Source organism: Oncorhynchus clarkii, chromosome 26 (assembly GCF_045791955.1).
Source record: "Oncorhynchus clarkii lewisi isolate Uvic-CL-2024 chromosome 26, UVic_Ocla_1.0, whole genome shotgun sequence".
NCBI lineage: Eukaryota > Metazoa > Chordata > Actinopteri > Salmoniformes > Salmonidae > Oncorhynchus > Oncorhynchus clarkii.
This window is the reverse complement of record NC_092172.1, coordinates 22758401-22878349: the sequence shown is the minus strand read 5'-3', so window position 1 is coordinate 22878349 and position 119949 is coordinate 22758401. Positions and strand designations below refer to the sequence as shown.

Here is a 119949-nt window from a genome sequence, read left to right as displayed (position 1 = left end):
CTAGTGATACATTTATTTTTCCATTATTAAAGTGGCTAGAGTTGAGTCAGTATGTTGGCAGCAGCCACTCAATGTTAGTGATGGCTGTTTTACAGTCTGATGGCCTTGAGTTAGAAGCTGTTTTTCAGTCTCTCGGTCTCTGCTTTGATGCACCTGTACTGACCTCGCCTTCTGGATGATAGCGGGGTGAACAGGCATTGGCTCGGGTGGATGTTGTCCTTGATGATCTTTTTGGCCTTCCTGTGACATCGGGTGGTGTAGGTGTCCTGGAGGGCAGGTAGTTTGCCCGCGGTGATGCGGTGTGCAGACCTCACTAACCTCTGGAGAGCCTTACGGTTGTGGGCGGAGCAGTTGCCGTAACAGGCGGTGATACAGCCCGACGTGTTTTTGGTGACAAGACAAATTTCTTCAGCCTCCTGAGGTTGAAGAGGCGCTGCTGCATTTCAGTTTGTCCGTGATGTGTACGCCGAGGAACTTAAAACTTTCCACCCTTTCCACTACTGTCCCATCGATGTGGATAGGGGGCTGCTCCCTCTGCTGTTTCCTGAAGTCCACGATCATCTCCTTTGTTTTGTTGACATTGAGTGTGAGGTTATTTTCCTGACACCACACTCCGAGGGCCCTCACCTCCTCCCTGTAGACCGTCTCGTCGTTGTTGGTAATCAAGCCTACCACTGTAGTGTCGTCTGCAAACTTGATGATTTGAGTTGGAGGTGTGCATGGCCACGCAGTCATGGGTGAACAGGGAGTACAGGAGAGGGCTGAGAACGCACCCTTGTGGGGCCCCAGTGTTGAGGATCAGCGGGGTGGAGATGTTAACTACCCTCACCACCTGGGGGGCGGCCCGCCAGGAAGTCCAGGACCCAGTTGCACAGGGCGGGGTCGAGTCCCAGGGTCTCAAGCTTAATGACGAGTTTGGAGGGTACTATGGTGTTAAATGCTGAGCTGTAGTTGATGAACAGCATTCTTACATAGGTATTCCTCTTGTCTAGATGGGTTAGGGCAGGGTGCAGTGTGATTGCGCCGTCTGTGGACCTATTGGGGCTGTGAGCAAATTGGAGTGGGTCTAGGGTGTCAGGTAGGGTGGAGGTGATATGGTCCTTGACTAGTCTCTCAAAGCACTTCATGATGACGGAAGTGAGTGCTACAGGGCAGTAGTCATTTAGCTCAGTTACATTAGCTTTCATTGAGAACAGGAACAATGGTGGCCCTCTTGAATGTGGGAACAGCAGACTGGGATAAGGATTGATTGAATACTGTATGTCCGTAAACACACCAGCCAGCTGGTCTGCGCATGCTCTGAGGACACGGCTGGGGATGCCGTCTGGGCCTGCAGCCTTGCAAGGGTTAACACGTTTAAATGTTTTACTCACTTTGGCTGCAGTGAAGGAGAGCCCGCAGGTTTTGTTAGCGGGCCGTGTCAGTGGCACTGTATTGTCCTCAAAGCGAGCATTATGGGTAAAAAATAACCCTGTTGATGGTGTCCATGCCACCTGATTCACACTGAGTGCCCCTGTTCCTTTAACATATCCAAACCTCACGGGGTGTGTAACAACATAATGATGGGGGCTTACTGGAAGTGTATAAGTGCACATGAACTATGGTCTTGAATGTGACCTGTCAAATCTACACCAAGTTTGACAATAAGAATGTGTTTATGTTTAGAAAATGTGTTGTGTGAAGGTATGCTAGTGGATGAAGGTAGGTGGTTGGCAGTGGACCTCAGAAACCAACAGGAGCAGCCTTATCTCTCACACCCTGTTTGGAAATGCTTGGCTTGACCAAACATTTCACCTCCCAGCGATGCACCCACAGGGGGAATGGGACATTCCAGCTGTTCCAACCCTCCCCACACCTCATCGCTGGGCCTAACACATTAAACATATTGCTATATCCTCTTTTGGGCTTAGTTAGACTTTGTTACGTTAATACCCAGCAGCTTTTGTTCATTCCCACTGGCATTCAAGCGCCAGAGCATCAACTGTTTGTTGACCTCATAGTGATCATGTTCTGTGGGTAGGGCAGCATGAGGCACACGAGTGCTGCCCCACCTTTGTATTCATCTCTGTGTTAACCCCTGTCCACTGTCTGTTTCCCATGTTAAACAATGGTGGGGTTTTATAAGGCCTCACTAGCGAACAGGCCACACCAGAGATAGTGGTTTACTTAAGTTGCATTATAACCAGTTTACAGCTGGGAATATGAGTATGGTTGGGTACCCTACAAACCTGGGATAGACTTGTATTGGAATAAGTGAGAAAAAAAAGTGCCCACTGCCAAATGACAAAGCTTTGCATTTATTTTTCAGACATAAAATAAATATTATATGCCACTGATACTCAATAACCCTTTTCTAAAAAGAATGCTAGAGTGAATCAAACAATGCAGTCCTTTGCTACTCCTCAAATTATTCCATTAAATAAATAAAGGTACAATAACACAATGTGGATGAATGTAATGTATTGGATGACCTATGTAAGATGATTTCACAACAGGGAACGGGGAAGATTGACATGTGCACATAACGGGGTGGTAGTGGGACACAGGGTAATGAAAGCTAATGGATTATCTCTGGTCTCTTCACATTGAGCTGTAGTCTGGCCAGGGTCCCAGTGGAGGTCCGTGTAGGATGAGACAGGACATCCATCCTATCTTCAACCGGCTTCTTTACACCTAATCAGCCTTGTTCATCTGCTTATCCCTCTCCTCTTTGGTGATTTGAGCTGCAAGGTAATTAGTCTAAGTCGTGAATCATATTTCCAATAAAAAAATCAAACATACTAGAACGTATTTGTTGGTGATTAATGTAGGACTGATAAAACTTCACTATTTTAGACTTTATTCAATCTAATTATTGTCTTTTTACATTTTAATTCTAGACTATATCAATTTATAATATCCATGCCATTTGATAAATAAATACCACTGAGAAAATGACTGTTACTTCAATAACATTGGGATTAGAATAACATCTCCAGTTCAATTTGTTAATATCAAGATAGATTTTTCTAAAAATCTATAGTGTACAGATGAGGTAAAACGTGTCTTATCCTTTCACATTATCCAATATTTTGTAATATATTTGACCTTCTCGTACCCTTAAATTTAGTGAGATGGACCATGCACATTGTTACATACAGTAATGTATAGTACATTTACATTTGAGTCATTTAGCAGACGCTCTTATCCAGAGCGATTTACAGAAGCAATTAGGATTAAGTATTTTGGCACACCTTTTATTATTATTTTCTAATTAATACAAATGAAACAATTCTATAATAATGGGATTGACCTCAGTTATTATTGAGTGTGGGGGCTTACCTTGGGGGAAAGTGCCAGGTGCTGGGAATAAAACGAGTAGAAGCATGACAGGACACAGCATGGTGGGGTTACAGACAGAAGGAGAGACACACGTCAGAGGAGATGGATCATGTAATGGTGGCAGGATCCATTTAGAACCTTTACATGTATTCCAGTGTACATTCTAAAGGTCCGTCAGGGAGTTAATATACCCTTATGAAGACATAACGATATGTCTGTATATGTTAACATGAAATCTCAAATAGGAAGAATAGATTTACTGTATTTGCCCTCTAGAACATACTATGATTACCATGATACATGTTCTAGATTTGAACATGCCATTTAACACGTACAAGTAGAATTCTTCCATCTCAGATTTGATGTCCAAATGTAGTATTTCATAAGGAAACCCCCAAACATGTTTCAAATATGAGTTGGGGAGCATTCATATATTATGACATTTTCAGACATTTATATATGACTTCATATTTGATGGACACATATGTACTAAGGTTACCTGTTCCAGACATGAAACAGAGTGAAGTACACAGGAAGTTGGAAACCTTGACAATTACATCCCTATTTACGGTGGTCATAACTGTAACAATCACCATGTACACTCAGTGGCCAGATTATTAGGTACACCCATCTAGTACCTGGTCAGACCCCACTTTGCCTGAATTCTTCGGGATATGGAAACATTGCTGAATTGGTTTCAAGGGCCCTAACGTGTGCCAGGAAAACATTCTCCACACCATTACACCACAGCCACCAGCCTGTACTGTTGACACCAGGCAGGATGGGGCCATGGACTCATGCTGCTTATGCCAAATCCTGACTCTGCCATCAGCATGGCGCAATAGGAGCCGGGATTCTTCGGACCAGGCAATGTTTTTCCACGCCTCAATTGTCCAGTGTTGGTGATCGCATGCCCACTGGAGCCACTTCTTGTGTTTAGCTGATAGGAGTGGAACCCGGTCATCTGCTGCAATAGCCCATCTGTGATAAGGACCAACGAGTTGTTCATTCCGAGATGCTGTTCTGCACACCACTGCGCCGTTATTTGCCTGTTTGTGACCAGCCTGTTAGGTTGCACCATTCTTGCCATTCTCCTTTGACCTCTTATTAATGAGCTGTTTTCACCCACAGGACTGCCGCTGACTGGATGTTTTTTGTTTGTTGCACTATTCTTGGTAACCCCGAGACACTGTCGTGTGTGAAAAGTCCAGAATGCCGGCCGTTTCTGAGATACTGGAACCGGCGCACCTGTCACCAATGATCATATCACGCTCAAAGACACTTCGGGCACATGTTTTACCCATTCTAGCATTCAATCGACCAGTAACTGGAAACCTTGATGCCTGTCTGCCTGATTCATATAGCAAGCCATGGCCACATGATTCATTGTCTCTAGGAGCGAACCATTTTCGTGAACAGGGTGGTGTACCTGAAAAACTAGCCACTGAGCATACAAGATTGACAATGGAGTTGGCAGTTGGTTGGCAGGCCAGGTGTGTTAAGGAGCTCACCAGCAGAGAAAAGGTGAGTAGTGTTAGGGATACTTACGGCGAATCTCCAGCTTACACTCCACTGCGTCTTCTCCACTAGCGTTGACTGCTTTGCACATGTACACTCCCCCGTCAAATGAGCAGGGCTTGCGAATCTCCAGGGTGAGTACGCCCTGCCTACTGAACATACGATACTTGGCCTCGTTGGAGATGTCCATCTTGTTTTTGTACCATGTCACTTTGGGCTGAGAGAGAGAGGTTACAATGTGAACTAGATTTGCCTAGAGTCATGCATATGGCAAAACAATGAAATAATGTCTATCTGCTGTAACTAAGGCTCATAGTTTTTACTGGTCAGGACATGCTTGTCATCCCCCTACAGTACCAGTAGCAGACATGATGATAATGTAATAGTCGTGCTGATTTGATGGTGATTTTGATGGTGATAAATCACTATATCATTCATGGTTAGCAGCATAGCCTTTGTCTCTGTCATTCTCGCTTGTGTAGGGACACCTCACCTTGGGGATGCCTCTGACAGAGCAGCTGAGGGTGGCGTTGTAGCCTGCTATGACTGAACGGCTCACTAGAGGGTGTGTGAACTTAGGCGCCTCGGAAAAGTCATGCTCCTTGTAAGTTGGAGGCTTGTACTCGAAACCTGATGAACAGATGAACAGGTGCAGTGCTCAACTTATGTTCAGAAAGTTTATGAATTTTTACACAGGTGGCAGCAGGCAATGTTTTTTTTATGAATTTCATGTGAATGCTAATCCTACATTTAAAAAAATCCTCTCACTGTCAACTGCGTTTATTTTCAGCACACTTAACATGTGTAAATATTAGTATGATCATAACAAGAGACATAAACTGAACAAGTTCCACAGACATGTGAGTAGCAGAAATTGAATAATGTGTCCCTGGCATGTAGGTCTTCCTTCAAAGATAAATGCGAATCCGACCATCACCCCTGGTGAGACAAAACCGCGACTCGTCAGTGAAGAGCACTTTTTGCCAGTCCTGTCTGATCCAGCGACGGTGGGTTTGTGCCCATAGGCAACATTGTTGCCGGTGATGTCTGGTGAGGACCTGCCTTACAACAGGCCTACAAGCCCTCAGTCCAGCCTCTCTCAGCCTATTGCGGACAGTCTGAGCACTGATGGAGGGATTGTGCGATCCTGGTGTAACTCGGGCAGTTGTTGTTGCCATCCTGTACCTGTCCCGGATGTTCGGATGTACCGATCCTGTTGCGGTGTTGTTAGACGTGGTCTGCCACTGCGAGGACGATCAGCTGTACGTCCTGTCTCCCTGTAGCGCTGTCTTAGGCGTCTCACAGTACGGACATTGCAATTTATTGCCCTGACCACATCTGCAGTCCTCATGCCTCCTTGCAGCATGCCTAAGGCACATTCACACAGATGAGCAGGGACCCTGGGCATCTTTCTTTTGGTGTTTTTCAGAGTCAGTAGAACGGCCTCTTTGGTGTCTTAAGTTTTCATAACTGTGACCTTAATTGCCTACCGTCTGTAAGCTGTTAGTCTTCCACAGGTCCATGTTCATTAATTGTTTATGGTTCATTGAACAAGCATGGGAAACAGTGTTTAAACCCTTTACCATAAAGATCTGTGAAGTTATTTGGATTATTACGAATTAGCTTGGAAAGACAGGGTCCTGAAAAAGGGAAGTTTCTTGTTTTGCTGAGTTTACATACACAATGACCATGTTAAATTTATAACTATTGTTTGTTTATAGTTATGATGTCAGGGTGGTATTACTGTCATGAACAGTGTGCCAGGTATGGGAGCCCACCTGTTTTCTGGATGTAGGCACTGTCTGCTGAGAAGCAGGGCTCTAGGCTGAGGCCTACCATGTTCACAGCGTAGATACGGAAGATGTATTCATTCCCCATGATGAGATCAGCCACCACACAGTTAGTTCGCCTATATAGCTCATAGACAGTGTACCATTCCTGAAAACCAACCACATTTGAGTCAAACTCTTCATTTTTAATTGAGACCACATTTTTAGGGCTACCAAAATACTACAGAACAGCTAAACCACACTGTCAGTGTAACATGTCTTGAGAGAATGAGAATGCATGCCAACTCCTATGAGTGTTTGCCAAACAAAGGGGGCCAACTGGGTTATATTTAGCAATGGGGCATCTCTGATATCCAATTGAGATATTGTTCTTTGTAACATGATAATCTCATATCTCACAGCCTGCCATTGTGAGATGGAAGAAATTAATTGGGTCTAATAATGACTTGTATGAAACCTGAACAGGGAGCTTTTTATTTAGCCACTAACCTTGCAGCTCAGAGGTACATTGGGTTTCCATCACTACACAGACAAGCCATGTCCAGTATAAGGCCAAAGCTAGGGGCTAAAAACAGGGTGTGCTTGGCTTGCTGTGCTCTGGGTGGCTGCTTGGGGTGGTGGAAGGTGGCAGTTGGAGCTCAAACAAACAGGCCCAGAATGCAGTTCTCCTTGCCCACAAAGACTCTCTGCCTAGCTGTGGCTGACTGTGTGTCACAAGTGAGGGTAAAATCCCCCTCGTGACCATGTAGCATTCTTCCCATCACATAGTGTACATACATTAGTCAATTATGGCCATGTGTCAGAGAGCTTAGCTACCTTGCCTTGGCAATGGCATGGTTATTAAACCCAACGTTCTAACACTCAGAGCTTGGCATAGTTCACTCTGAGCCCAGCCAGAAAACTAACAGATAATTATCAGCCAGCTTGCCCTCTCTCACACACACACTGGGATGACCTGTGTGTGTCAGTTAGAAAATAAATATTAGCCTAATCATAATTTAGAATATAGATCATGCTTTCCTGAACCTGCCATGTGTGGGGCAGTGTATGATCTTCGTATAACCTTACTCATCTAGTATTGTCTGACCAATATGAATTGCTAGTTTTCTGTCATATATGAACCTCTTGCACAAATGAATGAGGAGAACATTTTCTTGTTAGACACTGCCCAGCAGATTGACTCTCACCATGGTCTTCTTGTCAGCCTTCTGAACCATGTAGCCGGTTATTTCACAATTTCCATTGTCCTTGGGTGGCTTCCACTCCAGAGCCACGTTAAAGCCCCAAACATCCATGATCTTCAGTTTCTCTGGAGACCCAGGCAAATCTAAAGATAAGAAATAATATTTATCGAGTCAACATACTGTACAATAACTTTACCTTAAACTCCAATTCAATCAATCACAGAGAAAGGTAAACCACACGGTGGGTACACGTAGAATATTGTTTACGCTGTATTTTAGGAGCAGGTGTGGTTTTGTCATAGTTAATAACTCAGATACAGCATAAACCCATTATGAGTGAACTGATAGTGCCACTGATCAATCATAAAACATTTCTATTCCAAACCATTAGAGTTGTAAGGAGTCCTCACCAACAATTTGAATTGAGATGCTGGCTGTGTCCTCAACATTCTCAATCTGCAGCTTGACTTCATACTTCCCAGAGTCCTTCCTCTCTGACTTGCGGATGAATAGGATTGTGTCGGTGTCGCTGTTCCGGACGCTGACCTGCTTCGGGTTCAGATGCTCCCCATCTTTACTCCAGGTGATCACAGGCCTAGGCTTGCCCTAAAATAATAAATAATTGAGATTGGAAATTAAACATTTTAAGAAAGAAAGATTCTGGAGGACTGCAGTACAAGTAAGTTAATATGTGTGAAATATTGGTTTTCCTCAGTAACCTACGTTTACTAAATAATCATTACAGGTCATTACAGGTCCAGGGGTGATGATGATTTCAGTACATCTCCAGACCAAGACATTTGAAATATGATATTGTTCAGATATTTTTATGGCAGATTTGAACCTAGATAAGTGTGCCTAATAGATACAGTAGATGGTGGTACATTTGGCGGTGGCCCAGACTCCTTGGCTTGTGGTTTTCAGCAGTTACTCACTATGAGCTGCTTAAGAGAATCATGTCTGTATCAGTTATCAGTCTGTCAGTCTGCATGTGTTACTAGGATACAGTTTCAAAACTGAAGCTGTATGTATTTATAGTCTTGAGGGAAAAGCAGAAACAAATAAAGAGACAGAGTTATTTCCTGTAGTATTTTTGCAGACTGTAGTATCCTGTAGTATTTACTGTAGTGTTTTTACTGTAGTGTTTTTGCAGTCATTACTGTAGTATTTACTATAGTGTTTTTGTTCAATTATCTTTGACATACAAATGGGGGTTTTCTCGTTGAGGAAACCTACTGGACAAATACTAAAAGAGCAAATTTTCCCAAAACATGTAGGTAGGTAGGACTGGGTCTGAATGATTAGTTCAGTGGTCAAATTAAGATCTGTACTACACATGACCGAGGGATACTACAGTGTGTTTAATTCTATAGTAAGTAGGCCTACTGTAGTATTCTACCATAAACTGTAGTATTTTTAATGTGGGTAGCACCATTCCATAACTCAATGTGCACCAAAGAAAAGGAAATAGCAATTTCTAGTTCCTAAATCATTCAGCATATTTCTCTTATGGGCAAGGGCCTATATACAGTTCATTCATCCTATAGAGTGTGAAGGGTGTACTCTAGCCCATACCTGGAAAGGGATCACAAGATTGATTGTCTCCTCCACTTTCTTGATGAGGGTCTGGCGGAGATTTCTAGGAATCCAGATTTTGGGTTTCTCTGTGAACAAAAAATCATAAGATGTCAATGAGTAAAGTTGGGCTGGCTTTAGGACCATGCAGACACCTCGGTGTGGGCGGGAAGACTGTTTGCCTGACTGCAGTGAACAGCACGACTTTTCTCGCAAAACAGTGCATAGGTGGAAGATGGCAGTAATTGACTAGGTAACAGCTTGAAACTAAACTCTAGTTTTGAATTCCGGTGCTGAGCTAGTGCGTAGCAGCTAATTGCTCTAAGACATGTTGCTGAAGAATGTTATTTATGTCCCTTATCAACTGAGGTGAATGAAGCTACAGCAGCCAAGGTGATAATGGCTGGAGTCAATTGTTGTCAATTGCTTGTTTTTGTTGTTCTCTTAATAGCATTAGGAATGCAGTAAATATAATAAATAAAGTTACTTTGTTATAGCCTACCCTCGGTTTACCTGAAATTATGCCAATGCCATCAGTACCCTAAAGCTCGGGACCTAGCCGTCTCGGGGGTGTGCTACTCCACTGCTTATAACTATACTTTTTCAGTATCTAAGATGTGCCAAATAAATTATCTCCAGCTATACATTTGGTTTGCTAACTTGCTAGCTAAGTGTCTAGCTCGCGAGATAAAGCTTCTTGGTTACAGCAGCAGTTTGCCAAACATTTCTTTGTGCCGCAGCAAACTGATTAGCCTTTTGAGATACTGTAGTTATATAACTTTATGAGCTGGGTTGTCTGTCCTTGCAATTAGTTTATGTTCGCTTGCGCTTGTTAGCATTTAGCTAGCGTCCGCTATGGGATTTTTTTGGGGAAAAAAATACAGGCCATTGTCTGCACTGCCAGTAATACCGTATACCCCGCTATGGTACAGGAACGGTTTGAAGGTATGAAAATCTGCATACCGCTCAACCCTAGGTGGTTCATGGCTCAGACTTTTCCCTGAGACTGGGAGTACCACAATACCTTTCAACTATCACTTTTAGCTTGATGGCACCATTACTGGTCTAATGAGTTACTGTTCATGTACATTGACCAACTGCCTGTGAGGTAATAGTAAATGTGAGTTGACAACATCAAGTGCTTGTCAGTGCAATTCCATGGTAACAGTAGCACAGACTTTCACTTTAAAATGTATGTCAAACAAAAACCAATAATTGGAGAGTTAAACAAACCATACAACTCTATGCACAAGGACTACTTTTAACAATTTCCACAGAAAATGTTGCAAAAACACATTTACTTGTAGAACAGTGCAGATGCAGAGTTTGGTAACAGAATGAGAGTTTGCGCCATCATTCTGTTACCAAACTTGGCATCTGCACTGTTCTACAAGTAAATGTGTTTTTGTTTAACTTTGCAATCATTGCTTTTTGTTTGACATATATTTTAAGGTGAAAAATCTGAGTCTCAGTGTCACTCTGTTACTGTGGAATTGCCTTACTGCCAATCAGCATTTAGTGATAGTATCATCCTGTCAGCAAGCGGAAAGGCCGGGGGCTTCAGTGCAGATGCAGAGTTTGGTAACAGAATGAGAGTTTGCGCCATCATTCTGTTACCAAACTTGGCATCTGCACTGTTCTACAAGTAAATGTGTTTTTGTTTAACTTTGCAATCATTGCTTTTTGTTTGACATATATTTTAAGGTGAAAAATCTGAGTCTCAGTGTCACTCTGTTACTGTGGAATTGCCTTACTGCCAATCAGCATTTAGTGATAGTATCATCCTGTCAGCAAGCGGAAAGGCCGGGGGCTTCAGTGTGCATCTGAGACCTCAAAATACATCTCACAGCTAATCTGTTAGGTGCTGAGAGCGAAATAGCTGATGACCTTGGCAATGTATGTATGTTCCCAAACATGATCTGTGAGCCCTGAGATCCATGTAGGGTAGTGGAGGCTAACTTCAAGCCTCATCAGCTAAATATCTCAAACTGTAGAGAAATAGGAGAGAGGAGACAACAGCAGGACACCCCACTTACTTTCCATTTCAACCTTTGGGTTTTGAACAAACTCATGATGTCTCACTCTTACAGTGCAAGTGTTTTAGGAACTTCCCTGGTAAAAAAGGTATTTATGTTTTGTACATGTTTGGACTTTACTCTCATTGTATGGGAGGGAGGGTAAAATGGAAAAATTGGGATTTGTTTTAGTCAATCATGGGGGAATGCTTACGCATGATCTCGCGGATAGTGACGGCCTGTGCTAGGGAGGTAGGTGCACTGGGCCCTGCCGTGTTGTAGGCTCTGACACGGAACTGCATCTTCTCCCCTGTCGGCAGGTCCCGGATGATTACAGATGTCCTCTCTGTCAGACCCTCGAAAGCTGGCACCCATTCATCAGCTGTGGGCAAGAGATGGCCAGACAGACTTGTCAAAACGCAACATCCGAAGAAGGCTCAGTGCCCCATCCCTATATGTCATCACAACTAGGGCTGCCTGCGTGGATTGAGTTAGAACATTGACGTGCAGCTGGCCAGCATAGTCAACCCTGAAGGGATCGCTTTAATTACATAAGCATTGTGCTAATGGTCCCTGGCTCAAACCACTCTTGACAATTTAGGTCCTTGGTGTTGTCAGACTTAAACCAAAGCTTTTTACATAATGGCTCGTCATGGAAAGTGTGATACAGCTAGCAAGGTAGAGGATGTCGTTTTATGTAAGAGGGTCAAATGTTGGACATTTTGCTGCATTTGGATTTATTTGACAGTTTTTCTATATTGTTAGGTTGGTTTTTAAATAATGTGTTCCTAACTGAAATACTCTCTTCAACAGCTTTCATGCCATCCTCCTCCTTATCTACCCAGATATTGTGTGTGTGTGTGTGTCAGGGATCAAAATATTGAATGCCAGACCCTCCTGGACCCCAGTACTCACAGCCCTCCTTGCAGTACTCGACCCCATAGCCATCCAGCTCAGACGAGCCCAGATGCTCCGGGGTTCTCCACTTCAGTGAGACGGTAGTATCACTGATGTCATCCACGCACAGGCCGACGGGCTCACTGGTTGGGGCTTAGAGAGAGAGGGACACAAGAAAGGAAGAGAGGGAGATCAGCAACATTATTCTAGTCTAAATAAGAAATAAATGACAACAAAAAAGACGTCAATAGCTACATATGTTATGTCACAGTATGTGACTGTAAAGAAGACATGTTGCAAAACAGAATGAAACATTTCAGCGTCAGCAGGCGTCAAGGCAGGATATTTTTTATTGTGGATTTACTGCTACCTGTCACTGATGCCTCAGCATCAAGGCAGCTTAACTTCGCTGCAGATAAAGTAGTGTTGCTACAGGTAACAGCCATGTAAACTAGGGTCCTCCAATAAAAGCATGAGTCACTTCCTGAAATACAGTATCTACAACCTTACCACAACTCATGTGTTAAGCTCCCCTGCAGGCTAGCTGACATGGAGCTAGCACATTGGAGATTTAGTATGGACCTTGCAGGCTCCCAAATGGCTCCCGAGTGGCGCAGCGGTCTAAGGCACTGCATCTCAGTGCTTGAGGTGTCACTACATACACCCTGGTTGGAATCCAGGCTGTATCACAACCGACTGTGATTTGGAGTCCCATAGGGCAGCGCACAGTTGGCACAGCGTCGTCCGGGTTTGGCTGGTCATTGTAAATAAGAATTTGTTCTTAACTGACTTACCTAGTTAAATCAAGAAAAATGTAAATGCTGGACAGGGCTTTCAACCTGGTCTTAGAGCATTTTGTATTATTCTGTACGCAAATCCAAGCCACTCCATTTAGGATGGTATGTATTCATTTGTGGATGTCCATTACCCATTTCATATGACATGTTTACTAATTACAATTCATATTACATGTTACGAATTTCTAAAACGAACAATGTGTTATGAATTTGCGACACGTACAATATATTACGAATTTGCAAAACGTATGATATGTTAGAAATTCTAGCTAGGTGGCTGGGGAGTTAACGTTAGCTAGCTGGCTAACTTTAGCTTGGCTAGAGATTATGGTTTGGGGTTAAGGTTAAGTTTATGAGTTAGGTTAAAGGGTTAATCAGGGGAAGGGTTAGCTAAAAGGGTTAAGGTTGTGGTTAGGGTTATCTAACATGCTTAGTTGCAAAGTAGCTCAACATTCGTAAGTAGTTGAAAAGTTTCTAAAATGCTAAAGTTATCCATGATGAGATTCAAACTCACAACCTTTGGGTTGCTAGACGTTTGTGTTATATGCTTACCCATCTACCCCGACCAACCACCCAACTTTTTTTCCCCCTTAAGTAACCATCTGTCTTATGTAACCATCAGTGGAGGCTGCTGAGGGGAGGCCGGCTCATAATAATGGCCAGAACAGAGTAAAAGGAATGGCATCAAACACATGGAAACCACGTGTTTGATGTATTTGATACCATTCCAAATATTCCGCTCCAGCCATTACCATGAGCCCGTCCTCCCCAATTAAGGTACCACCAACCTCCTGTGGTCACCATACCAAACGTGACATATCATACCAGTGTTCTGGATTTACCTTTACTATGTTACGTCTAGTCTATGAGACAAGGCTGCAATACTAGACTAGCTGCATCACTGCTACTATGGAAACCATTCAGTCCCTATAAATCTTAATGTCATGTTCAAGTCACCATTTTTCTTAGAAAATGGGTAAATAACAATGGAGAAACAAATGGAGAGTATCTCACACATTTTTTATTTACATCCAAGAGTCTAAAGATTTATTTCATGAATAATCCTCCAAATATCAAGAGAGAGAACTGAGGTCATTTGTAATTTGTCTTGTCATAGCTGATTTGTACCACATAAACAGTTTGTATGTAACAACACATTAGCACATAGAGACAACCTGCAAAAGCAGCCTAAAATAAGCTCAAGCTGACAGCCATCAGAGGTTGAGTTACAGAGTTGCCTTGCCCCCGAGCCCATGTCACAGGTTAACCAGAAAGGGGGCCATGTAGGCACGTACTAGAGGTCAGAGGTCAGTCTGTGTTTAAAGGGGCTGAATGGGAAAGACCAACCGGCGTGTACGGGCAGTACAGGAACACAGCAAACATAATACTTTGATAAACATCCTTTTCATCTTTTTAGCCAATACACAAACAACAACACAGGAAAGTCTGTTAGTGGAAAACTTTTTTTTCTCTTTTGCGCCTGAGTTTTAATACAGAGAGACAAAATATACATTAAACAACAAACATCTCTGATTTACCAATGAAGGTGGCACTGTCCGTTCCTACTTATATTGCCCCTTACAATAACAGTAAAAAGCAGAACAGAACCACAGAAACCACAGCCAGGGTTTACCTTCTATCTTATTATCATCATTAAAGAAAACGCAGTATTTATTACAGCACAAACCATGCCCCTAATAGTTGACCCTAGCTTAGAGGAAAATAAATCTGCCTACTCCTTGGAGGTTCCGGCTCTGGTACGGGCTCTGGTGCCGGGGCAGGCTCTGCTGGGGCACCCTCTGCAGGGGGAGCTCTATCGGCTGGTGGGTCTCCTTCTGCTGAAGAGGCCCCATCCTCAGCTGGGACTGGCTCTGCTGCGGGTGCTGCTGGCTCAACAGGGGTCTCTGGGGCTGGTTCATCTGCTGCCTCTGGTTTGGCCTCCCCCTCTGTCGGTGCCTTTACTGCACCATCCACTGGAACCTCCTCCGTCGCCGGCTTCTTCTCGGCCGTCTTTGGCAGCATTGGCTTGGTCATCCTTGAATAAGGTTAAGATATTGCTGTTCGAAGTGAGTTTGTCGTACTCCTCCTGTTCCTTGTCTCCCACACGCCTCAATCTACTCTGCTGCTGCTCCTCTCTCTGTCTCTCTCTTTCTGTTCTGCCTCAGTAATAGCACTCGACAGCAGCATTCAGCTGGGTCAATGTCCTCCCAGAGCAGCCTCAACAGTAGCAGCTAGCCCCTGTGTTCTAAGCAGCTGGTCCCAGCCCCGCCGTGCGCTTACATGCCATTATTTATAGAGGGGGATGCCACGGATAGTTTCCTAATCAGCTGTCTTACTAGAGATGGGTCCGTCCGGATACCTCAATGTTCACACTCACATCCCGGAGAAGGAGGAGAAGGTAGAAGGGGACCCAAGGTAATAGAATAAGAGACAAAGCAAAAGAGAGCCCCTTAATTCCACCAGACTCTGATTTCTGTCCTGAAAACACCTCCAGTCTTATTTTAGCCAGCGTCTACCCAAACATGTTTTCCTTACAAGCACAAGTCTGCATGCCATGGGAACCAAATCTCAAGATGACCATGTGTTGTTGAGTGGTTAGAGGTGCCCGTTGTAATTGCATAGCAGACCTTACATGGCTTAGGGGATATGTAAACTTAACTCTCAGTAGCCAAACCCCCAAGACAATTCACTTTAGTGATAGACCTCACTGACGTCAATACTTCAAGATGAAAACAGTTTTGCACATTTTCAATTAAAATACTTTTAAAAATACATACAACTTGATACATCAAATTGGGAATTTTGTGACATTAATGCAACTGTATTATCAAGGAAGTAATATAAACATTATCTTCAGAGAATACAGGTATGTAGCTGCAGTCAGAACAATGGGGTTGTTTCGTCTTTTTTTATGCTCTGTTTATGTTCCTTGGTCAGCTCACAGCAGGTCAGTGTGAGTGTAAATCAGTCATCTCTGCCAGGACAAAAGTTGTGTTATGTGACAGTGTGACAATACTTGCACACAATAGTACGATTATTGTGAATAGTCAGATGAATATAATAGTTTGATTAAAACGTTTACATGCAATGCAAGAAGAACGATTTTCCTAATAATCCTGTTTACATGGACACATCTGAAATCAGGCTACCTGAAGGGACTTTAATAAATGCACAAAATCACCAATCAAAATAAACATTCTACCACAGTGACCATGTTATTTTTGGGAAGCCTATTTGATTCTGAGTCCGGACATATACCGTTTGTATGTGAAAACTATTTCTAAGATGCATACTTTTAGTTTGCACACACAGGTCATTACTTCTCTGCATTATTCATCTACATGGGCTAGCTCAGGCTGTGTTATGTTACAGTATGTGAGGTGAATTGTTTCTCATAAGTAATGGTTTAATTGAATTGATTTGGCATAATACATGATTGCGTTGTAAAGATACATTCTTTCAGACCACTGTGCCCTCTTGTGGTAACTTCCCTCGCGCATAAGAGGGATGATTCCGCTTGCTGGTGCTGGCACTTGTGCAGATTAAATGCACTGCTGAAACTCTGATTAAGCCGTTTACACATGTCCTAATAATTCAAAAGATTTCTTAGAAAACCTGGTGTTTTAATTTGCGTATGTTTACTTCGATTTTGACCTTACGCCGATTAAGAGTAAGGTATTTACCTGACTATTACCATACTGGTCCTACTGCCATAATACATTTAATATCAAATTATTAGTGTGCATGTAAACATAATCATATGACTGGCGAGTGACTGATACCTTTTGCTGACCTGGCCCCACCAGAGCACGCGCCTATACGATGACCATCCAGCCCATTAATCATTCTCCCCCGCTCAAAGTTTACATCAACAAGTTTTGAAAGCTGACTCCTATCTGTTTGCATTTTTGAATGACCTGATTGTATGAGGCGCTACATGGAACAAAATGTATTTCCCCATCCCTCAAACAGGCAAGTTCAATTTCATAGATGCACATAAAAGAAACTCACCCACTGGGATGAAGGGTTGTGAGGCAGCACTGTGGCATGACATGCCAATGGCGTTCACTGCATAGACACGCATCTCATATTCCACACCCTCTATCATCCTCTTGGCCTCATAGGTAGTATCAGTGTAGGGGTCAAAGTTCAGCCTCATCCACCTGTAACTCTTCTTCTTCTTCCTCTCCAGCACATAGCCTGGGAAGAAAAAGTCAAACATTGTTACTGTATACATCACAGGAGGTTGGTGGCACCTTGATGGCTGCAGTGGAATGGTGTCAAATACATCAAACACATGGTTTCCATGTGTCTGATGCCATTCCATTTGTTCCGTTCCAGCCATTTTTGTGAGCCGTCGTCCCAGCAGCCTCCACTGATAGACATGTGACTGTACCTATCAATATACTATAATCAAACTACTCATATTTTTCTCTGTACATGTTCGATGTAAACAAGTGAGCATTGTGTATGCCTGAACATAAGATCTGGTAAGACATTATGCACGCTACTGTATATCCTCACCAATGATCGGGTTGCCACCATCTGACTTAGGGGGGTCCCACTGGACAACGCAGGAGTCCTCTCCAACACTGAGGATCCTTGGGGCCGAGGGAGGGTCTGGCGCATCTGAGGAAAAGAAAAGGCCATTAAAAAAACATGAATAAGATGACTTGGGACTATAAGGTTCTATCTTCAAAAACATGATTCTGAGATAGTTGGCTTTAAAGTTTCAAACCTTCATTGGTTTGAATGGTGTCTGCAATTTTTTATCTAGTATTCTTTTGAACTTAACAAAATGCATTGGGGGTATTTAGAGTACTAAATAGGTAGAGAACATTGAACAGTATAAGGCTATGACAAAAACTACATTTGGACAAAAATGCAGCTAGAACCTTTGTCCCAATCTCCCGAAGTGTAAAATAGAGAATAAGCAAGGTACAACCTGATTCAACTAATGTCTCTCATCTCTTTGACTAATGACCGAAAGAAAAATGTATCAACAAAAATCATTGTGGACAGTGGTTGTATCTTACCAACAACTTTGACGTTAATGTCAGCTTTGTCCTCCCCAGCAGGGTTCCGCACAATCACAGAGTAGAGGCCCTCGTCCTGTTTATCCGCTCCCTCAATAGTGAAGATACAGTGTCCCTTGGTGCTCTCCACGTGGAGCCTTCCATCTCCCTCTGTCATCACCTGACTCATCAGGACAGCAGATCATTAGTGGAGTCATTCTCATTCAACTGAACTAAAGGGATCAATTCCAATTCGTAATGCAACCGTTTATATCATCTGATCTGGGGTGTATTCATTAGTGCACACCGTTGCAAACAAGAGTTTCTTAAAGGACAAATTCAGGTAGGTCCCTCCTTGCTTCGGCTTGCTTGCTTCCAGTCTGTTGTAGTGAACATACCCTTGATGATACTGTTTATTGTCAAAGCCAAAAAAGGATGAAATACACTTTCCCAGACACATTGGCTGGAAAGGATTTACCTGGTCATGCTTTTTGGCATGAAAACCAACCACACTGGGAGGTTTACTCATAGACTCAGCTGAAATGGTCATGCAAAAGCAGTTATAATACTTACAGTTCTGCCATGGTGTCACCCCTTCGATGTCTTTCATTTCAGCAAAAGATTTCGAACATGCTCTTACCTGACCGTCATGAAGTATGATACTGCATGCATTGTTTAATTAGCATTGAATGCTGTGGTAAATTATCAGGCAACATGTTGCCACCCAGGCCTCTATTGGCACAGACAACATAAAATCATTGATGTTTTGAAGTGAACAGTGTGTGAGAACATGAGGAATAAAAAGTAACAGGGATGTCAGAAGAGAAAGGACAGCATGAGACTGACAAAAATGCACAAAACGAAATATACATCGGAAAGAGATGCATTTTTTGGAACCCAGGTGTTATGGAGAGAAGTAGTAACACAGAGATTGAAAGGAGACATGCACAGGCCTCAGCGTTGGTGTTTAGGGCCACACTCACATCCCCATCCTTGATGCTCCATGTTTCTGCCGCCACCTCAGAGCCAGCCTACATGAGCAGAGTAAAGCAGTAAGGGTACTGAAGAGGAGGCCAGAGGGTATTCCCCTCTTGTTCTCCCCAACTAACCTCCCGTTCCCAGCAATCAACCAGTCACCTGAGGGCATTTAGGTCATGTGATCACCTGCAGCCCTCTTACCTGTTGGGATGGGTGAGGAAGGGACACTCTCACCATGAAAGTGAAACAATTAGTCAAGACATAAATAAAAAAGGTTGCCAATGGAGAACATGGGAAACCACAGAGTTGAAAGTGGAAAACAAGGTCAATCCTATAGCTGATAGTGAAAAAACATGGAAAGAAGCATTAATAATTAAGCTAGTCAACAGTACGTGGCCACTAGGTAGTGGAAGAGTTAATTGCATGAGTGAACATACAAAGTATCAGACAGCTTATGACTTACTAACGGGGCAGACAAAACAACATGGTTCAGTCTTCTCACAGCAAGCCTTACCTGATCATCTGTACAGTCATTGGAACTGAGGTAGAGTCTCTCCTAAACATCCACTGGCCAGAGGCCAGCGTTCACACAAGATTTGGTTCTGGGCTGCCAAGATTGGAATAGAAGCTATGTGCTAGCCTGTTTGGCTAATGAGGAAAACCAGCAACTTTACCTTTTCTCCCTTTGTCCAGATCACAGTAGGCGCTGGGTCTCCAGTTATGGGCACATCCAGTCGCAGCTTGTTCCCAGCAACCACCACTATGGTGGAGTCGGCCGTGTGACCCATGCAGTCTAGGTGGATCTTTGGAGGATCTTCAGGAATAAAGAATGATGGACATGCAACATATGTCAATGTATTCTTAATCTGGCAATCCAAGAAATATAATCCTTGCAATTGAGTAAGAGGCTGCGAGGATGAAGAATAAACCATGGCATACCTTGGCGAGGCACATAATCTATCTTGACCTCTGAAAAGTAGACAAACACGCAATTAATTTATTAGATGAAAATGCTCATTATGAAATGACATGGTGTAATTGTAAAAGTACCCAGGAAGTTGAGTTTGGCTGAGAGGTTGAATGCGTATCCCTCTGGAACAAAGGTGTAGTCACCCTGGTCCTCGGGTTTGACATCATCGATAGTGAGTTTGTGGATCCTTCAGTGAGAGAACATAATTTCCACTAGTATTTGTCCAACTACTCAACAAACCTTCTGATCCTACCCAGTACAACAGTATGGATACCATTCTCACCTGCCAATGTGTGTAATATGGGTCCTGGCATCAGCCTTCACTTCCACTCCGTTCTTGTACCAGATACCCTTCACAGTCTCATCTGAGACCTCACACTTAAACACAGCCTCGTCCTTTGCCTTCACCGTGAGGTCAGCAATGTTCTGGTACACCTCCAGTTCCTTCTCTAAAGAGTCAGAGGTCAGAGATGATTCACAATGTATGTTGTATATGAAGTATTTCAGAGTATGGTGTGTTCATTATGATTCTATGTTTTTCTGGGAGACTTTTACTAGGGAATCCCAGGTGACATGGGTATACTGTATAACTTATACAGTATAGAACAACACCAGATGCATAGAGGATAGGGCATCTGATCCACACAGGAAACAAATACTTTTAGACATCAATGGAGGCTGCAAGCTCAAAGTCTATCAACCTAAGAGAGAGTACGAGACAGTTAAGGGTAGTGGACAGGTAGTGTCCGCAATGATCAATGTAAGCTACTCCACTCCTAGTGAAGGTTACAGCAGAATGAAGTTAGCTGACAGGAGAAATGAGAAGCTGCTACCGAGAGCATAATGGGATTGGCAGCTGGTAATTCTTGGCAATGGCTAAATTTGAATAGCGGCGCAGATAAACTATTGTTGCGAGGCGGGCCAGACACCAGACATCATCTTTAAATTCAACTACAGGCAACACCCCCTGAGCGACACACAACAAAATAATACACACAAGATACTTGTGTATTCAGAGGTTTGTGCTTAGTCCCCTCCTGTACTCCCCGTTCACCTATGACTGCGTGGCCACGCATGACTCCAACACCATCATTAAGTTTGCCGAAGACACAACAGAAGTAGGGCTGTTCACCAACAACGAAACAGACTACAGAGAGGAGGTCAGAGACCTGGCAACCTCTTCCCCAACGTGAGCAAGACAAAGGAGCTGATTGTGAACTACAGGAAAATAAGGGCCAAGCACTCCCCCAATCACATCGACGGGGCTGTAGTGGAGCGGGTCGAGAGCTTCAAGTTCCCTCGTATCCACATCACTAAGAAACTATCATGGTCCAGACACACCAAGACAGTTGTGAAGAGGGCACAATAACTCATATTTCCCCTCAGGAGACTGAAAAGATTTGCATGGGTCCTCAGACCCTCAAAAAATTATACAGGAGCACACTGCAACACACACACACGGACACACACAGAAAACACACACACACACATGCATATTGACGCCACACACACACACAGACATACATTCACATTCCACCACACTCCACATACGCTGCTGCTGCTCTCTGTTTATTATCCCTATCTACATGTACTGTACATATTACCTCAATTCCGCGACTAACCCGTACTCCTGGACATTTACTCAGTACCGGTACCCCTTGTATATAGCCTCATTACAGTTATTTTATTGTGTTATTATTTTTCCTTTTGTCCATGTAGCAGAAAATTCTTACTTCATTTTTAAAAAACCCTGCATTGTTGTTAAATGGCTCCTAAGTAAGCATTTTATGATAAGGTTGTATTTGTACTTGGCCCATGTGGAAAACAAAATGTGATTTGAATTTGTTTTGGTTTAATAAAAGTATATATACAAACATACATGTCTGTTTATAGACAGTACCAGTCAAAGGTTTGGACACATCTACACACTCAAGGGTTTTTCTTTATTGTTTACTATTTTCTACATTGTAGAATAATAGTGAAAACATCAAAACTATGAAATAACGCATTTTGGAATTATGTAGTAACCAAAAAAGGCTATTTGACCAAGAAGGAGAGTGATGGAGTGCTGCATCAGATGACCTGGCCTCCACAATCACCTGACATCAACCCAATTGAGATGGTTTGGGATGAGTTGGACCGCAGAGCGAAGGAAAAGCAGCCAACAAGTACTCAGCATATGTGGGAACTCTTCAAGACTGTTGGAAAAGCATTCCAGGTGAAGCTGGTTGAGAGAATGCCAAGAGCGTGTAAAGCTGTCATCAAGGCAAAGGGTGGCAACTTTGAAGAATCTCAAATATAAAATATATTTGGATTTGTTTAACTATTATTATTCTATTCTATTATTCTAAAATGGTAAAAATATAGAAATACCCATGAAGGAGTAGGTGTGTCCAAACTTTTGACTGGTACTGTACATCTACATCCAAAATGTTCCCCCAAAAATTGCAGGTCTAACTTTAGGACAGCAAAACCAATGTCTGCACTCTGCAGCTCTTGACATCAATGACAGAGCATTTATGGCCATGTTAGGATTGTAAAACTTAAACTGATGTTTAGTTAAGAGATGGTGGAGAATGGGTGTTTTTAGATGTCATAATGACATGGCTAAGGTTCTGTCACAGTTGAAAATGCTGAAGTGATGTTGTTAATTGATGGTTGTTGTTCAATCACGTAATGGTTTAAATTAATGTTGTTATTTAACTTTTGTCCTATGTTGGTTTAGATTTTCTCCTACGTTCGTTTTCATTGAATGGTCATCATCCAACGTCTCTACCACGTCTCCTGTGGGTTGATTCTCTATGCTCGCTGGAATAGGACAACATTTGTAGTTTGCTGTATTCCCTATCTTTTTTGAATATTCCTATAAATATACACCTATTTGCATAGGCATATAATTAGATATACAGAAGAAATTAAACATGCAGTACAACAGGACAGAATATACATATATATATATATATATATATATATATAGAGAGAGAGAGAGAGAGAGAGAGAGAGAGAGAGAGAGAGAGAACACAGAGAAAACAGAGAGAGAAAACAGAGAGAGACAGAACCCATACAGAGAGACAGAGAGAGTGCGAGAGAGAGAGAGAGAGAGACAGAGACAGAGACAAAGACACATATAGACAATTGAAGGTCACCTGCGCCAGCCTGTACCCTTCAGATAAAATATATGGGCCATGTCTTCTAACTTTAGCTGGTATTTCGACAGACTTGTGTTTGTGCTGTAACCTTGACATAGTGACATGTTTGATGGCATGGGCAGCTATGTTTCAAGGTTAGGCAGAACAGGGGCTTGCTTGGAGTGACAGGAACATAAGAGTAGGCTGTGTCTCGGTGAAGGGTGAGGAAGATGATTCACATTGTTTTTTTGTTTTTTTAATCTTCAGCCCAGTACTATAGTTCAAAGATTGCTTTGTCTGTCTTTAAACTGGACATGCTTTATGGACTGCAGGTGGTTGGACCCCCGGATACTAGCTATCATGTTCAACATTGTTGAGCAGAGATGTATTTCAATCTGTTCTGTTGTCTGACGTAAGCACTTACCCGACACCATGAGTTCAGCCATAGATTCACCGCCATTGGTTTTAACTGTGTAGTGGCCACAGTCCTCCTTAGTTGCCTCATTAATGATGAGGACGTGCTTGCGCCCATCTTTCTTGAAGCGGTACTTGAAGGACTCATCCCTTGTCAGCTCCACACCATCTTTCTCCCTGCATAGACGGAGCACCACATGAGCACTAGCAGTCTCAAATTCTCCATTATTGTCTGATTAATTGAATCTACATTTCTACATCAACATTTCTATGTATATATATATTAAGCAACACTATATAAAGACTTTATAAACAGTCAGAGGTGTCACTATAACAGCTTTGATTTGAGGTTATGTTAGACAGTATCTAGTGAATGTGTTACAGAGTTGCCGATGTAACACTGTCAGCCATTTTGCATTACAAATCGGCACTGACAAATGTTCTCTAAGTCACTTTTCTGAATGGTCATCACTTTACCACAACTATTTAATTTTCACCAATGAAGGCACAGTTGCACAGGTATTAATTAACAGTGGTATCATTGCAATCTGATACTGTATGTTTGCCCAAAGAAACAAATTGGCGGATAGATATTTATTTATGTGCCCATGGTTAGGCGCAATTCCAGGAACAGCACAATGTTGTATTTTGGATGGGTGACCATAATTCACAATTGCTTTCCCGCTAAAGGACAGGGGACGTGCTAACAGCCCTGTGTGACCTTTCATGTGGCTGATAATTTACTGCATGTTGTGATATCCAGCCTAGCCCTGTGGCAGATATACTGTGACTGAGATACTGTGGCAGAGACCCTGTGGCAGAGACCCTGTGGAAGAGACCCTGTGACAGAGACATTGTGGCAGAGACAATGTGGCAGAGACACTGTAATATATAGCCCAGCCCTTTGGCAGAGACACTGTACCTGAGACACTGTGACAGAGACCCTGTGACAGAGACATTGTGACAGAGACATTGTGGCAGAGACAATGTGGCAGAGACACTGTAATATATAGCCCAGCCCTTTGGCAGAGACACTGTGACTGAGACACTGTGACAGAGACACTGTAATATATAGCCCAGCCCTTTGACAGAGACACTATAATATATAGCCCAGACCTTTGACAGAGACACTGTAATATATAGCCCAGCTCTTTGGCAGAGACACTGTAATATATAGCCCAGCCCTTTGGCAGAGACACTGTACCTGAGACACTGTGACAGAGACACTGTAATATATAGCCCAGCCCTTTGGCAGAGACACTGTGACAGAGACACTGTAATATATAGCCCAGCCCTTTGGCAGAGACACTGTACCTGAGACACTGTGACAGAGACACTGTAATATATAGCCCAGCCCTTTGGCAGAGACACTGTAATATATAGCCCAGCCCTTTGGCAGAGACACTGTAATATATAGCCCAGCCCTTTGGCAGAGACACTGTACCTGAGACACTGTGACAGGAAGGTCAGCAGCCTGGGGGTGACTAACACGTTAAAGCCATGAGCGACACAAATGCCATCTACCGGACATGTGAGGAATGTGCACCATGCAGCGCAGACTCAAAAACTACATCTGTTTCAACCCTTACAACCAGAATAATGTTATCCTCAAACCAATATCTGATGTGTGGATTAATTCTAACAAGGGAAACACAAAATACAGCTATTTCCTATATGAAACCTAATGTACCACAATGTCACCATATTAGTTATTACAGCCATCTGTTGTGTCTATCCGAGTTGTTGTGAAGTGACGTAATGTGAACAGTATGCCAGACCATGCTTTTGATGTCCTCGGTCAGGGACTTGGCACTTTGTAAATCTTAAAATACTGTCTGGTATGGCACCCATTGTTAACCTCCTCACACCTTCTATGGTATGGAAGTGTTTGAGTTTGATTTGTGGGTTGAGGGAACGTCTTACCATTTGACAGTAGCCCCTTCTTCTGACACCTCACACTCTAACTCCACCCGCTCACCCTTCATGACCATCTGGTCCTCCAGATGACTTGTAATAGTGACAGGAGGCTCTGCAGACACACAGAGAAAGAAACAGTAAGAACCACCATTATACCACCAGGCACTTTAGCAAATAATCATATTTCCCTTGTTGTGTTATGATGCTACCTTAGGCATCACGCAGGCACAAATATAATGTCAGTATGAAATGCATTCAAACTGGTGTACAAACGAAACATTGATGTTGGACCGTTGATTGTCCACTTTCAGTTGTCTCACATGCACCTTTGACAAAGAGCTCTGTGGTGCACTTCTCATCTCCGACCACACAAGTGTATGTGGCATCGTCTGACAGTGAGCAGTGGTTGATGGTGAGGTATCGCTTGTTGCCAACACTCTCAAAGATGTACCTGGTAGATGGACAAGAACCTTCATTATCCACTCAATTATTCACCAGCACCTTTCATAATAAAATAAATGTTCCTTATTGACAGATATAGACAACATTCAAACCACAATAGCCTTCTGTGTAACACTCTTCCTGTTGATGATACATTGTATAGATAGTTGGTAAATTGGTTGATAGCATAACAGTTTAACATCAGTCATCATCATGTTTTCAGAGTAGACAGCAGTGTGGAGACCCCAAAAAGCTTCCATATTTACAATGGTTGACAGTCGTATTCCTGTCTAGCTTATTTCAGCCCTTTGCTACTGTCCGTACCTAGCAAAACAATCTCAGATGTGTTGCTTGACAAGATGAAAGTACTTACTTGCTGTTCATGAAAGGTCAGCAAGATCAGCACAGTCCATCCATGTGTTGTGTCGGGGGAGAGAAGAGGAACGTTAGCATGACATAATATAGCAATCTGAGAGATAGCTAATTGTATTGTTGAGTTGCTGAATAAGCATGTGTTGTACACACATTTGTAAGAGATGGTACATCAGTAATTCATTCTAATTGAATGCAAGCTCAGAAAACCCTCTCTGCTGATGGCTACCTTCCAGTTGATTGAATCTCTTGCCCATTCTTCAGCCATTTTACATCTACGTCTTCATTGGCCACCTCAATGCATAGTTTCATTTTATGCCCTTTTTCTACCTGGTAGGCAGGGTCCAGCTTCTTTAGGAAAGCTGGGGTTTGGAGACACAGACACGTGAGCAATTACTTTTCCTATAGTTAACAATACTGATCTGCAGAGGTAACATTTAGCTGTAAATACAGATACAGTAGCTAGCTTCTACAATGGAGGCTTCCATGGAGGGATGACTGAAGGGATGAGCACCTAAATGGGTATTTGCGGTGTCCATTTTAGGACGGGTTCAATCTCAGGATGCATAATGTATGAGCTGAAGGATAAGTGTTGGTTTCACAAAGATAGAGATACCAACCTTCACTCTTCTTTTCCTCCTTCTTCATCTTCTTCAGCCTCTTCAACATCCCACGCAGGTCTGTTATGCCATACTGGAAGGCGATCTTCTCATACTCACTGGCTGGAGCCTTCTGGAGGATTTCCCATACATCCTCATCAGGCTCATTTTTGACTTTGGACTTAGAGGCACTGGCACAGAAAGAGGGGACAAGGGGACAAGGTAAGCCACTGTCTGAAGCCATACATTACCGACCATGCACAGTAACAGTTAGGTCTATCCATGCTCAATAGGCCTACTTATACATTTTCTTCATTACTTGCAATTTTCCATTACAATTTTCTAAGTCACATTTGCATTCAGGTTTCACTCAAAAACTCATTGCAGTCTTCACATAACAGTCAGAAAGCATATTATTACATCGACAACAATTGTTTCTTACCGATGACCTGGTGAACCTTTAAAAAAACTGCTGCACTCATTCCGAAGCAGAACCCAAGCGACAAACCAAACAGATTAATACACACATTAAATATACATTGCAGTACCCAAAATCAAATTATAGCACCCTAGAACCCACCCATGAAGACCGCAAACAAGCGCAACAACTAAAACAAATATCATTTCTGCTGCAATAGTCTGCAGACATACAGAAAAGTGTCATAGCTATTGTAAAATATTGAAAATGAATTCCGATTAATCAGAATTATATAGAACATCAAATCAAAATAATTTATACTGCATTATGAATTCAGAAAAAAACATTCACATTTTCAACAAACAAGAGACCCTAAAACAATGTGCTTGCCAGTATAGGTCAATGCATGACATCAAGGTAAATGCCAGGGCATGAAATCCACTAGACTAGGAGATGGGTTTGACATTGAGTGAGATGGAACAATGTTTGTGTGTGATGGGGCGGAAATAAACCATTGCTTTGAAAACAGGCGGAGTTGTGACTGGATATCGAAGGAAGGTCTGGAGAGTCAGTGATGACTCATTGTGATGATGCAGTGACACGCATAGGGAAGAAAGAGATGCAGACCACAAAGTGTTGTGAAAGCTTCTATTGCATTCAAATGTGTGCTAAATCTCCTGCACTCTTAGAAGAAAATGTGCCATCTACAACCTAAAAGGGTCCTTTTGCTGTCCCCGTAAGAGAACCCTTTGAAGAACCCTATTTGGTTCCAGAGAGAACCCTTTTGGATTCATATATAACACTCTCCACAGAGGGTTCTACAAGGAATCCAAAAGGGTTTTACCTGGATCGAAAAGGGTTTTACCTGGACCCAAAAATGGTTCTCCTATGGGGACAGCCAAAGAACTGTTTTGGAACCTTTTTATCTAATAGTGTAATGTGTTCTAGCTTGTGTGGTAGAAGTGACAGTCTTCTACAGGGCATGAGGTATGTGAGTGTGCTAGGCAAAAGTAGTTTGGGACCAGTGTGAGATTAGCAGGAGGACTCAAGATGCATTGTGAGTAGGCAGCAAGACTGACCTGAATTCAGGTTAGTGAAAAAATAACTGGGAAAACATGTCCATTAATCCAATCTGTTGGGTAAACTAGTAGTAGTCACTTACTCTCTGTATAGGGGGGGGGGGGGACAAAGAGAGATGGACACAGTGAGATAACATGCCCAAGAGAAACAAGCTTACTGATTTGGAAAATAATGATGTTACTCAACTTTTTGTTCTGAAATAATCAGAGATAATTCACTCACCTTTTCTTCAACAAGGCACTGAAGTCCAACTCTCCTGCTTCCTCACTTCCATCCACACTGCTGTAGAAATATCAGCGCCAATAACACAATGTCAGTACCCTATCAAAGCAATGTATTCTGACAGTTTGGTTATCATCATCACCATAAGAGATGAGCAGCACCCTTGAAAACAACAGCAAACATGTTGTCCCCCACGAATGATGCCAAAATCAAAATCCCCATGAAATCTGTATTCCACACTGATCAATGTGATGAGGGATCTCAGGGAGAGGACAGCCGTTTTAAATGTGGCTGGAAGTGTTCGTCTCCTCCCTCTGATCTCTGGAGCGATCAGGATTAAATGAGGGCCTGGTGGTTTATGTGGTAGAATTACAACACACGGCGGTGACTTCCTCCAGTGATATCTCTCATCCGACAGCCCTGGAGAACCAGTGCCACAGAAAAGCCTGTGTGTCTTAACACATCCTGGCACTTTCAATACCATCAAACCAGGGGCAAGACCAAAACTCACTACGTCGGCTCACTATTTGGGCAGCTGGCTCCGCTGTTTTGATAAAGACCCCGTGGTAGATCAGAGAGAGAGTTTGAGTGACATATAAAGTTGGTGTGCTGTTAAGCTGCTTGTTAACCCAGCCTATTGTACTCTCTCACCTCCAAACCAGAAGCTGGTTCTGTCAAAGTTGACAGTGTTCAAGCTGTCAAGCTAAAGGATGACCCAGTGTATTTAACATCTATGGTGGTCTCTTTAAAAGATGAGTTAGGTCAAACCTTGTCTCTTTCACACCATGGCAGTCTTCTCAAAATTCAGCAAGGAAGTTACATATTTCCATAAACTGGCTCTGTTTGACCCAAAAGGAAAGCAGAGAAAAAGAGGGACTGAAAAGCTTTCCCTGAAGTCTTTTTGGTAATCAGAGGCCCCAGTGTTTGGATATGAACCCCCAAGTTGCAGCAAACCGTCACTACCTTCCTGATGGTACACTTGTCTTCCTAGTAGCTCCACTCCTGACAAGTTGGCATTGCCAGATAGTGATTTCTCTCACATATCCAAAGGACTGTAAAGATACTATTACACCCCATTTACTTATTATGTATTGGCACATAATGTATACAAAAAAGAGCATTTAAATAACCATCCAACAATATCCACAGACTGCTAGTTTGGGGCTGTCTAAAAATGCTTTAGATAATACCATTGTATAAAGTTGATTTGTGTTGTTTTGTTGATACAGCTTGCTAAATAACAACTTGATATACTTTTCCTTCAATCCTTCTCACTTTCTCTCACGCACACACACGAACAAACACACATGAGTAGAGGCTGCTGAGGGGGGGGATGGCTCATAATAATGGCTGGAACAGAGAGAATGGAATGGCATTAAACCATGTGTTTGATATATTTGATACCATTCCATTTATTCAGCTCCATCCATTACCTTGAGCCAGTTCTCACCAATTAAGGTGCCACCAAACTCCAGTGACAAACACACACACACACACACACACACACACACACACACACACAGATACTTTTTTTCTTAGCTTACGTGCGCCTGAAAGCTGCCCTGATGTCAAACCCTTCCACAGCCCGGGCCTCTGAAACATGATAGAATAATCAGTTATCTCTTCTCTATCATTGATTTTTATACCACAGGTACTATAAAACAATAACTGATATTTACTGTATGCTTTAGCAAGGAAAGGCACTAAGGAGAAAATAAGAACAATTGTAGTTTCTGTTAAACTGCCCCAAGTGATTGTATTGTGTGAGGGCACCCACCATGCACAGTTAGGTCAAAGTTGCAGCTGTCAAACTTGTCCCGGGATGACACCTCACACCTGTAAGCTCCAGCGAAGCTGGGCTTGGCTGCAATGATCTGCATCTCAAAGGTGTAGACCTGAAAACAAAGGTACAAAATTCCTGGTAATAATAATGTCAGCCAAAACCATAAAACCTCTGAAGTCTTTTGCAAGGCAATCTCTAGGACTTTCCTGAACAACTTTTAACAGCTCATTGCAGTGTCCAACCTCTTCTTGTATCATGATGTTCAGAACTGTACATTGGTGACAACAGTATGTAACATGCTCATGTATGGGACAAAAGTCTAACCTTAGAGTTACGATCATAAAGCTCCTTGAGCTGCAGGTTCTTTCCAGACTTGCTAGCCAGGTCCATCCACTTCCCCTTAAACCACTTGATGGTGGGCTTCTTCAGCAGTGAAGCAGCATTCACTTTAGCCACAAAATTAATGTTCTCACCTGGACACAACAGTAGGGAAACATGCCTTGACATGCCCATAACATCTTTATGAATGGCTTGCATGAATGGTTATGATCTCTGGGGTGCTGTTCCTCACTAAGTTGCTCTGGAGGAGAGAGTCTGCTAAATTACTCAAATGTAATGGTGTCACTCACCCACAGCGACCTCCCCACTCTGGGGTTTCTCTGTAAACAGGCCAGTGAGGTCTGTCTTCGTGTCAGGGGCTTGACTTTCTGAGAAGGGAACAGGAAAATGTTAAACAGGACAAAGCAAGGGAGAAGCCGGGAGCAAGTAAACTACCAAGGATAGTTATACCATCTGTTTTTTGTTGGGGGGTTTTCTACACAGAAGCTCTGTGAAGGCTGATATAAAGCTAAATTGTGATACTGGCAAGTGCAGTGCACAAGTTTGTCAGTGAAGTATCTCACAATGTCTCCATTGTCATGCATTGTGACCCTACAACATCACCACAAGCGTGTATCCAGTAGCTCAAAGGATCGGTGGAAACAATCTGTAAACATTGGTCTAACCATCAAATCCTGGAGTGTCATGTGGCTGTATATTGGCACCTGGCTGAGGTGCTGCTGGTGTAGTGTCCGCTGCTGCAGGTGTCTCTGCTGGGGCTGGGGCCTCCGCTGGAGCTAAAGTGTCTGTAGCAGCTGGATCTGGAGCTGCTGTGTCCCCACCGTGGGCTTCCTCTGGTAACAAAGAATTTACCATGAGAGACTCATACAACTGAATGTTTCTCGGACTGTAGGCCACACACACTGAGTCTACAAAACATTAGGAACACCTTCCGAATCCTGAGTTGCATTCCACAGTTGTGACAAGTTGGCTGGGTGTTCTTTGGTGGTGGACCCCCGAAAAACTCAGATAATAATTTAATTCCACTTGACTCACATTTTAATTGCATAGACAATCCTGTGAAATCCACAATATCAAAAGTGTCACACAAGCAGGAAGATGGCATGCTTGGGGGGAGGCATTCATGCAGGAACCAATGAGATGATCGAGGGGGGGCATCATGCAGGAACCAATGGGATGCTCGAGGGGTTACATTTTGTGGTGAAGCTTAGCCTTTGCACATGTTCTCTAAATGTCTTAAAATGAAAATAAAATGTCTTAACATTTGAGAGCGCTTTGTTGAGAGCGCTTTGTTTCCCAAATTGATAAACATGTTTGTTAAATCTATGTTACATATAAACGTACAGTAATTGCTAGCGTTACAAAATGTAATTCCCTTACCGTTTTTTGCAACATTGCACACATTTTGATTAATGTTTGGTATGCCTACGATATGTTGTTGCATTTCATTGACTATTTCTTCACCTCTGAGTGGGCACAATGTTTATAGCGCATATGGACTTTTGCAAGACTCACAAGGCAAGAGATAATTTTATTTCCATAAAAAGTGTTTGTTAGCTGTTTGTCCATGGCGCTCCCCATCTGTTTCAAATGTGCAGTAGTCAATGAGAGAGTGTTGAATTTGGTTAACAAAAAATGGAATTGCTCATTTGCTACGTGAGGCTTATTTGATTGAATAGAAGTTCCGTAATGGTTAGGTTGTTACGAATGCGTTACGAATGCACTAATATGAGTGAATGCACGTGGCATTTCGGCAACTTTGAAAAAAACAACTTTATATCAGTTGTGCCTGTTGTCATAGAGATAGATAGAGGACTCATCATGGATATAACCCGTTTTAACATGGCCATTGAGGGTTCCACCATTTTAAATTTGTCAACTAGGTGGGGATTCCTAAGAGTTGGGAGCAATCAGCCAATAAAGAAGAAGAAAATGGTTTACTTTAAAATGGAGACAGCCTCAATGGCACTGCCCAGATGGTCACAGACGCTATAATGGCACAGATATACAGTATATCTCTATGGCCTGTTGTTCATACAAGTATCTTCCCTCTCATTGGCTAGAATGGTTCCACCTGATCTCACCTCTTCCTGCCTGCCTGCCTTCCATCTTTAAAGGACATGTATTTCCATTGTTGGAGCGGTCAATCAACTATCTTGTCAATATAATAGACAATCTTTTGGTAGATGGCTCTGAGTGGGCCTATCTGTAATGTATTTGTGTGCGGGTGCGTTCTAATAGTTGTAGGTGGCCTTCCTGCGAGGACGTCAATATTATGAAGGATTCAACTGTGAATTAAATAAGTTCTGATGATTATTATGTCTGCTTTAGACTATTATTCCACACTGTAGGCTAATTAATGAATATGCATTTTACATGACCAGTTATGGGTGAACTATCATTTTGACAGAGGTATGTCCCAGGGGGAGCTAAGAGAATAGCCTGTTTGTTTATTCTATTTTTTGGGGGACAGTTTCGGTAATTGTTAGGAGGCTGATGTGAGTCTGTTATACCCTAACTTGAGTCTGGAGTAGACATATTTGCCTGCCTCAAGGCATTTTCTTTTTCATTATAAGTGTTATGAGAAGTTTTGAAAGATCTATTTTGGATTACTTTGTCAATATTGTCAATTGAATGTCTGGATCACCATTGACATAAATTAAAGCATAACTTCTGCACCTGAACCTGACTGCCTCTAGCAACATTTCTGCCCTTACCACTATTACAAGGTCCCTATTTTACACATTTGTCTAAGCTTATCTTGCAAATATTTCCATTTATCAACTTTGAACGGATCAAGTTTCCATGTGCACTGTGTTATCTCCTGTCAGATGCCTCTTGTGGATATCTATCCTGAGCACTTGCTGCTGTGGTTACTCACGAGGAAACAATCTGTTTGTGTCAGGCCAGGGTGAAGGTCATCAGGGAGGGTTTTATGTGAATCACAGCAGCCCTGGACAGGCTGGAGCTGCTCCAAGTCTGAGCTCTCCACAGCCACTCTCTCTCTCTGACCCCAGGCATTTTATCAAACCACACACAGCTCCTACTGCCAGGCTGAAAGGGTTGCTGTGTGGTCAACTATGAAGGTAATGTTACAGTACACACTGTGCTCTGTGCTTGATGAAATGAAACATATTGAGTAATTGTCTAAAACAGACTGTGATTGAGGTGATAACAACCAGTGCAACAAACAGTGCTCAGTGTTCAAAACACATGTTTATGGTGTTTGGTGGCCTCTGTGCTCGGTGCTCCTCACACTGGGCTCATAGGTGAGTATGGCTCTGGAAAAAGATCTACACCCTAACAGACTCCCACCTTCCTTCTCCTTCACTTCCTCCTTCACTTCCAATTTGACTTCCTCCATGACTTCTTTCTCTTTCACCTTAAGGTCAAACTTGACTTTTGACCCACCGGCAATCACTGCATAGGCAGTGCCGTCCTCCTTGGTGACTGCTTGGATGGTAAGCGCTTGTTTCCATCTGCCTTGATCACATACTTGTCGCCAGAGGCAAGGTCCTTTGTGTTGCTCTGCCTTCTCACCTTCGCATCAGGCTTCCCTGTCTCTGTCTCAAAACCACTGTTTCCCCTTCTTCTGCCACCTGAGTCTTTGGTTTCTTGGCAAATGTTGAGACTCGAGAGGGATGGGTCAGAATGAAAGAATTCCGTTTAAGATGCCCAGTTTGTCATGGATTTTTGCAGTAAATTGTGATGTAAAACCTTTGAAGTGCACTATGATGATACACCATAGCAGTTCCATTATCAAAAGGAAGCTCTCCAGACAAATTACAAATAAGGGTACACAGTGCATTCAGAAAGTATTGTGACCACTTTCCTTTTTCCACATTGTTACATTACAGCCTTATTCTAAAATGTATTCAATAATTTTTTCCCCTCATCAATCTACACACAATACCCCATAATGACGAAGCGAAAACAGGTTTTTAGAAATGTTTGAAAATGTATAAAACAAATTGTAGGATGCAGACCCTTGGCTATGAGACTCGACATTGATCATCCTTGAGATGTTTCTAAAACTTTTCACACCAGGTGTGTGTCTTTCCAATTCATATCCAATCAATTGAATCTGCCACAGGTGGACTCCAATCAAGTTTTAGAAGTTGACCGTGTATGTCAGAGCAAAAATCAAGCCATGAGGTCTAAGGAATTGTCCGTAGAGCTCCGAGACAAGATTGTGTCGAGGCACAGATCTGGGGTAGGGTACCAAAACATTTCAGCAGCATTGAAGGTCCCCAAGAACACAGTGGCCTGCATCAATCTTAAATGGAAGAAGTTTGGAACCCCCATCGGGACCATCGGGTGACCAACAACCCGATGGTCACTCTGACAGAGCTCCAGAGTTCCTCTGTGGAGATGGGAGAACCTTCCAGAAGGACAACCATCTCTGCAGCAATCCACCAATCAGGCCTTCTATGGTAGAGTGGCCAGACGGAAGCCACTCCTCAGTAAAAGGCACATGACAGCCTGCTTGGAGTTTTCCAAAAGGCACCTAAATGACTCTAAGACCATGAGAAACAAGATTCTCTAGTCTGATGAAACCAAGATTGAACTCTTTGGCCTGAATTCCAAGCATCACATCTGGCGGAAACCTGGCACCGTCCCTACGGTGAAGCATGGTGGTGGAAGATTCATGCTGTGTGGATGTTTTTCAGTGGCAGGGACTGGGAGACTCGTCAGGATTGAGGTAAAGATGAACGGAGCAAAGTACAGAGAGATCCTTGATGAAAACCTGCTCCAGAGCGCTCACGACCTCTGACTGGGGCGAAGGTTAACCTTCTAACAGGAAAACAGCCCTAAGCACACAGCCAAGAAATTGCAGGAGTGGCTTCAGGACAAGTCTCTGAATGTCCTTGAGTGGCCCAGCCAGAGCCCGGATTTGAACCCAATCGAACATCTCTGGAGCGACCTCAAAATAGCTGTGATGTGACACTCCCCATCTAACCTGACAGAGCTTGAAAGGATCTGCAGAGAAGAATGGGAGAAACTCCACAAATACAGGTCTGCCAAGCTTGTAGCGTCATACCCAAGAAGACTGGAGGCTGTAATCGCTGCCAAAGGTGCTTCAACAAGGTACTGAGTAATGGATCTGAATACTTATGTAAATGTGATATTCCCATTGGTTTTTAAAATACATTTGCAAAAAAATAAATAACTGTTGCTTTGTCATTATGGGATATTGTGTGTAGATTGATGAGGGGAAAATGCTGATTTTATCATTGCAATCATCTCTGCATTACAGTGGGTTACTATCAGAGCTATCCAATGTGTTGTTAATGAGAGGTTTTTATTGTCTAATACATTTCTCCTCTCTGTGAGTCGTATCAGGTGTTTTATTACCCTCTAACCAGAGAATGGTTTCCAATCAGCCCATTACATCTCGAATGAAATGACCTCCACATAGAGCAAGATGACCCTATGGGTTTAAATACAGAATGCATATGTGCCCCACTAATAAATGCACTCAGCAGGCGACCCCAGTGACAGGGACACAGGTAGCACAGTAGAGGGATTAGTGAGACTATTTTAGTTGTGAAGCGAGCATAGAAAGAATGTTACACCTTTGCTGGGCTTCCAAGTGTGCTTCTTTTTTCAGGCTAGTGATGACTGGTATCTCCTCATTAACCTTAACAGTGTATTTATTGGGCCTATTTATATTACATTTCACTCCAATTCCTCCATATAAAGTAAAGTAAATCAGAAAAAATATAATATGAGGGTTGAAACATAATTTGAAATAACAGTTATTGTAAAAAGAAAAGGAAAAATAGCAAGCAAGCAAAGCAGCTAGCTAGCATTAGGACCAGGAAGTGTTTACCCAATGAACTTATATAGTTCACCTGTATCTTCTAGTTCTTGTTTTATTTCAGTCCAAATAGTTCACCACAAAGGATTTCTTCATCAGTTGGGGAATTCAAACCCACTTTGCAGTGCAAAGCATCTTTGTATCAGTAGAGAGACTCATTCTACATTTAAAAGATACTTCAATAAAAATCTGATTTACAGAATAATTATCTGTTGATAGCAGGGTCTTGATGCTAATACTAAATTACTTTGGGAGATCTTGAACACTAGATGTCTTAGTGACATACTGTATCTGAGTAACTGATTCTGGGAGGAGGCTGCATTGTCCTCTGATCTGTTGAGTTGCTCTTTCCACAGTGAATGGCAATGCATTCCATGTGACCCAAAAAAGTGGAAAGTAATTTGTCGGGTTGGTATCCTGTGAGGCATTTCTGGATCATCAGCACATGAGTGATGTTTACACATGAACTCAGTGGTGCATGAGATGCTGCACTCTGAATTTAGAACTTAGGCTTACATACACTCCCCTATGTATTTATTTGGACGGTGAAGCTAAAACTTTGAGATCAAATGTTTTATATGAGGCGACAGTACAGAATGTCACCTTTTATTTTGGGGTATTTTCATACATGCATGTTTTACCGTTTAGAAATCAACTTACTTTATGTACCTAGTCCCCCCATTTGAAGGTCATAAGTATTTGTACAAAATCACTTGCAGTGTATAACATTTTGTCAAAAGTTTAGTATTTGCTTCCATATTCGTAGCACGCAATGACTACATCAAGCTTGTGACTGTACACATTTATTGGATGCATTTGCAGTTTGCTTTTGTTGTGTTTCAGATGATGTTGTGCCCAATAGCAATGTATGGTAAAAAAATGAATTGTTACATTTTTTAAAATATGTTTCTGACCACTTCTACATTAATGTGGATGCTACCATGATTATGGATAATCATGAATGAATCGTAAATAATGATGAGTGAGAAAGTTACAGATGCACAAAGATCATGCCCCCAAAACATGCTAACCCTTACACATTGTTTGGGGGGGTATGATATTTATGCCTCTAACTTTCTCACTCATCACTATTCATAATTCAGCAATTATTATTCGTAATCAAGTGAATTGTTCCAAATACTTATGACACCTTCAAATGGGTGGACTAGATACATAAAGAGCTTACATTTCTAAACTGTCACGGTCATCATAATGAGGAGACCAAGGCGCAGCGTGGTAAGCTTACATAACTCTTTAATGAAAGAGAGAACACTGAACAAAACTATAAAAAACAACAAAACGTGAAGCTATATGGCTCGTGCAGAACAGGCAACTAAACATAGAAAAACAACCCACAAAATACCCAAGGAATATGCCTACCTAAATATGGTCCCCAATCAGAGACAACAATAAACAGCTGCCTCTGATTGAGAACCAATCTAGGCAACCAATGACATATAAACACCTAGACTAGGGAAACCCCTAGACATACAAAAACTAAACAAACCACCCTTGTCACACCCTGACCTAACCAAAATAATAAAGAAAACAAAGATAACTAAGGTCAGGGCGTGACATAAACGGTGAAACAGATCATATCTGTATACTGTATATATATAATACAGTATAAAACTACAAATCAAATCAAATGTTATTAGTCACATGCCCGAATACAATATGTCGAACATCTCTGGAGCGACCTCAAAATAGCTGTGAAGTGACACTCCCCATCTAACCTGACAGAGTTTGAGAGGATATGCAGAGAAGAATGGGAGAAACTCCCCAAATACAGGTGTTCCAAGCTTGTAGCGTCATACCTAATCTTACAGTGTAATGCTTATTTACGAGCCCCTAACCAACAATGCAGTTAACAAAAAAAAATACGGATAAGAATAAGAAATCAAAGTAACAAAGAGCAGTAGTAAAATAACAATAGCGAGATAATATACAGGGGGGTACCGGCACAGAGTCAATGTGCTGGGGCACCGGTTAGTTGAATATGTACATATGGGTAGAGTTATTAAAGTGACTATGCATAGATGATAACAACAGAGAGTAGCAGCGGTGTAAAAGAGTCGGGGGCAATGCAAATAGTCCAGGTAGCCATTTGATTAGCTGTTCAGGAGTTTTATGGCTTAGGGGTAGAAGCTGTTTAGAAGCCTCTTGGACCTAGACTTTGCGCTCTGGTACCGCTTACCGTGCGGTAGCAGAGAGAACAGTCTATGACTAGGGTGGCTGGAGTCTATGACAATTTTTAGGGCCTTCCTCTGACACCGCCTGGTATAGAGGTCCTGGATGGCAGGAAGCTTGGCCCCAGTGATGTACTGGGCCGTTCGCACTACACTCTCTTTTGCCTTGCGGTCTGAGGCCGAGCAGTTGCCATACCAGGCAGTGATGCAACTGGTCAGGATGCTCTCGATGGTGCAGCTGTAGAACTTTTGAGGACCCATGCCAAATCTTTTCAGTCTCCTGAGGGGGAATAGGTTATGTCGTGCCCTCTTCACGACTGTCTTGGTGTGCTTGGACCATGTTAGTTTGTTGGTGATGTGGACACCAAGGAACTTGAAGCTCTCAACCTGCTTCACTGCAACCCCGTCGATGAGAATGGGCATAACGGGATTTCTTATAAGCTTCCGGGTTAGAGTCCCGCTCCTTGAAAGAGGCAGCTCTAGCCTTTAGCTCAGGGCGGATGTTGGCTGTAATCCATGGCTTCTGTTTGGGGTATGTACGTACGGTCACTGTGGGGACGACGTCATTGATGCTCTTAGCATCTGCTTCATCTGACCACTTTCTTATTGATCTAGTCACTGTTGCGTCCTGCTTAAATGTTTTGCTTGTAAGCAGGAATTAGGAGGATAGAATTATGGTCAGATTTGCCAAATGGAGGGTGAGGGAGAGCTTTGTATGCGTCTCTGTGTGTGGAGTAAAGGTGGAGTTTTTTTCCCTCTGGTTGCAAATTTAACATGCTGATAGAAATTTGGTAAAACAGATTTAAGTTTCCCTGCATTAAAGTCCCCGGCTACTAGGAGCACCGCCTCTGGGTGAGAGTTTTCTTGTTTGCTTATGGCGGAATACAGCTCATTCAATTTTGGTCTTTGTGCCAGCCTCAGTCTGTGGTGGTATGTAAACAGCTAAGAAAAATACAGATGAACTCTCTGGGTAGATAATGTGGTCTACAGCTTATCATGAGATACTCTACCACAGGCGAGCAATAGCTCGAGACTTCCTTAGATATCGTGCACCAGCTGTTATTTACAAAAATAAACTCAGCAAAAAAAGAAATCTCTTTTTCAGGACCCTGTCTTTCAAATATAAGTTTCCCATGCTTGTTTAATGAACCATAAACAATGAATGAAAATGCAAATGTTGAATGGTCGTTAAGACACCAGCTTATAAACGATAGGCAATTAAGGTCATAGTTATGAAAACTTAGGACACCAAAGAGGCCTTTCTACTGACTCTAAAAAACACCAAAAGAAAGATGCTCAGGGTCCCTGCTCATCTGCGTGAACGTGCCTTAGGTATGCTGCAAGGAGGCATGAGGACTTCAGATGTGGTCAGGGCAATAAACTGCAATGTCCGTACTGTGACATGCCTAAGACAGTGCTACAGGGAGACAGGATGAACAGCTGATCGTCCTCGCAGTGGCAGACCACGTGTAACAACACCTGCACAGGATCGGTACATCTGAACATCACACCTGCGGGACAGGTACAGGATGGCAACAACAACTGCCCGAGTTTACACCAGGAATGCACAATCCCTCCATCAGTGCTCAGACTGTCTGCAATAGGCTGAGAGAGGCAGGACTGAGGGCTTGTAGGCCTGTTGTAAAGGCAGGTCCTCACCAAACATCAGCGGCAACAATGTCGCCTATCTGCACAAACCCACAGTCGCTGGACCAGACAGGACTGGCAAAAGGTGATCTTCACTGACGAGTAGGGGGTTCTCTCTCACCAGGAGTGATGGTCAGATTCACGTTTATCGTCGAAGGAATGAGCTTTACACCGAGGCCTGTACTCTGGAGTGGGATCGATTTGGAGGTGGAGGGTTCGTCATGGTCTGGGGCGGTGTGTCACAGCATCATCGGCCTGAGCTTGTTGTCATTACAGGCAATCTCAACGCTGTGCATTACAGGGAAGACATCCTCCTCCCTCATGTGGTACCCTTCCTGCAGGCTCATCCTGATATGACCCTCCAGCTTGTCAATGCCACCAGCCATACTGCTCGTTCTGTGCATGATTTCTTGCAAGACAGGAATGTCAGTGTTCTGCCATGGCCAGCGAAGAGCCCGGATCTCAATCCCATTGAGCATGCCTGGGACCTGTTCGATCGGAGGGTGAGGGTTAGGGCCATTCCCCCCAGGAATGTCCGGGAACTTGCAGGTTCCTTGGTGAGTGGGGTAACATCTCACAGCAAGAACTGGCAAATCTGGTGCAGTCCATGAGGAGGAGATGCACGGCAGTACTTAATGCAGCTGGTGGCCACACCAGATACTGACTGTTACTTAATATGGTTCCCAATCAGAGACAACGATAGACAGCTGCCTCTAATTGAGAACCAATCTAGCCAACCATAGACATACAATTTACCGAGACAGGAAACAGCCCCATAAACATACAAAACGACCTAGAAAGGAAACAGCCCCATAAACATACAAAACTACCTAGAAAGGAAACAGCCCCATAAACATACAAAACCCCTAGACAAGTCAAAACATATAAATCCCCCATGTCACACCCTGACCTAACCAAAATAATAAAGAAAACAAAGATAACTAAGGCCAGGGCGTGACAATCTGCCTTCTTCTCCGGCTTTATTATAAATACCCTAAAATAAAAGATGACATTCTGTACTGTCGCTTCATATAAAACACTTGATCTCAAATCCAAAATGCTGGAGTATAGAGCCAATTTAAGTTTTAGCTTCACTGTCCAATATGTAGGGGATTGTAAACATGCAAAGTCCATGCAGACTCATTTGGTAACAATAGGCTCCTTAATGATCCAGAATAAAATGACAGTGGGCTGGATTCAATATAACCTAGCCATGTTTATGTAGTAGCTCTGTTTACACATCTCCTGCCACAGCACATTTGTGCATTATTCTGAAAATTAGAATTCTGTGAGAAGATTTTACAGGGAAAAAAGGCTTGTTTATAGGGTGATGCATAAACACTGCAATGTGAGATGATGGGTGATGGTTGGACAACTGTCTTCATGAGTTCATGGGGAGTATATAAGTGGTCTGTACTTTTATGTTAATCCTACTGTTGCTCTGCTTTGTAACCAAAACTGGGTTGGCCTCTACTGTATGTGTTTTAAAACATTGAAAGACATGCATTGCTTAGCACATGGACCCTTTTCCCAAGGGCTGGAGGATGGAGGAGGGTGTGGTCAAAGAAACACAGTATGGAGACAGCGTTACTTTTCTCACACAGGAGGAAGAGGGGGTGTTACTTCTCTATTTTTTTGGAAGTAACCACCAGTACATTGCATTCGGAAAGTATGCAGACCTCTTCCATTTTCCCACATTGTTTTACGTAACAGCCCTATTCTAAAATGGATTCAATTAATTAAAAACAGAAATGCCTTATTTACATAAATATTAATACCCTTTGCCATGAGACTCGAAATTGGGCTCAGGTGTATCCTGTTTCCATTGATCATCCTTGAGATGTTTCTAAAAACTTGATTAGAGTCCACCTGTGGTAAATTAAATTGATTGGACATGATTTGGAAAGGCACATACCTTGTCCGTAGAGCTCCAAGGCAGTAATGTATCGAGGCACAGATCTAGGGACGGGTACCAAACCATTTCTGCAACATTTAAGGTCCCCAAGAAAACAGTAGCCTCCATCATTTTTAAATGGAAGAAGTTTGGAACCACCAAGATTCTTCCTAGAGCTGAGCAATCAGTGGAGAAGTGCCTTGGTCAGGGAGGTGTTCCTCTGTGGAGCTGGGAGAACCTTCCAGAAGGACAACCATCTCTGTAGCACTCCACCAATCAGGCCTTTATGGTAGAGTAGCCAGACAGAAGACATTCCTCAGTAAAAGGCATATGACAGCCCGCTTGAAGTTTGCCAAAAGGCACCTAAGGACTCTAAGACCATGAGATGGAACCTGTTCTGATGGAACCAAGATTGAACTCTTTGGCCTGAATGCCAAGCATCACGTCTGGAGGAAACCTGTCACCACCCCTACGGTGAAGCATGGTGGTGGCAGGGAGACTAGTCAGGATCGAGGGAAAGATGAACGGAGCATAGTACAGAGAGATGCTTCAAAGGTGCTTCAAGAAAGTACTGAGTGAAGGATCTGAATACTTGTGTAACTGTAATATTGAAGTTTTGTATTTTTTATACATTTGAAAATCCTTCTAAAAATCTGTTTTTGCTTTGTAATTATGCTTTGTAATTATGTGGTATTGTGTGAACTATTTAATCAATTTTATAATAAGTCTGTAACATAACAAAATGTGGAAATAGTCAAGGGGTCTGAATACTTTTCGAATGCACTGTACACTCCCTTTACAGTTTCAATAGATCAAATAGAGAGAAAAACTGCACAGAAGACATACATAGCTAATATGAAGCTGAAGAGGCAGGCATTAGTAAAGTTCACCCTTGTAACAGCAACAACTTTCAAATGTCCCCTCTCTGAAATGCAACTGTGAAGACAAGAATCTATGACATGAGATGATCAGTGATCAAAAGTCCCAGCAGTCCCACAGGTTGGGAGGGATTTGTTATTATAGAGGGAAAAGGGAGAGGAGGCTAAAAAAAATCCAGTGACGTCTTTAGATAGCAGCTGGAGATGCTGCAGTTAAACAAGATGGAATCTGATCAAGCACACTTACCTGTTTTTTTGACCGGCTCTGGCATCCTGATTTAACGTTTCTTCCAGAAAGTAACCAACAATAACTTACACACTCCTTCCTAGCTCACGTCTTGCGTTTAATAGTGGGGTTCCTGAGCAACCCCTCTTCACAACAGTACCAACCCACCCTCTTTTGTCACGATGTCTAGACCCAATCCCCTTTCTGTCCGGCAATGAGATAATAGACGTGCATCCCCTCATCCCTCCCTATCCTTCCACCCCACACTCACACAACCCCAGACCTCTCTGACCTCCTGCAGACCATATTTCAACCATCCCTTCTCCCGACACCGCAGCATGACAGGCGAGGCGAGGGTGGGAGGGAATGGGAGGTGGGGGGTTAAATATAGAACCTGAGTCCAGCAACGTCTCCTGCTCTTTCTAGATTTGTGCCGCTGCCTGGCCTTGCAAAAAGTAGTAGCTGCTTCAGAAAACAGCCGACAGGAGGCTAGAGTAATCCTTTTATCTGTTGGCAGGAATGTGACTGCTTTCCCCTGGTGAACCAGGACTTCCAGGAATCCTTCCATGGCTGTCCAAAGCCTCGGCTTGGTGGCATAGCGAGGACATGACAGACTAACAGACTGACTGGAGTAAAGTATTATGGAGTGTTAACTGTGGAGGCGGTTAGTGGAGTATTTTGGGATAATAAAGCATGTCTGACCCTGATCCTTAACATTACATCCTGATCATTTTAGGACTTTTCTTTTTTGTGTTTTACCTTGGCCTTGTGTCTGCCCAGTTTTCTGAATTGTCCCAGCTATTATTGCAAACTACCTTCTACTTCCTAAAAACACTACAGTAAAAGTCAAATGTTTGGACACCTAATCATTCCAGGATTTTTCTTTATTTGTACTATTTTCAACATTGTAGAATAATAGTGAAGACATCAAAACTATTAAATAACACATATGGAATCATGTAGTAACCCAAAAAGTACAAATATATTTGAGATTTTTCAAAGTAGCCACCCTTTGCCTTGATGACAGCTTTGCACACTCTTGGCATTCTCTCAACCAGCTTCATGAGGTAGTCACCTGGAATGTACTTAAATGAACAGGTGTGCCTTTTTAAAAGTTAAATAGTGGAATTTCTTTCCTTCTTAATTGAGTCAATCAGTTGTGATGTGACAAGATAGGGGTGGTATACGGAAGATAGCCCTATTTGGTAAAAGACCAAGTCCATATTATGGCAAGAACAGCTCAAATATGTAAAGAGAAACAACTGTCCATCATTACTTTAAGACATGAAGGTCAGTCAATTCGGAAAATTTCAAGAACTTTTAAAGTTTATTCAAGTTCAGTCGTAAAAACCATTAAGCGCTATGATGAAACTGGCTCTCATGAGGACCGCCACAGGAAAGGAAGACCCAGAGTTACCTCTGCTGCAGAGGATAAGTTCATTAGAGTTAACCGCACCTCAGATTGTGAAGCATTCATTTGGGCTGCAGAGTTCAAGTAACAGACACATCTAAACATCAACTGTTCAGCAAAGACTGCATGAATCAGGCCTTCATGGTCGAATTGTTGCAAAGAAACAACTACTTAAGGACACCAATAAGAAGAAGATACTTGCTTGGGCCAAGAAACACGAGCAATAAACATTAGACTGGTGGAAATCTGTCCTTTGAAAAAAAAATGTTTTATAAAGACACAGGGTTTTCTTTATAAGACACAGAGTAGGTGAACGGTTGATCTCCACATGTGTGGTTCCCACAGTGAAGCATGGAGGAGGAGGTGTGATGGTGTGGGAGAGCTTTGCTGGTGACACTGTCAGTGATTTATTTAGAATTCAAGGCACACTTAACCAGCATGGCTACCACAGTATTCTGCAGCGATACGCCATCCCATCTTGTTTGTGCTTAGTGGGACTATCATTTATTTTTAACAGGACAATGACCAAAACACACCAGGCTGTATAAGGGCTATTTGATCAAGAAGGAGAGTGATGGAGTGCTGCATCAGATGACCTGGCCTCCACAATCACCCGACCTCAACCCAATTGAGATGGTTTGGGATGAGTTAGACCGCAGAGTGAAGGAAAAGCAGCCAACAAGTGCTCAGCATATGTGGGAACTCCTTCAAGACTATTGGAAAAGCGTTCCAGGTGAAGCTGGCTGAGAGAATGCCAAGAGTGTTGAAAGCTGTCATTTAGGAAAAGGGTGGCTACTTTGAAGAATCTAAAATCTAAAATATATTTTGATATACAATATAACATTTGGGGGGGTTACTACATAATTTCATAGTTTCTATAATGTAGAAAGTAGCGGAAATAAAGAAAAACCCTTGAATGAGTATGTGTATCCAAACTTTTGACTGGTACTGTATATGCTTTTATTTTCAACCTTGTTTTATTGCTCAGTCAGTAATAAATGCCGGAGGGTTCACTTAAATCAATCCTCACTGTTTCTATGATTTTGCATTATTCAATTGAATTATTCTAACTATATCCCTGTCCTTTATGTCTCCTTTTCAGTTGTATTTATTACTTGATTTATCACAGAGGAACTGTAGGGAAAATACACTTAAAACTATTATCCGTCTCTTGATGGTGTCCTCCCTGGATACCTCACTTTGTGTCACTTTTCACTGCAGAATGTGCCCTGTGCTCCCATCATAGAGCTGTGTCAGCACCCAGAATTATTTACACCTACAGGCTTCAGCTGCCACATAACTGGGCTGGGGGTGGGTGGATGGTGGGGGACGGGGTGGCCTTGTCTGCTGCCAGTGGGCCCAGTAAAGTCTCCATGGCTGCCCACATGTCTATATATTATCTGGCTCGGCCACTGGGGTTCTGCGTAGATGGCTGTGATTCCCAGAGGATTTGCTAACAACAATGCGAGGATGAGTCGACTAAAACCACATGACGTGTGAGAAATAGAAATGCTTTCGAGTTCGTCACATGCAGATATGTAACTGAGTCATGCCAACATCCAAACATGCCAACATGCGTTATACAGAGAGCACATAGAGTACGGAAAAACAACTGGTCATATACACTTTCATACAGTTCAAACAGGGGTCTATGATTGAGAGCATGGGAGAAATATCCCTGTGTTGGTATTCTTAGGCTAGGAATAGATTGCACCCTAGTTCAGAGGAGGCAAGGGTCTGTGCTTCATCTTTGAACACAAGCGGATGATAAGGGCTGGGTCACAAGCCTCTTCACCCTCCCCCATTTCAGGAACAAGTCAATGGGATGTGACAGGGAAGTAATGGTCAAGGGGAGGGTCCGGAAAGGATGCTCCCAATGTTCAGAAGGGTTTACTTCCCAAAGTCTTGAGCTAACATGAGTTAGTATGTAATACACATGTAATACCATCATACAAATATACAAGCTTTATACCACGACTTGGCTGAATACTCAAATCTGATTAGCAAAAGCTAACGTATAATATGTTGTGTTTGTGTGCTGCTACAGCAAAGGTTAAGCAACAGGAATTGCTTATCCAAAGTCAGTGCATCTCAGAGTATCAAATCAATGTCATTAATGCTAAAGAGTTCTTTATCAGTCTTTTTGTTTGTTAACGTTGCATCCAAGTCTAATTGATGTCAAATGTGCACAATGGTCAGTGAGTCCAACAGTGCGTAGAAGAAAGGAGATCTCTGAGGACTTCTAGTGGTCATCTGTATTACCACTCCTGTAAGCATTCTGGTGATAATGATTGACAGTATCATTTAAAACAGCCCTATTTCTAAGTGCTGTGGAATGTAAGGTCCAGATGTGTGTGTGCAATCATTGAGTCAAAATGTGCTAATTCTCAGATTCCATTAAGTCACTGGCTTTGACGTTCACATAAATGCTTTTTACAAGAGCAGCAAAAACAGTTATTGTTGATTTGAACACAAACAATAATTATTACATTGATAACCATCTTGCATACTATATACAGTTAACTATCTCTTTCTCTCTCACTCTACCCTTCTTCAGGACTTCCACTATGTTTCTCCCTCTACAAATGGGAATATGGCCTCCTCTCCAAGTGAGACCTCCCCCCTAGCACTTCACCACTGAACTGATAAGTCAGCTTCTTCTTGACCTTTTTGACCTCGCCTGTCTTGCCGTAGTTGCGAAGAGCCCGTGCCATCTTCTGGTAGGTCATTTTCTTGCGGTTGCCCTTCTGTACGCCCCACCGATGTGCCAGTGCCTCCTTGTGTTTCGAGGAGAACTGGAAGGTGCCCTTGTCCCTGTCCACCCACCAGATACTGTCCTTCATGTCCCCATTCCTCAGCAGATCCAGCAGGAACTGGTACAGACGGATCTTCTTCTTGTTGCCTATATTAATGTTGATAAAAGTACAAAATGGTTAAACATGCAATGAATCAGTTGAGGATGTTCCCTAACTATGACCTACATGGAGTAGGATTATTGTGACCTCAAAAATAAAAAATATGTGAGATAATAGGTATGCATTTATGAATTAATTCCTTACCCAATTCTCCCCTTGTTACGTGAGCGATGTGGTCCCTCAGACACTCCTCATCAGACACTTCTAGTGGAGGGCTGCGGCCTCCTGGCTCCTCGTCGTCTGAGCTCCTCATCGTCTGAGGAGAGGGGTGCAAGTAGCCCATGGCACGAGGGTAATATGGCACCTTGGACACCACAAACAACAATAACCATGTAGTCATTACAATACAAAACCATCATTACAATTACAATACATTATTTTTGGAGCAGTATTCACTGAGAAATTACAACTAAACAAATTAGATACCATGCTGATCATGTTATATACACAGTGAGGCGCAAGTGTTATTAATGACGGCAACCGTTTTTACTCCCCCAATCAACTTTCCCCTCCACAGGTGGCTGGTAGCACCTTAAATAGGGAGGACTGGCACATAGTAATGGCAGAATAAATGGAATGGTATCAAACACTCCATTCCAGCCACCTGTGTTGCAGAACAAATCCGATTGGTTTCGAACTCTGAATCTTGTAAATAACTTTGAGTTACAAGTTGTAATGTTTTAAAATCATGTTTGTGTTACAGTAGTCAAACAAATGTGACAGTATCTCTAAGATACAACTGGTCTCCTGACTTGAAGCAAAGAGTAAAATGTAGAAAACTAGCAACCTTATGCTAAGCTAATTAGAACAAGAAAGCTAGCTAAGCATTTAGCAACCTATTAGCTACTCATGTTGAATTTATAAATATAATGTTGAGTCATAGAATATAGCTAGCTAGGTCTTGAATATACCTGTAAATCCCATTTACTTTATCAAAGTATTTAGTTGAATAAGCTATATAAACTTCTGGGGGAAGAAAAGTAAAATGCTAAGCTAAATGTAGCTTAGCTGAGCAGAGACCTACTGCCTTCTAATGTTGAATTATAAAATAAAAATAGCTAGCAAGTTAGGTCTCAAATATGCTAGTTGGTCAGTTAATATTTGTTTTATTAAAAGTGTAGCTGAATAAGCAATATCAACAACAAAAAATGGAACAGACTGTTTATGCTACCCTGAGGGCAGAAATGGTAGTTTGGGTCAAGATCACTTGGTGCCCTAAGGGAAGACTTTAAGCATTCTGGAATAAACTGTTTAAATTCTTCCCCGGGGGCAGTAATGTTAATTTGGGTTAAGATCACTTTGGTGCCCTAAGGGCAACCATGGACATATGGTAATTTCCATGTAAAAGGACCCATGAACAACAACATGTGAAGTTCATAGGAGAAATTAAGACAGATATACATTTTTCAACCATTTTCCATCCTAAACATTTAAATAATTTTGAAGTAAAGACCCCTGCCAACTAATATCAACACTTTCATATGTATATGTTTCTGCCTTCTATAAGTTTAAGAACATTGCCTTGTGCTTTGAAATACCGTTACCAAAACCCCACATATCTTTAAGATATTTTCTAATTTCTCTCCTTCATGAGGAGGGAGGATAATGAAAGTTCACAGAAATAACAAGTACACCTATCAATTATTATAGTGTTTTTACTGATATCAATTTTGTTCAGAAATTATTATGTGATAAAAACTCTAATTTCTGTTACCAAATTGGTAATGGAACTTCCCAAATATCTGTAATGGGATTTCTGCAATTTAATTGGCTACAATGGGAAATCACAGTATTTACAAACCACATTTGGGTTCACAAGTTTGGACAACACAGATACAGTACTATCCCCAAATAAAAGTAGAGTAGAGTTCAGTACAGTAAAGAAAAGTATAGTATAGTACAGTACCCGTACTGTACAGTACAGTACACTATAATGTACTGTATTGTACTATACTGAACTATGCTCTACTTTACTTTACTCGATTGTAGTCTACTGTACTATACTAAACTCTACTCTACTGTACTCTACGGTACTGAACTGTATTGTACTGTACTGAACTCTACTCTACTGTTCTGTGCTCTGCTGTATTGTACTCTACTGAGCTCTTTGGTGGTGTACTTTGATGTCCAAACTTATGAAACATAGACGTCTATGACTGGTTCAGATTTGGTCCAGTTCAGACCAAGCAAATTTAGTCTCGTTTGGGGGCAGAGCTCATTAAAATAATAGCTGTTGTGTAGAATAATCCCCAAATATGGATATTTGGATATTGCATATGTATACCTTTCTGTACCTATTTGATCAGGTACCCATGATGAAACTTTGTTACCGCAATTCAATTACCCGGTGTAAATCCACTTCACTTATTGTAGTTCCATAACCAAAATAGATTTTTTCAAAGTCAAGGTGTCGTGCCATAGCTGACACCGCATTCTTTCTGCAGACATTGTTGAATCCTAATTCTGAATTCTTAATTCTGAGTTTTTGGAAAACGTGGACACATAAAAAACTGAGGGAGATTTTACAGAAATTCTGTTACCAAACTTTGAATCTGTACAGGTCTTCCAGTAAATGTGTTTTTGTTAAATTTTCTGTGTAAATTGTTAAATGTAGCCCTTGTGCATAGAGTCCTTGTGCACTGTATGGTTTGTTAAACTTTAAAATAAATCAGTTTTGTTTGGCATACATTTTAAGTGAAAAATCTGAGTCGTGGAATTGCCCTTTTCTAAATCCTATGGTTATTTCACCCAAACTAACATTTACTGGCATATTTGAGACCTAGCTAGCTAGCACTATTCTTTGACTCAACATTAGTCAAATATAGCTATCTGCTAGCCAACTCGTTCTGTTTAGCTTAGCATTTTATATTGATGCCCCTGGAGTAGCATAACTATCCATCCCTGTTGTTTTTTGTCATATAGCTTATTCAACTTAACATTTCAATGAAGCAAATGTTACCTGACTTACTTGTATATTTGACACCTAATTAGCTATAGTAGTTATATTTTTTCCTTCAACATGAGTAGCTAAGGTTGATAAATGCTTAGCTAACTAGCTTGCTCTGATTATCTTAGCACATCGCTGCTAGCTTGCTGCATTTGACTGTTTCAAGTCAGGAGACCAGTTGTATCTTAGAGGTATTGTCACATTTGTCTGACTACCCATAATAACAACTTGTAACTCAACGTTTTATTTACATGATTCTCAGTTTAAACCTTCGCCATGTTTTTAAGAGCAGTATATCTGTTAACCTTGACCTGTTTCTTGACGATATAATCATCTCAAGTTAGCCCAGCGGTGGCAAAGATTATAGGGCACCTCCCCGCTGCATGAGGTGTGATGTGTGGTTGCTGTTACAGCAGTTTGAATTTCCTGTCCAAGCATTCAGCACACAGTTCTAAAAACCCAATGTTTCTACTCTGAGGCAGTATGTCAGTTCCATTCACAAATAGAAAAGGCATCTTTAAGGATATTCTCATCCTCATGTGTGTGTGTGTGTGTGTGTGTGTGTCTGTGTGTGTGTGTGTGTGTGTGTGTGTGTGTGTGTGTGTGTGTGTGTGTGTGACATAATGTTGGGGAGGCCACTTCTGTTTAAAAATATATATTATTTGTTCATCAGCCGTTAGTGAGTTGGCAGATTATAGTTCTGTAGCAACACCAGCAGGCCCTAGTTAGGAAAAGGCCACAATATCAAACCATCTGTGTGTAGGCGCACCCTACATCCTCCACGCAACACAGCTCACCAGTAACAAACAGTAGCCCAGATACACTTTTCATAGTCATATCTTTATCTGAAGCCAGATGGTTGATTTTATGTTTACCTGTTATTAAACCTTTCTGAAGCATTGCTATTGCACTAGAGGGGACATGTAAATAAATTATGCTACTTGCTTTAGTCCTGAACATTCAGAACATTCTCTATTAGTCATGTACACTACATCTGCTTTAAAAGAATGACCAACTCCAACACTGTCTGTGTTAGAGGAAAAGAGGGGTCAGGGGGGTGAGCTCACCGGTGGGGGTAGGGCATGGTTGTGTCCCCCAAGGCCAGGGTCCAGAGAGAGAGTGTCAACATCGCTGTAACGAGCCATACTGGGTAGATGTAGTTGCTGGACACTCTGGAGCTCAGTGAAGTGGCCCCCTGGGAGGTTGTCAAAGTCCAGAGGATGGGCATGATGAGTGGTGTGATAGTCCCAGTGATCTGAGCAGAGAGAAACATTTTAAATGTTCATAGAGTAAGAGGTACACTAAATGGCAATGTTCAGATGGCATAGAATAGAGAAAACCTAGTTGAATACAGATTCCAAATACACAATGTATGCTATTTGTTTAAAAAGTGTTCAGCAAAATATTTTAGGCAGTTTCCTGTTCACACATCTTTGCTTTTTCAGTTGTCTTTTTCTTTCTTTTTAGCCCGAATGTCACAAATGTGTTAAAACGTTCCGCATGTACACATGTTTTAGTGATCTGTTGTGTTCGGTCCTGACACTGCACCAGAGACTTGCCATTATTATTTTGTAATAATTTAGTTCGTTAAATGGAGCAAAGCCTATATAATTCTACAGCTCGTACTAGTAAATACCAGTTTATTCTTGGCAGTAGGATCAGTTGATTACAGGAGAAAATACAACTGAACCTCTCCATTTCAATAAACCCCAGGGGGGGAAAGTTGTTCTACGACTGTAGGTTGAGCGCCTGACAGAAATGGCATCTGTTTCCTGTACTCCATGGGCGCAACATGGTTGGCTCCAGCTGCAGTGTCTTGATACCTTTTATGTAGAGTATTGTCTTTAATATAGCTACTGTGTGTGATTTCCTCAGGCCTGGTCAAACACATATCTAGTTGGGCCGGCACTTTTCACTTCCGTATAAGTGAAGATTGTTTATTTCATCTACAATTATGTGATGGTAAGTTCATCAGAGAAAGGGAAATTAATTTAAAAAGTATATCATTGTATCATAGTTATGAAGATTATCAATAGATAATACAAGCGGTATTAATACTAAGGAAAATGTTGTAGTGTTTTAAAGCTCACCTCCTTGACTCTCTGCATCGATGACATACGGATATGAATATTCTGACATCTGTTGTCTATAGATGTCGGGTTCGTACATGTCTTCTGATGGCTGTTAAAACAACAATAATATCCTCAACTGAAATCATAACAAAACTTCACATAATGTTTTACTATTGTTTCCAAGGAACTGACACTCATCATCTATATACAAATTACTTTCTTCCCTTGATAATGTTTGTTGATAATGACATTGTTGAACAACATTTTGAGCTTTTTAAACTTCATTGACATTTACTACAATACTTTTGCTTTTTTTTTTTTTCATGGTCGGTCATAACCTTACAAAATGGATTTTTGTGAAACAAAACATATGTATAATCTATTATGTTAGAAATATTGTTATTTTGACAGTATGTAGACCACAAAAGTACCAACATTGTGTACCAGTTTAAGAGTTTGAAAATGAATGACGTTACAGTAATCTATTAACATATTTTAATTCATTATCATAACTTGAAAAATGTAACGTTAATATGAAATTCAAACTTGAATTCAGTGAGCTTACAATGCTTGAGATGCATTTTCTGTATAAGTACATCCTGTGGTATATAAACAAGTACATAAACTCAACAAATAACCACATACCTGTATATACTTGGGCCTATAACTGAATTAACACAAATTGTTTGACACATTGTGTACTTACAGGACCAGGTGAGATGAGGTACCCCTCCATTCTGTATGGATGCAACATGAAGGCTTCTTCTTGAACCGACCTACTTCAGGCACTTAGCTTCAATTGTTTCTCACACTCTTTCAAAACTTTTCCCGCACCATTGCACAACGTTTACCAAATTTCCTCTCACCAAACGAAACCCAAAATGTCTCTCTCTGCCTACACAACTTTTTCCACTTATAAGCCAAGCTACTCTCTGGGACTCAAATTTTGTCTAATAAAATAAAATAAATTAGCCCTACTCAATGACTGAAAATTAAAAGGGAACCTGATATTTTGACTTCTGTATATCTTTGTGGGTGTACACATCTCAGTGTGTCTGGTGGCGGTTCCTGGTCATTGGTGATTTGTCAGGGGGAGATTCTAACATCTCACATTTATTAAGGCTCAATTGCGTCGCCTCCCAAACCAGCCAATCATTTCAAGGCCTGCCTCAACTGTCAAGTCTTTTAGCATAGCATCATCTGTCAGTGGGTAGCATCTTTGCATCTCATTGTGACCAAATTTCGCCAACGAAATTTAATTTATTTTTTTATTTTTTTGTGGCTAAAGTGCAGGTATCCATATTCAGATACCTTGCATACACTATGGAAATCTAGATGAAAATTACAAATCTAATATTAAACCTGTTTATCATGTTTCAATGCCAGATACCTAAACATTGTCATTTCACATTTTAAACTGGTTTAATTCCTACTTCTCAGTGTGTACATTGGATTTGGTGTTCAGCAAGGTTCGGCACTTGTACCCCTGTTATTCCCTATACTATGCTATCCCTTCAAATAAACGTAGTGGTGTAAATATGTCAATTAAAAAACAAACCAGTAGCTTGAGTTGTAGCCATATCAATGAAATAATGACTGACATACATCGATGAATTCTGCTGCATTTCTATCCAAACAACTGTTTTATCTGTGTGTAGATTAGCTGGACAGATAAAATCATGCCACTTCCTTTTTGCAATCCTGCAACAGCTGTGGAGATTAAGGGAGAGGAGATAAAATACCTCCTGTGACAATAGTAGTGTTGGTGGGGGGATTCTTGAGAAATCATAAATATAATATTTTCTGACCAAATGTGTTTTTCTCACCAAAATATTCTTCCTCACAATGGGTACAGTGTACAGTAGCTCTGCTACTAGACTCAGATTACTCTCTCTCCTGACCCTATGGTCTGGCTTACAGGACACAGTATGAGAATGCTTTTTTATCCAAGACTAGGCAGTGTCTGGGAAAGGCAGTGTCTGTGAAATCAGCCCTATCTGTCTCAGGTATCTCCCTGACACAACATCTCTGTTTTAACTTGACGAGAAGTGAGGACACAAGCCAAGCCTCCACTGACAGGCTTGTGTAGATTTTGGACAGCGGAAGAGTGCATCAGTCTGATAATGACCAGGTACTTGAAATACTGTAGATAGTAAGATTCAAATCACACTGAAAATAATTTCGGAATGATTATTATATTCCCTTGGTTGTTCAAAGCTTAATATAACATACAACCAAAAACCCTGTAGTCAAATTTGTTTTTATTATAGATGTCCATGTATTCTATTGTTTTTCCTCACCTTTATCTCTATCAAAGACTATGTAGAATTTTCTGTGAATTGTTATAACCTTATCTGATAATGTTTTGATGTGCTACGTAGCACCAAATACAATGCGTTCTTTGTTTAATAATCAACATTAACAAAGGCAAACAATCAGTTTGACTTACTGGTTGCAGTATAACAATCTTAATTTGGTAGACCTGTGCATTTGATGTTGGTGTACTTTGTTGGATTTTGGTTTACGTGGCTTTTCAGTTTGCCTTGCTTGCATGGTCTGGGGTTATAATTTGAGTCCCCTGCATCCTTCTCTACCACTTGTGTGGCTGCTGAAACCACACAGCCTGTCCATGGCCCCCATGTTAATCACAGCTGTCTGAGCAAAACTGATGACATTTAGTATTAATACACTATGTGCGTTACAGCAAGCCCAGCACGCTATTTTCACCACGGCTATTTTCAGAGCACACAACGACTCTCTTTTTGAATATATATTTTTTTCTCTAACACAAAAATATGCTGCTTTGTCAGAAATCATTCAGGTTTCCCAGATCTGTTTAAAACTATTAGGTGGAGATCGGTGGACATCTCAGTAAGAGGTCGGTCCTTCAGCCTCATGGACAGCACTATAGTTAGTTTGACGAGTATGATATAGTGTAATTTCTGTTCCCCTGTACCTTGCTTTACAGAGTACATCCACATACAGGTCTACTACATACTACATAAGGCTTCAGATTACTAGGCCTTCGAACAGCTAAGATGAAACCTAAACAGGCATCATTGTGCTCATCCCATTTTGTGAAAGACAAGAACACACTTTCAATTCTGTGTTTGAATGAATGGCTCAATACATAAAATGCGTGTTTCTCACAATGCAAAAACTTACAGGAAATAGGCAGATAACATTCAAACACAATCAGGCCTATAATTTGGTTTAACATTTCTACTGTTAGTCAACTTCAGTCTTGACCATCATCATCACACACACACACACACACACACACACACACACACACACACACACACACACACACACACACACACACACACACACACACACACACACACACACACACACACACACACTATGTAAAAGAGGAACTGGGAAATTCTCTTTTAGATTCAGTTCCTTATGGGGAGGGGGGTTGCTGTGAATGACTCCATTTGTGTGTCTAAACTTCAGTATGATCTAGGCCACAAAACTTAAAATATAAATCTACAGGGGTATTTCAGTGATTGTCTTGTCTGATCACATTGGGCCTTTTCATACAGTAAGGAAACATAATACGTATCGTATCTTATCAGTCCCTGACAGATCAGACCAGCTTCTTTCTTTGGTAAAACACAGTAAATAAAATGTCTACTGTGTTTGGTTTCCACCAACGACTTGTGGACAAAGAGCCTGGACCCAGATAAAGTATTTTACTGGAATATACAGTGCCTTGCGAAAGTATTCGGCCCCCTTGAACTTTGCGACCTTTTGCCACATTTCAGGCTTCAAACATAAAGATATAAAACTGTATTTTTTTGTGAAGAATCAACAACAAGTGGGACACAATCATGAAGTGGAACGACATTTATTGGATATTTCAAACTTTTCTAACAAATAATACAAATAATACTTTGTAGCGCCACCTTTTGCTGCGATTACAGCTGTAAGTCGCTTGGGGTATGTCTCTATCAGTTTTGCACATCGAGAGACTGACATTTTTTCCCATTCCTCCTTGCAAAACAGCTCGAGCTCAGTGAGGTTGGATGGAGAGCATTTGTGAACAGCAGTTTTCAGTTCTTTCCACAGATTCTCGATTGGATTCAGGTCTGGACTTTGACTTGGCCATTCTAACACCTGGATATGTTTATTTTTGAACCATTCCATTGTAGATTTTGCTTTATGTTTTGGATCATTGTCTTGTTGGAAGACAAATCTCCGTCCCAGTCTCAGGTCTTTTGCAGACTCCATCAGGTTTTCTTCCAGAATGGTCCTGTATTTGGCTCCATCCATCTTCCCATCAATTTTAACCATCTTCCCTGTCCCTGCTGAAGAAAAGCAGGCCCAAACCATGATGCTGCCACCACCATGTTTGACAGTGGGGATGGTGTGTTCAGGGTGATGAGCTGTGTTGCTTTTACGCCAAACATAACGTTTTGCATTGTTGCCAAAAAGTTCAATTTTGGTTTCATCTGACCAGAGCACCTTCTTCCACATGTTTGGTGTGTCTCCCAGGTGGCTTGTGGCAAACTTTAAACAACACTTTTTATGGATATCTTTAAGAAATGGCTTTCTTCTTGCCACTCTTCCATAAAGGCCAGATTTGTGCAATATACGACTGATTGTTGTCCTATGGACAGAGTCTCCCACCTCAGCTGTAGATCTCTGCAGTTCATCCAGAGTGATCATGGGCCTCTTGGCTGCATCTCTGATCAGTCTTCTCCTTGTATGAGCTGAAAGTTTAGAGGGACGGCCAGGTCTTGGAAGATTTGCAGTGGTCTGATACTCCTTCCATTTCAATATTATCGCTTGCACAGTGCTCCTTGGGATGTTTAAACTTCTTCACAACAGTATCTCGGACCTGCCTGGTGTGTTCCTTGTTCTTCATGATGCTCTCTGCGCTTTTGACGGACCTCTGAGACTATCACAGTGCAGGTGCATTTATACGGAGACTTGATTACACACAGGTGGATTGTATTTATCATCATTAGTCATTTAGGTCAACATTGGATCATTCAGAGATCCTCACTGAACTTCTGGAGAGAGTTTGCTGCACTGAAAGTAAAGGGGCTGAATAATTTTGCATGCCCAATTTTTCAGTTTTTGATTTGTTAAAAAAGTTTGAAATATCCAATAAATGTCGTTCCACTTCATGATTGTGTCCCACTTGTTGTTGATTCTTCACAAAATAATACAGTTTTATATCTTTATGTTTGAAGCCTGAAATGTGGCAAAAGGTCGCAAAGTTCAAGGGGGCCGAATACTTTCGCAAGGCACTGTAAATACTTAATTAATCGCAATACATCATAAACCATGCTTTTTAATACAAAACTAGGTCTGGGAAACCAGCCCAGAAGTTCAGAGTGCAACTTCGCTACAGGCACGCGGATGCTGTTGTGTTTACTGTATCACGTGCACCCATGGACACTTTGGTTTTAGGCTACGAAAGCGAGCGACTGAGTACTCGACAACTTGAGATGTCTGAATGCAGTTATGTTCACAAGATGCATATCTCTGATGGCTAAAGCATCCTTATAAGCAAGCAGTAATATTGACACCTCTTACTTCACAGCCCCCTATGTCTTTAATACCCTGAGTTCTCAGGGCCGCAGTGTGACATTAGTACTAATTTAGCAATACAGAAAATACACTGGAGGGGGACTCAGTCTCAACTTACTGTTTTGAGTTAGAATAGTAGAATACACAAGGTGCAATTTTGACATGTGGTTTTGCATCAGCAGTTTTTCTATTGTTATGTCAGTCACTGACAGTCAGTCAATTAGCCCTTGTCAGCTAAATATTTTTTGATTGTTATGAGTCTAGCGGCCAGCTACTGTATCTACATTTCTAGTAATCATGGTCCAATTACTAACTGGGGAGCCCCCATTGACTTTGTTTGTCACTCTTACTCAAATATCATGTTAAAAAACTGCAACCATTTATCTCCACCCAATGGCAAAATTAGTAGAATTGCATGAAAAGTTAGATATTGCAGCTTACATGTTTTTCTCTCTGCTGCAAAATGTTTTGCTTGCAAAGGTGGCACCCCCCACCCAAAATGTTTTTGCTTAGGGCCCCCAAAAGCCAAGAATCTTTTGCAACTGACTGCATGTGTGGGTATGGATGTGGGTACGCAGACCGAGTTCAGATTTTTTGCGGACCCATCTCCATCAAAGTTGCCCATCCCTGGTCTAAACTAATTTGAGTGTATTTTTTATTTTTTACAGGTTACAGTTGAAGTCGGAAGTTTACATACACTTAGGTTGGAGTCATTAAAACTCGTTTTTCAACCACTCCACATATTTCTTGTTAACAAACTATAGTTTTGGCAAGCTGGTTAGGACATCTACTTTGTGCATGACACAAGTCATTTTTCCAATAATTGTTTAAGGACAGATTATTTCACTTATAATTCACTGTATCACAATTCCAGTGGGTCAGACGTTTACATACACTAAGTTGACTGTGCCTTTAAACAGCTTGTAAAATTCCAGAAAATGATGTCATGGCTTTAGAAGCTTCTGATAGGCTAATTTACATAATTTTAGTCAATTGTAGGTGTACCTGTGGATGTATTTCAAGGCCTACCTTCAAACTCATTGATTCTTTGCTTGACATCATGGGAAAATCAAAAGAAATCAGCCAAGACCTCAGGAAAGAAATTGTAGACCTCTGCAAGTCTGGTTCATCCTTGGGAGCAATTTCCAAACACCTGAAGGTACCACGTTCATCTGTACAAACAATAGTACGCAAGTATAAACACCATGGGACCACGCAGCCGTCATACCACTCAGGAAGAAGATGCGTTCTGTCTCCTAGAGATGAACGTACTTTGGTGTGAAAAGTGCAAATCAATCCCAGAACAGCAAAAGACCTTGTGAAGATTCTGGAGAAAACATGTACAAAAGTATCTATATCCACAGTAAAACAAGTCCTATATCGTCATACCTGAAAGGCCGCTCAGCAAGGGAGAAGCCACTGCTCCAAAACCGCCATAAAAAAAGCCGGACTACGGTTTGCAACTGCACATCGGGACAAAGATCGTACTTTTTGGAGAAATGTCCTCTGGTCTGATGAAACAAAAATAGAACTGTTTGGCCATAATGACCATTGTTATGTTTGGAGGAAAAAGGGGGAGACTTGAAAGCTGAAGAACACCATCGCAACCGTGAAGCACGGGGGTGGCAGCATCATGTTGTGGGGGTGCTTTGCTGCAGGAGGGACTGGTGCACTTCACAAAATAGATGGAATCATGAGGTAGGAAGATTATGTGGATATATTGAAGCAACATCTTAAGCCATCAGTCAGGAAGTTAAAGCTTGGTCGCAAATGGGTCTTCCATATGGACAATGACCCCAAGCATACTTCCAAAGTTGTGGCAAAATGGCTTAAGGACAACACAGTCAAGGTATTGGAGTGGGCATCACAAAGCCCTGACCTCAATCCTATAGAACATTTGTGGGCAGAACTGAAAAAGCATGGAAGCCTACAAACCTGACTCAGTTACATCAGCTCTGTCAGGAGGAATGAGCCAAAATTCACCCAACTTATTGTGGGAAGCTTATGAAGGGCTACCCAAAACGTTTGACCCAAGTTAAACTATTTAAAGGCAATGCTACCAAATACTAATTGAGTGTATGTAAAGTTCCAACCCGCTGGGAATGTGATGCAAGAAATGAAGGCTGAAATAAATAATTCTCTCTACTATTATTCTGACATTTCACATTCTTAAAATAAAGTACTGATTCACTGACATTTTCAACATGTCCCTGATTGAGTCTATAATACCAACATGTTTCAAGCAGACCACCATAGTCCCTGTGCCCAAGAACAAAGGCAACCTGCCTAAATGACTACAGACCCGTAGCACTCACATCTGTAGCCATGAAGTGATTTGAAAGGCTGGTAATGGCTCACATCAACACCATTATCCCAGAAACCCTAGACCCACTCCAATTTGCATACCGCCCAAACAGATCCACAGATGATGCAATCGCTATTGCACTCCACTCTGCCCTTTCCCCCCTGGACAAAAGGAACACTTAAGTGAGAATGCTATTCATTGACTACAGCTCAGCGTTCAACACCATAGTACCCTCAAAGCTCATCACTAAGCTAAGGATCCTGGGACTAAACACCTCCCTCTGCAATTGGATCCAATTGGACTTCCTGACTGGCCGCCCCAGGTGGTGAGGATAAGTAGCAACATATCTGCCACGCTGATCCTCAACACTGGAGCTCCCCAGGGGTGCATGCTCAGTCCCCTCCTGTACCCCCTGTTCACCCATGACTGCATGGCCAGGCACGACTCCAACACCATCATTAAGTTTGCAGACGACACAACAGTGGTAGGCCTGATCACCGACAATGACGAGACAGCCTATAGGGTCGAGGTCAGAGACCTGGCTGGGTGGTACCAGAATATCCCTCAATGTAACCAAAACGAAGGAGATGATTGTGGACTACAGGAAAATGAGGACCGAGCACGCCCCCATTCTCATCGATGGGGCTGTAGTGGAGCAGGTTGAGAGCTTCAAGTTCCTTGGTGTCCACATCAACAACAAACTAGAACGGTCCAAACACACCAAGACAGTTGTGAAGAGGGCACGACAAAGCCTATTCCCCCTCAGGAAACTAAAAAGATTTGGCATGGGTCCTGAGATCCTCAAAAGGATTTATACAGCTGCAACATTGAGAGCATCCTGACTGGTTTAATCACTGCCTGGTACGGCAATTGCCCGGCCTCTGACCACAAGGCACTACAGAGGGTAGTGCGTACGGCCCAGTACATCACTGGGGCTAGGCTGCTTGCCATCCAGGATCTCTACACCAGGTGGTGTCAGAGGAAGGCCCTAAAAATTGTAATAGACCCAAGCCATAGACTGTTCTCTTTACTACTGCCAAGTCTAGGACAAAAAGGCTTCTCAACAGTTTTTACCCCCAAGCCATAAGACTCCTGAACAGGTAATCAAATGGCTACCCAGACTATTTGCATTGTGTGCCACCCCCCAACCCCTCTTTTTACGCTGCTGCTACTCTCTGTTTATCATATATGCAGTCACTTTAACTATACATTCATGTACATACTACCTCAATTGGGCCGACCAACCAGTGCTCCCGCACATTGGCTAACCAGGCTATCTGCATTGTGTCCCACCCACCACCCGCCAACCCCTCTTTTACGCTACTGCTACTCTCTGTTCATCATATATGCATAGTCACTTTAACCATATCTACATGTACATACTACCTCAATCAGCCTGACTAACCGGTGTCTGTATGTAGCCTCGCTACTCTTATATCCTCGCTACTATATGTAGCCTGTCTTTTTACTGTTGTTTTATTTCTTTACCTACCTATATTTTACCTAAAACATTTTTTGCACTATTTGGTTAGAGCCTGTAAGTAAGCATTTCACCTGTTGTATTCGGCGCGCGTGACAAATAAACTTTGATTTGATCCTAACTGACCTAAAACAGGGCATTTTTACTAGGATTAAATGTCAGGAATGATGAAAAACGGAGTTTAAATGTATTGTGCTAAGGTGTATGTAATCTTCCGACTTCAACTGTATAAAAGTGGCAAAAGTATTCTTAAGGATTGCAAAATAGTCACAATGTAGGCCTACATTTCTAGTCAGGACTATATCTGGCTTTAACTGATACCTTTGATTACTTATATGTCATAATCTGTCAGTTTAATTCGGACAGATAGAGAGCCTCTACCAGACCTCTGTGGCCTCACACTTTCGGGTCACTAGAACTACCCACAGACCCTCTCACAAGGGGATGACATGCAAGACAACTGACTGTGGAATACAGGATACATAGACCGTCGCAACAGGAAATGTTGCACTCCGTCTATCTATTCTGTTTGACCAAGATTTCTCCAGATCAATGTCCACACTGTGCTGGTTTTGACATAAATTACGTAATCATCCTCTGACAAACTCTCTTGAACAACTAGAGTAATTTAGCTTGAATAGTTGGAAACATGTTATAGCCAAGTAAAACTTTCGCTCACACTTTATTTGGATAGTCCGGATTTTCCAACTCACTATGTTGATAAGCAACTTCTTGCTAAGGTCATGGTTAGGGTTAGGTTCAGAATAAGGGTTAGGATAATGGTTAGGCTTAGAGCTAAGGTTAGTAGATATTTAGTTGAAATGTAACTGATAGTGTCTGTAGAGCATCTACAGATGGACCATCCAAATAGTGTTACCAAACATTCTTCATTCTACTTATTATTTAAAGAGTCCTGTTATTAGTTTTGATGTGATAACAACATATTCTAAACCAAGTAATTACATTTAGAAGAAACAAATGAAGACAAATGTGGACACAAAGTATTAGCTGCCAGTGATGACCATAGGTCTACTGCCTAGATGTTAGCTAAAGATAACTTTTAAAGGTACATTTTTACTCTTGATGTAACCCATTGACTCTCAGTCAAAGATAAAATATACTATTAACGATCAATAAGGGTAAATTAGCATTTATTATTCAACAACTTATTATGCAAGACTATCAAATCAAACAATGGATAAGGATAAAATGCAAACAACTGTAACCCAGTGATCTACAAAGGCCAAATTGCCTCTGTCATTACATCAACTTTTTCCTTCATTCAATAAAAATTAGCAAGAATACCAACACTAGTTATTCAGATATATCTCTGAGCTGAAACCAGCAGAAAAACATATTTCATAACATTACAATCTGTATCAAAGGATGCTCATGGGAAGAAACGCCTCCTGTCTCTCTCAGTCCAGCCAGCCTCACTCTTACCGTCACTAAGTCTTCCAGGAGCAGCATGGATAGTAGTACTCTCTCTGTGAATGCAGGATAATCTCATTCAGTCGGTTAAAGCAAATTGCCACAGAGGGCAAGAAATCTGAGATTTCTATAACTCACTGAATTAACTAGGGAACTAAAAACTTCCTTAATTTTACCAATTTAAGCTGAAACTCAAAAGATTTTCTTCTTCTTCTCCTTCTCCTTCTTCCTTAAACCAGATGGTAACTAAACAGCTTGCCACAAAGCAAAGCTTGATTAGAGGTAGTGGTCGATGTAGTCGTCTGTGATCTGATTTCTGCTCACTCTGTGGAGCCACTTGCTCCTTCCAGGCCTTATACTGCAGGTGCAATCCAGTAGTATGCCATAGACTCCATTAGATTACCATATGATGAACTGAACACCAAGGGCCCTTATTGATTTGGATGTATATCAGAGAGTTGTTTATAGTAGAATGGAGTGGACACACTGCTACGGCCTGGGTTATCCAAATGTAAGTCCTAGTTATTTGTTTTGTCTACTGTCTACCAAGAAAATAAATAACTGGTTGTATGCATATGTCGGAGGATAATCAGAATATCAGATCCCAAAAAAACATTCTCAAAAAAAGAGAGCAACTGTCAAGAAAATTATGGTTTTGAGGGCATGGCCAGAATAGACAGGCCGCAGAGAGGACCCTGACCCTGTTTTACTGCCTGACTGTCACCAGTAGTTTCGTTGGCCGTCATCTCTTTCACAATGTCATGGAGCCGCCCCTGACAGGCGTGCAAGGGGACATCCAGATTTCTCACTTCTTATTCCCGATTCCTCATTTTCCCCAATGCACTCGGCTTTACAAGATCCAACCATCAGACAAGGCTTGGATAGAAGATAAAGTTAAATCACATGGCCGATTGACAAGCACGCACACACGCACGCACGTGTGTGCACACTATGTTTTTCCATTAAACTCTGCTTCATGTACCCTTGTCCCACCAGCCATAAGTTCCTCTTTCTATATGCATTGCTCAAGTCAGGCAGGGATGACTCATAGTGCGAACATTATTCATGTTTTCTGTTATCTTAACCTCTCACAAACAATCTGCATGTGTTCTCAAGGCCCTCGTGTGTCCATTGTGTTGCACAAAAAAAGTAAAACATTTTTTTTGAAGATGGAAGGGATAAAAACACAGCAAACAGAGGACATAGAAGGCACAGTATGTGGGTATGTACGGTGTATTGTGGTGGAAGGTGGGGTGTGTGTTTTTTTGTTTGGAAAAGTTGGAAATGCCAGAGCCCATACGTGTCTGCAAGCAGGAGTTGTGACAGAGAGAGCTTTCAATTGTGCAAATATGGGATATACATTTTAAAATAGATTATAAATATTGCCTGATCATGATGGAGCGGTCCCCAACCCTGTACCCTAGACACCCACCTGAGCGACCCACACACTAAGGAGAAATCCTTATCTGTTTTAAAGGCGTACTGAAAGTAGCCTATATGCAGCCAAGACAGAAAAACAAAGGTGGTCAGTGACCCACTAAAGCAGCACTGCCCCCTCAAGTGTCTGAGCTTGCATGGCAGGATTGGTCCAATAAAGCCAAAGCCCCCGGATGGCTGAGCACAATATACAAGGAATTTCTCAAAGCTGCTAATGAGAACCTTGATGACCTTGTACCTAGTCGGTAGGGATTATGCTGGGGTGCCCCCACCCAGGTAGTATCAGTGCTGGCAACATTAGCTGCAGTAACCCATAGGGAGGGGATCACACTTGAACAATCAGAGAAGGGGCAAATTATTGTGGCCCATGTGGAACAAATTGGAAAAAATTCTCAACAGGGGACCAGTGTGTGTGTGTTTCAGGGTAGGGGGGTGTATCTGAACGCCATCAATTAGGACTTTACATTGGTTAATCATTCTCCCCATTGTTGCTCAATTTGCATGCCTTCTCAAACAGCTACAATTGTACAGTTGAAGTTGGAAGTTAACATATACCTTAGCCAAATGCATTTAAACTCAATTTTTCACAATTCCTGACATTTAATCCTAGTAAAAATTCCCTGTTTTAGGTCAGTTAGGATCACCACTTTATTTTAAGAGTGTGAAATGTCAGAATAATAGTAGAGAGAATGATTTATTTCAGCTTTTCTTTCTTGCATCGCATTTCCAGTGGGTCGGAAGTTTACATACACTCAATTAGTATTTGGTAGCATTGCCTTTAAATTGTTTAACTTGGGTCAAACGTTTTGTGTAGCCTTCCACAAGCTTCCCACAATAAGTTGGGTGAATTTTGGCCCATTCCTTCTGACAGAGCTGGTGTAACGGACACAGGTTTGTAGGTCTCATTGCTCGCACAAGCTTTTTCAGTTCTCCCCACAAATTGTCTATAGGATTGAGGTCAGGGCTTTGTGATGGCCACTCCAATACATTGACTGTGTTGTCCTTAAGCCATTTTGCCACAACTTTGGCAGTATGTTTGGGGTCATTGTCCATTTGGAAGACCCATTTGCAACCAAGCTTTAACTTCCTGATTGATGTCTTGAGATGTTGCTTCAATATATCCACATAATTTTCCTACCTCATGATGCCATCTATTTTGTGAAGTGCACCAGTCCCTCCTGCAACAAAGCACCCCCGCAACATGATGCTGCCACTCCTGTGCTTCACGGTTGGGATGGTGTTCTTCGGCTTGCAAGCATCCCCCTTTTTCCTCCAAACAGAACCATGGTCATTGTGGCCAAACAGTTCTATTTTTGTTTCATCAGACCAGAGGACATTTCTCAAAAAGTACAATCTTTGTCCCCATGTGCAGTTGCAAACCGTAGTCTGGCTTTTTATGGCGGTTTTGGAGCAGTGGCTTCTTCCTTGCTGAGCGGCCTTTCAGGTTATGTCGATATAGGACTTGTTTTACTGTGGATGGAGATACTTTTGTACCTGTTTCCTCCAGCATCTTCACAAGGTCCTTTGCTGTTGTTCTGGGATTGATTTGCACTTTTCGCACCAAAGTACATTCAACTCTAGGAGACAGAACGCGTCTCCTTCCTGAGCGGTATTACAGCTGCATGGTCCCATGGTGTTTATACTTGCGTACTACTGTTTGTACAGATTAACGTGGTAACTTCAGGCATTTGGAAATTGCTCCCAAGGATGAACCAGACTTGTGGAGGTCTACAATTTCTTTTCTGAGGTCTTTGCTGATTTCTTTTGATTTTCCCATGATGTCAAGCAAAGAGGCAATGAGTTTGAAGGTAGGCCTTGAAATACATCCACATGTACACCTACAATTGACTCAAATTATGTAAATTAGCCTATCAGAAGCTTCTAAAGTCATTACATCATTTTCTGGAATTTTCCAAGCTGTTTAAAGGCACAGTCAACTTAGTGTATGTAATCTTCTGACCCACTGGAATTGTGATACAGTGAATTATAAGTGAAATAATCTGTCTGTAAACAATTGTTGGAAAAATGACTTGTGTCATGCACAAAGTAGATGTCCTAACCGACTTTCCAAAACTATAGTTTGTTAACAAGAAATTTGTGGAGTGGTTGAAAAATGAGTTTTAATGATTCCAACCTTAGTATATGTAAACTTCCGACTTCAACTGTATATGCATTCGCATATCAAGTCTCTCTTGAGTTGGGCTCAGGAATGTTTGTGGGGGAAGGGTGGGGAGTGTGTGTGTGTGTGTGTGTGTGTGTGTGTGTGTCCCACGTCTGTTGCTATGGGGCAATGATGTTAGGGACAATACAGGAGGAATCACAATAATTGTTTGCCAAAATAATAATTACATGCCAAAAATGAAATGTTTGTAATTTCAATCCTGGTTATAGGTAACAATCCTTCATATGAACTGACAACATTATTACGCATATTATTATTATTTTTTTTAAATAAATTAAGACATGTAAGAATTTTTAATATACATTATATTTACCCCCAAAATATGGGGAATTGGAAATGATGCAGACAATTACATTGATGGAAGCTACAATCTATTTGCAATATTAAAGCTAATCTACCCCCTTAAAAAATGTGTCTGCATCATTTAAAAAATATAGAATAAAAGAGTAGAAACAGTGTTAAAGATTAATGTCATACTTTTTCTTGATACAATGTTTTATTCTAATCACACACTCAGGCAGGTATTTGAAAGAGGTCTCTGAGCACTAATCATCCATCCTTGCACAGGTGCTGTCTAAAGAAGTCATTGGCAGGTAGTTTGACGTGACCAGAGTCAGGTTCACAGAAGCACCTATTGGTCAAAGAAGAGAGGCGCAGAATCACACACAAACGTGTGTGCGCACATACACACGCACGCACACACACTTCCATTGGTGTGTCAATCAGTATGGATCTCACAAATAATATTACGGAAGAGTTATCATTACAGAGGAAATCGTCTGAATCAACAGAGTATTTATGGAAATTCACCCTCATTCCCAGGCTCAAGAGAGAGAGAGCCGTCTGGTGGACGAGATTACTGAGTGCCATACCTTAGAATATCTAGAAACTTCTGTACTGTAACTGTCAAATGCACCATCTGGTGGTCGAACTAGAAAGGCATGATGATACAGTGTAGGCCGCATTACATTTTTGTCAGGAGTCAATTTGTATTCCATAGATCATGGCGTTAACTGCATCATGAATCATAACGCCTGGGTCCCCAATATTTACTTCACCATCCATCACCTTCCAGGTCACTGGTACAGTGTGAATACAACAACACAAGCCTTGAAAACTTTTTGGCACAGAGGGTGCCTTTTTGCCCTGAAGGCACAGTTTCTGTCCCATTTGGCTGCATTTAAATAAGCTCTCCGATTTTGAAAGCACAATATGGATGTATAATCATATTCACGATGATTTCTTTATCAACATTAACGTGTTATTGCCCTGGTGGAATTATCTACCCCCTAAAACAATTGTCTGCGTCATTATTATTATTATTTTTTAATGACATTTCATTTTTCACCATATAATAGAATAAAAGAGTAGTGCTGCGGTCTAAGACACTGCATCTCAGTGCAAGAGTTGTCACTACAGTCCCTGGTTCAAATCCAGGCTGTATCACATCCGGCCGTGATTGGGAGTCCCATAGGGCGTGCACAATTGGCCCAACGTCGTCTGGGTTTGGCTGGGGTAGGCCGTCATTGTGAAGAAGAATTTGGTCTTAACTGACTTGCCTAGTTAAATAAAGGTTTAATAACATAAATAAATACAAATTATCTTTCGATTTTCTATTGACCTTATAGGCTACTATTTGGTGTAAGGTGTAAAGTAACTAATTACAAATATACTCTCGTTACTGTCACTGAGTACTTATACTTTTTTGGAGTATTTTTCAAGTCATTCATTTTACTTCTACTATAGTGGAATGTCATTTAAGTACTCTTTCCACAACTGTATTTAAGATACATGACTGATACAAACATTCCCATGAAACAGAAGCATTATTACTGAACATAAGCCTACAGCACTGCAGGCTAATGTCAAACCTGGGGTGTAGCCATTACACCGATTCTGTTGCAAAGCGTTTGGCAACAGCAACCGTTCACTCTAAACGGAAAACGCAAAGGAGTTTATATTGGACAAATCCAGGTAGGTGCTCCCCGTTTGCTCTGTTTGGTTCTTAAACGGTAAACCGTTTCCGTAATGAATAGACCCCAGAAACCTCCATCGCAAACATAAGCGCCTAAACTACATTTTGTCATCCCTCCTGTCAGGAATAAAAATACACTTCCGGTGACGTGGCTCCTCTGGAAAAGGGGAAGCCGTGGCAGGAAAGTTAGCTGCGGAATCAGCTGGAGAGTGGAACAGCAGCGCTAGCCTACCTTACTGAGCTGGATGGCAGGGACACACTGGTGGAAGAACTTCAGGAATCACAACAGGGTAAAATATATTATCACATTACTTATTAACTTTTTCTTGTAAGTTGACTGCGTGATTTTAGCAATCCAAACTAACTGACTTCAACTTAAGGTTTGAAAGGCTAGCGTTAGGCTTGGCTAGTTAAGCGTGCTAGCTGAGTTTGTTTATAGACAGCCATTTGGGCGTCACGACCAGAACTTTCCAAGTAGCAGAGCGAATTAAATAGCAACTGGTTGCCAAATAAACAGTAACCTTTATTAAGTAAAAACAAAAGTCACCTAGCTAGCTAAATAAATCCATGCGATGCATATCTAACGTAGCAGATACAGCTGTTGCTACAGTGAGTGAGATGTGTTACATTGTAATTAACGTTAGCTGGCCCACAACTTGTTACTTTGTTACAATTCATCAAAATGTTACAATGTTTGGGCCTTTCCGGAACGTGTGCAACACTCGCTTGTGCTATGTCGTCTCAACTTTTACTGCGCGAGCTGTCTGGCATCACACAACAGCATATCATCAGCATCCCATATCTATCGTTGACGTAAACAACATTTTACTCGTTCCTGCAAGCCATGTTTGCGAATTACTCACATAGCCTCCAACTTTTTAGTGTTGTCTTTCTCCCTTATATTTGATTTTCGTCGACCGTGAACAGCGCTCTGATGAACACATTCAAAATGCGACGTAGGCGCGCTGACGTGTAGATGGGGTACCGCAGGCCAAGGGGCTCGCGGGCATTATCACACACAACCATGTAAAGTTAATATAATAATACTTTTCTGAATTAAACGTCAACCATAGTTATTTGGTTTAGTTCAAGTCATGATGCTGTGTAATAGGTCCTCTTAGACACGTTTTCTTAGACATTAGCAGACCTAAGCAGTTGCTCATGGCGCACTTTCTCCATCCGTTTTGGTGGAATGACTACCCTACCAAGGGATTTATTTTGTCCTGTCCATTTTCAGTCATCACCCGTTACTGGTCACACACAATATCGCAACCTTAGCCAAAAATGTCTATACAAACTGTTTGGCAGTGAATGTGCATTCAATTTATTTGAGAAAGCATCTATGTTGAGTTAAGAATGCATGTAAGGCCTATCTACGTTATATGATGACCTCTCATCTTGCAACATTGTCCTTGTTGGTTGCAGGTGCTCTCTGGAACGAGGGACGGATGAAATCAAGAGGCGGTAGGCCCAGCTGGGCGTTGGCTGCACTGTTCACTGGTGCTGCCCTGCTGGTCATCTCCTCCAGAGGGGCGTCCAGTGGGAAGATGGTGTCCCAGGCAGCCATGGCTCATGCCACAGCCACAGCCGCTGGATCAGGCCCAGGGCTTCCAGATGAGTTCCTAGGCTTCCAGGCCTTAGCTGACTTCTTTGCAAGTGAACGTGCCGATGTCTGGCTCTGCTCTCTGGTTGGGTCTGTTGCTGTAGGCCTCACTGGAATTTTCCCCCTTCTTGTTATTCCTATTGAGGCAGGAGCGGCCCTCGAGACAGCGGGTATGTTGTGACCTAAACTGATATGTAACCTTGCTGTTAGCCAGACTAATGTAGGCCTACTCTTTCTTCTGAAAACGAGCCACACTGGTTATGCCTTGATCACCACACCCGTAATTAGACATCCTGAGGTAGCCTACAGTGACTGACTTACCATTAAGCAGAAGAGGCAAATGCCTCACATCATCAAGGGGCCCTTGTGAGCTGGGCATCCATTTTTAATCATAAAATACAGTTCTGCACTGTTTTTTTTCTGAAGAGCCATTTAAATGTGGAGCAATGGCACCTCCATTTTTCTGAGGAAACTGCTGCTTATGAGCTGAATAATGTGCTTCTGAACTCTGCCTGACCACACCCTTTTAAACACAGCCTTCAAGTAGAATATAGAGGCCACAGTCACTACCTCCAAAGCTGCGTTGCTGATTTTTGTTGTTGCCTTGAGTATTTAACCATGTGAGATACCAGTACTATTTATGTGCATAAAGTGTTAAACTGTAACATTTTGGTCAAATGTCAATGATTCCTTTGCACCATTGGGATTATGCTTTTGGCTCACACAAATCCTGCAGTTTGTTTAAAAAAAAAAAAAAATGACCAGAGAAAATAATTCTAAAGGTATCACTGACATAAGCCTTGTTGGATAATGGATAAATGTGTCAATGTGAATGGTGCTGAATTGGGTGTGTCCTCATTTCCATGCTGTATTCTTCACTCTCAAAGAAGAGAAACCAGGCCACTATGTATTGCATTTCAACACCTCTCAGAAAACACAATTAACACTGAAGGCCACTGGCTTTGCCTGTCCTGGTCCTTTGTGCTTATTAGTATTGGTAAGGAGAACATTGGATCACTAATGCCATATTGTAATACAATAGCAATGGCAGGTGCATCCTCTGAAGCTGTTCATTCAGACGTTTAAAAAAAAAATTGAGCCCATAAATTGAGAAATTACCCAGTAGGCCTATTTCTTTAATTGTCATACTTCATGCAAGGATAAAAATGTTTAAATAGACAAACATGTAATGGTTCTTAATTTTAAAGCTAGAAATAGAAAATCACTTATTTTGCAGATTTATTTAAATGAAACCTGTAAATGTTTTAGCTCAAACAGGGAAGAACCAGCATTTTTGTATATCATGGATGATACAGCCTACCCCAACTACACTTTTCATAATTGCCATCTCTTTCTCTCTTGTTACTCTCCGTGTGTTTCCAGCTGGCTGTCGGAAGCTAAAGCAGCTTCTGAGCTTTGCCATTGGTGGTCTCTTGGGTGACGTGTTCCTCCACTTGCTCCCGGAGGCTTGGGCACATTCCCACTCCTGCAGCCCAGGTGGGTCAACCTTCTCTCTCAGGCACCCTCCTGTTCTTTCTATACCCTTTATCCCTCCTGGAGACATCCCCATTCAAATTGCCTGTGCTTATTTCCCCCCACCAGTATACCTATTCTGACCCTTCACACAGACCAGTGGAATGCCTGTGTCCTTAGGCTTGCATATCACGTATCTGACACGTCAGCAATATTGTAAAGATAGTCTGTTTGCGAAAACAATTGATTTCGACACTTTTCAAACTGACAGAGACAGAGAGGGAATGACAGCTAACATTCCCAGTATACTACATTTATTTTTTCTAATAAGTTAACATTGGAAGTGCAGATATTCTCTTCAGTATTAACGATTTGTCAAATATAGCATTTTACAATGACTCTTCAGTGTATATGTTTGCACTAAAACTGCTTTGAACAAAAATATAAATGCAACACTTTCAAAGATTGTACTGAGTTACAGTTCATATATGGAAATCAGTCCATTGAAATAATTTCATTAGGCCCTAATTAAAGGTTAAATAAAATTTAAAAAATATATGGATTTCACATGCCTGGGAATACAGCTATGCAGTTATTGGTCACAGCTACCTTAAAAAAAAAAGTTGCGGGACTGAGTCAGAAAACCAGTTAGTATCTGGTGTGCCCACCATTTGCCTCATACAGATCAACTCTATGTGAAGGAGATGTGTCGATCAGGCTGTTGCTTGTGGCCTATGGAATGTTGTCACACTGCTCTTCAATGTCTGCGAAGTTACTGGATATTGTCCGGAAGTGAAACACTGTCGTACACGTCGATCCAGAGCATCCCTAACATGCTCAAAAAGTGACATGTCTGGGGAGTATGCAGGCCATGGAAGAACAGGGATGTTTTCAGCTTCCAGGAACCGTTTACAGATCCTTGCAACATGGGGCAGTGCATTATCATGCCGAAACGTGAGGTGATGACAGCTGATGAATGGCACGATAATGGGCCTCAGGATCTCTTCACAGCATCTCTGTGCATTTAAATGGCCATTGATTAAAATGCAGTTGTGTTAGTCCGTAGTTTATCCCTGCTCATACCAAAACCCAATGCTACCATGGGGGCACTGAAGGTGAGCATTTGCCCATTGAAGTTGGTTATGACGCTGAACTGCACTCGGGTCAAGACCTTTTGTGAGGAGGACGACGAGCATGCAGATGAGCTTCCCTGAGACGGTTTCTGTAGAAATTCTACAGTTGTGCAAAACCACAGTTTAGTCCGTTGGCTGGTCTCGGACGATCCCGCAGGTGACGAGGCCGGGTGTGAGGATCCAGGGCTGGCGTGGTTACACGTGGTCTGCAGTTGTGAGATTGGTTGGACAATACTGCCTAATTCTCGAAAACGTTGTTGTGGGTGGCTTATGGTAGAGAAATTGACATTCAATTCTCTGGCAACAGTTCTGCTGGACTTTCCTGCAGTCAGCATGCCAATTGCACGCTCCCTCAACTAGAGACATCTGTGGCATTATGACAAAACTGCAGATTTTTAGTGGCCTTTTATTGTCCCCAGCTCAAGGTGCACCAGTGTAAGGATCATGCTGTTTAATCAGCTTTTTGAGATGCCACACCTATCAGATGGATGGATTATTTTGGCAAAGGAGAAATGCTCACTAACAGGGATGTAAACTAATTTGTGCAAAGGAGAAATGCTCACTAACAGGGATGTAAACTAATTTGTGCACAACATTAGAGAAATACAATTTTTGTGCAACATTTCTGGGGTCTTATTTCAGCTCATAAAACATGTGACCAACACTACGTGTTGTGTTATATTTTTTTTCAGTGTCTTTGTTGATTTTAATTTAGGATTACCAGGGATGCGTTCAGAAGGACGCAACATTTTGGAACATTCACATAGCATATATTTCTATGTATACACACATGCTTCTCTGTCAAGTATTGCAGTGTTTCCAAACTCCAGTACCCAGTCCTCCAGTATTTAAAAAAAGAAAAGCACACCTGATTTAACTGAACAAATCATCAAACGCTCAATGAGATGAATAAGGTGTTTTTGCATTGAGTACTGGCATTGGGAAACACTGATGTATGCTCTATTCATGGCATTTCTATCTACAATGTTTGACAACTGGATGTGGCCCAGGATTGTTTCCCAGACCTGAGGTCCTCTGGTTGTCATGTAGAAATACACTTTAAAATGCTTTGCTGACTTCTATGAAGTCCTCGGTGGTGATGAGCAACCCTAAGCCATGCCTGCATTCCACTGATCCATGTGAAAGGGGGTCTCCATACAATCCTAGAGAAAGTTTTCCAATTAGTTTGTCATCCCTGTTAAAATAGAGCCTATCTCACACTGTATGTCTCTTCCATCCTTCCTGTGTTCAGACGAGAGCCAGCTCCACTACAGGACCCAGGGCCTGTGGGTTATCATGGGCATGCTGTCCTTCCTTCTTCTGGAGAAGATGTTCCCAGATGAGAACAGTCAGGAGGACTCCATTGGTAACAGCCAGCATGTCCCTGTGAGTAGTTCAATGCTGTTTTATTGTCCATGTCTACATGAAAAGTGCAACAGTCGAGTCAATGCACCAGATACAACTCTTTAATAGCCCCAAATGATTTAAAGAAATGGTGGGCAGGTCTTTCCAAAGAAGGTTAAGGTCATGCATCTAATTACACACCTCATCTCATATGCTGGAACCCTCACATATTTATTTAGGTGTGTCCAGTGCACCAGTGCTCTTTAATCCCTTCACTGGTACCACAGTGACACTGCTCTTCCACGCGGTGGGGTGGCTAGTGGATCAGTTGGCTCTATCTAGGGCTTTCTGTTTGATCTGAGCTGGTCTTCAGTGGACAACTCTGACCTAAACTTAAACAAGGCACATTAGATCATCTTGATTGATAGTGTTGTAGCTGAAGAAACCACAATCAGTTTTTATTCCACTCTTCAGTGATGAATCATTAGCATTTTGACTTCAACAATCAACTTCTGAATTTAAGCCGCTTTAAGGTAGTGATTAAACAGTGCTGTGATGACACATTATGTCCTAAATGGGAATCTCCCAGAATTGTCTTATTTATAACTTTATAAGTGGAGTTGCAGTCCAAATAGAAAATAAGAAATCTGAGTCAAACTAATCCAATTTTCTACAGATTTGAATGTGAATATTATAAAATATGCACATTTTCCCACCAGAGGTTTGTTTCTATCAAATGGGTGTGTTGTGGATAAAAAGGCTGTGATGCAGTGTACATAGAAACCACTTGGTGCTAAAGTTTGTCATGTACCGACTAAAAAACATAAGGTCAATGTGTTTCCATTGCGTTTTCCACTCTATCAATTTGGTTTTTCACAAACTGTTGGCATATTCTCTATAGACAACAGCTTGCTGATAAAGTGGACAGGTTAGGTTATAGGATTGGATGGATAAGATCATTTTTATTTGTTAATTGGCAGCTAAGCACAAATCATGTCACTAGCATGCATAATAAGATCCTCAATATTTATTGGAAAGGAGCATCAAGCTCATGACTGTGCACCACCCTGTGAAGTTCATCATAACTTCTTTCATCCGAAGCCTAATAAACTGGGCAAGCTTTTTCAAGTTAGGACCACACATCATAGCATCGACTTGCCTTCAAATTTACCTCGACATGATGGTGATGCTATCAACAATTGCGCAATAAATAGTTTCCACCAATTTGTCGCATAATTAATTTTAGAGACACAAAAAGATCCCACCATGTCGAACAAGCAAATTGTCTGTTGACAATTATGAAATTGTACCGACACTTTTTCCATCCCAGCTGTCGTGATTTTTTTTTTCACTCTAACTTTAATCTGGATTGAAACATGGTTACTGATGCAACCTTATCGATCCCCTACCTCCGCAAGCAGGGACCCATTGTGCCATAGCCCTGAGTCTATCTGCTAGACACGCTTGGGATCAAAGCTGTATTCTATCTCCCCTCCATTTCTCTAATACCAGTGAGACCCTTTTTCATATGGGATTTGGAGTGGGTATTAGTGCAGAGTATTAGCTTCGGGATTCTTTTGATGTTTTGGGGTATGGAGTGATTTTTGGTGGTGCATTTTCCCTGTCTGACAGTGTGGATTTAGATGAGTTGATGTTCTCTGCTCTGTAGAAATGGGAGAGCTTCTTGTGGCGTGTGTAAAACAGAGGTACACAACTGCAGGCTTTTGAAGGCCTTAATGTCTGTAGGGTTCCTTTTTTATCTATTTTATTTCACTGAAATAGTCAGCTCTAACTTGCTGATGAAAAGGTAAGGGTGAAAACCAGCACTTTAAATCATACTGCATTTGTGATCCATTATGCTAAAATGTTCTGTTATTCAAAAGATAATCCTTAATTTAATTGCAGGTATTTGTTTCTTATCCTTGTGCCCCATACATCTCGCAAAAGTTTGTGTGTGTGTGTACCACTTTCCTCTTCCTTCTCTTTTGCTCAGGAGGAGGAAGATTGGCATCCATGTCTTGTCTCTTCATTGTAGCTATTTATAGAGATGGGGAGGAAGCAGCTGCTACATCTACTTCAGAGAGGCCAGAGGAGTGTGTTCAGGGGTGGATAGGGAGACTCGGGGTAGATCAGTGCTCATTCCACAAATGGAGTCTTATCAAGCATGTTTTGATGTTGGTATCAAGATGCTGTTACTATTCAATTCAGAGACATAGGTCATGAATCACGATCTCACTTGGTGTCAAACTCCCACTCTCCAATGAATTACCCAGCCCACTCACACATTAGGAGACAGATTGATATTTGAGAAGATATTTAACATTTCCCAGCCACATTTAGAATACAGCAGGCTATTTGCCTCATTTAATTTGACTATTAAATGCTGCTGTACTGTAAATGGCTCTAAATGAGGAAGGGACCAGGAAGTCGGCCCTGCTCTGGAAAGGAGAATGGCCTGGGGTAGAATGAATTTGTTTTTTGTTAAAAGCACGCAAATTCAGTGGTTGGAGGAGAGAAGCTATGGGTGACATAGAAGAAACACAGTAATGTAGGTTGATTCAATGGAATGTGTAGGTGTAGTGTACTATGTAAACCTTTGCATGCTTTAGAATTTCCTGCTGATTGGGCTAATACCTGTTAGTTTTTGTCACCCCTTCTCCTCAGACCTCCCATAGCTCAGACTCCAGTAGTGAGGCGTTGTCCCACATCAATGGGCACCATTCTGATACGTGGAGCTCGTCCAGCAAGACAAAAAGCAGCTTGCAGCAAGTGCCAAAGAAAATAAAGGTAAGTTGGATCAAATGGGTAAAGTTTGTCTGATGGGATATTGTTCATTTTAACAAGCCATATGTAAATGACAAAAGGGAGAACAATCTGGAAATGTCCATTTGCTTAAGAGCCACCAAACTGAAATCTTCTGTACTAAGTAACCCCTTTTGCTTTGTGTATATGACTTAAGTGTGAGTCAGCTGTGGGATCCTGTATAGACTTGGTTCTGTGTCTCTATCTGGCAGACGAGTGGGTACCTGAACCTGCTGGCTAACTGTATTGACAACTTCACCCATGGCCTGGCTGTGGCAGGGAGCTTCCTGGTCAGCAGGAAGGTGAGTTAGTCTGCAGCACAAATATCTGCAATGAAGTCTGTCCAGGCGCTATATACTAAATAGGTATGGGTGTGGGTTTTTAATAAATGCTAATTAAACCTAATAGCAGTTACTAATTTCAATGCAAGCATTTCAACAAAATGCACCGTGGTCATGAACAATGGATACAATACTTCAACTTAGAGCAGACTTATTACAGACTACAGTATGCTATGAAAGGTGGTTGTTTTGGCATTTGAGGCTCGTGCCCATGATTGGCAGAGGACCCAACCCCCTTGGCAGACTTGTAGATAGCTGTATCAGCGCTCACTTAGCCATAACATTCACTATTCTCAGCTCAGTCCACTATGAGCATGATACTGCACCCCTGCTTAAGAGACTAGTTTCAACAACACAATTCTATGATTTTGATGCAAAGTACGGTATTGTCATTATTACAGAACATTGAGTCAGGACATTGAATTCTACCTCGCTATTTTCTGAAGTATGATGATTACATTACCCACGGTTGTGGGTGAGAAAGTCCAGCTGGAGAGGCATAAGGCTAACAGCATGAGCCAAAGGGAGAGTTTGCCAGAGAGGAAGTAAACTAGCTAGATGTCTCTACATCGCTCACACACATGGGCATCCCACTTGTTTTGGTTTCCATCTGCACTCATATTTCTATATGCAGGCATGATGGTGTTTATCAAAGTAGAAGCCCAGTTGGATGCATGAAACAAACATTGTCATGTATACACACTGTAATGTAGTACAAGAGTCATTATCAGAGTTTGAGTAGTATAGGATCGGAAACATGTCTTGTACGTATATATTTTGCAGAGCCTGATCAGAGACATGTTCTATGTATTTCCTGACAGGTTGGGTGTCTCACCACCTTTGCCATCCTGCTCCATGAAATCCCCCATGAAGTAAGTTCAAACTTGCTATTTTTAGGGGATGTGACCTATTTTTTTTGTAACATACTTCATGCAATGAAAGCTAATTATGACTGTTTTTTGAGTCATGAATTGATTCAGTTCTAGTTGATATCCCCATCTTTTTTTCTTACATAAATGGGCTCTGTGACGCATTGCTTATATGTGAATCTGTGACACATTGCTTACATGATGTTTGCTCATCTCTAGGTGGGTGACTTTGCCATCCTGCTGCGTGCAGGGTTTGACCGCTGGAGTGCCGCCCGCATGCAGCTTTCCACAGCCCTGGGAGGGGTGCTGGGGGCCTGTTTTGCCCTGTGTGCCCAGTCTCCCAGAGGCACAGGTGAGCCACTTAGCATCCTCCATATACAAAACAGCAGCAGAGCACTGAAACTACAGCTCCACACCAGGTGCTTGACTTGGACTGAAATAAGGAACAGTATTTATTTTGGGTGCCGGTACTGTTTATATTTAGGTGCAAGAGATCCACAATACTTTTGATTGAATATTCTATAAGCGGTGCAGGAGCTAAAGCAGTAGACCATTAAGTGCTGGTATTCTGCTCCGGTGAGCTCCTGCCCATGTCGAGAACTGTCCACACCCTTGGTATAGGCTATCAAGGAACCATAGTCTTCAGTGCTTTGACAGCCAAGCAGCATGAAAAGCTTTGTTTAACTATCAAGCCAAACCTTTCATTCCACTTTATCCTGTGTAGAAAATGCAACAGCGTGGATCTTACCATTCTCCTCGGGAGGCTTCCTGTACATAGCCCTGGTCAACGTGGTGCCTGACCTCCTGGAGGAGACCAGCCTCGGGTATGTACACTGGTCAGTCTGGACAGCCACTGACCACAATGCAAATACCCACTAAGAGACTAAATATGCAGCGGGGGAAAAAAAGTGTTAACCTGTTATGGCTGCAATCCCAATACCGGGATCGATATGGCAACTACCAGTGAAAATAGAGAGCGCCAAAATTCAAACCACAGAAATCTCATAATTACAATTCCTAAAACATACATGTTTCTTATCAATTTTTTTTACCTATTTGTTGTTCATCCCACAAAGTGTCCGATTTTCAAATAGGCTTTTCAGCGAAAGCACTACAAACGATTGTTAGGTCTCCACCAAACCACAATAAGCACAGCCATTTTCCAGCAAAATATAGCATTCACAAAAAACAGAAATAAAGATACAATTAATCACTAACCTTGAATTATCGTCATCAGATGACACTCATAGGACTTCATGTTACACAATACATGCATGTTTTGTTTGATAAAGTTAATATTTATATAAAACAAATCTGAGTTTACATTGGTGTGTTAGATTCACTAGTTCCAAAAACATCAAGTGATTTCGCATAGCCACATCATTCAACAGAAATACTCATTATAAATGTAGATGATAATATAGTTAGTTACACATGGAATTATAGATATACCTCTCCTTAATGCAACCGCTGTGTCAGATTTTTTTTTTTAAACTTACGGAAAAAGAAATGCATGCAATAATCTGAGAAGGACCTCAATTTAAAAACACCACAGCCGCAAAGACGGCGTCATCATAAACAAGAAATTAGATGATAAATATTCCCTTACCTTTGATCTACATCAGAAAGCACTCCAGGAATCCCAGGTCCACAATAAATGTTTGTTTTGTTCGAAAATGTCTTATTTATGTCCAAATACCTTCTTTTGTTAGAGCGTTTGGTATACATATCCAAACGCTAATTCTGGTCAGCGTTATATCGGACAAAAAGTGATCTTACCGGTCGAAGAAACATTTCAAACTAAGTACAGAATCAATCATTAGGATGTTTTTAACATATAGCTTCAATAAAGTTCCAACCGGAGTATTCTTTCTTGTCTTTGTGAGCAATGGAAAGCAAGTGACTACCATGAGGAAAAAGTTGAATCACAAAATGGCTGCTTGATGGACAGCCGATATATACTGCTCTCATTCACTCCCACAACAACATAGAAGCCTCATTATAATTTCTATTGATGGTTGACATCTAGTGGAACCCCTAAGCAGTGCAACATCATTCGTATCTCAAGGGGATTTCATTGGGGACTCTGAATACATATAAGCTCAGATTTCTGACTTCCTGTTTTGATTTAAACTCAGGATTTTGCCTGCCAATATGAGTTCTGTTATACTCGCAGGCATCATTCAAACAGTTTTAGAAACTTCAGAGTGTTTTATATCCGATACTAATAATAGTATGCAAATATTAGCAACTATGAATGAGGAGCAGGCCGTTTGATATGGGCACCTTTTCATCCAAGCTACTCAATGCTGCCCCTGCAGCCATAAAAAGTTAAGCTAATATGAAAATGAATGGGCAGACACTGAAGCAAAAACATGTTTCTTATTTTTTTCCAGACACTCCCTGTTGCAGATCCTGCTCCTGTGCTGTGGCATTGCCGTCATGGCCGTCTTGTCTGCCGTAGTGGATTGAGCTCAAAAGACAAGCCTGCTTTACCAAAATATAATTGAAAACATCACCGCAACATTCACTGGACTGGGACGCAATCCCCCTTTCTATAAAGTTAAGTCCTCAGATTGCATTCAGTCGCCCTTTTTATTATATGGAACTTCTTTTTTTTATACTCCACCTATTGCCAAAACATCCTATCAGCATGGCCATCAACATGGAAGCGATCTGACAATCAGAACGGCACCTTGAATCATGATACCTGCTTTTTCTATCAGGACTCTAGACCAACTGTGTCCACCTTGTCTGCTGATCTGACTACTGTCTGTGTGGACACTAACGTGCCAAACCCAGACAGAGACAGACATTTTGAAATGGCAAGAGAGCTAAAGAAAGCTTATTGAAGCTTTCATGGAAGTGACTGGACTATCTGAGAGCATCAGACCATAATGGGCAGACACTCAGTCTCATCCTGTTTTATTGCACACATGCACATACTCAAACAGGTCATATCACACACATATGAGCAGCTCATGCATACTGTACAAACTTAATCTCACATGGCTTTACCATACTAAAATGCGTACACATTTCCTTACATTCTTCAAATTGTATGCTCGTGCTGCTTTCTATTTCAGGCTAATTTATATTTATTGTGTCTTATTGGTTTCTGTATCTGCTTGTACTGCCTAGTATTTATTGAATTATTTCAGAAAGTAACATGGTGCAATGTTTTTGTCAAATTCTGTTGTGACTTCCATCACGCACCATTGTGTTTTCTGTAGGGTTAATCTGTTACATTGATGTATATTCAAGCAAAAAGAGCATGTATTTTTCAATTGCATACAATACTAATTTGTTAAGACACTCAGACAGATATATTTGAAACTCAATAATGAGAGATTCATTTCAGGAAAATATGATTTAGAAATGTTATAATAATATTATGCAAAATATTTTTGTGTAGTCTTGATTTTACTATATAGTGCTTTCAGAAAGTATTCACACCCCTTGACTTTTTTCATGTTTTTTACAAAGTGGGATTGAAAACATATATTTTTAAATCAGCAATCTACAATACTCATGTCAAAGTTTTAAAGAAATAATTTTAAAAAATATTGGAAAATAAATCACTGTCTTGATTAGTTAAGTATCCAACCCCCTGAGTCTGTTAAACACCTTTGGCAGCGATTACAGCTGATTTTCTGGGTCTAAGAGCTTTGCACACCTGGATTGTACTATAGTTGCCAATTTTATTTAAAAAATTGAATTTGGTTGTTGATCATTGCTAGACAGCCATTTTCAATTCTTGCCATAGATTTTCAGTTAGATTTAAGTCAAATGAAACTAGGCCACTTGGGACCATTCAATGACATCTTGGTAAGCAACTTGTGTATATTTGGCCTTGTGTTTAAGGTAATTGTCCTGCTGGAAGGTGAATTTCTCTCCCAGTGTTGGGAAGCTGACGGAACCAAGTTTTCTTCTAGGATTTTGTCTGTGCTTAGCTCTATTTAGTTTATTTTGAACCTAAACAACTTATTCCTTGCTGATGACAAGCACACAACATGATTCAATCATTTTGAGAATATGAAGTGCTACACTGTTGTGTTGGACCCAAACATAATGCTTTGTATTCAGGACAAAAAGTTCATTTCTTTGCCACATTTTTTTCAGTATTACTTTAGTGCCTTGTCTCAAACAGGATGCATGTTTTGAAATATTTGTTGTCTTTTCAGTCTGTCGTCAGTATTGTGGAGTAACTAAAGTACAGTATTGTTCCATTCTCCATTAAACTCTATTTTAAAATCACCATTAGCCCCATGGTGAAATCCCTGAGCGGTTTGCTTCCTCTCTTGCAACTGAATTGGGAATGGCGCCTGAATCTTTGTTGTGACTGGGTGTAATGATACACCATCCAAAGTGTTAACTGCATCATGCTCAAAGGGATATGTAATGTCTGCCCCCACCCCCCACCCTATTGCGCAGAGTCCGTGCAATTTATTTGACTTGTTAAGCATATGTTTACTCCTGAACTTATTTAGGCTTGCCATAAAAGCGTTGAATACTTAATGAGTCAAGACATTTCAGCTTTTCATTTGTAAAGATTTTTTTTATTCCACTTTCACATTATTGGGTATTGTGTGCGTGTGTGTACATCAGTGACCCAAAACCTCAACTTAATAAATGTTTAATTTAGAATGTAACAAAATGTGGAAAAAGTCAGTGTGAATTCTTTCTAATTGCACTGTATTCACTCTTGGTAGTTGCATGCGCACAAGTTACACTAAGTGAAAGCTATGGAGATTATGCATCAATATGTTATGCAATCAAAACAATAAAATTCCACACTAAACATAAATGTTTTCTGTAAGCACATGTTCTGCAGCAAAAAGTCCAGGCTTAAAATGTAATTGGAGCCAGAGGGGGGTATTGATTGTTCACTCTTGACAAGAGCCCGTTGCCATAACGACTCCCTTGCAGATTACCTTCCTTAGTCCTGTGAGAAGCCTACTGTCTGTGGGAGCCTTCCTGTGAGATAAGATACTGACGCTCTGTTTATACCTGTTTCTAACTCGCACCATTTATCCTGATGTTGTCCACATTCTGATTGTGCCCACACCTTTGGACAGTTGGAGATTATTAAAAGACGCACTGTGATCTGGTTGTGATCAGATCTTCCTGACCACCTCCTGAGGTAGTCAGGCACGCATTGGGAGAATCTCAATTGAATATTCCGCACGCTTTCGCCTTGCCTTCGTAAACCCATTGGATGAGAAAGCCAGAGGTCCCTCCCTGACATCCTCCAATGGAAGAGGCGAGTAGAGAGGATGCAATTGAGATTCTCCCATAGTCACCAGAGACCCTGGGTTCGCGCCCAGGCTCTGTCGTAACCGTCCACGACCGGGAGGTTCGTGGGGCGACGCACAATTGGCCTAGCATCGTCCTGGTTGAGGGAGGGCTTGGCCGGTAGGGATATCCTTGTCTCATCGCGGACCAGCGACTCCTGTGGCGGGCCGGGCGCAGTGCGCGTTAACCAAGGTTGCCAGGTGCACGGTGTTTCCTCCGACACATTGTTGCGGCTGGCTTCCGGGTTGGATGCGCGCTGTGTTAAGAAGTAGTGCGGCTTGGTTGGGTTGTGTATCGGAGGACGCATGACTTTCAACCTTCGTCTCTCCCGAGCCCGTACGGGAGTTGTAGTGATGAGACAAGATAGTAGCTACTAAAACAATTGGATACCACGAAATTGGGGAGAAAAAGGGGTAAAATTCAAAAAAACGAATCAAAACAAAAAGATTCTCCCATAGTGTCTGGATATCTTACAAGTGTAGATGGATCTGGACTGTGAAACCATTTATAAATCATCAGTATCAGACCTTCTAAAATCAATGACTTATGGCATGTATTTGTGTCTTAAAATAAACACTTTTGAAAGAAAGTCAAATAATTTACATACAGGGCGGGACCAAGAAATGTAGTCACAATGTGGACACATTGGACAGCTATGAGAGACATTTTAATTTCATATGTAGAATGTGGACTTGACCAGGACAAAATACACATGTTAGTGCCAGGTATAAATGAGACATGAATGACAACCTATACCGCAAAGCGAGAAAATCCATAAACTTAACACCGCTGACCTCGAGCATAAATCGCCTCTGACCGTCTATCGGAACATTGCACAACATATCTAACAGGAGATAGATAGGTCTTGATCCCATTTGGTCCTAGGAAAGACAAGTCCAGTTCAAGATCAGCGGACCTCCAAACTCAAATCCCGCACACTTTGAAAAATTATACACAAGCCTTGTCCAATGTAAATGTTTGATACCTTGTTGTATTTAAAGGGATCATGTATTGCACATGGTATACGCAGAGAAAACAAATGCATGTAAAGTCTTTCAAGGACATCTACTGTTGCACTATTGAACAATGTGCCGATTTTCATTGCTATCTTTACCTCCCTTTAACTCAGATGAACAATTGAGACCCATATGCACAATTTTGAATAGGAATATGTCCCCAAAACTTCATTGGTAACACTTTACACTGTTGCTCTTATACTCGTGTAATGACAATGTAATTACTCTATTAACAATGTAATTATTTAAGTAATAACATGTAATTAATATGTACACCTTATTGCTTTGTATTGTAAATTAAAACCTATCCCTAAGTACTGATTGAATGTCTCTCCAAAGTTGTGTAAAACTTTTCTTTGATATACGTTAGCAGTGTTTTTGGATCAGCCGAGCCTGAGTGAAGGAGGAATATAGTTTTATTCATTTTAAATATTGATGTTATCATATAGCCCAAGGGTCTCCAACCTTCTTCCTGGAGAGCTACCCTGCTGTTGGTTTTTACTCCAATCCAAGTTGTAACTAACCTGGTTCGGTTTATCAAGCAGCTAATTATTAAGCTGGATTAGCTCTCCAGGATCAGGGCTGGAGAGCCCTGATGTAGGCCTTGGGAATCCCTTGGTCAGTGTGTCTCCATGTTGTTTTATACATTGAAACGTTCACTATATTGAAAGGCTGTGGGCTCAATTCAATCAAACCTGCATTGTGGTAGTTTGTAAACAAAGACACCAATCATTGCTGTGGTGGGTCCAATTGAATTTCAGCCCGCACCTGTCTCAGTGCGTTTGTCAACTGTGCACAGAAAAGGCTTGTAATGAAATATGTTGGGTTACAAATAGGTTTTGATCCAGCATGTGGTCCATGTGCATGTTTCTTCATGATACATAAAACATGGCCCAATATATATACTTAATATGATAGTAAAACAACTGTGTCAGGTCCTTACAGTTGTAGCAGATCACAATGTCCCAAATAATAACAATAATACTACTAATAATACATATGATAGAATTAGTATATTAACACAATGTATTCGTATTTGATCAATCATACATGTTTACCCCTAGTATTATTATTATTATTATTGAACAACCTGCAGGAGATATATTGCCAGTGCTTAGTTTCTTCCCATCCTACTGAAACCCGAGAGGAGGGAGAGTGCATTGCATCACTACCCACTCCTCGCAGCATTGGTCGCCATCCATCCCCTCTCCTCTTTCCAGTACCAAAACAGATGGTGGAAAAATCATCACATCTGCCGGGACGCACGACAACAATAGACAGCATCTAGCCCAAGAGAACCGGGGCGTCCATCATGTTTGCTGTCCAGAGCTCCATGAGGGTGTGAGCGCCGTCGGGATTTTTGACACGGGGTACCATCACGGCAGCCGAGGATTCTTCTCGCGACTGTCTGGGCTCTCCATCGAGTGGGGAAGATGGCCGCCATGAAAATTTTAACCAGCAGTGGGCTGTTCTTAGCGTTCTGTGCGTTGGGGTTGCTAGCCATGGCAATCTGCACCGACTTTTGGTATGAGACAGATGCGCGAAGACACCGAGAAAGGTGTAAAAACTACGCCAACAAGAGAAACGACCCGGGGTACATCTATATCTCAAATAGCAATCTCCCCCTCCAGATGCCCCCAAAGGGCATTGAAAGGAAAGGTAACAGTCCAAGTGCCGGAGCTCAGCCTCTTATTAGGGAAAAACGGCACTTTCTGGCCGCAGCGTCAGCTATGGAGTCCCACTGCAGTCGCCAGTTCAATTCAACCATCTCTGGGCTCTGGAGAAAGTGTCATCGAGATGGATTTGACCTGGAGACAGAGGATCTCATATATAAAGGTAAGGGTGCTACAGCTAATAGCCTATATCAGGCCCTGGTGTGATGTGGTACTGATGCTGCTCACTGAGTGTAAGCATGATGCTCAGATCCTCAGATCCAAACTCAACACGATCATATTGATACAATGGGCATGGGATTAACTGATGCTCCTAGCTGCCACTGTAGGGCCGTTTCCATAATAAAATTTTACAAGAGGGGCTTTTGTTCATAATTGTAAACTACAGTAGCAAATAAATAGTCAGTAAATCATCTAGATGGAAATGCCAGTCGTGTACGTGACGCCGAAGACGTGGCACTTGCGTATTTTTTACGCTTTGTGTGTACACCGCTGTCCATGGTGCTGAATTTATTTTCAGGCTTTGCGCCCAGTCCGTTCGCCTAGCAGCAGCACACAATGGCGGAGGAAGGGGGTCTTCCCTTGTAAAAGCGAAACGATTTGTCTCAGGTGCTATTTGGACTGTTCGATTTTGCTGAGTGCATTTGGCATCTGTTACATTAAAATACAAGATAATGTGTTATAGGTGATGCGTCGGTTGTCACGGGGGAGACCGAGAGAAGACCAAGGACTGAATTATTGATAAACATCCTGCTTCGTGGGAATTTTGAGCTGTAAGAGAGGAAATCATAGTGCATGGAACTCTCGCAGAACGGCCTCGTCCGACACACGACAGCAGGGCTTTCTGTGCAATGCCATGAGGCGTTCATGCCTGACTACTCTGAGATTCTGACGAATGATGAGAGAACAACAGCATTAATGTTAGCATAAACACAGTACCTTCGTTCAAGGAAATTCAAGACACTGAATATTTTTGAGAATTCCCCACAAATTATAGCGTGTTTGTTTACCAGGATGTTTTCCTAATGTATTCAACCAGATTCAAACTGTCCAGAGTAGGCCTAGAGGACATGTTCATGGGTTAGTTTCACCATATAAAAACGAGAGCTCAGTTCATTTTTCAAAACATTGAACATCTAATAGTTGAGTTGAGTTTATTTTTACAGGGACAGTGCATTCAATGGGACAGTGCATTAATCAACGTTTCAGTAAAAGTGACGGTTTTAGCCAGCCGGCTAATTTTCAACCGTAGTCCCTAATAGATGGGTTAGCTGACAACGTCACGAAAACTATGTTCGCGATTAAATGGGGCAGAAGTCTGTGTTGTTATTCTGGATGGCCAGCTAAGAAGAATGACAAGCTGCCATGTGATGTTTTGACTGATGTCATGTCTATGCCAATATGGCTAAAATTTTCTAGCTAGCCTTTCTGGGACTGGGGGCAGTATTGAGTAGTTTGGATGAATGAGGTCCCCAAAGTAAACTGCCTGTTACTCAGGCCCAGAAGCTAGGATATGCATGTAATGGATAGACGACGCTCTAAAGTTTCCAAAACTGTTAAAATAATGTCTGTGAGTATAACAGAACTGATATGGCAGGTGAAAACCTGAGGAGAATCCATCCAGGAAGTGCCATTATTTTGAAATGGGTGTTTTTCCATTGAAAGCCTATCCACCATATAAAGGGATATGACTCAGATTGCATTCCCTATGGCTTCCACTAGATGTGAACAGTCTTTAGACATTATTTCAGGCTTTTATTCTGAAAAATGAAGGAGAATGACCACTTTGAATGAGTGGACAGTGGAAAGTCCCAGAGCTGTTTGGTGCACCTTTATATTGACAACGCTATTGTCCGGTGTAAATATTATTGATTATAAAAATTTTAAAAAACCTGAGGATTGATTATAAACATTGCTTGACATGTTTCTACAAACTTTACTAGTACTATTTGGATTTTTCGTCTGCCTGTTGTGACCGCCTTTGAGCCAATGGATTACTGAACAAACCGCGCCAACAAAACAGAGGTTTTTGGACATAAAGAGGGACTTTATCGAACAAAACAAACATTTATTGTGTAACATGGAGTCTTTTGAGTGCAACCATATGAAGATCATCAAAGGTAATTGATTAATTTTATCACTATTTCTGACTTTTGTGACTCCTCTACTTGGCTGGAAAATGTTTGTATGGTTTTGTGTGCTGGGCGCTGTCCTCAGATAATCGCATGGTTTGCTTTCGCCGTAAAGCCTTTTTGAAATCTGACACAGTGGCTGGATTAACAAGAAGTTTAGCTTTATTTTGATGTATTACACTTGTGATTTTATGAAAGTTTAACATTTATAATACTGTAATTTGAATTTCGCGCTCTGCAATTTCACCGGATGTTGTCGAGTTGTCCCGCTAGCGGCACGCCTTTCCCAAACAAGCTAGCTAACCAATAACTGTAACGATGTATTTGAGAATCAACAAGTAAGTGCTCATTGTGCAAATGTATTTGTTTTCAATAAACATTGGAGAGGAAATATAGTTTACGTGTTGTCAACAATCTAAGCCAACCCTGTCTGCTTTGCCCCATAGCTGCGCATGCATTTTGTTAAACAACCATCCCATCTATAGTAAAATCATAGTGTAAAAGCAGGTGAGCTGGCTCTCCTTTTTTTTGCCTGTATTGTGGTGGAAAACTGAGCGGGTTGAGCATATCACGTCAACCCTAGAAATGTTTTAACAATGTAATTTCTTTGGGTGTAGCTTGCATTTAATTGCCATTCTCTGTTTCGCACAACAATCTTCCATTCCCCATGTCATACGTGGATGTATGGCTGATTTCGACCCTGTTATGGTCAACCCTGTTACTTTATTTGGCACTTATTAGGCACTTACTACAGTCATTTATTTATTTTTTTACTTTAGATTTTTATTTTATTAAATTGAACATGTGGTCTTAATGACAGAATGTTACAATTAGGTGAAAGCAAATAAATATATAATCCTAAAGTTACACATCTCAAAAGGCACCGAATTGGTGGAACGACCCTCATGCTGAGGTAAACGGTAACTGTTGTCAGAATTGTGGGAAAGTGAGCTGATTTCTTTGATAGAATAAGGTAATCTGTAGCATATCATAAATTGACAACAATATCCACAGGTTGAATTGCATTGAGACACATAGGCCCACTGGACAACATTATATTCTCTCTAGTTGCTCCCTTGTTTATCAGAATGATGAGTTGGTCTGCATCTGCAGACACCTCACAACTCAAACCTTAAAGTGTCTCTAAAGGGAAGTTAGTAGGTCTGTATACCACCATCACAGTAATACTGATATAAGTAACCTGGTGGGACCAGGGGGTAGCCACTAGGCAGATATGTTTGTAATGCAATGCTACATCTATGGCATGAAAACAAATGACAGATGAGTTGGCTTAAGCAAAAACAGATCTGGCTACCACTACACTATGAGACCACAACACATTGAAAATGATTAATTTGGCCAATACTATAGATTCTCCTCAGTAACTGGGACATGGAACCCAATACAGAAATGTATATTTCTTCTCTCAGGCTACTATAGTTCCATATCAGGGTGTGAACTGTTGGCTCCATGTTTGAGCCTGCATACAGTACTTTTGACTTCCTTAGCTTCACATAGCTGAATGTTTGCAGCTGAAGTCCAGGTGTTCTAAGAATGGAGCTTCACACTGTGACTTTTGACAACTCTATCACATTTGGTGCGTCAATACATTTGATTACTTGTTTTTGCTGCCTTTGACCTAAAATGTATCAAATAATATTAGCGAGTAGGTAGTCAGATCTGCTGCTGAGCAAGTGCTAAGTAAATTGATCTCCATCCATAGCTCTTGGTCTTGAGGCTCACACAATGTTCGATTTTGCAGAAGTAGTCATGGGACATAAATGTCTCACCGCTCATCTGGATATATTGTGCTTCCCCACCGAACATGAGAACAATGAATTATGTATTTCCGTACTCTGAACTGAGTGAACTCAATGCTAATCCTTGTCAAACCCTTTTTTGAACATTCACACTAGTTCATGTTTTCCTTTTTGATTCTTCCTCTTGTTTATGCCAGAACCATATAGCCTTTTCTATTCATGGTGACTGACTAGGCTTTATGGCAGGGGTCTTCTTCCACACTTACAAAACCATGTCATGAACATATTCCAACATAAATCTCCCTTATCAAACAAGTAACTGATTACAGTACACAACATCCAGGAATATGTGAAGATATTTGCAATAATTTGAGCATAGGTGGTCTATCTCATTGGAGTGATATGATGAAACAGCAATGCAAGACTCGTCTCTTCCTGTTGTTATAATTGGTCTGGATACCCACCTCGCACGGAGAGATAATTAGAGGCTGATCTACATGAATGATGCCGGATGCTGTTTCTGCTCTGAATCACAGCTAGCTGTCTCTCACTTTGAGAGGCACACTGAGGATATTGCACGATGACATCATTCACAGTGACACAAAGGACTCATAACAATTTTTATCTTTTAGAACTACTGTAGTGTCTACATGCTTAACTGAGTCACCATATTCAGTGTGGTTGAGTTTATTGTCTACAAAGCAGCCTGTTTTATCAAGGTCTTATCAAGACTGTGTTTCTATCATAATCATCAACTCTTTTCTTCAGGATTGATTCAGCGGTGCATCCCAGTCAAGTATCACTACTCTTCCTCCATCCTTCCGCGCAATTTACCCATCAACATCACCAAGACCATCCGTCAGGATGAGTGGCATGCACTCCGTAAGTCTGAGCCTGTCTGTCTGACTGTCTGTCTGTCTATCTAATGGATGTCTTACTGGCTGTACAGTATGTCTGGACTCTCCGTGTTCAATCGTTTTCTCTCTTTCTGTCTATCTCTCTAGTTCTCTTTCTCTCTAACTGTTATCTCAGGATCAAATACATTTAAAGTGGCGGCCATTGAGAGCAATTTTATCTTCTTGTTATCGCTGTTCACCCCTCCCTTTCGCCCTCTCTAGTTTTGATATCCTTCAAAAAGATAAGGAAGATTACATGGTTCTATGAAGGAAGTGACAGGGACTTGTAAGGGTGTATGGCTCTATTTGTGTCAGGAATATTCTATGTATCATATGCCGTGAATATGATTGTGCAGACATTGCATTTCTGTGCTGTGCATGCTGTTGATCCCACTGGGCCTCCTGCTCTGATCTCCACTGTTCTTTGTCCACTAAAATGACGGAGGTGTGTGTCTGTTGGTGCAGATCTACGCAGGATGACGGCTGGCTTTGTGGGCATGGCCGTGTCCATCATCCTGTTTGGCTGGATTATCGGAGTGCTGGGCTGCTGTCAGCAGCATGACCTCATGCAGTATGTAGCTGGACTACTCTTTCTCATGGGAGGTAAGTGCTGTCTCCTCTCTGTTTGGTGTGTGTGTGTGTGTGTGTGTGTGTGTGTGTGTGTGTGTGTGTGTGTGTGTGTGTGTGTGTGTGTGTGTGTGTGTGTGTGTGTGTGTGTGTGTGTGTGTGTGTGTGCGTGTGTGTGTGCATGTGTGCATGTGTGTCTTTGTTTGATGCATTGTGTAGACTACAGTAGTTGTCTACACAATATATGCACTTGTGTGTGAGAGAGAGAGCTATATGTGTGAACACATATAGGTTTCTATAATAAGATGTACAATAAATCATGACATCTCTGTAAATGGAGTGTGAAGATGTTACCATTTATTGTCTGGCTGACCCACTAGGCCTACCAACATAGGAATGACATAATACTGTATATAGTTCATTGAAGTTTCTGTGAATCCCGTACATTTCCGTTTGTCTCCTTGTCCTCCCTCAGGAACGTGCTGTATCATCTCCCTGTGTACGTGTGTGGCGGGCATCAACTTTGAGCTGTCGCGTTACCCACGCTACATGTATGGCCTCCCAGAGGATATTAGCCATGGCTACGGCTGGTCCATGTTCTGTGCCTGGGGGGGCTTAGGCCTCACTCTGCTGGCTGGTTTCCTGTGCACCCTGGCCCCATCCCTAAGCACCCCCTCCCGTACAACCGTCCACAAGCCCAGACAGGAGAACGGAACCGTGTGATGGGACTGCGTGACTGGCCCACAAAGCACACAAATAAGCAACACCCATCCAACTTCGTCCAACGTTTTTGTCCAACCACCATCTCACCTCATCACCTTCCCTGTTCATACCACCTCTGTCCATCTGAATCATGAGTGTACCAGAGAAATTGTACATGGGAGAACAGAGCAAAGACATACCAAACTGTACTATTTACTGTACATCTAAGACACACAGACATGGCAAGACCTTTTTGTTGTTAAACGTTTGACTACTAACTCTATGGCAGCCTAGAGGAATTGTCTTAAAATGGTGCTCTCTTTTAACACACACAACACAGAACACAGTCCAAAAGCTTAGAAAGAAACAACAAGCATCTCTAAATGGAACAATCAAACAAACAAGAAAACGTGGCAGAGCATCCTGTCATCATTCCTCTTTTAGTCGGTTGGTCTGTACTGTGTTTGTTATTGTTCGCAACAAAATATTATGCTGGCATAAACTGTCCGTTGTTTTGAATCAGCTGACTGATGTCAAGCATTATCCCTAGGAAGGACTTTACAGTTTAAGCCTAAAACCTGCTTCTTGCAGCAGAGGACCAAGAGCACAACATGGAAATGGCAGGGGTGGAACAGCAAGATAAAATACAGAACTGCGCTTTTGAAGAGCAAATCTTTCAGCGCTTCTATGATTCAGTATGTACAAATGCATCTCTATGTAGATTCAGGTCATTGTTTGTATAAAGTAACTCTTGAATAAGATTTTTTTTCTGTTTGTTTCGAGGTAACAATGGCAATTTGGGTCTTCAGTGGTGTTGTTTGCTGGAATAAATTGTATGCTTCATGATTAGAAGAATAAGAGTGATTGCAAGGCACATTAAGTACTGTTTGAGAGTAGCAGAGGCAGTTAAAGGTCCAGTGCAGTCAAACATGTGATTTGTCTGTGTTTTATATATATTTCCACACTATGCGGTTGGAAAATACTGTGAAATGCTGATAATGCCATGTTAGTGTAAGAGCTGTTTGATCAGTTTTCCCCTCCCCACTCAGACCATTCCCAGACAGTCCTAGCAAAATTCTTGCTTGAGAAATTGCTCTTTGCTAAGAAGCTATTTTAATTGAAAACAATCACAGTGAGCTACTTAATTATTACCCAGAAATGATTTGATATTGAAATAAAAACATCTGCATTGGACCTTTAAGGAACAGTAAATATTGTATGTTGAAGGATGGGGTTCAATGATTTTTTTTTTAACCTTCTAGTAACACATTCAAACTTAGAAACAATGACAGACAGTCATTTACAGTTATAAGTGACAATACCTGCCGTCTTGGATTTGGCAGGAATTGAACTGCAGACACCAGTGTTGGACTTGCATTTAATGTATTCTTACACAAAAACCTTCACATAGCACAACACATTGTTTGTAGCAAGTATCAATGCATTAAGTGATTTGGTTTGTGTGAACTGCTGCAAAATGCAGGTATTTGCACAACAAAGATTCCCAAAGCTTCTGTTAAAGTTTATCATTGAATCCATGTCTTATTCAACACAACATTTCTGTTAATATTCTTCTGTAAGTGAAAATGGGTAATGTTGAGATTTACATTGAGAGAGCAGTAGGGCTGTAAAAAGTCATACTTAATATCATGTTTACATCAGTAATACCACTGGTATGTTGTTTTTTTCCTGTCTACCAATCCTTCTCTCCTCACGTTTGAGGCAGGGGTGTCTGCTCTTGCACATAGCTGTTCTTTGTATTCTTCCTCAGTAGGGGAAACTAGGAATCAGCTTAGGTCTCTTGGAGACAAGACCAATAATGTGGCATCTTGTAAGCAGACAACATGATGTCCTGTTAAAGCATCATCTGCGTCACTTCAGTGTGGATCCCTATTGAGTCGACCACTTTCCTGAATGAATTGAGGGAGCTCACCATTTCTTCATTTCAGTGCCACTTTTGCCCCAGGCAACAGGCAGTCTTACTGGCCCTTTGCAGAGTCCCGTTTGCAATTCATAGAGACAAGGAGAGGTCAAAAGGCCCTCATTTGGGTAACATTTGATTAATGTACTCTGTAAGTGCACAGTTCTCGCAAGACTTGAGAGGTGTAATAATTATACAAGCACACGTGTGTATTACATAAAGGTTCTGGGAGGAAACTCAGGCCATGTTGGGAGTTTGTTTGTGGCAGGTCTGGGTTCAGGCAGGCTTCGGAGGCTAGCACTGCACATGAATTAAGATGGAATTACAGGTAAGACGGAATTGATGTATTTTGTGAGTACAGGGTACTCAAGTAACACTGTTTTGTTACCTATATGTGAAAAGGCACTCATTGTGACACTTTTCCAGCAGTGTTATGAGGTGAGGTGATGAGCTATAACCTTTCCAGTGAATTAGTATTTGACTGTAGATAAAAACATTGCCTCAAAGTGACTACAAAGTGAAACATCCCAACATTGTTACTACATGTAGCACCACCTCAGACTTGTAAAAGAGTTGTGGATATTGGTGGTGTTCTGCTGCCATTCTGAGCTCATCCACAGTCTTCTCCTCCAGTTTATATCAACACACATGTACAGGTTTTGTCCCTTAGATCTCTAAATTGGCCAATGGTATTGAATGCATGGATAATTGCTACAATAAACAATACATTTATTGCAATTGTGTTGTTTGAATAATGATAAAGGTTCTGTTGCTAAACCGGTTGATAGAGAAATATCTTGGTAGCGTACCAAGAATGCTGAAAAAGTAGTAAAATGGCCACATATAAAAGAATGAGAGAAGGGGTAAGCACAATATACAACTTGTATGCAAAAGTGACATCAAAATTGTTCTCTTAGTGGGACTTCTCGTGTTTCATGAGGAACTGGAAAGTGTTCAGTGTGAGCAATGTGGGACACTGTGTACAAATGCCACAATTTCAAGTGGCACCTCTTTAAGTAGCACTGCTATGATTTTCTACAAGTCATTTATACTGGTTCAATCCACGAGGATGGAGAAAGACGATTAAAAGACATTATAGTCTTGCATGAGATCATTATGGTTCATTTCTTTTAATGTATTCAAACTTGTCCATTTTTTTTATCTAATTTATTTTACTGAAATAAAATGTAATTAACATACTATTCTGAAGTCAACTGTGTCTGTATATTTCATGTATTCTAGATGTCTATGTCACAACAGAAAAACACTGAGCTCAGGTAAACATCTTCCTGTGTACTGCTCATCTGGGCTTACATCTACACTATTTCTCACTCATGGAGAGTATAATCAAATAGGCTATTATGGTTCTTGCAACCACTGCAGTAAAGTTTTGGTTGGACATGTGGCACATTTTTCAGAGGAATTACACGAATGCCATGATTTGACAATTTAAAAAAAAACAACCATCATCTCAGTTTGTCTTTCATCAGTATGTAGCACATGTTCATTCTCCAAACTAATACAGCATTGATGAGGTTTTAAAAACAATCATATGGATGTTGCTGACATCTGTCAATTAGTCAGCTGACACTGATTTAGTACAAATGCTAGACTTACTTTAAGTGGACCTCAGTGGATGAATTCCCTGTAATAATATTAGGCTGCATTTAGACAGGCAGCCCAATTCTGATCTTTTCCCCCCACCAATAGGTATTTTGACCAATCACAGATCTTTTCACATTAGATCATTTTTAGGGCTGATCTGATTGGTCAAAACAATATCATAATTATGCCGCATGTCTAAATGCAGCCATAGATGCTAAGAAACCCTGGGCTAGGTGTTGCTTGTACCATCTATTTCTTATGACACGATGCCACCTAGAGGAGAGTTGAGTATTTTCTGGCTGTGTCCTCAGTCGTGTTTATTCTAGCAACTGAGGAAGAGTCAAGGCTGCAGGGTAGTAGCTAACCATCGAACAACTGACTACAGATAAATTCATAGTTTGCATGGGCATGAAAAAAGGTACAAATGTGATGTCATTACTTGATATTCAATCAGAGTACATTCCAAAATATACTGAAAATACTGAAAAATAAACATTTAATAAATGATCCCTATATCGTCTTCTCTCAGGGTACTATCAAAAAGATCTTATAGTACAATAAAACAATTCTTATAGAGAAATGACTGGACAGTCTTGAGATGAGCCCTCATCCAATATATTAAAATACAACTATAAACACCATTACCCCTCAGCTATACTAGCCATTCTGGATCAACTCTTTTAAAGACTACAGGATTGATTTTTACAGATCACATTTTCAAACTAACCTTAAAAATAACACCATATTTTGTTGAAATCCTTTAGATGATAAAATACACCTTTCTACATACATGTGAGCCACTAAACCCAACCTAACAGATAGTAATACATCTCCAGAAAAAACCTTGATATGCTCAGAATAACCAGGAAGCTTCATTGCTAGGTTGTGGTGTCAGTTATCTGTTATGGTTGAACAGATTCATGTTTTATTTCTTGGCATGGTAGTGTGCCCCCACCACCATATAGCTGTCTGGTGACAGTGGTGAGAAGTCCTTCATGTTGGGGGACTTTCCTTTGGCCCGACAGGTCCTGACCGGGGTGACCGGTGGACTCCGGCAGGGGTCATGCTTCAGCAGGTAACATCCCAAGGTCTCCCAGCCTCCCCCGATGCGCACCATCACATGACGTTCATTCAGCATCTACAGGAAGAACAAGATTGAGGGGATAGTCAGAAACAGCAGGTACAATACAACCCATGACTGCTATTCTATTTGAGCAACTTAACCAATTCAACCATATCACAACAAAAGTACTTGTTTGTTGCTCAGTACCTAGCTTGGTTTTGAATCGCACTTTACCTATGTCTGATTTCAAGTAGGCCAAGGCATAGTAACCTTGGAAAATGTTATGATCCACTCCCCAGACTGAAACTGCTCGTTGTATGACCCCCCCCTGAGCTAAGAGAAGATACCCTTCCAATCAAATATTGACCCGTTCCTTCTGCCTGTGTAACAGCTCTCATGAAAGTCAAATGATCTCTGAGCCATAGAAAGAGACATCTTTGTCAAAATCTCATTAAGCCAAATGAAACACTGCCTCATGACGCCAGCTGAGCACATGCAGTGGACTAATCCACAGACATGCACACACGGGCACACACGGGCACGCACGGGCACGGAGGCACGCACACAGCATTCATAAATGGTACGTTGGTGTGAAGTCACCATGTACATAGTTACACTTAGAATACCCGTGATAGCAGGCAAACACAGACATCAGCACTTTTTAAATCAAGCCCTCTGACAACTACTGCATAGACACCTTCCTCTACACATCACCCGCTGGTCTGGTGCAAAGCTGACGCTACCATGGCAACAGCTCTCAAATAATACAGTCGGATTGTAAGAAAATTAAGGCAGCGAAATAGAGACCGCTGTCTCTTTACAAAGCTGTAGCTCCACACAGACATCTAGATTCCCAAGAGGCCTTGCCTGGCCATCCGTCCTGTCAACACCGGCCCACCCCCTCCTTCCTTATCGCCCATAACCCCTTCATTATGGAACCATTAAGAATGTGATAATACAAGCAGATTTACACCCCTGCTATACGCCTCCTGTCCTCCACTATGCATACTAATGGCGAGATGGACAGTGGAGGGGTGTAAGTGAATACACACACGCACATACACAAGCAACCACGTGCACCCAGACAATGCCTGGTAGTCTCATTTACCAACCCAAGAAGACCCTGAAACGTGATTTGCCTCAGCTGTCCACCGGCAGATTAAAATGTTATTGCTGACAGCGGGGTCAAGTTTGACATAACACACGAACACAAGGGTAAGAGGGAGGGAGGGAGGGAGGGAAACACCTATTTATGTTTTTTCCATTCATCAACCTTAGGTTAGGGCTGTCCATACAAATGTGGGATAAAATACTGTAGGCTATAAGGATTTGTCTTTTCAGTAGTCTCTCGAAAGCACTATATTTCAAGAGCTCTATGAGGAAAATTTATTTGGGTTACTGTATTTAATTAATTGCATATGTAACCGAACACTAGTCAAAATACATTATGACTGTTATGGCTCTCAAAACTCAATATTCACATAGTGGAATTATGCAAGTAGACTTTCTTAGGAATTGTGCACACAACCCCCTGCGGCAGACATCTTCTTCTATATAATCAGATTCATTCTAACAGCCCCTGCCCCCCCACACGTGTGCCTTTACTACAGCCCATAAGCTGACTGCTGGATTCCCCTGTGTCTTCCTTCCCTGGCAGCTCTATTGATTCTCTCTCCTCAGGGTTTGTTGTTGAAAGATTCATGAGAATGATAATGGAGGAAGAGGCCTTCACCCATCATCCACTAGGGGCCATGCTTAAACCATTCCCTTCTGAGGAAATTGTTTATTTTGTTGTGATTGCATTGGTCATTACATGAGAGATGGAGCAATTGTATTGTAGAAATTCTCATGTATCTCACTCTACGGGAGGATCTTGTCACATGCAAAAAGGGCAGTGACTTTAGTATAACCTAACCACCATCTCCTACTTATTCTTAAATGAAACTACTTTTTTCTTTTAGGTAATCCCATAGAACTTTAATGATTGCTTTAATGGGGATATGTCTTCTTTTTATAGCAGTCAGACCACTGCTAAAATATAAAGCAAACCAAACAAAGCTCCTATGTGTTCTGATCGAAGAAGGAAGTAATGGAAGTGAGATGATATTGTGAAAGGTTTTAATGTCTCCATTCTCTTCAGTGCCAGACACAGTTACCATCCCTGCTATAAAGCCTGGTGCTTAATTGGGCTTAGAGAAGAAAGGCCTTCCTTTCTTCAACAGCTGAGAATGCTGCATGGAGCCCTCCAGGGCTAGCATGATTGAAAAATCTCCAGTGGAGAGAGTGGGTGTCATACCAGGCCAGGCTTCAATGACCTGTCTGATTAAATCACACCACTAATGACTTGGTCTTAGTAATCAATAGATTCTGCTCTTTAAAAAGCCAAGCAAACATCACAGTACTCATACATCCAAACAGACATACAGGGGTTATCAGGGCATCACTCCACACATTCACAGGTGCTCTATTCATACAGAGAAGAGAAGTGTGTTTTTTGTGATTGAGAGAAAGGACTGTGTATCCTACAGGTAGTGCTGTACAGCAGGAGTCGTCAACCTTTTCTTGCCCAGGAACCTCCTCCTAGGCAACCGCCGACCCAGGGACCCCCATCATACATTAGGCGACATTAGAAAGAAAATAAGATATGCTCTTTTCTGGTGTGGATGACACTAATATATATTCTCTTCTTTTTTTGTTATTCACAATGCATTAATTCTGTTGTTGCTAGCGATATTATATATATATTTTTTTTTACCCCTTTTCCTCCCCAATTTTGTGGTATCCAATTGGTAGTAGTTACAGTCTTGTCTCATCACTGCATCTCCCGTACAGACTCAGGAGAGGCGAAGGTCGAGAGCCATGCGTCCTTCGAAACATAACCCAACCAAGCCACACTGCTTCTTGACACAATGCACATCCAATCCGGAAGCCAGCCTCACCAATGTGTCGGAGGAAACACCGTACACCTCGCGACCTGGTCAGCGTGCACTGCGCCCTGCCATAGGAGTCGCTAGTGCGCGATGAGACAAGGATATCCCTGCCGGCCAAACCCTCCCTAACCCGGACGACACTGGGCCAATTGTGCGTTGCCCCATGGGCCTCCCGGTCGCGGCCGGCTGTGACAGAGACTCGGCTCGAACCCAGAATCTCTGGTGCCTTAGACCACTGCGCCACCCGGGAGGCCACTAGCGATATTCTTAAAAACATTGAATTAATAAAATTAAATACAATCACTTTTTTATAGTATTTTTTATTTATCTTTTTTTGGACACCCTGCGGTACATGGGCTGCAGACCCACGGTTGAATACCTCTGTACAGCAATAACAGTTAGGATGGAGATGTTGGGCACACAGACAATCTAAAGTGAAAAGGGTAACATAGCCTGGCACAAGTCCATGCTGCTGTACAGTAATAACAGTTAGGATGGAGATGTTGGGCACACAGACAATCTAAAGTGAAAACGGTAACATAGCCTGGCACAAGTCCATGTTGCTGTAATTAAATCTGTAATTAGCAGTTATGCTCAGGAAACCACAGAAGACTAAAATAAGCCAAAGTGTGTTAAGGGGAGGGCATCTGGAATATCTGGAAAAATACAGAGCTTCAACAGACAAACATTTCACATGCAACCAAACCCCAGTCATATGACCTTGGTTGCCGAGAAACACTGAAACTACCATGAAACCGTCAGGGTACACATATTTCTCCATTTTGTAAATGTTCGTCCTAAACATACAGCCTCACTGAACTTGCCCATAAACCAACCACATCCCTTGGCTTTCCATTTTTATGACCTCCGTTTTCTTTGATGTGACGTAAGGGCATGTTTTCCCATGTTAGACATTTGACTATTACTGAGAAACAGGTGTTCCGTGAGTCTAAGGCAGCCATTATATCTAAATGGGCAGTAAAAATAAGGCGTCTGTTGCTCAGGGAAGAAAAATAGGTGTGCAGTTGTAACTCAGCGTGTCAGCTTATTGACAAAGACAGCTAAATCACACACTGTTATTGAGTAAAAAATTCTAAGCCAATGGATTTCAATGAGATTAACTGAGCATTAAAACAGTCTTCTGTTGGTGACCAATTGTCCCCAAAAGATAAGAAACAACGTACGATTTGGTCTGTCAGCTCAGTGTGGACAGCAGACAGACGATGCTACAGTGTCAGTCAAGGCCATATAGGGAAAGCTTCCACTAAGGAAGCAATTGATGCATTTCTGGTTCGTTGAGCCCATAGAGTGCGACCCCATCCAATTATTGGTAAATTAACTATGGAATTGAATAGTCCATTTCAGAATATATTAGATATGGAGCAACTGAGTAAGATGTGTATTTTGAATTTAATCAAGTATAAATGTTAATTTGACATTATAGCTAAGATTGAACTTTTTGTTTAACAAAATAATATAGAATAACTTATTTTTAAGACACATTCAATACATATTAGGACAAATCAAGTAATACAAACCTGGGCATGTTTTAATAATACCTTTTTCCCATTAGAGGGTGTGAACTCAGTCTACCGTTGCCAAGCAACCCTGTATCCCATGGGGCTTTGCCTGGAACAAGTCCTTCTCTATAGATTCCCACTTATTGCAGCTTAGTGCAGCAAACATACCCTCATTGCTCAATATATGTCAATCAACATTCTTAAATATCACATGATTAAAAAACAAACACATAAGGAAATGCAAAGAATGTAATATGTTTGTATTAAGTCAATACCAACAAATTAAATCATTACATTTCCTCATGTGGTTGTTGGTTTAAATGAATGTTTATGTCCATACAGTATGTGTCCTATAAATGATATCACTCACTGCTGTATAGAACAATATAAATATAATCTACTTCCATGGTTTCACGCAACTGCCTGAGGTTTATTAACCCCGACAATTAGGGTGAAGGAAGGGGTTTTGACATACTCGTACGTAGAGGATCTTCTCCCCGACACGGTAGCATCCTTTAGGATGCTTCTCCACAGGGAACTTAGTGGGGCAGCTGCATGGCGAGTCCTCGATAATGTTTCTCACCTGAAACACAAAACATCTCTCAGATAAAGCAAGCAAAGACACAACCTCCTCCTACCCGTAGGCTATACCTACCAGCATTATCACCGCTAAGAATGTTTGCTAAACAATTGGAGAGGAAGTCTGGTGTGCTAGACTAGGTCAATACTTAAGATCTTTCCTACGATACAGTCAGTGGGGCAAGATGACACTGATTAGCTACTGTATTTCTCATTACATTGATGGGTAATTCATGGTTACTTTAGGCCTATTTGAGAGGAGGTACTTACTATGTCATCCAACATGTTGCATGTGCTTGGCATTTTCTTAGCAGATGATTTGCTTGGACGACGCGCCTTGGGCTTAGGTGAGGGAGAGGGTGAGGGTTGTGATGGAGGTGATGGCAGTGGTGGAGGATGTGGAGATGGGGAGACAGGGGTCTCTGTAAGGCTCAGGGCTGAGATAGGATCTGTGGTTGGTGTTGTGGGAGGGGTCTGAGTGGAGGTTGTGACAATGGTAACAGATGAGGTTTGAGTGGAAGTTGTGCTAGTGGTGGTTGACAAGGATGAGATGGAAGTTGGAGGAGTAGGGTCTACTGGGGCTTGAGAAGGGGGTGGGCTTGCACTGGGAGGTGGGGATACAGAAGCAGGGGGTGTAGGAACACGGAGCAGCGGTAAGATCAAGGGAAGAGTTGTGGGTGAGGGGAAGGGGAAGGCCAGAGGTGACGATGGGGTGAGAGACCCTCCCTCCTCCCTCTCTATCTCTCTCTCCAGCTTCACCAACCCTGGGGGCTCCACACCATACCTGAGAGCGAGTCAGTGAGACACCATGACTGTTAGATGGTTGGTAAAGAAAGATTCCGTGAACAGGGAAAAGCGCAGTTGTGCAAGTCTCTGAGTGAATGATGTACACAGAGTCATGACAACTCACCTGGCTGAAATCCTTCCCAGCTCCATAAGACAGAGACACACCTCCCGAGGTTGTTTGTGGAGCACTGTCCATAAAGCACCCACAAGTTATGTGATGGCTAAACAAATACTGTCATATTAATGTATAAAGCCTGAGGACATGAACAGCAGCTAAATGTGAGTTTACATGAACGCCCTTGACAAACCATACAGACTGTCAGGATGTCAGGACACAAAAAAACAACCTTCATCCTGCACCACGCTATTTGAATTTCAGGAGGCACACAGACTAAATTGAATAAAGATCAAACCAATGTGTTTACATTTCAAGAACCACAAACATCACACATGCTACCGATTAACAACGAGCATCATTCAGCTGCCAAAGAGATGCTTGCAAAGATATAACAGGACATTGTCTGTGAGGAAAATGAAAACAAGAGCAGCATTTTGAATACGGGTGAATGTCAGTGAGGACTCAGGAGGGGTTATGCCTTTCTCCAGAGCCCAGCTACCTTTGAAGCTGAACTCAAATCCCTGTAGGCACCAGACACGTGTGTAAAGAAAACGTGGGCATGCAGGCTTAACACAGCACGCTCAATGCCTGTAATCATCCGTAGTCTTCAAAGTTAGGCTCTCCAAAGTGATTAAAATACTTATCAAAACATATCTTGATCTAAACATGTCATTTCATTTCACTGTGACAGAAGGTGTGGTTTTGTTTTGGAGGGGAAGGAATCATGGATATACTGTGTAGTGAAATTAACTTCTCTCAGTAGCCTAACATGAAAAGGAAGCACCACCAAAGCACAAAATAAATGGGAAGAGTTATGGTATTATAGTTCAAATGTGAGACACATTGGACTGTGTCCATAGGTAACCTTTGATCTTTGAAATTGGCAATGAAGTTCCTTGTCATTGCTCTATTCTGTAAACCCATCACTACACCAGGGATGCAGCAGGGAAGAGGGAGGAGAGAAAGCAGGAATAGAGTAGAGCAGACATAATGCCACAAATACACAGTATACACTTACATGTAGTTGTACGTTGAAGTACAACAATTTAAGCAATTACGTACGTATAAAAATATACAGTATGAATGACTTTAAAATTCCTGTGTCAAACATATTTAAAAAATAATCACGTCCTATCATTCTGAGTGCAATTCACCAATAAGCCAGTTTAGTCAGACTAGGGGGGCAAACTGATGTGTATGGTAGTTAAACCTACACAATAACTATCTCAGTGTCATGCATGCCCATGCAGGAACATGCCCAGGTGGAATAGGTATACCACACACACAGTTAATATCACTAAATGTGGTCAAAATGCTATAACTAGTCTCCCATGTTCCGCAGTACTGAAGGCATCGAACAGAAACAGAGGTGAATGAGTGATACATGATCCTAAGACAAGACAATCCAAGTCACAGAAGAAAATACATCATCCCACTATTCAGGGTACAGAGTCAGCTAGCGCTGTGAGCTGACCTGCTTTCCAACTCCACCTGAACATCTGTCTCTTTCCTTCTCTTTAAACCCTCACCCACTCGCTAAATCCTCTACAGCTAGTGAGGAAGCATGGCTGGCCTTCTCATAGTGACAGTCACAGATCAAAGCTAGGAAGTCAGTGGAGGACAAAGACAGGTGACACTGGAGTGTTTTCCAAGTGGGGCCATGCTTCTACAGGACAGAGAAGAGGACAATGGGACACAGAACAGTCTTTCCACATGGGACAGGCTACTAATCCAGAACAGGCACAAGAAAGAAACCATTCCAGAGACTACTGCCAGAGGCCTCCCATGGTCTGATAAGAGGGTATGAGAGTATATATACGGATGAGAGTAGAGATGGGATAGGGGCCGGGAACGTTTTAAAAGCAGATGTTCTTGTGACGTGTATTACGTGTACTGTTTCTCAATAAGATTATCTCTGGTAAATCTCTGGACGTCGCACATCCTGAGCACAGATTAGAATCGGCAGAAGTGTGTTAATGAACTAACTGTAGGGTCTGTTGCCAATTAGCCACACCATTTCAGTGTTCATGAGTTAATCTGGTTGACTCTGACAGAGATTTACAGATTCTCTCTTAGACAACTTGATGGATATTGGCTGTTTAAGGACAGATTTGTGTCCTGTCAATGCCAGACGGAGATGGACAAGCAAGTAGTCACTCACCCAAACCTTCAGACTCAAACAGGTAGGTCTCATCCACACCAATCTTCCGACACCAGTAGAGGAAGTTGGCAGTGTTGTCCCGGGCAAAGAAAGAGCCAGAAGTAGCATCAGCTCGCCAATGAATCACCCTACGGATGAAGGTCTGGGGAAAATACACAGGGACAATCACCAAGTCAGTGTCAATACTCCGATTCAGCTCAATACACTGAGTATACCAAACATTAAGAACACCTTCGAAATCCACAGGGATGCTGGCTCATGTTGACTCCAATGTTCCCCACAGTTGTGTCAAGTTGGTTGGATGTCCTTTGGGAGGTGGACCATTCTTGATACACGCAGGAAACTGTTGAGCATGAAAAACCCAGCAGCGTTGCAGTTCTTGACAGAGGCTGGCACCTACTACCTACCATACCCTGTTTAAAGGCACTTATATTTTGTATTTTGCCCATTCAGTCTCTGAATGGCACACATACACAATCCATGTCTCAATTGTTTATCATGGTATAATTAGTGCATTATAATTATTAATAACAGCTCTTTTCTATTTTTTATTTAATTTTTTATTTAACTTGGCAAATCGGTTAAGAACACATTGTTATTCACAATGACAGCCTAGGAACAGTGGGCTAACTGCTTTGTTTCGGGGTCAATCCCCGAACAATTTGGGGTCAATCCCACTACATTATCCTCTTGGCATCAATTATTTTCTTAAAGGCCCAATACAGCCAATTTTATGTCAATATCAAATCATTTCTGGATAACAATTAAGTACCTCACGGTAATAGTTTTCCATAAACAGTTTCAAAAAGAAACAGAAATAGCATTTTAGCAAAAAAACTATTTCTCAAGCAAGAATGTTGCTAGGACTGTCTGGGAGTGGTCTGAATGGAGAGGGGAAAACTGAAAACGAACTGTTAAAGCCAGGGAGGTTTGGAATTCTCTTTGTTATTGCTCTATTAACTAATTTACCGCCAAAACTCCATCCCACCAAAACAGGCTGTAATTTCAGGCAGTCTTTTCAAACAGCTCTTACACTAAAATGGCATTATCCTCATTATCCTCATTTTCACAGTATTATTCCAACCTCATAGTGTGGAAATGTATTTAAACACAAGAAAATCACATTTTGACAGCACTGGGCCTTTAATTAAATTCCCTCCAAATGTCTAGTCAGATGTGAACCATAGAAAGTAACTCCAACAACCAGCACTTGGGCAGATTCTGTGTAAGATTCTAAACAATATTGAGTAATTTTTTTATGAACTTAGGAAACAGTTACTAGTAAACGCAATTCAAGAATGACAATGAAGCGTGGCATTATGCAGTTCTCAGTCAGTATCAGTATCAGCAGCACTCTTAGAAGGGGTGAGGAGAACCACAGATGGTGACTTCAAAACCAGAGACTCTCAGTGAAACATTCTGTCCTTTATTGTCTACTTTCAAGTGATGGCTAGGTTTCAACATAATTAAAAAATACACCAAATGTACACCAGAGACAGCTCAATTGCAGATCGTATCTTTAGACTGAGCCACTGAAATACAGACATCTGTATGGCATAAGTAAGTTGATGAAAGATCAATATTCTTAAATGTGATCATGTAATGTATGCTGTCTATGGTCATATATGTTTGTACGTTACCTTGCCATTGCTGGCTTGGATCATCCTCTCCTGTAGCACCTCGGCCAGCTGGCACAGCAGAACCCCATTATCCAGCCTGTCCATCAGGCTGTCAGCCGTGACCTCAGAGTCTGTGGTGAGAAACGTCAGTCACCAACACCATGCTAAACAGGCCACAGAAAGGGGAGCCCATTTGACATCAAATAGTTGTCTTACATCATTGTGTGCTTTACATCTAATAATACAGTTTTATAAAAAAATAAAACAAATCTGTACATGATAAGTGACTATATAGTGGCTACATACTGATCATGTAGGGCATTATATGTCATTACACAGGTGTTTTTGTCCTGAGGTTACTACTCACTGTGATGACACAGATGTACTATACTGCTCCGGCATTATTTGTGAATAATGATAAGGGATAATGGGACTTTATTATTAACGACGTCATTCTCATGCAAACTTCCTGGTTGTAGACCTAGAAAATACCTATGTGTGGCTTTGCATTGTTGCAAGTCGATCCCTATGTGTGAGTGATGGATATTATCTAGTCATCTCCCCAACACAGACACACACAGGCTGTGACATGTTCAGGCCCTTCCTGACTTCCTTCCAATAATATCTTAACAGGGCTCCTTTCAGTGACCAGACATGCAGGAGTATTTCAAGGATTTAGGTTAATGTGTGCCTTTCCAGTTCAGGACACCAACCAATAGCTATGTCCCCATTATCCAATATAAAAAGTATGATCCAGTTTCATGTCCTCACATAACCTGTATGGGTGACATTTTTATTGATGTTCAGAAATGACAAAAATAGGCCTATGTTGCACAAGAATTGAGCTAAACCAATGCATCACATTATCTTAGTCATAGTTCAGACACATTCCTTGTTAAAAGTGTTTTAAAAGCCCCAAACCCCAAGATGGTTACAGGTTTGTTGCAGGTGTTTCATAACAACATAAAAACCATGTGAAAGTCATCCTACCCAGAAACATGTTGAGCCAGAGAGCCAGGTCCTCTCTCATGGGCAGCAGGCTGGCCTCGTGGCGGCTGGGGAGCCATTTGGTGTGCTGCTGTGGGCTCTCCAGACCAGGCCCATTGTGGTGCTGTTTGGGACTGAGGGGGCAACATATTCCGAGCCCAGTGAGATGTATTGGACTGTATTGGTCGTCCTCTGTTTCCACCGGACTGCTCATGGTGCCCTCCTCTTTTACCTGCAGGACAGGAGGAAAACAAGCTGTTAACATTATATTTCATTCATGTTTCAAATATTTTTGTATTGAGAAAAGTATTGTCACTTTTCTAGATTTGCAACATTTGAATATGTCACATCAAAAGAGGGAGTTGGAGAGCTTATTTGTGGTGCGGCATTTCTATCTGTAAATCAGCTCTTTGTCAGAGGGGTCGACCTGTCTGTCAGCCTCTGGTACAGTACGTTTTCCTGGAGTTTCAATATTTTCTGCCCATTTCTAGTTGTATACATCAGGACAGCCATTCGGTATAAAGTTTTAATAGCCTACTACAGCAAGAGTTCAACCCAACTCAAACAAGCTCTAGCCTCTCGTTCAGTTGATAGTAAATCTAATGGTGTGGAACACTCTCATTGACCCTAACCAGGCCTAGGAGCACTCCACACCATCCTCCCAGAGCAGGGGCCAGGACAGGGGCACTCCACACCATCCTCCCAGAGCAGGGACCAGGACAGGGGCACTCCACACCATCCTCCCAGAGCAGGGGCCAGGACAGGGGCACTCCACACCATCCTCCCAGAGCAGGGGCCAGGACAGGGGCACTCCACACCTTCCTCCCAGAGCAGGGGCCAGGACAGGGGCACTCCACACCTTCCTCCCAGAGCAGGGGCCAGGACAGGGGCACTCCACACCATCCTCCCAGAGCAGGGGCCAGGACAGGGGCACACAGCTGAGACAGGAGCCAAGCGTGGGCCAGGTCGGGGGGGGGGGGGGGGCTATGAGAGTCAACAGAGCACAGTAGGAGGACTGTCCACCAGACTCCCACATGAGCGGAAAGGTCAGGAGTTGGTGGAGGTCCGGGCAGGAGATTGTTTTGGCACAGGTAAAACTCATAATGGTCTTCAGTGTGGAAACCAAAAGCATGGATGATACACATACAGACAACATACTAACCCACACAATAAACACATACACAAACACTATGGACCATGTATTCACAAACATACAAAATACACGTACTGACACAAGAGATCACACAGAGCCTACATACACACAAATCTTCACACAAACATGAACACACACACACCAACCTTTTGTCATAACTGTTAGTGTAACTGATGTCAGGGAAGGATTTAATAGACAAACATCTAAAGCCAAGAGCGAATCCCCTGGCACTATTCTATGCTTCATTTCTCCTCTTTCCAGACAAGTATTCATCATAAAGGCCAACCCCATGCAGAGACATGCTTTGGCTTCCCATAATCCCCACAGAAAACAACACATGCACCGGGGTTGCAGAAAAGGACTGAAGAAAATATACTGGTCAACTTCAACAAACACTGTTACAAACACTGTTACAAACACTTTTACAAACACTGTTACAAACACTGTTACCATAAGATGCCCAGATTCTATAGTACATAACTTCAGACGTGCCGTTCATTTCAATTGCCAAGAAAATGTGAGTTCTGTTTAAAGTCACAGACTATCGGAAGGTAAAAAAAAGACTGCTGACAGGGACGTAACCCCCACAGAAGCCATCACTCTAATTGTACTGAAAATAGCATTTGTTGATAGCATACACATGTGCAAACAGTATAATTTCAAGGTAATGTCCTATTGTCTTCAAATATTGACTAAGTAGCTGTCATGCTGTCACATAGGCACCCACATGAAAAAATACAACAGTTTACTATAGAATTCTACAATAAACTGTAGTATACTGTAGAATACTATAATACACACCGTAGTATCCTTCTATCATGTGTAGTACCTACTATAGAATGTTGTAGTATACTATAGAATACTATAGTAAATACTACAGTATTTAATTTGCATATACCCTGCCCATTCCCCTCCCTATATCAAAATTTGTCTCACCCATAATTGAGAAACATATACATGAAAAGTATAGAACATATACTGTATTCCCTACAAGTTTTAGAAAAGAGCAGAAGCGCTGAACTATCTGTTCAGAATTTCTCCAGTAGGTTTCCTGAAGAAGAAAGCCTCCACTTATATGTCAAAGATAATAAAACAAACACACTATAGTAAATACTACTGTAATGTCCGCAAAAACACTACAGTAAATACTACAGTACACTACAGTCCGCAAGAATACTACTGTAAATACTACGGTATATGGTACTACAGTCTGCAAGAATACTACTGTAAATACTACGGTATATGGTACTACAGTCTGCAAAATCACTACAGTAAATACTACGGTGTACCGTACTATAGTCTGCAAAATCACTACAGTAAATACTACGTTATACCGTACTACAGTCTGCAAAAACACTACTGTAAATACTACGGTATACCGTACTACAGTCTGCAAAAAAAAGTGAAAGCAGGTAGATGGCGCAGCAAGCACACAACCTACAGCAACAGTAGTAGGTCAATGTACCAACAAAGACCTCAACCATGGACAGATCAGATTGATGACCTTGTAGACTATGTTCGTCATTGTGACTTTAGTAGGGTGACTTTGTAAATGCACCATGCAGGCCTAGGTGAGTAGACGGAGGCCTGTCTGTCATGTATGTGGCTGTTTTTCAGGCTGACCGGCCCGGGCCTGGGAGCCTCACGCTCTAACAGAACACACAGGTGCCACATTCACACCTCTACTACAGGACAATCCAGGCACCTGTGTTCCTAGACAAAAGGGGTCTTTATACTCAAGGCTGAAAATACATTCACACATACTGTATGTACACCCACACACACACACACATACACAGACACCCAAGTATACCCAGGCGCACAAAAGCCCATACCTGCATTGATATTATGTAGGTCTCTACCACCTCATTTATCTAGCCCTACCTAAAATCTCTTTAGCTAGCACAAGATTTCCTTCAGTGACATTTTGGGGGCCTGTTACTGTGTTGCTTAATCATTGACTGTGTCTTAATGGCAGGGAACAACCTCACAGGGAAACAAATCCATTCGAGGAAAAAAAGTTTAGAATTCTACTGGTAATATCAAACTTAAGAATATGTGTAGTATGTTCCTGTAATGCCAAAGTGGGCCATTCAAATTGAAATTCACAAGACTGATTGATGGTCTGGTTCCCTTTACCCGAGCTGGCCCCAACCTGGGCTCTGTCATGGGGATGGGTCTGATGCTGTCTCACATCTGGCACCGGTAAACAAGTGTCCTTTCAACAGGCTGAGATAATATTTTCATCTTGAAATTATAGTACCTTCTTTCAAGCTTCAAGAGTTTGAGCAGAAAAGACCTCAAACTGACAATGGCTTGTCCTGACACAAATCAATTGCCAACAGCAGTGTGTGGTGGTATGTACTTAGGCACTTTACTAAACACCACTGATTGTCAAGTGGAACTAATTGATCACCAAACAGCCAGCAGGCTTTTTGTGGCAACTATGAACAAATATCTATAGATGCTTTCAAAGACTTCCCCTGATCTAAATATCAGTTTTCCAAACTGTTTGAATGAACAATTCAGAGAAGAACAAGATGGGCAATCTCAAGTTGATGTCCAACAGCATTGCTGGAAGTTACACCATTCTGAAACAGCATTTGAACAGAGATCTGGTGTCCCCAATTATCAAGTCTCAGATTTAAACAGCTAAACTGGGGTAATGCGACCCTACTGAACACAGATACTGTATTCAAAGGGTTGGTTGCAGGGTAGGTAGACTACATCTTGCTGGGCTCCAGGCCCGGTACATGGCTCTGTCTCAGCTGGTTCCAGACTAAATAAACCTCAGACCGGCAGATAGGATTGTAAGGTCAATTGCCCATTGCTGTTTATACACCTTGAACAATGGGGCTTTACTCTAGAATTCCACTGGACATTTTCTTTTTACTAGGCCACTAAAATCAAACAGAAAAAAATGAATTTTAGCATGGATGGTTCTAAGGAGACATTTATCAAATAAACAGTGACCGCAGCACAAGCTGTTCATTGAGTGATTATTGGCCCAACCATTGCCCTCTGGGCCACAGATATACATCAATATGACGATAGATATATTATTTTCAGTTCCCTGGTTGGAAGTTGGTCCAGGGTGATATGCACACTTCGATCAGTTCTAGTAAATATGAGATGTTTTTCTTCATGGAGTACAATTTTAAGCACATCCATACTAATTTCGTTCAGAAAATGTATTCTATGTTTATATAAAAATGTATTCAATTTATATATATATATATATATATATATATATATATATATATATATATATACACACAGGTTCAAAATGAATGTTAAGGTTTGGCAATGCAGCTGTCATTTACCATCTATTACTTAGGATTTATCACATAAAATGAATGCTACCGCTTGAAATCATCACTATTTAACTGATATTTCAATGATAAAATGTATGTATTTTACTAAATGCATTAGTTTATCTATAGCTTCACTTTTCAGATCACAAGTCACAAAGTCAACAACTGGTTTTTCTAGTAGGCCTAGTGGTGAGTAGTAGAAGGTACAATTAGTGGAGATAGTGGTCAAACTAAACACAAAAACACACAGGCTATTTATTAATCATGTACAGCCATCACCATCCTCATCAATGACCTTCATTATTCAGAATATCTTAATCAACTTTCTGCATAGGAATAATACTCTATAAAGGAAATACTTACAGAGTCAATGAGTAAGTAAAACTGTTCAATAAATCCCCTTAGTAAAAATCAACAAAGAGACTGTGTGTGTAGGTACAGCAGCACCTAACATCACTTACAGGTTATCTTCTCAGGTCCGCTAAATGGAAAATGTGCAATAAGAACGTAGGCTACCTCCACTTCTCAATGAAGCACCCCTGTGTGCCTTGTGAAAGCTGCTGGTGTCATCTTACAAGTTGTGGGTGTTACGGCTGTCAACGACGTTGTGACAAGAATAATAAGTTGTTCATATGTCGAGGTCCAGTGTCAAAACTTTTCGCAACTGTTTTGTTTGATGACTCCACCTTATTGCTAGTCTACATGGAATGGATGACGCGCCAAAAATCAAAAGACACGAGGTGACAGGTCTGAATTTCAAGATACTGCCTGCACATAGTAGTCATAAAGACCACCCACAGAAGTAACCCCTGCACGTTTTAATAGCAGATGTAGATGATTAAAGTCTCCGCGGGAAACTTGCTGGTGGAGGACTGACAAAACAGTGGTGCTGAGAGCTCAAAGCAAGAATGTCCAGTACTCACCATGAGACAGGGTAACATTAGCGATGACTAATGTAAGAGTTCTACATTATTTATAGTGGAATCCAGATACAAAATAACAGGGACTTGCTCTGTGACTAACACAAGTCTGCCTTTTCTCTAAGGTCTATGTCAATATGGGTGGCAGCTCTGCTACCCAAGTGAAGAGGAAATTCAACAACTTTTGGACAGTGGAAATTGATTATATATACACATATATATATATATATTTATATATATATATATACACACATATATACACACACACATATATATATATATATATACACACACACATATATACACACACACACACACACACACACACACACACACACACACACACACACACATATATATATATTGTAAAAAGAAACCAACGCATTTAGTCCCTATCCAGTTTTACCTATGTCTTTTACCGATTAATGGTGCCTTTTAAATATTTGTTAAAGGCCTCATAGGATTCAGGGACATAGCAGCAGGTAGTAAGGGTGCTGAGGGTGCTGCAGCCCCTCTGATAAATCACAATAAACAAATAATTAATATAAACAAATATAATATTAACAAATATTTATAAATAATTAAAAAATATATATATTACTCCTGTATGAGAGGAGCCAAAAACTCTTCAGCAGAGCAGGGAGAAATGCACTCAGGTAGCTCAGAAATGTAACCTGATGAGAGTGAGGATGAATTTCCTGGCAGGTGCCATGAAGACCGCTGAGTTCGGACCTCGTCCCGGTGATGACAAAGATGATTCTGGCCCAGTGGGAGTGAGATTTTTGGAGAGAATGGATCCTTGCCTTTGGGATGGGTGGGGACTGTTGAATCGCTGAAAGTATCTCGAAGTGATTTTTTGTGTCTTCTATCCAAATGGAGTGGGCGCTCCTCACCGCGCTTCACGGGACAAGGCCTGTGACTTGCTTTGCTCTCCAGACCGGCCTCAAACTCCAGTACAGTATGTGACGGTGTATGCACCTTTCAAGTTAGTTACGATCCACCAGTACACATTTTAAGAAGATGAAGGCAGCGTTCCCTACAAAAGCTACCCTGGAAAGTTTAAAAGGTAGCAATTTTGTTCTTCAAACGGGGGGCTTTTGGCATTAGTTTGACATTTCTAAACAATAAGTGTCAGGTAGGTAGGCCAAAACCCTCAAATAATATAACACTACGTTTCATCAGTTTTATCAGTAAAGGGCACTGTTTATCATTGATAACCATCAAGTGGGATTAGATCATACACTACCTGACCAAAAGTATGTGGACATCTGCTTGTCGAACATCTCATACCCAAATCATGGGCATTAATTTGGAGTTGGTCCCCGTTTTGCTGCTATAGCAGCCTCCACTCTTCTGGGAAGGCTTTCCATTAGATGTTGGACCATTGCTGTAGGGACTTGCTTCCATTCACCCACAAGAGCATTCATGAGGTTGGGCACTGATGTTGGGTGATTAGGCCTGACTTGCAGTCAGCGTTCCAATTGATCCCAAAGATGTTCGATGGGGTTGAAGCCCTGTCTCTTTGCAGGCCAGTCTTTCACACCGACTGCAATTTCTGACAAACAATTTCTGTATGGACCTCGCTTTGTGCACTGGGGGCATTGTCATGCTGAAACAGGAAAGGGCCTTCCCCAAACTATCGCCACAAAGATGGAAGCACAGAATCATCTAGAATGTCATTGTATGCTGTAGAGTTCAGATTTCCCTTCACTGGAACGAAGGGGCCTAGACGAACCATGAAAAACAGCCCCAGACCATTATTCCTCCTCCACCAAACTTTATAGTTGGCACTATACATTCGGGAAAGTAGCATTCTCCTGGCTTCCGCCAAACCCAGATTTGTCCGTCGGATTGCCAGATGGTGAAGCGTGATTCATCACTCGAGAGGTTTCCACTGCTCCAGAGTCCAATGGCGGCAAGCATTGTGCATGGTGATCTTAGGCTTGTGTGCAGCTGCTCGGCCATGGAAACCCATTTCATGAAGCTCCTGACGAACAGTTCGTGCTGACATTGCTTCCAGAGGCAGTTTGGAACTCAGTAGTGAGTGTTGCAACCGAGGACAGCGCTACGCACTTCAGCACTCGGTGGTCCCGTTCTGTGAGCTTGTGTGGCCTACCACTTCTCGGCTGAGCCCTTGTTGCCCTTAGACATTTTCACTTACAGTTGACCGGGGCAGCTCTAGCAGGGCAGAAATTTGACAAACTGACTTGTTGGAAAGTTGGCATCCTGTGACGGTGCCACCTCTTCAGTATGGCCATTCAACTGTCAATGACTGTCTATGGAGATTGTATGGCTATGTGCTTGATTTTATACACCTGTCAGCAACGGGTGTGGCTGAAATAGCCGAATCCACTAATTTGAAGGGGTGTCCACATACTTTTGTATATACAGTTGAAATCAGAAGTTTACATACACCTTAGCCAAATATATTTAAACTCAGTTTTTCACAATTCCTGACATTTAATACTAGTAAAAATTCCCTGTCTTAGGCCAGTTAGGATCACCACCCTTTTAAGAATGTGAAATGTCATAATAATAGTAGAGAGAAGGATTTGTTTCATCTTGTATTTCTTTCATCACATTCCCAGTGGGTAAGAAGTTTACATAGTTTACATAGACTCAATTAGTATTTGGTATTTTGCCCCATTCCTCCTGACAGAGCTAGTGTAACTGAGTCAGATTTGTAGGCCTCTTTGCTCGCACACGCTTTTTCAGTTGTGCCCACAAATTTTCTGTAGGATTGAGGTCAGGGCTTTGTGATGGCCACTCCAATACCTTGACTTTGTTGTCCTTAAGCCATTGATGCTGCCACCCCCATGCTTTACGGTTGGGATGGTGTTCTTCGGCTTGCAAGCATCCCCCTTTTCCTCCAAACATAACGATGGTCATTATGGCCAAACAGTTCTATTGTTGTTTCATCAGACCAAAGGACAATTCTACAAAAAGTACAATCTTTGTCCCGATGTGCAATTGCAAACCGTAGTCTGGCTTTTTTGTGGTGGTTTTGGAGAAGTGGCTTCTTCCTTGCTGAGCGGCCTTTCAGGATATGTCAAAATACAGTGGGGCAAAAAGTATTTAGTCAGCCACTAATTGTGCAAGTTCTCCCACTTAAAAAGATGAGAGGCCTGTAATTTTCATCATAGGTACACTTCAACTATGACAGACAAAATGAGAGAAAAAATCCAGAAAGTCACATTTTAGGATTTTTAATGAATTTATTTGCAAATTATGGTGGAAAATAAGTATTTGGTCACCTACAAACAAGCAAGATTTCTGGCTCTCACAGACCTGTAACTTCTTCTTTAAGAGGCTCCTCTGTCCTCCACTCGTTACCTGTATTAATGGAACCTTTTTGAACTTGTTATCAGTATAAAAGACACCTGTCTACAACCTCAAACAGTCACACTCCAAACTCCACTATGGCCAGGACCAAAGAGCTGTCAAAGGACACCAGAAACAAAATTGTAGACCTGCACCAGGCTGGGAAGACTGAATCTGCAATAGGTAAGCAGCTTGGTTTGAAGAAATCAACTGTGGAAGCAATTATTAGGAAATGGAAGACATACAAGAACACTGATAATCTACCTCGATCTGGGGTAGATTATCCACGCAAGATCTCACCCCGTGGGGTCAAAATGATCACAAAAATCCCAGAACCACACGGGGGGACCTAGTGAATGACCTGCAGAGAGCTGGGACCAAAGTAACAAAGCCTACCATCAGTAACACACTACGCCGCCAGGGACTCAAATCCTGCAGTGCCAGACGTGTCCCCCTGCTTAAGCCAGTACATGTCCAGGCCCGTTTGAAGTTTGCTTGAGAGCATTTGGATGATCCAGAAGAAGATTGGGAGAATGTCATATGGTCAGATGAAACCAAAATAGAACTTTTTTGTAAAAACTCAACTCGTCGTGTTTGGAGGACAAAGAATGCTGAGTTGCATCCAAAGAACACCATACCTACTGTGAAGCATGGGGGTGGAAACATCATGCTTTGGGGCTGTTTTTCTGCAAAGGGACCAGGACGACTGATCCGTGTAAAGGAAAGAATGAATGGGGCCATGTATCGTGAGATTTTGAGTGAAAACCTCCTTCCATCAGCAAGGGCATTGAAGATGAAACGTGGCTGGGTCTTTCAGCATGACAATGATCCCAAACACACCGCCCGGGCAACGAAGGAGTGGCTTCGTAAGAAGCATTTCAAGCTCCTGGAGTGGCCTAGCCAGTCTCCAGATCTCAACCCCATAGAAAATCTTTGGAGGGAGTTGAAAGTCTGTGTTGCCCAGCAACAGCCCCACAACAGCACTGCTCTAGAGGAGATCTGCATGGAGGAATGGGCCAAAATACCAGCAACAGTGTGTGAAAACCTTGTGAAGACTTACAGAAAACGTTTGACCTCTGTCATTGCCAACAAAGGGTATATAACAAAATATTGAGATAAACTTGTTATTGACCAAAAACTTATTTTCCACCAATGTGATTTTCTGGATTTTTTTTCTTCTCATTTTGTCTGTCATATTTGAAGTGTACCTATGATGAAAATTACAGGCCTCTCTCATCTTTTTAAGTGGGAGAACTTGCACAATTAGTGGCTGACTAAATACTTTTTTGCGCCACTGTAGTACTCGTTTTACTGTGGATATAGATACTTTTGTACCGGTTTCCTCCAGCATATTCACAAGGTCCTTTGCTGTTGTTCTGGGATTGATTTGCACTTTTCGCACCAAAGTACATTCATCTCTAGGAAACAGAATGTGTCTCCTTCCTGAGCGGTATGATGGCTGTGTGGTCCCATGGTGTTTATACTTGCATACTATTGTTTCTTCAGATGAACGCGGTACCTTCAGGCGTTTGGAAATTTCTCAGAAGGATGAACCAGACTTGTGGAGGTCTACAATATTTTTTTTCTGAGGTCTTGGCTGATTTCTTTTGATTTTCCCATAATGTCAAGCAAAGAGGCACTGCGTTTGAAGGTAGGCCTTGAAATACATACACAGGTACACCTCCAATTGACTCAAATTATGTCAATTAGCCTATCAGAAGCTTCTAAAGCCATGACATAATTTTCTGGAATTTTCCAAGTTGTTTAAAGGCACAGTCAACTTAGTATATGTAAACTTCTGACCCACTGGAATTGTGATATGGTGAATTGTTGGAAAATTGTTGGAAAAATTGCTTGAGTCATGCACAAAGTAGATGTCCTAACTGACACGCAAAAACTATTGTTTGTTAACAAGATATTTGTGGAGTTGTTGAAAAACGAGTTTCAATGACTCCAACCTAAGTGTATGTAAACTTCCGACTTCAACTGCATAGTGTATCATATGTCCATAATTCTCAATTCACTTTACACATCAAAATAAAGCAAACAGTCTTCACAGTTTAGTTCTTGATTTATATTGCAGGTCTGTCTGTAGCCTATGACAATTATGGAGTGTACCCACTGTATGCTAGCCCAGTACAAACCATTCTCCCACTATTCCCACCTCCCTGTTTCCTGACGACATCCGCTGGTAAACCAGCTATTTTACATCCTCTCTCCCGCCCCTGTTACAGGCTCATTAATATCTAGTTTATTGGTGCTGAAGCAGGGGGGAGGGGGGGGGGGGGGTAGAAGTAATTGCACTTTTTGTCAAAGAGAGGGAGGGATGGGGGGATGCAGCTTAAGGGCAGCTATCCATCTAGTGTGGCTGAGGCTCTGACATGCCAACCCCTGTGATGAGGAGGATAGGGTCACAGGTGTGGTTGATCCACTACTCCTTCCCAGGGGACAGATCTCTTGTGCCCATAAACCCCTCAGACACACCCCTTCTCAGTTGCCACTAGCCCATTCCCTAATTTGCACTGGTTAACATTCAGCCCATCAGACTTCTGTATATGTGTGTGCTTGTTAATGAGAGAGAGAGAGAGAGAGAAAGAGAGAGAGAGAGAGAGAAAGAGAGAGAGAGAGCAAATATATTTACATAAACAAATGTTTGTCTGAATGATTGCTTTGAGAGAGTTTTGAAGAAGCTGACCTCATGATGAACAGATTGAAGTTGGGACTTGTCTCATGTGACCTGAGGAATCAGTCTGTGTGTGTGTGTGTGTGTGTGTGTGTGTGTGTGTGTGTGTGTGTGTGTGTGTGTTTGTTGGCCGTGCTGCCAGTGTGTTAAAGGCATGTTAAACCCATTTAACAATGACTCAGAAGCACCAACAGAGTTCATTAACAGTAGAGCGTCTGGAACTAGACTTCAACAGGAAGGCTTATACAGTAGAGCGTCTGGAACTAGACTTCAACAGGAAGGCTTATACAGTAGAGCGTCTGGAACTAGACTTCAACAGGAAGGCTTATACAGTAGAGCGTCTGGAACTAGACTTCAACAGGAAGGCTTATACAGTAGAGCGTCTGGAACTAGACTTCAACAGGAAGGCTTATACAGTAGAGCGTCTGGAACTAGACTTCAACAGGAAGGTTTATACAGTAGAGCGTCTGGAACTAGACTTCAACAGGAAGGCTTATACAGTAGAGCGTCTGGAACTAGACTTCAACAGGAAG

General features: G+C 41.7%; 5 protein-coding genes and 1 non-coding gene across 6 annotated transcripts; 2 read left to right on the top strand and 4 right to left on the bottom strand.

Annotated features, from left to right (window-relative positions):
* Window positions 1-2281: 2281 nt before the first annotated feature.
* LOC139384586 (myosin-binding protein C, cardiac-type-like) lies at window positions 2282-43558 on the bottom strand. The gene is given in 31 exon segments (XM_071129417.1): window positions 2282-2723; window positions 4870-5056; window positions 5333-5469; window positions 6618-6777; window positions 7817-7956; window positions 8224-8419; window positions 9389-9477; window positions 11618-11785; window positions 12319-12453; window positions 17109-17297; window positions 17622-17726; window positions 18134-18293; window positions 19765-19904; window positions 20030-20059; window positions 20141-20247; window positions 20344-20509; window positions 23613-23779; window positions 25526-25631; window positions 25846-25970; window positions 26562-26694; window positions 26953-27112; window positions 28648-28711; window positions 30196-30244; window positions 30429-30546; window positions 30759-30907; window positions 31064-31141; window positions 31478-31606; window positions 34089-34241; window positions 34244-34348; window positions 34351-34404; window positions 43450-43558. Coding segments are annotated over 31 exon segments (3774 nt in total). The 5' UTR covers window positions 43475-43558; the 3' UTR covers window positions 2282-2673.
* On the bottom strand, window positions 9023-9077 carry LOC139385311 (U7 small nuclear RNA). Its single transcript, XR_011628933.1, has one exon. It is a non-coding gene; the product is annotated as a U7 small nuclear RNA (small nuclear RNA).
* Window positions 43559-45775: 2217 nt separating the features above from the next.
* On the bottom strand, window positions 45776-53866 carry LOC139384677 (transcription factor PU.1-like). The gene is made up of 5 exons (XM_071129500.1): window positions 53480-53866; window positions 52792-52882; window positions 51769-51956; window positions 47899-48058; window positions 45776-47741 (listed from the first exon to the last, which is right to left on the bottom strand). The coding sequence occupies exons 1-5, from the start codon at window positions 53525-53527 to the stop codon at window positions 47419-47421; spliced, it is 810 nt and encodes a 269-aa protein (XP_070985601.1). The 5' UTR covers window positions 53528-53866; the 3' UTR covers window positions 45776-47418.
* Window positions 53867-69278: 15412 nt separating this feature from the next.
* Window positions 69279-83502, top strand: LOC139384385 (zinc transporter ZIP13-like). Its single transcript, XM_071129133.1, has 10 exons — window positions 69279-69420; window positions 70556-70903; window positions 72117-72230; window positions 74592-74725; window positions 77348-77470; window positions 77698-77787; window positions 78648-78698; window positions 78915-79047; window positions 79420-79519; window positions 81092-83502. The coding sequence occupies exons 2-10, from the start codon at window positions 70579-70581 to the stop codon at window positions 81165-81167; spliced, it is 1146 nt and encodes a 381-aa protein (XP_070985234.1). The 5' UTR covers window positions 69279-69420; window positions 70556-70578; the 3' UTR covers window positions 81168-83502.
* Window positions 83503-86182: 2680 nt separating this feature from the next.
* Window positions 86183-96181, top strand: LOC139385193 (transmembrane protein 178B-like). Its single transcript, XM_071130305.1, has 4 exons — window positions 86183-86842; window positions 91340-91453; window positions 91933-92070; window positions 92510-96181. The coding sequence occupies exons 1-4, from the start codon at window positions 86440-86442 to the stop codon at window positions 92755-92757; spliced, it is 903 nt and encodes a 300-aa protein (XP_070986406.1). The 5' UTR covers window positions 86183-86439; the 3' UTR covers window positions 92758-96181.
* Window positions 96182-97187: 1006 nt separating this feature from the next.
* LOC139384585 (growth arrest-specific protein 2-like) lies at window positions 97188-115563 on the bottom strand. Its single transcript, XM_071129416.1, has 10 exons — window positions 115529-115563; window positions 108658-109009; window positions 108029-108257; window positions 107060-107169; window positions 105420-105561; window positions 103265-103328; window positions 103028-103138; window positions 102625-102676; window positions 102251-102358; window positions 97188-97400 (listed from the first exon to the last, which is right to left on the bottom strand). Exons 1-10 carry the CDS (start codon window positions 115561-115563, stop codon window positions 97188-97190), a joined length of 1416 nt encoding a protein of 471 aa, XP_070985517.1.
* Window positions 115564-119949: the final 4386 nt, after the last annotated feature.

What these genes read in the sequence shown, in the direction of transcription:
- LOC139384585 (XM_071129416.1), bottom strand. Translation starts at nt 115,563, where the DNA reads ATGTCTAAGGGCAACAAGGGCTCAGCCGAGAAGTG. An exon ending in CTGGCTCAACATGTTTCTGG is followed by an intron (nt 107,170 to 108,028) that starts GTAGGATGACTT and finishes TTCTCACCACAG; the next exon opens with ACTCTGAGGTCACGGCTGAC. An exon ending in TTCCCCTTCCCCTCACCCAC is followed by an intron (nt 102,677 to 103,027) that starts AACTCTTCCCTT and finishes GCGTCGTCCAAG; the next exon opens with CAAATCATCTGCTAAGAAAA.
- LOC139384677 (XM_071129500.1), bottom strand. Translation starts at nt 53,527, where the DNA reads ATGTTGCATCCATACAGAATGGAGGGGTACCTCATCTCACCTGGTCCT. An exon ending in ACCTCATCTCACCTGGTCCT is followed by an intron (nt 52,883 to 53,479) that starts GTAAGTACACAA and finishes TTGTTTTAACAG; the next exon opens with CCATCAGAAGACATGTACGA. An exon ending in ACCATGCCCTACCCCCACCG is followed by an intron (nt 48,059 to 51,768) that starts GTGAGCTCACCC and finishes GTGGTGTCCAAG; the next exon opens with GTGCCATATTACCCTCGTGC.
- LOC139384385 (XM_071129133.1), top strand. Translation starts at nt 70,579, where the DNA reads ATGAAATCAAGAGGCGGTAGGCCCAGCTGGGCGTTGGCTGCACTGTTC. An exon ending in GCTTCCTGGTCAGCAGGAAG is followed by an intron (nt 77,788 to 78,647) that starts GTGAGTTAGTCT and finishes ATTTCCTGACAG; the next exon opens with GTTGGGTGTCTCACCACCTT. An exon ending in CCAGTCTCCCAGAGGCACAG is followed by an intron (nt 79,048 to 79,419) that starts GTGAGCCACTTA and finishes TATCCTGTGTAG; the next exon opens with AAAATGCAACAGCGTGGATC.
- LOC139385193 (XM_071130305.1), top strand. Translation starts at nt 86,440, where the DNA reads ATGGCCGCCATGAAAATTTTAACCAGCAGTGGGCTGTTCTTAGCGTTC. An exon ending in AGAGGATCTCATATATAAAG is followed by an intron (nt 86,843 to 91,339) that starts GTAAGGGTGCTA and finishes TCTTTTCTTCAG; the next exon opens with GATTGATTCAGCGGTGCATC. An exon ending in ACTACTCTTTCTCATGGGAG is followed by an intron (nt 92,071 to 92,509) that starts GTAAGTGCTGTC and finishes GTCCTCCCTCAG; the next exon opens with GAACGTGCTGTATCATCTCC.